General features: G+C 42.8%; 6 protein-coding genes and 1 long non-coding RNA gene across 10 annotated transcripts; 3 read left to right on the top strand and 4 right to left on the bottom strand.

The window, feature by feature from the left end:
* Positions 1–5,016: 5,016 nt before the first annotated feature.
* On the top strand, positions 5,017–11,717 carry LOC310643798. Of its 3 annotated transcripts, none has more exons than XR_014493162.1 (5): positions 5,017–5,475; positions 5,564–8,435; positions 9,702–9,830; positions 10,536–10,663; positions 11,112–11,717. It is a non-coding gene; the product is annotated as an uncharacterized lncRNA (long non-coding RNA). The 3 variants fall into 3 exon arrangements; XR_014493163.1 differs by having other exon boundaries at positions 5,221–5,684; positions 8,203–8,435; XR_014493164.1 differs by having other exon boundaries at positions 5,222–5,684; positions 8,265–8,435.
* A 17,905-nt stretch (positions 11,718–29,622) lies between these two features.
* Positions 29,623–33,368, bottom strand: LZTS1 (leucine zipper tumor suppressor 1; the record flags this gene model as incomplete). Its single annotated transcript, XM_083368852.1, has 3 exons — positions 29,623–30,308; positions 31,246–32,067; positions 33,024–33,368. The coding sequence occupies 3 exons, from the start codon at positions 33,366–33,368 to the stop codon at positions 29,640–29,642; spliced, it is 1,836 nt and encodes a 611-aa protein (XP_083224978.1). The 3' UTR covers positions 29,623–29,639.
* Positions 33,369–64,370: 31,002 nt separating this feature from the next.
* LOC310643672 (uncharacterized protein) lies at positions 64,371–71,640 on the bottom strand. Its single transcript, XM_083368160.1, has 9 exons — positions 71,421–71,640; positions 70,147–70,235; positions 69,471–69,603; positions 68,758–68,875; positions 67,828–67,892; positions 67,219–67,310; positions 66,254–66,332; positions 66,041–66,164; positions 64,371–65,590 (listed from the first exon to the last, which is right to left on the bottom strand). Exons 1-9 carry the CDS (start codon positions 71,464–71,466, stop codon positions 65,002–65,004), a joined length of 1,335 nt encoding a protein of 444 aa, XP_083224286.1. The 5' UTR covers positions 71,467–71,640; the 3' UTR covers positions 64,371–65,001.
* A 5,562-nt stretch (positions 71,641–77,202) lies between these two features.
* Positions 77,203–96,532, bottom strand: ATP6V1B2 (ATPase H+ transporting V1 subunit B2). The gene is made up of 14 exons (XM_083368795.1): positions 96,394–96,532; positions 88,355–88,410; positions 87,376–87,474; positions 86,439–86,532; positions 86,230–86,307; positions 85,079–85,218; positions 83,852–83,953; positions 83,531–83,628; positions 82,830–82,953; positions 81,897–82,047; positions 80,580–80,662; positions 80,255–80,359; positions 79,789–79,918; positions 77,203–79,105 (listed from the first exon to the last, which is right to left on the bottom strand). Exons 1-14 carry the CDS (start codon positions 96,515–96,517, stop codon positions 78,963–78,965), a joined length of 1,527 nt encoding a protein of 508 aa, XP_083224921.1. The 5' UTR covers positions 96,518–96,532; the 3' UTR covers positions 77,203–78,962.
* A 6,623-nt stretch (positions 96,533–103,155) lies between these two features.
* On the top strand, positions 103,156–121,702 carry SLC18A1 (solute carrier family 18 member A1; the record flags this gene model as incomplete). The annotated part of the gene is made up of 15 exons (XM_083368890.1): positions 103,156–103,297; positions 104,098–104,440; positions 105,105–105,163; positions 106,785–106,868; positions 108,318–108,410; positions 110,027–110,116; positions 110,380–110,423; positions 110,759–110,819; positions 111,837–111,932; positions 117,494–117,572; positions 118,064–118,115; positions 119,274–119,337; positions 119,821–119,940; positions 121,051–121,184; positions 121,589–121,702. The coding sequence occupies 15 exons, from the start codon at positions 103,156–103,158 to the stop codon at positions 121,700–121,702; spliced, it is 1,575 nt and encodes a 524-aa protein (XP_083225016.1).
* Positions 121,703–125,697: 3,995 nt separating this feature from the next.
* Positions 125,698–135,269, top strand: MAK16 (MAK16 homolog). The gene is made up of 10 exons (XM_083368715.1): positions 125,698–125,775; positions 127,121–127,170; positions 127,934–128,043; positions 128,792–128,856; positions 130,006–130,157; positions 130,304–130,358; positions 131,374–131,448; positions 132,698–132,808; positions 134,151–134,207; positions 135,078–135,269. The coding sequence occupies exons 1-10, from the start codon at positions 125,761–125,763 to the stop codon at positions 135,252–135,254; spliced, it is 867 nt and encodes a 288-aa protein (XP_083224841.1). The 5' UTR covers positions 125,698–125,760; the 3' UTR covers positions 135,255–135,269.
* Positions 135,270–135,437: 168 nt separating this feature from the next.
* Positions 135,438–141,752, bottom strand: TTI2 (TELO2 interacting protein 2). Of its 2 annotated transcripts, XM_083368714.1 has the most exons (7): positions 140,822–141,752; positions 139,338–139,524; positions 138,465–138,557; positions 137,130–137,317; positions 136,886–137,029; positions 136,269–136,431; positions 135,438–135,656 (listed from the first exon to the last, which is right to left on the bottom strand). In XM_083368714.1, the coding sequence occupies exons 1-7, from the start codon at positions 141,481–141,483 to the stop codon at positions 135,486–135,488; spliced, it is 1,608 nt and encodes a 535-aa protein (XP_083224840.1). In that variant the 5' UTR covers positions 141,484–141,752; the 3' UTR covers positions 135,438–135,485. The 2 variants fall into 2 exon arrangements, 1 of the variants encoding a protein (XP_083224840.1); XR_014493201.1 differs by lacking the exon at positions 135,438–135,656 and having other exon boundaries at positions 136,267–136,431; positions 136,796–137,029.
* Between the last annotated feature and the right edge of the window lie 1,260 nt (positions 141,753–143,012).

Here is a 143,012-nt window from a genome sequence, read left to right as displayed (position 1 = left end):
AAGAAAATAAAAAAACAATTAAAAAATAAAAAACAATAACCCACTTATATTTTTCCCAGAGGCCTTTTGCTTTTTAAATCATATTGTTAGCTAGATACCAATGGTTCCTCATCCCAAACATCTCCATCAACAGGGAAAAAAAAACCTTTTCCATTCTTTCCTAACTCCTTGATCTTATTTCTTGTTTTTCATTCTTTCCAGAGCAGTTTATGGCTGTGCTTCCTAATAGAGATCTCGATACAACAAAACGACCCATATTTATGGGCCCTGAAAATAAGAAGAGCTGCTTGTCTTGTGTAAAGTCTGGGAATGGTCAATATCAGCTAGAGTTAAAAGTGAGTGTTTGACTTGCATTACAAACACATTTTGCTTTCTCTAGGAAAATCGTCCTTTTTATTTATCCTTTTATTCTCAGTGATATATTCTGTACTATTACTGTATATAAGGAAGACTTCTAGAAGCTTTAGCCGATGCCTACTTATTTAACTTGATTGGATAGAATCTCTTTCTGGACACTTAGACATTAAATAAACGTGACTGGCTGACTTGTGTTGATTTATAAAACTTTCTGTAAAAAGGGAAAATGTGAATTCCATCAAGATAGACCGTAGAAATCTTCTAAGGCGCTGTTAATAATGGTTTATGCAACTTGCAACCAGGTCGTCCTAGTGTTCCTACGTAACGTTTTTCTCATGGTCGCTGTCTTTTTTTCCCTAGGAGAAAGCTATTAGGGAACTTTACTCGGATCCAAAAAACGCCAAAGCGTTCACTTTTTATAGTAAGAGTGATGGCAACGCTTACACCTGCTCCTTTGAATCTGCAGAGTTCCCGGGTTGGTTCCTCAGCACTTCTTCAGAAGCAAAACAGCCCATTGGCTTGAGTCAAAAAGGAGGACCTCATAATGTCCTGTTTCATTTTGAAAGAAAATCATGAGCCAGAAATACTGTTCTTCTTAAACAATGATAGACCTTGGATATACGAATTGGAATGGAGCCAGAATGCACGATTAGGCCGATGAGTAGAGTTAGATAGTGTTCTTTCTGCAATCAAAAAACTTTGGGAGGAGAACTATGTCGTATTTTGGGGGGGAAGGTACCATACAGGTTCATGGATGATATGGACTTGATTGTATGGTCTTTATTTCTGTAGAACAAAATTGTCAACATCCAGCTCGCGGATCCAAATAAAAAATCCAGGTTCATTCCATTCCCCAAACTCTTCCTGTTTATTGAATACACGGCATGGTAATGTTGAGGCAATACTAACTCTGAGGTTCCCAGACACCAGTTCATAGAATTAAGCATAATTTCTCTGGCCCAACCCCCACCCTCTTATGTAAACAATTTCACTTTGTTATGGGAACTGTCTGCTTCTTCTCTGCGGGTTCTTTGGCACAGGAATGAAGACGAGGTAACTGAGTACAGGGAAACTCATAGTTTATTTCGTGTAGAAACTGTGCTGGCGAATGGCTGCAACTAGCTGCAATATATAGTCTAGCCCCTAGGCGGCAGCCGATAGGTTTGAAACAAGCATTGCCACCTAGGGATAGCCAATTATAGCGCTGGAGACTTGTAGTCTGGGTTGCTGGAGAGTCGTTAGCTGCTCCAGCAACCCACGTGGTATTACTGTGAAACTAGTACATAACATCCCTCCCCTCTTAGATCAGACAATATTAACACAAGTTATTCTCAATGCAATTATCAAGATTCATTATCAAAACACACTAAAAATAAAAGTAATAGGAAAAAAAACAACCCATATAGGTTACAATGTTATTAAACAACGTCTGAATGAATAGGTTTCATGGATAGCAAATTTAGACAGTTACAACATAGCACTAATTTCTGTAGTATAGTGGCAAACAGCAATACAACAATATTATAGCTCTTTATTTTACAATGTAATCAGCGAGATATGAAGGAGGCTTGTGTGCCCTAGTGGAATGTCTTGGAGTTCCAATCACTTAGTGGTCTACCAGCTTACCCAGTGGGCTGGGTAGACTTGTGTCCCTTTGTGCTCCTGAGTCAAGGGGATTAGATGCTCTCTGGCTGGCCTCTCCAGGTTGGCCCACCCCAGAGTCAGACTGATCAGCAGAGTAGGCACAGCGGTTGCTGAAGTTTGGATGGCTTGCTCCTTCAGGGGATCCATGTTGCATTCCAGGACTCCCCACTTCTCCCTCTGGTTCCACCTCAGTTATGAAGGAAAAGTCCAGAGAGTCCATGTGAGGGCTGGGAGGGACTTATGACGCAGTCCTCACTTAGTGGCCATTCTGGAAACCGTTTCCTGAACTGATCAATGTGTCGCCTGACAACTCGCCCTCTCTCCAACCCCACTTCATAAGACAGGGGTTCGGATGCCTTGGTAATTTGACAAGGAACCCCCAGATTCTCATGACCATAGTTCCTGGCCCAAACCCAATTGCCCATGTGCAGCCCTCTTGGGGGTTTTGGTCGAGAGGCTTCTGCTGCCACTCTATCTGGATGCAACCTCTGGCTGTGGGCAGAGTTACAGTACTTTATGTTATTCCAGGGATGCCCAAACTTGGCAACTTTAAGACCTGTGAAAGTATTACAGAGGGTAGTGAGCACAGCAGAAGACATTGTGGGCTGTTCCCTGACACCACTGGATGACCTCGCCAGGGCTCGTTGCCTTGGAAGAGTGAGGAAAATTCTCAGGGATGACTCACACCCTGGACGGTATCTCTTTACTCTCCTACCATCCGGTAGGAGATATAGGAGTATAGCCAGCCGTACCAACAGGCTGAAAAATAGCTTTTATCCGTGGGCTGTTAGGCTTTTAAATGGGACATAATCTTATGCAGAATTGACTTGGGAGGCCGGTGTGTGGTGTAGTTGGTTCACATGGTGTGGTAGGATGGAGGGTTTGTTGTCACTGTGTGTTGGGGGGAGAGAGCACGGGGGGGGGGGAAGGCTCAGCTAATCTCAATGTACACATGTTGTACTTTGACAATAAAGTTTTATTACTATTATTCAGATCCCAGAATTCCTCAGCCAATCAGCCAGACAAGTCTTAAAGGTTGGGCACATCTGTGTTATTCCACACTGTTATGAGAATCCATCCTCTCCACAACCATCTGTTTCATTGTTTAAGAAGAACAACTCGTGTTCTTCAGTGAATGGAAGATTTGCAGAGGACCCAGACTTTCATAATGAGAAAGGGTGCTTGATAAATTGTATAATGAGAGATATTTTGCAATATTCAGATATTGCAAATGGATCCTCAGGAAGCTTAATTTAGTTTAACAGGAGAGCCAACTCCAAAACACAGATGCTGCAGTACAAAGACAGAGGAAAGTTAATCTGCTCTGGTCAAATCCTGAAAAAAATGATTCCTTAGGACTCCCATTGAGTTTTGGCTTGATGTACTCCTGATGAAAAAGTCTCCGTCTTCATCACCATCACCATCATTATCATTAAACTACCTGCTAGTTATTCTTCCGTTGTAGCGTGATGAAATGGAGGACATTTCTCCACTTTCTCCTTGGCCCATCGCTGAGAGTGTGGTTTATTGTTACCTGAGGGCAAGAACGGACGGTACCTTTTTCCTCCCACGCCCAGCCCACTGCAAATACATCCCATGCCAGTGTTTTTCAATTCAAAACTGCTGCTTTCTGGCATGAAGTGCCTTCAATCCTTTGTGGGCTGATGGTCTCCAGGCCTTTGATCTTGTCTGGCAGCAGCCACAACCTCTGATTGATTGCAGGGTCTGCACTCACTCTCTCCTTATTAGATGGTTCCTGTCCTGTGCAGCCATTTTATACTGCGACAGTCTCTGCTGGGTGACAACTGCTACTTTCTGTTATAGCAATTTTGCAGTTGATCCACCTATTAAATCAATGATGCTTACTGATGATGTATCCCCTTTCTGTTTCCGACCAAGATGGGTAAAGCATGCTCCCTATTGCCTCCTTGCCTATCCATAGTCCTGTAAAGATTTCTTCCCCTTTATGTCTCATCTCGTCTCCTCTCCTCTCCTCTCCTCTCCTCTCCTCTCCTCTCCTCTCCTCTCCTCTCCTCTCCTCTCCTCTCCTCTTCTCTTCTCTTGTCCTATCCTATCCCATCCCATCCCATCCCATCCCATCCCATCCCATCCCATCCCATCCCATCCTATCCCATCCCACCCCACCCCACCCCATCCCATCCCATTAATTTCCCCTGCTATAGACATCGCATGGACTTACAGAGGATTTCCTGTTCCTTTGATTATAGCATCATCAGAACAACAATTGTATCAAAAAGGGAGAGAAAGGATCAGTGTTAAAGGAAAAGATAACAGTGCAAAAAAGAGAGAAAACTCCCCAAGCCTTCCTAAAATATATGAATGAAAATCACAATACATTTGATAGAAGAAAATGTATTTCACACATTGCACATGCCGGAAGCTACTCTGTTGCTGTTATTTTAAACGCAGACTTCATTCCAAGGGTTGCAATACAGTGGAGCAATTAGGAAACACCTAGCTGGAAAGCGCCATACGTCCTTCCTCATAATCGGGATTGTAATCATTTAATCCAAGGAATAAGAATCAAAGAGATTCGTTGTTGAGTATTTATTATGAAGAAATGGTACATAAGAATTCTGGCAAGTGCCCTAGTTTCAGATGAGACACTTATAATGACATCCCTTAAACTCTCCTGAAGATGTTACCTAGCCTGGTAATGAAATGTTCAGAAACCAACCCACAAGAACGAACCTTCACCCTCATCCTTACATGTTTCATGGACCTATAATGAGACAATTTAGGGCAGCCAAACTTGCCAATCTCCATATTCTCTTTCAATGCAGAAAGCCTCTTGTGAAAGCTCCTTCTTGTTCCTTGTTATCAGAACTGCTGCACCTTTGCTTAGTAAGAGAAATAACTCCCACAGAGACTAATCATGTTAACCATATTTCATTTGTGTTAACTTTATAACAAATGAGAAGATACAGTACTTAATTCAGGTCCACCTCCTGCATTTTTCAGAGCGAGTTTTTCTTAATATCAAATAAAGTCCATTGAGGCACCCATTACATAAGCTTCACTTGCGTAATGGTGAATGACAACTTGGCAACTCTTCAGTGTTGGAAAAATAAACGAACCTGTGATAATATCATGCAGAAAAGAAGTGACAGAGCCTCATCCTTTCCAGATGAAGCCTTACTCAAGAGGAAGAATCCATGACTAACTCACAGATGTCTTCAGCTTTTATTTTATTCTAGTTTCGTGTTTGTGTGGGATCTCTAAGAAACACAAGAGTTGTGGTGCCCAGACTTGTGGCTACATCCTAAGACTTGATTGGTTCATTGCAAGCTGTTATTGGCGTGAGATGGAGAGAAGATAACAGGCAGGAAACCAACCAATGATAAAATTCCACGAAAACATGTCTCAATCAAGAATTCCTCAGCCGCTACAAAACGCACCATCTTCTGAGGAGATGACAGGAAATGAGCCTTCAGACCAAGGCAAAGAACGGAGGTACTGTTTCCTGATGTATCTTTGTAGACTTATTGTGACAAATTATTTTCTTCCAGGGCCAGATTACTGAGATAATATCTGGGTTTAGTCCTATTTGTAGCTGATTTCTTCTTGTATCTTGCTGGTGATACATGGAGCATTAAAACAGCCATTTATACCTGCGAGTTTGTTCTCCACGTTGAAGGATAATCTCACCAGGAAAGAAACAGGTGAGTTTTTATCCATGAAGGGATCTAATTTTTTAAATAAATCCCATTTCCCATTCCCTGAAGGCTGGTGTGAGCTTTATGGAAGAGAAAAATACTCAAGAAACTGTACAGCAGGGGTGTCAAACTCGTGTCACAACGTATTGTGACTTTTTTTCCCATTGCTGGCAATGGGCTGGGTGCAGTTTTGCTATGACGCATCTGGCCCGTGGGCTGGCAGTTTGACACCCCTGCTGTACAGTATTCCTTTCCATGTAAATTTTTTTTAAAAAAAATCAACTGTCTTTCCCCTTTCATCATGCAGTAACAGCACTTCAGGAGTCAGAATTTGATTGAAATTGAATTTTTTAAAATCTTTAAGTAAATGTATTAATTAAAATGTGTGCTTCAATTTTTTTGTAATTTTAATTTCATATTAAGATGTCTTTCAAAATACAACCTTTCTTTCTTCTGCCAATCTGCCTCTTAAGCGTGATCTCTCTCTGTGTGTTCTTTTCACCGGTCCTTGTAGCAAGAGATATTTAAGCATCAGAAATTGAGAATAATTGAACATGCTGATGAAGCCCTAGCCAGTCATACCAAATGGGAAAAAAAATGTTTTGGTCCCTTTTCCTGGAAAATACTTCTGGTTAACAGGCTTTTAAAACTGCATGCTGCACCTGTTGTGCTGGTATCTGAGCAAATAATAAGTGGAAGATTTAATAAATAAACAAATTAGGTGGGAAAAGTTTTGGCAAGTGGATGTTGTTCTATGTTGTCTCTGAGGCAATGTCCACATTTTGAGTGAAGATGACTTACAATGGAAAAGAACGCCTCCATTTTGGCTTGCTAGAGACACAAGCGTTCTGTACGTGATTAAAACTCCCAGTGCATGTAACTGAGTTTCTGCAAACTTTGCTGACTCATAGTGAAGAGGTGATTAAGCTGAAAAGCTTCTTGGATGAGAAGCAAAACATCTTCAAAGAAAAACAAGAAAGTCCAGTTGCCTCATTAGAAAGCATCTTTGGGGCAACTCTGACCTGGATGACTGGGAATCTCCATAGACAATAGACTAAGAAGTTAAGAAGTTGGAAGAATTTGTAATTTTTTTCTTTTTAATTAATTTTTGTCATTATGCTTTTAGATTGGTTACAATATACAATGGAACAATGAGATAAATATGTGGTTGAAAGGGTTGAAATTTACCTCATATTACAAACTTAAAGAGAATTTTTACAAAATCATGTTTAGTAGTAAAAAGGCGAGAAAAATTTGGAGGCAAATACATACACTAATCCAAAATTAGTAAAAGGTAATATACAATTGGAACCAGAGGCTTTTCTTTTGGGGGATTAGTGGATAGACAGCTAGGAAAAGAACTATGAAATTTTGTTGTTATGTGTGATAAGTGGTGTGAGATTATTCTATCTCAAAATTGGAGGATTTGGTACTAGCCACAATGGAGGAATGGTGGGTGGAAATGATACAATTTGCAGAGATGGCCAAACTGACCTCCTTGATTAAAAAAAGAAGTAATGTATATGTTTATTGAAGGGACGTGGTGGCTCAGTGGGTTAGGATGCTGAGCTTGTCGATCAGAAGGTCGGCAGTTTGGTGGGTCGAATCCCGAGTGCCGCGTAGCAGAGTGAGCTCCTGTTACTCGTCCCAGCTTCTGCCAACCTAGCAGTTCGAAAGCACGTAAAAATGCAAGTAGAAAAATAGGGACCACTACGGTGGGAAGGTAACAGCGTTCCGTGCGCCTTTGGCATCTAGTCATGCCAGCCACATGACCATGGAGACGTCCTCGGACAAGTGCTGGCTCTTCGGCTTTGAAACGGAGATGAGCACCGGCCCCTAGAGTTGGAAACGACTAGCACTTTTACCTTTACCTTTTATATGTTTATTGCTAATTAGAAACGCCTCATAAACTGATTGTATAAACAGATCTTATGGTTTTGGGCTCTGAGGATTAGAAAAAGTAGATAATAGAAAATGGAGAGCTTTTCTTTTTGTAATCATAGAGTAAGAGGTAATTTTGCAAAGAAAATTGGAAGCTACTTCTTTTAATTCTTTTAATTTTTTTCTTCTTTTTGTACTTTTTGTCTTTGTCTTTTTTCCTTTTTTCTCTTTAGTTTATATTAGTTCTTTGTTAATTTCAAAATCTTCTTTTCAAAACTCGTAATAAAAATTTATCTAAAACAATATGTTATGTTTTTACCTTGGTTGCCCAGGGTTCCACATGTTAAATGGGCAACTTGTTTAAAACTCAATCCATCCATCCAGTGTGTCATGTTTTGTAAATGTGATCACTTCAGAAAGCACAAATCCTCTTTAGAGACCTTCCCTTCTTTTCCAAATATCATAGTGAGAATTTTGTTTTCATTTCGTTTCATTTCATTTTTTTTCACTCATTCAATTTACTGCATATGCCACCCTCTCACTCTGCAAAGTGACTTTTTAAATTAACTATTTTAACACATTTTTAAAAAGTTAACAATAAAAAAAAATAAATTGTTATTTAGAGTATGTTTGATGTTTTCAGTTTTCATTTTGCCAAAAAGCAAGGCTAAAGGAATCCTTCCCCCCCCCCCCCCCGCCAAGCAGCTCTTTCCATGTCTACCTTTGTTAAGAACAAAACAGTGGCACAACCTGAAGATAAAGGAAACTTAAAGAAATTTACACAGTTTGAAAAGAGAAGAGACATGGTAAATAAATCACATAAAATATCATGGGAGAAGCAAATGGAAGATTTATTCAACGCATTCAAGCCACCAGGTGATTTTTTATTTCATTTCTCTTGTCCTTGAGATATTTCCAAACCATGACTACATCCTTAATCATTTAGTCAATACAGAAATGAAGTGTATTTTCCTGTTTTATGAGACATGCTTATTTATTTAATTTATCAAATATATTTCCCACCCATCTCGGGGTTCCGGTGACTCTGAGCTAAGGTTAGGGATTACAGAAGGTTGATGCTAAATTACTCCAAAAAATTCCTGTGCAGAACTGATGCCATATGATGCATGGATACATTCTGATATCAGATTAACCATCTATTTTTTCCCATTTGTAATCTTGACTGTAACTGAGTGATGGTTCATACAGTTCTTTGAAATCAGTTTTAAGCCATCTACTGTTAATGTACATTGCTTAAAATGGATTCGTTCATCTCTTTGTAAGGAAGCCAGTTCAAGGCATTAGATTTTACAGAGAAAGAGGCCAAACATAGCAATAGAGAAAGTGTGCATTCTTGCACATATTTGGGAATATCTTGTTGGAAGTTGGTTTATGAATACATAAATATTGGCATGGGTCCGGAATACCTCGGGGACCACCTGCTGCCGGCGTCAACCCCCCTCCGCCCTGTGCGTTCCCACAGAGAGGGCCTCCTCAGGGTGCCTCCGGTCAGAGAATGCCGGCTGGTGGCCCCCAGGGGGAGGGCCTTCTCTGTGGGCGCCCCGGCCTTATGGAATGAACTGCCGGTGGAGCTCCGGATGGCACCGGATCTCCGCTCCTTCCGGCGCGGGTTAAAGACCCACCTGTTTGAACAAGCTGGCCTGGCCTGATGGGGAGTTAATTTGGGTTTTTAAATATTTGTATATTTTACTGTTTTATCTTGGGCATTAATTTAATTCTATTTTAACTTTTGTAGTTTTGTACTTTTATTATCTGCCCTGTTCACCGCCCTGAGTCCCTAGGGAGAAGGGCGGTATAAAAATTTAATAAAAACTAAAAACTAATAAAAACTAAACTAAACTAAATATGTAGTTGTCCAAGGAATAAAGAGAAGGAGAGGAATGGAATCTATTTTTTTACTTCTTTTTAAAATTCCCCATTGTTTCTTTCTTCAACATCTCAAGATTCTTTATCTATATCTTAAGAAACAGTGCTGATCCCAAACTTTCAGTGACATTAGCAACTTTAAAGGTATTACATTCCAATATTTTCACTGGAATGTTCATTGGAATATTCAGCGTTTGGAACATTCTCTTTGCTTGTGTTTTATATGTTGATATGCATATGTGCATATTCCTGTAGATTCTTCAGTAGCTTCTACACAAAAGGTGAAACAACCCTGGCAGTTTAAATTTTGGGATATTAGCAATCAGTTTCTCAGTGTGGTGAACAACGAGCTGATAGCAAGTCCACAAAATTCAAATTCACCAGGTAACAATAAAATTTCTTATATTTTGCTGGAATATTTTAGTCCTAGTATTAGCCAAATTATTGACAGGACATCTTTGATGTTAGTAATTATTATAGTCACCAAGATTCAGACTGATCCATCCCAACAATGATGGAGCTATCAGGATTTGTTATCCAACAGTGAGTTAAAAAAACAACAGAAAACCATAGTTTAAAGACAACCTCTGAATGGTCCATTCTCTGTCAACAAAAGAAAACGAACAGATTTTTTTCAAAAAGCTTAAGGTTTTCATAAGTTTTCAGTATTACTTTCATTATGTTTGTAAATGTCTGGTGGTAGATTTATTGCTTTCATATAATTTAACTGCTCTCTAATTCCTATTTGTTGATGTTTTCTTGTGATCGGCCTTCCAGTCGATTGCAGTACACACACACACACACACACACACACACACACACACACACACACAGAGGGTGGGGCAAGAATTATCTGAACATTTCCACTAAGTCTACACTGATCTAAATAATTTGGAATTCCCAATGATTCTTTGTGTCATGTCCATCTTCTTCTACTCCACCTTAGTTACAATTATCTGCTATTTATTTTGGTAAAGCATATTATTAAACTTCAGTCAGTGTTTCTCAGTCAACATTTCCAAATCAATGAAACCATTTCGTTTTGCCACAAATGCATGACTCTGTTTCTTTCATATTATTTTCCCCCAGAGAGTTCTTTTGATGTAGTTCCTAATACCTCCTTAGATTCAAAAAGGAATCCAATCTTTATAGGTGCTAATAATCGTGTTCTGTCCTGTATAAAGTCTGGTGATGGACAGCTTCAATTAAAGCTCATGGTGAGTATTTCATTTGTACTCAATTCTTTTTCCTAGAAAAATAGCTGGTTCTCCTTTTTCACTAGGATTAGGATTGTGTCTACTCTGTGAAATAAGAGGACTCACAATCTGCTCGTAAATAAGCATGTGCCAGATTATAATAAATGCTACCTTTCTCCATCATTGTTTCCCCCTGACATAATTAGTGACGGGTTTTTTGTGTTTTACTTTTCACAAATAAATTAAATTGTAGTTCTGGACTTCTCAGTATGGAAAAGCAACGAGTACTGCTGAGTCTACTACATGTGTAATTAAAAGCTTCCCGTGGTTCCAAGTTCTAAATCAGAAACAGTGATACTCCTTAAGTGGGAAGAAGTCTTCTGCAAAGCCATTCTCCATTAATCTTGTAGCCACGATGTCATGTGGTATAATATACTTTGTTTTGCTAAAGAAGGCTTCCTTTTTTTAGGAGGAAAATATTATGAACTTATATAGAACACCAGAAAATTTCAAGAATTTCACTTTCTACAGCAAAAGTGATGGCAGGCCAGAGATTTGCACTTTTGAATCTGCAGAGTTCGCAGATTGGTTCGTAAGCACTTCATCAGAGTCAAACAAGCCTATTGGTTTAAGTCAAAAAGGAGGACCTGAAAACATCTTGTTTTATTTTACGAAGATATCTTAAATCAAATTTATAGATGGAGAAGATTTTGGTGCAGAAGAAGCAAAGGAAGAAGCTGGAGTCAAGAAAGGATCCAGCTTAGAATCATTATGCTCCGACAATTGATCCAAGTCCACCCCCTCTTGATTTCCATTTTGTCTAGCACCAATTTAATGCTGAATGTTAATTAATCAGATTCTTGTTAACTAATATTTTTCATCTTTGATCTAGGGATTTGTAAAAACTAGCACGCACAAAATATCCTTTGCAACCAATACCATTTTCCAGCTTGTGGGTGAGAATTTGCATTAACCAGTGAATTTTTGCATTTCTTTGGACTCACATTTTGTACATGGGGCTACTGCCATTTCTTAACGTATTTTAACGTATTAATAAAAATACGATTCACAAGTATGCTTGGTTCTTTATCTTGCTAATAATTTCCTGTTGGAGCGAACGATCCTCATTTAGTGTGGAGTTGATTCCCTAACACGTTTCACTCATGCCTGTACTGTTTGAGACATGGATGCCAGGACATGTGACAGCTGAAACCAATGCAGCAACAATGGGCTCTAACCAGAAAAGCAGGGATAAGAGGACGCAAATCCAGCACACCAAAGAGAGAAGGGGAACTCTCTAATCGGTGTTTCTCAACCTTGGCAACTTAAAGAAGGGTGGACTTTAACTCTCAGAATCACCCAGCCACCATAGCCAGCTGGGGGATTCTGGGAGTTATAGTTTATAGTTATAGTTTATTAAATTTTTATACCGCCCTTCTCCCGAAGGACTCAGGGCGGTGAACAGGGCATATAATAAAAATACAAAAATACAAAAGTTAAGAAAAAATTAAATTATTGCCCAAGTAAAACAGTAAAAAATATACAAATATTAAAACCCTACGTTAATTCCCCATCAGGCCAGGCCAGCTTGTTCAAATAAATGGGTCTTTAACCCGCGCCGGAAGGAGCGGAGATCCGGTGCCATCCGGAGCTCAACCGGCAGCTGATTCCATAAAGCCGGAGCGCCCACAGAGAAGGCCCTCCCCCTGGGGGCCACCAGCCGGCATTCTCTGACCGGAGGCACCCTGAGGAGGCCCTCTCTGTGGGAACGCACAGGGCGGAGGGGAGTCGACGCCGGCAGCAGGTGGTCCCCGAGGTATTCCGGACCCATGCCATGTAAGGACTTAAACACCATCACCAAGACCTTGAACCTCACCGATCTTCAAGTCACCAAGGTTCAAAAATGCTGCTCTAATTGAAAGGGATTAGGGTAATTTAGGCGTGGGAAGAGTAGCTAACAAAGATGTGGAAATGATAGAGTTCCACCTCTGCTCCTGTATACAGGTAGTCCTTGACTTACGACTACAAGTTAGCCGGGAATTTATGTTGCTTTATATTACTAAGTGAGGAATTTGTTAAGTGAGTTTTGCCCCCCATTTTACAACTTTTCCTGCCCTATTTGTGAAGCGAATCGCTGCAGTTGTTAAATTAGCAATACGGTTGTTAAGCGAATCTGGCTTCCCCATCGACTTTGCTTGTCAGAAGGTCACAAAAGGGAAATCACATGACCCCGGGACATTAAAACCGTCCTAAATGCGAGCCAGTTGTCAAGCATCCAAATGGAAATCAGGTGAAGCTACAACGTGAAGCTACAACGGACAGACGTGTGAAAAATGGTCCTAACTCACTTTTTTTCGGTGCCATTGTAACTTTGAATGGTCACTAAACAAACTGTTCTAAGTTGAGGACTACCTGTTCTGTGTTTGACCAGGAAGAGATGGTGGTTTCTTCTTTCTGACCTCCTTGACTGTACCTGAGGTTGGAGTTCTGGTTTGAGGAGAGTTGCTTAGCAGCAGCAACACAAATAAGTAGATATCTTATCTGATCGCTGATTATCTGAGTTTCTCAGATGGGTGTATGAGGAAAGAGAGAATAAAAAAAAAGTCCTGGGACTTCCAGAGCTAAAGGGAGGGATCTAACAAAAGCTAGCAACCTCAGAAGCAATGTAAGACCAGGCAAGTATAACCACATTCCACTCTGGAAAATGAATGGCTCTTAGTCAGTGATGACACAATGGAGGGAAGAAGAGATATAAGATTCGAAAATGTCTAGTTTAATGAAAAGAAGGACTACGGGTGACATGACAGCAGGGTTGCAATATCGAAGGGGCTGACACACACATACACACACACGGGATCAACCTATTGTCCAAAGCACCAGAAGGCAGGACAAGAAGCAACAGATGGAAACTAATCAAGGAGGGAAGCAACCTAGAACTAAGGAGAAAATTCCTGATAGTGAGAACAATTAATCAGTGGAAGGGCTTGCCTCCAGAAGTTGTGAATGCTCCATCACTGAAGGTTTTTAAGAAGAGACTGGACGATCATTTGTCTGAAATCAAATAGGGTCTATAAAGTTCCTTCCAACTCTTTTATTCTTTTATTCTGAACCTCAAGCCTAATCCCTCCTTCCTTCCTTCCCTCTCTCTCTGTGTTTTTGTAAGTATGTGTATGTATATGTATACATATCCATCTGTTTGTCTGCCTGCCTGCCTGCCTGCCTGCCTATCTGTCTGTCTGTCTGTCTGTCTATCTATCTATCTATCTATCTATCTATCTATCTATCTATCTATCTATCTATCTATCTATCTATCTATCTATCTATCTATCTATCTATCTTTTATCCATTATCTCTATCTCTCTATCTCTCTATCTCTCTGTCTGTCTATCTATCTATCTATCTATCTATCTATCTATCTATCTATCTATCTATCTATCTATCTATCTATCATTTATCCATCATCTCTATATCTGTCTGTCTGTCTGTCTGTCTGTCTGTCTGTCTGTCTGTCTGTCTGTCTGTCTGTCTATCTATCTTTCTATCTAGGCTTTGAATCTGTTCTTCAGATTCTGAGTTTGGGTCTGGGTGAAGTCTAATCAGATAACAAAGACAAGTGTTCACCTGTCATAGTAAAGCGATCTTGTTGGATTGGTTTTGATTTAGTGGGTTGTATGGATCTACTGACTGTAATTTGTAAATCATAGCTTATGATTTAACATATTGTGCAAACTGAGCCAAGTGTAATTTGTTTACAATCAACTATAGTTGCAACAACGAACAACAAGAAACATTTGATATGTAGCACTAATATAACCCTATACATCAGCTAAGTCCAGATGGTACTTGAATGTTTCTCTCCTTAAACTCTTTTTTGTGTGTGGAATGTATTGAGAAATAAATTGGTTTCTTTTTTAGAAATTAATTAGGGTTCAGCTAACACATTAACTCTCTGGAATGCATTTAAAACATCCATTAAGGGATCTTTTTATGCTTTCGACTTAGCATAAAAGAGACTTAGGGACTCCAATTTTATAAAGCTGGAACAGTTGGTTAAGACTGACTTTTGTTATATGTCAGAAATCCCGCAGAGAAATCTGGTGGAAGTATTTACAGCAGCAAAGTTTATATTGAGGATTTTACAGTCAGGACAGTTTAAATATCTTGGAAAAGTATTAACTTTTAATCAAAATATTAACCAAAAACACTGGGAATCAGGAAGGCAAACTGAGAATTTACTGGCCCACCATTCAAAGAAACAGAAATCATAAAACTATATATCTAGAATTCAGACTAATGATGGACACATTTACTGAAACAGAATCCATTAATCAAAGGTTTTATGATTTTTGTACTCAGTTTTGTCAATTAGAGATTTCCGTAACTAGACACACAATTTTAATTTCCTGGAACAGGAAATATAGTAGACTGCTTAAGAATAGAAAAAAAATATGGATACAAACAATGACATGACAAGAAATCACAGCGATACTGCAGTCAATAAAATCAAGCAAACTCTTTGAACTGGATGAATTTCCCATTAAATGTTTATAGAACTTCTATAGACTTACTGGCACCAATACTATTGGAGACCTATAATAAATCATTTAATCTCTTTATAGTTCCTTCATTGTTTCATAAGGCTTATATTACAGCAATGTTTCAGCCTTACGATCAGCCTTCAAAATGCAAGGTGTTTTTCTTGGCTTAATGGGAAAATTAAAATATTAAAAACAACAGGAAGTTATAGAAAGTAAATATCTTCTATAATACATTTATCCAAACCTGAAATCATAAAAAATAATAGCCAAACCACTGATAATCATTGTTCTTTCTTCTGTTCAGTCATGTGGCTTCTCAGAGACGGCCTGGATGAGTCCAAGGTCACCTAGCTGGCTTTGTGCTTAGGAAGGATGGCAGCTAATGGGCTTCTGCTTTCTAGCATGATGCCTTAACCTAGTTTTTTTCTCTCTACCTAGGCAACTTTAAAAAAATGTGGGTTTAAACTTTCAGAATTTCCATGCTAAGTTCCCACTGAATTCTATTCAATTTTTCATGCTGGCTGGGAAATTTTGAGAGTTGAAGTCCATGCATTTTAAAGTTGTCAAGGTTGAGAAACATTGCTTTAACTACCGTACCAAACTGGCTCTTATTATGAACATAGCTGCAGATAAATAGATATTTGAAATAGTATAAAACAACAAAGCTCACCTGTCTATTCAATTGAGGAATGATAAAAGCAATACGTCTTTTATTCCCAGCTTCATGCCAACTCACGATCTGCTAGAAATAAATAAATAAATAAATAAATAAATAAATAAATAAAGCCAACATAATAACCAGGGATTGTTAAATATGATAATAAGAAAAAAGGTTGTGGGGAGGAATGGTAAATTTATAATAGAAGTCAGAGCATTCTGGTTTTTGGATCTGTATTAATTTCTTTTTCTTTATAGCCAAGATTAAATAAATTGAGCTGCCCTTAAAGTTAACATATGCTCTTAATGTATCTCTCAATAAACTGATGGCAGATTTGGCCAAATAGAAGTCAGCAGCTTCTTCTTTTAAAATGAAGGAATTTGATAGTGGCAAAGATAACTCACTTACCAAGCTTACTAAAGCTTAGTCTGCTAACCCACAATGTGGTGAAGAAATTGCAACTGTGTGTGAGACAAAAATATGGAACTTTAGACAGTGCATTTCATGTCAGATACAGTTCGGTCCATGATTTTCAATAGACTGAAGATTTAATTATAGAGAAGAAATTTCTTTTTTATTCCACAGAGTGGAGGTGTTGTTTAACTATCTACTCAAGAGTATAGTATTAACTGAGAGCCAGTTTGGTATAGTGTAGAAACGGCTGAGAGACACCGGGTTCTAGTCCCACCTTAGCCACATAGCCAGCTGGGTGACCTTGGGCCATTCAGTTTCTCTTAGCCCTAAGATGGAGGCAATGGCAAATCATTTCTGGAAAATGTTGCAAGAAAACTGCAGGAACATATCTAGGCAGACTCTGAGAATCAGACACAAATGAATAGAAGGGGAAAAAATGGTTATAACAAGAAGACAAAACATTTTCTATTGAAATCGCTCACTAGTAGTAACTGCGAGGGGGATCTTGGGAGTCCTAGTGGACAATCACTTAAATATGAGTCAGGTATTCCATTGACCTACGAAACGTCCTCTTTTACTACATGTTAAAGGTAAAGGTAAAGGTTCCCCTGCACATGCGTGCTAGTCGTTTCCAACTCTAGGGGCCGGTGCTCATCTCCGTTTCAAAGCCGAAGAGCCAGCGCTTGTCCAAGGACGTCTCCGTGGTCATGTGGCCAGCATGACTAGACACCAAAGGCGCACGAAACACTGTTACCTTCCCACTGTAGTGGTCCCTATTTTTCTACTTGCATTTTTAGGTGCTTTCGAACTGCTAGGTTGGCAGAAGCTGCGATGAGTAACAGGCGCTCACTCTGTTACGCGGCACTCGGGATTCGACCCACCAAACTGCCGACCTTCTGATCGACAAGCTCAGCGTCCTAACCCACTGAGCCACCACGTCCCTTACTACATATTAAGATGTAGTAAAATAGACTTAAAGCAAATAAGTAACAATTACAAGTAACCGTTACAAAAAGTAACCGAAGATGTTACCTAGCCTGGTAACGAAATGTTCGGAAACCAACCCACAAGCTCGGAGAACAAACCTTCATCCTGTTCCTACACCCGAGCTACAGATATTCACCACTATTGCACTCCAGGGTAAACAGAGACTTTCTCTTTTTCCTCTGTGTAAAACTTAAGCAGAATAGTCCGAGCCTGTTCCGTCATGTTTTTGATTGCCTCAATGGACATGCACATCATGCACGGGGCACTTAGCTGGATGTTAAACAAACAACCTAATCTGTCACATCAGCCAGGCGAGGCAGCAGGTAACACATTAAATGGGACCCACAACCCTCCCAGCTGCTGCCCTGGTGCATTTCCCCACTTTAAGTCTTAATTTTTTTTGCCAAAGTACCAATTAATGAAGACTGCCCACCGGGTCTGCCCTGCCGCCATCTGATGTCAGTCCCCTGGAGAGGCGAAGAGCAGCTGGCTCTTCATTAAAGGGACAGAGCAGAACAAACATTTATTCTTGCCCCACACCTTCCCCAAGGGGGCCGATGGGGCCGAGCTGGCAGATGCAAGGCAGGGAACACTGTTGGAAGAAGTGTGCCGAGGGAGGAGATGGACAGCGGCGGATTTGCATGTCAAAGAGGAATTTGTAGAAGAGGAGAGTTACATCCCCTTTCTTCTGATCAGGATGACCTCCCTTTGTGCTCACTTTCTATAGCAGCCTTGGGGCTTTCTTGGGATTAGGGATGGCAGCTCAGGCTCCTGCAAAGCCACCAGGTTTTCTGGGGACTCAAATGACGTCTCACGGTCCACTGAGATGGGGCAGTGAAGAAGACTCTTTTCCAGATAGACAAAATTCTGTGTCTCTCGCAACATATTCCCCAGCAAAAGAATGCTTCCAGCTGGATTGGTGCAGGACAAATGGATCGAAATGGCCCATTCCGCTCCAGTGTTGCATGGTCACGCAAAGACTATGCCAAGCAAGTGTGCAATAACTGAGTTCCCCCTTTCCTGATCTGTAAGCCTTCGTGCATGCTACATTCAGTTGGGGATTTGCTAAGGCTTGCTTTTGTGGATTCATCAGAAAAAGCTGACACGGATGGCATCACTTGGGGCTACATTTCTTCTTTCTTTCTTTTTTAGCTCTCTCCAAACGTTGCTTTGTTTTGGGACTCTTTTGGCCTTGTGGGCTGTAAATTAAAGAAGGACATGTTTCTAACCTTTTTACAGTCCAGCAGTAAGAGCAGAGGGTAAGCAATTAAGCTAATTCATCCAATGTTACCTTTATCTCATCACTCCGTCAGCAAAAGCTTTAACCCTGGATGGAGAACAAACCTTCCAAACAGTGCTAGAAGAAAAAAAAAACTAGCATCGATCTTAAAAGTATTTTGCACTGTGCACAAGGGAAGTCCTGATTTTTGCCCTGTTCTTATCAACTAGTAAGACCAGGAAATTCCAAGTGAACAATCTTTGATAGAGTCATGTTTCCATGGATATGGAACTTCCAGTTCAAGGCAATTGCTGTCTCTGAAACTGACAAGCCATGAAAGTATACATGCGGTAAAGGCAAGCCTTCTGAGACATAGCTGTCGAAGGACACATTTTTAAATGGTGGCTAATGAAGGGTCAAGGATTAGGATCTTGTATGTAGTTACTGCTGTATTATCTTCCTACAGGTGGTCCTTATGACCGCAATGGAACTTGAAATTTAGGTTGCTAAGAGAGACATAGGTTAAGCCAGGGGTCCTCAACCTTGGCAGCTTTAAGACAAGTCATAAAAGGGCCAAGTTTGAAGACCCCTGATTTATTGTCTGCTGAAATGATGCCATTGGAGGAAAAAGGAACTGCTGCTTTTCAAGAATCTGGATTTTCTTTAGAACGGTATAGATCTGTCCTCCCTCTCCACTTCTATATCACCTCCTAGGCTACAGTACGGAAGTCATCATTTAGAAATCAGCGCTAACCAGAGAGCTCTCACAGTAGGAAACTGGGCCTGTTATTTTTGATCCCACTAGTCTAATTGGCTTACCTCTCACTTCTATAAAGGCTGCTAAATACTTGGATGCCTGTAATTAAGACTGAGGAGAAAGAGAATAGTAGAGGCTGAGCACCGTGCAAGTGTGAGAGACAGGCAGCTGTGGCACATGGTGCATTTATGCTCGTGCAAGATGAATGTCAAAAAACTACCAAACAAAAACCACCAGCCACCAAATGGGAGGAGTAAATGCAGGTCATGCTCCTGCTTTAGTGAGAGAGCAATAATGCCTTGCTTGTTCTAAATGTCTATGGAGATTCTCAGTCATCCAGGTCACAGCTGTCCCAAAGGTGCTTTTTCAAGAGGCAACTGGACTTTCTTGGTTTTCTTTGAAGCTTCTTTTGCTTCTCATCCAAGAAGCTTCTCTAGCTCTTGCTTGTTCTAGAGCAGGGGTGTCAAACTGCTGGCCCATGGGCCGGTTTCATGATACCAAAACCGGGCCCACCCCATTGCCGGCAGTGCAAAAAGAGTCGCGAGTTTGACGCCCATGTTCTAGAGTCACTTAGTGATGCTCAAGGGCTGATACTCAGATGAATTAAAATGTTGCTTAAGAAATTAGGTGTCTAGTCGCCAATGAAAAGAAACCCAAGGCTTGGTTTCTTAGCCATGTTGGTTAGAAATAGTGCGAACTGAACTCCAACACACTGAAGAGCAATAGGATGAAATTGATCTGAGTCACATCTCCATTTAGATATTGTATGGGATCCCTTAATGAGATACTGGGGTTTTTGTTGGTTTGGTTTGTTTAAATAATGAAATTATTCTGGTTCATCCAGGACTTATTTCCCAGTAAACTGGGAATCACCCTGTCAACAAAAGTGCATATAGTCAAGGCTATGGTCTTCCCAGTTGCAATGTATGGCAGTGAAAGCTGGACCATAAAAAAGGCTGAGCGCCAAAGAATTGAGGCCTTTGAACTCTGGTGCTGGAGAAGACTCCTGCGAGTCCCTTGGACTGCAAGGCGATCAAACCGGTCAGTCCTAGAGGAGATCAACCCTGACTGCTCTTTAGAAGGCCAGATCCTGAAGCTAAAACTCAAATACTTTGGCCACCTCATGAGAAGGAAGGACTCACTGGAGAAGAGCCTCATGCTGGGAAAGATCGAGGGCAGTAGAAGAAGGGGACGACAGAGAATGAGGTGGCTGGATGGAGTCAGTGAAGCAGTAGGCGTGACCTTAAATGGACTCCAGAAGATGGTAGAGGACAGGAAGGCCTGGAGGAACGTTGTCCATAGGGTCGCGATGGGTCGGACACGACTTCGCAACTAACAACAACAACAACAACAAACTGGCCAGAGGTCAGATACTGTTGTTCCCTCTTTTATCCAAGGATTCTTCAGTCTGGTTTCGAAAAACAAAACAAAACAAAAAAATCAAGAAATCAGGCTTTCCCCCCCTTCATCTTATCGTCAAGGCAGTAATAGCCCAATGCGGTAGCAAGTAATCTTTATGCAAAGGTTTTCCAACATGCTTGAAACAAGAGTTTGCTCTTGTCTATCCCACAAGGACTTCACAGGTAGCAGATGGGCTGCTTCTGGTTTTATGTAGTGTGAAGTTCCTTTTTGTGCTGAGCGATAGTTTCTGCAGGGCAGAAAGAATTAGATGGAGGAGCCGTCTCCATGGGTGTGTAGGCACAAGGCAGCATCTGCCATAAATCAGGAATCTGAACAACTGAAGTATGGGATGGGGTAGGGAATGGGACGCGGTGGCTCAGTGGGTTAGGACGCTGAGCTTGTCGATCAGAAGGTCGGCAGTTTGGCGGGTCGAATCCCGAGTGCCACGTAGCAGAGTGAGCGCCTGTTACTCGTCCCAGCTTCTGCCAACCTAGCAGTTCGAAAGCACGTAAAAATGCAAGTAGAAAAATAGGGACCACTCCGGTGGGAAGGTAACAGCGTTCTGTGCGCCTTTGGCGTCTAGTTGTGCCGGCCACATGACCACAGAGACATCCTCGGACAAGCGCTGGCTCTTCGGCTTTGAAATGGAGATGAGCAACGGCCCCTAGAGTTGGAAACGACTAGCGTGCATGTGCGGGGGAACCTTTACCTTTACCTAGGGAATGGGAGAGGGAGGAGGAGGAGGAGGAGGAGGAGGAGGAGGAGGAGGAGGAGATATCTAAAGCTCTTGTCACTTTCAGCTTTATTATAACAATTTGCTAGTCTCATACTGTACTTTCCCTTGCCAAAGCTGTAAAGTCTTGTTTGGCTTCCTTTCCCATGGGAGATCACACGCAATGTATTAGTTCCTGTTTCTTCATGGCTTCCTTGTCCTTCAGGCTGTCACGTGGTAGATGAAATCATTAGGAAAAGAGATTATCCTGGCATATAAGCATGGGGTCCATTCCAATTCAGGGGATGGAACACAAGACCTTTCCGACTCTGATTTTTACAAATTTATTTCTACATTAAAAAACATAAAAGAGTCCGTTTACATTGCTGACCAGAAATTACACTTTAATACATGAAAACCCAGCAAGAGCTATATTGAAGAAAAGACAGTGTGATGAGAAGAACAGTAATGTGTATAGCCGAAATGGTGACTTTTCCCACACACGATGGGACAAGGCAAGCAAGTGACATGCTGGCGATACATACTCTCACGGATCAAACACAATATTTGTGCAGAGGCAGCAGTCATGGTCACATTAAATGGGGAGGGGGCCACATGGCTCATGAAATGGGCCCCTTAATGCTTTAGAGGATTGGAACAAAGTCATCAAGCTGAGTGGCTTCCTTGAGAACCATTATGGTGAATTACTTGCCTTTTAGTAGCCTGTAACTCCCATGTAAGGAAGCAAACGTACGGGCAGATGGAGATGTCTTTGGACACCCATGAAGCCCATGATCTATGGGAGGACCATGGCCAGTTTTGGAGCTTTCTGGCCATCCTATTGGTCAGAATTGCCCACTTGCCAGAAACAAGCAACTAGGCACAGTAAAATTAAGGAAGATGAAGGGGAGGTAGGTACACTCAGATTTCGGAGAACCACTTAGAACCACACATAACCCCCCCACCCCACCCCAGATAAGAGCATAAGCTTCACCAGCAAACGTTGGATCCAATTCCTGACATCTTCCATGTTGAAAACAGAGCAGTCTGACTAAATTAGATGAACTAGACCACAGCAAGTCACAACAAGGCTTGTCCATTTTTTGCAAATAGGTTGTATGAATCCAGCCGCTGTTTGTATTGCAGAAGTCCAAGTACTGTGGTTACACAACAAATCCTAGTCTTAGGGTGTTATATGACCCAGCTCTTGTGACAGTCAACAAAGCATGTTTAAAATAAATTATGGTTTAGCAAAATTGTGTGAGCTTGGCCAATGAATTGATTAGATGGATAAATATAAGAAGAAATCCAGCCAGGGAGCTTATTTTGTGACTGAGAAAGAGAGAGTTAGGGTTAGGGACAATAGAAAGACAATAGATGGATAAGATTAAAGAAAGAAAGAGAAACTGTGGTTCATAGGAGAAGTGCTGGAATGGAACGTGGATTCCAAAATAAAACAACAGCAACAAAAATATCACTGAAGAGACTGCAACACGGAAGTTACTCCACTGCCAGGAATCAATAATCCAGATTCATATGTTTGAAGGCGAATCCATAGGTCCCAAAGCTAATATACTGTCATTTGTGGAGCAGGAAAAGTTGTTCAAGGTACAAATTGACACTTCATCGAATTAAGGGAGTAATGAGATGAGATCACTGGTTTGCTGACCAGATTCGGACATCATTATACGATGTCCAAAGGAAGAGGCTCAACTGATTGACTCCAAGATTACGAGAAGTATTACTACCACTTTATAAAACCCTAGTGAGACCACTAGAATATTGCAGCCAATTTTGGTCACCATATCACAAAAAAGATGTTGAGAGTTTGGAAAAAATTCAGAGAAGAGCAACTAAGATGATCAAAGGCCTGGAGACTAAAACATATGAAGAATGGCTGCGGGACTTGGGTTTGGCTAGTCTACAGAAAATAAGAAATAGGGGAGACATGATAGCAGTATTCCAGTATTTGCGGGGCTGCCACAAAGAAGAGGGGGTCACATTATTTATTCTCCAAAGAACCAGAGGGCAGGACAAGAAACAATGGTTGGAAACTGATCAAAGAGAGAACCAATCTGGAATTAAGAAGAAACTTCCTGACAGTGAGGACAATTAACTAGTCGAACAGCTTGCCTCCAGAAATCGTGGGCGCTCCATCAATGGAGATTTTTAAGAAGAGGCTAGATAGTCACTTGTCTGAGATGTTATAAGTTCTCCTACTTGAGCAGGGGGCTGGACTAGAAGACCTCCAAGGTCCCTTCCAGCTGTATTCTATTCTATTCCTTTCAAGACTGGATGATACAGAACATATGCTAGATGATGTTTGTCTAAGTAATTATTCATTATGCATCCAGAGGAAGAAGCCAATGCATAGGCAGAGATTTGCCTCCTTTTTTTTGGCCTCTCTCTGCTGCCATGTTGACAGCAAGTTTGTGGATCTGTTTTAGTATCTGCCAAGCTAATGCAAATGTGGAAAAATATCAAAATTCCAGTGTGAGATATGGGAAAAGAATGATGGAAAGAAACTAGAGAATGGGATTTGTAGAGTATTGGAGAATAAGGAAAGGGTTCAGTTCTCCTTGTAGTGGCCTCAGCAGGTAGTACCTATCAGAATTAGGAGCTCATATGGAAATCTCAAAGGCATGGAGTAGAGTTGAAAGGCAATTCTACTCTACTTGGCCAATCACTTCTATATCATGCCAAGAAAAGATCATGAATGTGTCCATCTGTCTTTAGGGGCTGATTGTACATATTATTCTATATATTCTCCCATCTCATATTAGCACCATGAAATACAGAAATCTAGAATCTCTACCAGACATTAATTCTTGAAATTCTCATTCACTTGTCGCCTTTTGCTGTCTATTAGCACCCTCTTTTCCACTTTCAAGGTCGAGGTTTGCTAAGATACTGTTTTCAAAATCCAGGTTGCATTATATCTCAAGGTTTTGCACAGTTCATGGCATATTTGACAAATTCAGTTTGCTAAGCCATCACCACACACATGAAACCAGGCTTAAAATTAAAGCCAGTATACTGTGCTGTGCAAATACAGCTATTAAATCTTTACCCGATCCGGTTAAAATCTTCTGGTTGGTTTGGCTATGATCCAATCTATGGTACAAACCCAGTAAACTGATTAATTCAGTAATCGTGTCTACTGTGCTATGAGAACTAGCACAGATATGGCCTGCTATTAGTAGAATGCTTCAAACTCAAGGTAAGTTCACACATCTGTTTTGTAGCAGTCTACAGAATTTAAGAGGTGAGGAGACAACTGCTCTGACCCAATGAACTTAGAGAATTTTTTCCTAGAGAAAAATGATCACTGATGCAGAAAAAGTACACACAGTTGCCTGGTCTGGTGTACAGCAGATGACCTAATTTCATGTCAGTGATGGGAAACATAAGTGTGATTTCTCACAGTTTGGTTGGCCCTACTTTATTTTGGGCCAGTGCATCATCCAGACAACTGAATGTCTATACCAGGCATGTCAAACTCGCAATGTCACACGATGTCGCGTGACGTATCACGACTTTTTCCCCATTGCCGGCAATGGGGTGGGCGTGGTTTCAGTATGATGCATCCAGCCCACAGCCCAGTCTATACTCTTAAGGCAGGGGTCTTCAAACTTGGCCCTTTTATGACTTGTGGACAACTCCCAGAATTCCTCAGCCAGCAACGTTGGCTGAGGAATTCTGGGAGTTGAAGTTCACAAGTCATAAAAGGGCCAAGCTTGAAGACCCCTGCTCTAAGGCTTATCAGTTATATTTGCCTAACATGTTTGTCTATGGTTATCCATGGTTTATTGTCTTGGACCTCAAGTACTCCTCCACGTCATGCAGGAAGACCAGCTGAAGAAGTTCTGCTTATAACATTGGTTTGTAGCGGGATGGCCAGAGGTGACCTCTTCTGATAGACCTCAGTCCTGAAAATGTATGGCTGGTCCCATCTTCTCTAATGAGAATTGAAGACATGCCTAAGGAATTATAGGTCACAATTGCTCAACTATAGGTCTCAGTCTATTCAGTTTAGAAAATATGAATCTTGTTTCAAGTTTTGTTTTGTTTTGTTTTAGATGTATTGATAGTGGTGTTAGATTGAAACTGTTTTAAAGGAGTTGGGTGGAACTTGTACACTGCTCTAAAATGCTTCCCAAGAGCAATCCAAAAATAAGCCATTGTCCCAATTTACTGAAAATACACAATCTACTATAGTGAATAATGACACTGCCTAGGTCTACATACCAGGCTAGGATAAAATGGGACAGGCAAATATATACTATTTATTGGGTCATACAAATTGACATATTAAGGTCTATCTTGTTTAGAGATAAGTAATTCTGCACAAGAAGGGAAATCCACCATAGAAATGTTAAGATAGCTGTAGTCCACACCACTCCTTTTTCTTGCCAAACACACTTAATAACCCACTCCCTTCCTTAATAAAGATGGATAACCTGCCTTACAACTTAACAAGAGAGACAATATGATCCACAAATAGAAGATTCCAATGAATCTTGGTACCAGGTTGGCCGAGATTTCTTGGGGTTTGACTGGGGTTCTGGAGAAGCAGACTTGTGCTTGTTGACAGAATTGGAAGACAGACAATGGAGTAAATTTTATTGGCTACATGAAGGTTTTCTAAAATGTGGATCTGTACTAAGGGCTTTTATATATGTTGACTGACAAAATCAGACAGTTAACAGTGGGCGGGGCACCAGGGTACTCCTTCTTACAATTAAAAGTGATATCCAATTTTTCTTCACTGCCCCCAAACAATTCACCACAGGAGGCAAAAAACCTTTCACCCAATAGATTATTTTTGGGAAACACAACAACTCCATTTCAATTGTGCCTGCCAACAGCTGGGATCCTGCCCCAAACGCAAAATGAGTGGAAGAGCAAACAGAATGGAGAAGAGGAACTTTCATCAGCTCAGCAGGAAAACAACTGCTGTGATCCAGAGTCCCTCCCATTCAGAGATAATTAACTCCCTGGCCACCATAGGTTGTTTCACTAGGGAATGGGCTGGTGTTTAACTGCAATTAACAATGCAAATTTTGCTAATCAGAAGCATATGTGCACCAACCCAATTAGCTGATTGGCAGGCGGGGGTGGGTGGGTGGGGGTGGGGGGTGGGAAATGCTAGTAGACTTGATATGCAGTGACACAAGAGCGCTTTGCTGTTTGTAACTACATAGGGAAACAGGATTCTTAGTCACTCTGCTGGTTGCATATAGGTTTGCAAAAGAGGAGGAGGAGGAGGAAGAAGAAGAGATGTATTCTCTTTGAATGGAAGAAAGTCATACATTCTGACATTTTGGAAGTTGATTTTTCTAGGAGCAGACTAAGCTATCTCCTTCCCCAACAATCTTTAAATGAAGAATATTAAATCTCTTCAGGAAATTTATTACTCAGTGCAAATATCTAGCAGAGAAAATGTAGTGGACAACAGCTTGCATCCCCTGGATTTAGCCTCAGGCTGATGTCAAGTTAGTTGAACACGTTGGCTCAAAGTTTATTTTATATCCTGGAATTCTCACATGGCAGTTAAGAGCATCTTAAAAGTCCAAATGGTGTCGAGGGCCAATGCTTTAGGCCTTGTTCACCCAATACAATGTTAGTTAAGGCAAGATTTTGAGAATGTGAGGATCTCCTGAGTATGGATAGGATTTGGGTGCTGCTGCTTGCGTCATATAAAGTTCTCCTATTTCACAGGAACAGTAGAAAAGCAGTAGATACGGAACCAATGTTTTGAAATCACTACAAAAGGACGCTTATTGGATTTCCTCACTATACAGACATAGCAAGTTAGATGCACCAAGCTAAACCAGTGCCCCACAAAATTCAGCATTTCTCTCAAGGACCGCATTTCAAAGGGATGTCTTTTAAGTCCTACCGTAAGATACCAGGGACCGAATTTGAAGTTTGAAACTCTTCTGCAGGAAAAGCATCTGTTCTTGCCAATGAATTATAACCTTTGAAATTGAGAATTTTTCTGAATCCAAGAACTTCAATACACATCCTTTCAGGTGGCAGTAAAAGGCAATTGCTAAGTTCAAAAAGCTTCGAAACTCTATTAATTTCTCTTGGTTTGAAGCCAGATTTTTCTTTCCCCTTTTTTGCATTTCTACTTTTTGAATTGGCATTTTATTGTACACGATGCTTCACGGCAGGTTGCACTAAAGGTCACGAGGAATGCGGCTGTGGAACAGCATGACGTGGTATTGTGGTGCTCCATTTCTGACGTCACCCTAGGCATCTAAAATGGTTACTCTTTGGGTTTCTGTGTATTATTAGTATAATACTAACAAGGTTCTTTTTTGTCTCAGGTGGCAAAATAATTTGGCTGCCCTTTAGTGGCTACTTTGACAGGAGTGCTTTGCTGTTCTGCTTTCTTAAGCTGTCATTGGCAAGGCATATGATGGCAGCCATGTTTTCAATCTCTTTCAGACCAAATACTTAACTCTACAAGGAACATTTCTCTTCGGTGGGAAGGAGAAAGTCAAAACTACTTAAACAGAGATCAGGTGTCAAGAAAATTATTTATCAATATTCTCTTCCGGGCTATTTTGTTTTGGTGCCGGAAGCGAAGGAGGAAGTTTATGGATCCAAAAATACTGAACACAGAATCAAATAAATACTTGTTTATTATGGTTTACCATGTATGGTGGCAGTCTCAAAATTGATAGGGAACAGGACCTTGTTCCTTGTCCCCTCTTTAAAACTTCTGGAAGTAAGAAAGAAACCTTTTTTTTTTAGTAAGGCAGTCTATTCATGTATTATTGTTTTACTGTCATTATAACGATTTTTATTGATGTTTCTTCTTTTAACCATTTCTCTACAGTTCTCTTTAATTCCTTAATATAGTAGGAATTAATATGTAAAAATTGTTTATTAATGGTTTTACTGTTGTTGTTGGCTGCTTTGAACTGGTGTTGGTGTTTTGTTTTTTTGAAAGATGTATGTTTTAAGTAAATAATGTTATATGCCTGTCAATACAGTATATCCCTTGGTTCCCTCCAAGCTCTTTGCTTGACCTCCTTTACTTCCTTAAATCTTTTAATTTTTAAAACATGGAATGGAAGCTAGCATGTTTTTCTTAAAGAAGGCATTGCTTTTAGGCAAACCTATATTTCCAGTCATATCTATTACTCGTCCCAGCTTCTGCCAACCTAGCAGTTGGAAAGCACGTAAAAATGCAAGTAGAAAAATAGGGACCACTACGGTGGGAAGGTAACAGCATTCCGTGTGCCTTTGGCGTCTAGTCATGCCGGCCACATGACCGCGGAGACGTCCTCGGACAAGCGCTGGCTCTTCGGCTTTGAAACGGAGATGAGCACCGGCCCCTAGAGTCGGAAACGACTAGCACACATGTGTGGGGGAACCTTTACCTTTTTATCTATAGACACACTGGGCTCAGAAGACCCAAAGATGCCTTTCCTCCAGGCCAAAATAGGAAATGTGGAAAAATAAATGCCAGGTATTGGCAAAATAATAATGCATACAGTACATACAAATATTCACATTTTAAATAAACAACTCTGAACATTCCTGTTCAAGAACACGAGGGCATCCAATTTCCATCTCAATTACAGACACATGCACTCACACAATAAATAAAAAATACACGCCTCCCAAACTTCAGTTGGTTCAGAAAGGAGGCAAATGCTAAAAGAAGAGTAAAGGATGAGGAAGATCCAGTGGCAGACTGACAAATTATGGCTTCCGGGATTCTAGAATATTAGCCCCTCATTTCTGAAGGAGGCAGGTCCTTCACAGACTGTAATTATGGAACAATGCTACTATCTGTTCCATGCGCTGCTTATATATTCCAGGAGAATGCACCATGTTCTGCAAAGATGGAATGACTGGTTATCCTTGACCAACTCTTGCCGGATGTGCAAGTCCCTCTTCCTTAAGTTCAATGGGTGTGCTTCCCCCCACCCCAAGTCCTCTCACAGGGGAATTCAGAAGGTCTTTAGAGTACAAGCAGGTCTTATCTCATATTACTTATGGCTCAGAGGTTCTTGTAAAAGCTGCTCCTAGGTTGGATCATGCCGTGGACAGAAAAAGTCGGTTGGGAATTCTTCCCTTCCCTTTTCTCAGTGGGATGCCCTGAAAGAGCAGTCAGATACATCCGAATAAAGAAGTTTGGGGGTGGGGTAGGCGGATGCACGGACAACGGATGGTGACTTGTTTTGGCCAAGACAAAAGACCTCCGTTAAAAGTGCTCTGTGAAATTTTACATACGACCCCAAGTGAGATCTTTCTCCAGTGGGCAAGAAAACACAGGCACCCTTCAGATTCAGATTTCAGTGGCAATTATGTCCTCATAAGGGACATCGGTTCCATGGAGATCAAGATCTATGGGGTCTTTACCATCCTCGCCAGCAGCCAGCTGCTGAAGCATCTGCTCCAGGTTTTGGTTTCTTTTGTACATGTGAAGGTAGCTTTGCTGCAGCTGCTTCTGGTACTGGATCACTTTCTCTTTCTCCTCCTTCCAGATTTGCCGCTCCTGCTGAAAGCTGACCGTGATCTGCTTGTTGCTGTCCTGTTCCTCTTGCAGTTCTTTCTTTAGCTTCTCTATTTCCCTCCACAGGGCTTGGGCATCCTCCACCATGCTTTCCTCAAGACCCATGGAAGCCACCCCACATTTCATCTCCTCCCGGAGGATGGTCAGTTCAGTTCTCAACTCTGCAATCTCCTGCTCCAGCAAGTTCACTTTCTCCCTTAGTAGTTCTGACTCGTTCTTCTTGCGCTGGAGTTCATTCTCACATACCTCTAGTTCCATGGCTTTGGCACGCAACGAATCTTCCAAATCCTGGATTTTCATCTCCAACAGTTCCATCTTGGCCCGGACGTCCTTCAGCTGAGCCTTCAGATTGAGGACCTCGTTGGCCTTGCTGTTGAGCTCTGTCTGGGATTCTTTCAGTTGCTGTTTCAGGAGAGAGATCTCACCAGATTTCTGACAAACCTGTAGGAACACATAATATCAGAATCAGGGCCACCTCCAGAAAGAAATCTAGATTGTATTGCAATTCAGTCTGCAGCACACCAGGAAAATGGGTGGTGCTAAGTATGGAGTAGCTTTATTTCAGGTCAAAGATTGCATCTCTTCAGGGATCAGCTATGAAGGTGAAGCTAGAAGGCAGAGCCCCAGTGAAAGATAAAAGCCCCTTTTCTCTCTTTGCAGGGAGCTGGTGAACAAGCTCATTGCTTGAGAAGGTCTCTAAAATCAGAGAGACGAGCATAGATTGCTCATGCTGGACAAAATCATCCAAAGGGAACTTTCATTTTTATCTAAAATACCATTGCAGGGAATGTATGGCAATTTGCAGGCTGTGACAGCTCTGCTTTGGGAATTCTATTTGGCATCATCATCATCATCATCATCATCTCCTGGCTTTGTACTAAAAACATTTTTAGACCAGTGTTACATTTGATTAAGGAAGCAGGATAGCTCAGAGGTTAAAGCTGACAGCCTGGGTTTGAGACCTGAATGCTGCATGACGGAGTGAGTTCCTGTTCCTTGCTCCAGCTCCTGCCCATCTAGCAGTTCGAAAGCATGCAAATGCGAGTAGATAAATAGCTACAACTTTGGTGGGAAGGTAACAGTGTTCCATAGACTATATACACCTTGGCAGCCATGTTGATCACATGACCACGGAAATGTCTTTGGACAATGCTGGCTCTCTCGGCTAAGAAACTGAGATGAGCACCACCCCCTGGAGTTGGACACAACCGGACAGGGGAAATCTTTACTTTTACCTTTAATTTTGACCAGGCAATACAGAAGACTGAAGAAGTTTCCCCTTTCCCCTTTGAGATTGGCTCAGCCAATCTCAATGTATACATGGTTGTACTTTGACAATAAAGGTTCATTCATTCATACAAAGGTGGAGTAGTCTTACCTCCCACTGTGTTTCTTCTAGAGCAGGAGCAAAGGTGGTTTTCTCTTTCTCGTAGGTCCTCAGCTTGTTCTCCAGAAGGTCCTGCTCCTTCATCAAGTTGGACAGCTCCTCCCGCAGCTGCTTCTTCTCCTGCTGCAGCTGGAACACCTGCAGTTGCAAGAGTTGTTGCGCCCGCTGGTTCTTCTGCGAGGTCTGCTTCAGTTTGTTGTTGCATTTCTGCTTCAACCCTTCCATCTCCTCCCGGCAACGCCGTTGCTTCTCCTCGTAGTTTTGGCAGGAGGCGATCTCTTTCTCTTCAAAGCTGCACTGGAGCTCCTGCAGCTCACTCTCCCGCTCCATCAGCTTCTGCTCCAGCTCCTGAATGGCGGACTCCTCCATGGAGATGGGTGAGCGAACACAAACACTGTTCTCAGTCATATGGGGATGAGTGGAAGACTTGCCTGGGTTGAGGATCTTGGTGCCCCCATCGGAGAAAGACAGAGCTTTCAAGCTCATCATGTTACTCTCCTGCAGGATGGCACACTGGGTGATGTTGTGAGCAGAGCCTCCAAATCGGCTGATGGGGCCAACAGGAGTGATCAAGGGGTCCAGCTGGTAGCTGCTGGCTGTACTGTGAGTAGGCAGGCTGGACATAGAGTTTCTCCCTGAATCCGAAAGTCCTCCAGAACAAAGACCGGGCTTGCTCTCCAGATCCTTGGCTTTCTCTTGGGATGGGAGCTGTTGAGCAGCATTGCCGTGATCAGGAGAAGAATGGAGAACCGTGTTTGAGCGAGGGAGAACTGGTTTAAAAGCAGTGGGCCTTGCCACAGTCTTCTCTGTAGCCTGGGGAGAAGGAAAGATTAGTTAATGCGGTTCCCTCTATAGCTAGGGATAGTCCTCCGCTTATGACCAGTTGTGTAGCAATTATTTGAAGTTACAATGGCCTTTCCTAAAAGTACTTGTGACCCAATTTTGAAGCTACGATGGTCAGCCCTGCCCACCCCAGAGTCACATAACTGCATGTTGGGTGTTGGTCAACTGGACTGAATTTATGACCATGTTTGATGATGGGTTACTTCTGTTTTTTGGAAAAAAACCCAGCCTATAGTGAACCATTAGTTCACTCAATGGTGTTTGCTTTATCAGCTGTCACAAAAAAGGTCCTAAAATCAGGTTGGGTCAGATGGGTGATCTGATTTATGGCCATCACAAATTATGACCATGATGGGCAGGCACTTGATTTTAATTGAATGAGGATGGGGAGACATTGATGTTTTCATTTTTAATTTTTTCACCCTTACATTTTTGGAAGTCCCCCCCCTCTTTATATTTACAATCCTGTTTGTAGGCTTCCCAAATGAAGCCGTTGTATTTACACAACACGCTGTGCAAATCCAGAAAATTGGCTAATCCAATAAGTCAGCTTGTGTTGTCTGAATGACTGACCGACCCACAGGATAAATCTGAGTATATTCCACATTACTTCTTCATTTGATTCCAAAAATCCCAAAGAGTTCTTCTACACAGAGGCTGCCCTTAATATAGTTTGGAGAATAAGGTCTGCAAAATTTGGGTGGTTTTCTTGGTTTTTTTAAATGTTGATATGGCCACTTTAGGTTATACAGTTTCCATACGGCCTTACTTCAAAATAGTTAGAAATTGGCTTTTCGGTTTTCAACCATCCTGATTAACAAGGATTCTGAAGTCTACAGAAGTGGGGACCCAAGAATTCTAGGTTAAGTCTGGGGCTACCCTTCTCCTACCCCTGAACTCTAATGGCCAGGTTTAGCTCAACTCACTAGTTCCAGTTGGTTGGAGCCTGGCTTCAGTTTGGGGGGTGTTGGGGTACCATAATCCACGCTGCTTGTCCCAGCCTGACCTTCCAGCTCGCTACCCGAGAGGGGAGCATAGTCCGTTCGGTGTGCCTTCTGGTTCACTTTGATGTAAAAGAAGTCCTCGTTCTTGTTGCCCTTGGAGCTGGACTTGTTGTGGCCAGCTTCTTGGGAGAAGCTGAACTTCAGCAGACCATCGGAATACCTGTTCAGCTTCTTCAGTTGGGATGACTTACGCAGCTTGTACTGGGAGGCCCGACAATGTTTACTGTGGAAGCTGTGTCCGGAGATGAGGCTACTGACACTTCCCATGATGATATCCTTGAATGGAGAAGTAGAGGGAGTGTCCAAGAAAGACCACCCAAGGACTGTTTTCCACCAGGCTGTCCAGACTGCTGGGAGGCAAGGGTGGTGTGGTCATAGCCAAAGCCTTACTGTGCTGAAAAGCAACAACCCTGAGCGGATGAGAAGAAGAACATGAGAATAAATGAAAGACAGATAATAATAATAATAATAATAATAATAATAATAATAATAATAATAATGATGATGATGATGATGATGGTGATGATGATGATGATGGAAAAAATTACGAAATACTGCAACCTGGCCATCGAAACTGCGCGATTATGGATGAAACGTGTAACAGTGATACCCATTGTCATCGGGGCACTGGGAACTATGTCCAAAAACTTTGCAAAATACATCAAGAAATTGCAACTTCCTGCAATAACTCCAGCAAAGTTACAAAAAACGGTGCTACTCGGAACATCTTACATTTTAAGGAGATACCTGGTTGATACCTAGGATGCTGGCAGCAACCCACATCAACCATTAGTGCCAATCAATTTGAGTGTTCAGTTGACTGAGTTTCATGTTTAATGAATAAAAGTTACATAATAATAATAATAATGATGATGATGATGATGATGTTGGAAAGGACCTTGGAGGTCATCTAGTCCAACCCCTGCTCAGGCAGGAAACCCTGTACCATATCAGACAAATTGCTGTCCAACAGGATTTGAGTGTTCAGTTGACTGAATTTCATGTTTCATGAATAAAAGAAATAATAATAATAATAATAATAATAATAATAATAATAATAATAATAATAATAGCAGCAGTAGTAATAGCCTCCCCCTCCAGTCTAGCTGGAGATTCCACCACAGATAGCCACCCTTGGCCATTCCTTTCTGCCACTCAAACTACACTTCCATCCTTCAGCGTGACCAAGGATGCTGCATATGAAGGATTCACATGGCCTCTATAAATGCAATGAGCTGGTGACGGGCAATATATCCTTCAATCTACACAGTAAACTGTGTGTGGGGCTGGCACTGATCATGAGGCAGATTCGTGAGTTCACACGACATAGGATGCAAAAGTTATGCAAGGCAGATAACTCATGATACTGACAGACTAGATGAAGGCGGGGGGAGGGGTGTCAACCCAAGGATCAGGTAGATACAACATTAACCGTATTTTGCAATTAACATGCAATTTTTTAAAAATGCAAACATCAGCTATTGGGTGGGGCTGATAATGATCAGGTAGTTGTCAGTGGGTGATGGGGTGTTGAACCCTTTCCCTCTGGCAAAAACAATTTTCCCCAGCTGAATTTTTGGTTTCAGTAGATCTCGTAAGCTGGGCTGACCCAAGTTAACAATCCCCTTGCCTCCCCTGTATTTTCCTGCACTTTTTTGACCTATCTCAACAGAGCTACTGAAGTGGGACCTAATTAGAAACAAGGTCTGGAGTAGCAGTCTCGAACATAAGTGGTATGGAATGCACACAGTATGTTATTATTATCATCATCATAGCTCAGAAAATGCTTGGAGAGCAGGTAATCTTTATTTCCTTGGGGTGAGAAAGATAAAGTGTTCCTTCCAATTCCAATGTGTCTTGGCCTAGAAATAGAGCAACATACTTTTCCTGATGCATACTTAGAAATGTGGAACTGATGTTATCGTTACAGGGCGATGGATCACTAATGGGCCAGTAAAACCAACAATTTAAGTTCCTTGGTTTTTGCTGGCCATGGAGATGGAGATGGAGAGGCTGGGTTCCTATATTCCTAGTGGATGCTTGACCTGCTTACTCCACAGAAGCAACATTCAAGTTCCAATGAGATAAGTGCAGGTAGAAAATTTGAGCCCCCGCCTCCTCCTCCTTCCTCCTCCATGCCTTCATCCACCCCCAGTTTGAAAACAAACATTTTCCAGCCAAGCAGCTGCAGAGGTCTGCGTGGGAGAGAACAAAGATTGCACGGAGACTTGAAGGAAAAGGGTGGCTGCGACTGATGGCAGAAATAACAGTGTGTAGAGGAAATGGTAGGGCACAGATTCTGCTCGCCCACTTGTGAAGACAGATTTTCAGCTTCCAACCCAACCCAAGCCTCTGTTCTGCTTTTCCCCGCTTCCCATTAGAGGATTCTAACAGATAGTTCCCTTTAATATATAAATATTATTAAATTAAATTAAATTAAATTTAATCTTCCAAGCCACCAAATGCTCTATGAAGACTACAAATACATGCAGGCAACGAATGGCCTAGAAGAGAGTTCCCCAACCTTTTGGGCACCAGGGACCGGTTCTGTGGAGAGACGTTTTTCTGTGGACCGGAATGTGTGGTTTTGTGTATTGCTTGCATCCTGTGGATGGGGCTTTGCTTGATTGTGCGGTCTGGTTGCTGGCATGCTGTGGTCCAGTACTGGTCCATGGACTGGGGGTTGGGGGCCGCTGGTCTAGCAAGCACCCGCTGGGCTTCTCTCTCCATTCCTGAATGAGACCTCACCACGATTGCAAGATCAAGAAAGGAAGGCTAGATCTGTTGGGGTTTCAGCTGAATAAAAGCATGGAGGGAATTTGGAATGGATGGACATATTTTTGAGCTGGACGGAGAAGGAAATTCAGCTGGAATGTTGGACTGGGTAATTCTTCCTTTGGGGATGTTGAAAAAGCAACGGAAATTTAGTCAGCCATCCATTTATAGACGTTTTAGTACACCAAACTTTTATAAATGCTTCATTGCATCAAAATGCACACCTAGCAATATTTATACAAGATTTATGCATCGCTCCATTAAGAGGCCGCTTCAGTTAGGCTGAAAGCATTTGTGTCTTTATCTCAACACCTGGCATCTCATAATAATACTGGCTATCAGCTTTCAAAGTTGATAGGCTTCCTTTTATTTGGAGGTGTTTTACATTTTGTTTCTTAAACTGCGTGAATAGATGTTAAGATTTTATGCTTTTCAAAGAAGCCCAGCATAGAAATGAAACAGAGATGCCTACATACAAAATGAGCAAAATGCAGCGTGGTGTAAAGGGAGTCCTTTATTTATGACCACAATTGGGATGAGGATTTCCATTGCTTAAGTAAGGCAGTTGCTAAGTGAATCATGGCCAATTTTACAACCACCTTTGTCATGTCTGTTGGTGAATCACTGCAATTGTCAGGTGAATCACGCAGCTATTATGCAAATCCAGCCTCCGCCCACCTCCCACCCCCTTTGACTTTGCTTGTCAGAAGCTGGCTGGGAAAACTGCAAACGCCAATCACGTGACCCTGGGAGGATGCAACCCTCATAAAAATGCATGCCAGTTGCCAAATGTCCTAATTTTGACCACATGACCATGTGCAGGCTGCGACGGTTGTAAATGTGAGGACTGGTTGTAACTTACTTTTTCAATGCCATTGTTAACTTTGAATGTTTGCTAAACAAATGGTTGAAATTCAAGGACTACTATTCAACATGTGCTGCCTTTCAAGAGACACCCCACCCTCCCCATATGCAGTTTTATCTTTCCTACCATGGAAATGGTCTATGCTGGTTCCACAAACCACAGCAATAGCACTTACACTTATATAACACTTCATAGTGTTTTACAGCCCTCTCCAAGCAGAATAACACGTATAACCTGGGTGTAATCTGCCAGACCCTGAGCTTTCTGATCTTTTAAGCTAGAGATGCCAAATTGTGATCTTTTTTTATCAATTCTCTCAACTACATACAATTCTCCACTCAACTATAGCAATAGCACTTAGACTTATATACCGCTTCACAGTGCTTTAAAGCCCTCTCTAAGCGGTTTACAGAGTCAGCCTATTCCCACCCCCCCAACAATCTAGCTCCTCTTTTTACTGACCTCGGAAGGCTGAGATAACCTTGAGCCGGTGAGAATCGAACTGCTGGCAGTTGGCAGAGTTAGCCTGCAATACTGCCTTCTACCCACTGCGCCACGATGACCATGTAGTCTTTCTACTCCAGAACGGATATGGTTCTTTTTCCTCTAGTCTTATTTTTTTCATAGTCGTGGATTTTAAACATTACACAACATGGCTTGGCCCAACTGGCGGGATTAAATTCAATTAACCGGAGTGGGAAGCAAGTGGCTGGTTGTTTTGTGCCATCTGCTTGAGGGGGGACTGGCCAATCTCCAGGTGGTGTTGGTGGAATACTGACCTTCAAGAGTGGTCCAGAATCTCAAGAAGGATAAAGGGTAAAGGAAGTGGGATGCAGCCCAGTTATTAGAATGCAAAAGGGGGAAAATGCCTGCCCCAGGGTGACAAACAACGCCCAGATTTGCAAGCGTTTTTTCCCTTGCCCGGCAGGCAAACACAGGCTAGCTGTTAGCATATGGGATTCCTGCAACTCGAGAGGCATTAATACCAGGAAAGCACCTGGCGGTGGAGCGAGCCAGTTATTACAAAAGGGCAAAGCCCGGTTCCCATTCTCTGGGTTTCAAGGCGAGAACTGCCTTTGCCTCCAGCTGGAGGGGCCTTAACGAGATACTCAAGAGCCTGTTAACTAAATTAATCAAAGTTGGAGGGGAAGAGGATAATGGGGACATACGAGGGGCTTGTTAAAAGGTCCCTGGAAGCCCCACTGCTCATTTTTGTGCAGCATCACGAATGCCAGAATGCCGATCTCTTCCCGACTGGATGCTGGGACCCGTTTATAAGGGCGGCGGGGAGGGAGGGGGGAGTGGCACATCTAGGCTAGAATTTCAGGGCAGATGTCCTGGGTCCCACTCAGCAGAATGACTCAGAGGATTCAGCTCGCTTGGAGAATCAGCTTATATCACATTTTGAAGTTAATGAAGTAACACCCATTAGCATCTCAAAGGGAGAAGATGCAAAACCACGAAATGCAAGCTATTAAAGGTAGATGACTGAGTGGGAACATTTCGAGAGAGTTCATTTTCCCTCTGGCTCCAGCAACGGGGGGGGGGGGATGAGTGGGCTTAGAAGGCTTCAAAATAAAAGGACCCATTTTTGTTTCCAACCGATCTCTTCCTGCCAGTATATCTTTCCTTCTGTCCAGAAAGCTCCCTCTGTCCAGTGCGCCCTCCTTCTGTCCAGTGAAAGAACTCAATTTTTGCCCCCGACGGAACCCTTTCCTGCCAATCTCTCCCTCTCTCTTTCTGCCCAGCGCGCTCTCCTTTGTCCAGAAAACAGGCAAAGTCAGTTTCAGGCTGGCATTTTCTCTCTCTCAACGTTACTGCTGTTGCTCAAGGACCAAGAAAGGGGGAAAACAGAAAGAAACAACAAAGAGATAAAGAGAGTCAAGAGTTGGGGACCTCTTCTCAGAGCAAGAAATTTCTAGTGGGCTTGAAGACTCAGAAAAGTTGTGATGCTGTGGACACCATGATCTTCATGGTGTTTTCATGGCTTTGACTATGTGTTCCTTCAGCTACTGAATTAAGATCGAGGAAAACTATGAATCAGATCCTCATCTTGAGCACTTCAAGGTTGCCTATATGGTATATGTAGTTCTCGACTTAACACAATTCATTTAGTGACCGGCACTGAAAAAAGCAACCAATGACCATTTTTCACACTTACGACCATTGCCGCATCCCCAGGATCACATGATCAAAATTTGAATGCTTGGCAACTGATCTATATTTATAACCGTTACCGGGTCCCAGGGTTATGTGATCCCCTTTTGCAACCTTCTGACAAGCAAAGTCAATGGGGAAGGAAGCCAGATTCACTTAACAACTGTGGTGAGAAAAGTCTTAAAATGGGACAAACTCACTGAACAAACGTTTCAGTTAGCAACTTCAATTTTGGGCTCAACTGTGGTCATAACTCAAGGACTACCTGTATCTAGAAAAAAAAAGCTTTTCCCTTATTCCTTATTTCCAGGGGCACTTCAATACACCTATTCAAAGAGCCTTGATGGAGCAGTGGGCTAATGCCTCCTTAAGTAACACCAGCTGCCTGCAATTAGTGCAGGTTCGCATCCCACCAGGCTCAAGGTTGACTCAGCCTTCCATCCTTCCGAGGTAGGTAAAATGAGGAGCCAGATTGTTGGGGGCAATTAAGCTGACTTTGTAATAATGCCGCTTGGGGGTGTGTGAAAGCCCTAATAAGCAGGCATATACATAGAATGAAGGCTATTGCTAAGCACATTGATTTGTGCTTAGATTGTAAGCCGCCCTGAGTCTTCAGAGAAGGGCGGGATATAAATGGGATTAAAAAAAAAATTACCTCATTCGGTAAACCCTTGTCAAAATTAAGCGGGCTACATTGCCACCAGATTGGTCCTATGCTTGCTCAGTGTTTATATACCATGCATATCACCGTGAAGAAATAGAGGCGACATGATCGCAGTATTCCAGTATTTGAGGGGCTGCCACAAAGAAGAGGGTGTCAAACTATTCTCCAAAGCACCAGAGGGCAGGACAAGAAACAATGGTTGGAAACTGACCAAAGAGAGAAGCAACTGGAATTCAGGAGAAACGTCCTAATAGTGAGGACAGTGGAACAGCTTGCCTTCAGAAATTGTGGGCGCTCCATCCCTGGAGATTTTTAAGAAGAGAGTAGACAGTCATTTGTCTGAAATGGTATAGATTCTCCTGCTTGAGTTGGGGGCTGGACTAGAAGACCTCCAAGGTCCCTTCCAGCTCTATTCTATTCTATTCTATTCTATTCTATTCTATTCTATTCTATTCTATTCTATTCCATTCTATTCCCCATTCCATATTCTATTCTATTCTATTCTATTCCCCATTCCATATTCTATTCTATTCTATTCTATTCTATTCTATTCTATTCTATTCTATTCTATTCTATTCCATTCTATTCCCCATTCCATATTCTATTCTATTCTATTCCCCATTCCATATTCTATTCTATTCTATTCTATTCTATTCTATTCTATTCTATTCTATTCTATTCTATTCTATTCTATTCTATTCTATTCTATTCTATTCTATTCTATTCCCCATTCCATATTCCCCATTCCATATTCCCCATTCCATATTCTATTCTATTCTATTCTATTCTATTCTATTCTATTCTATTCTATTCTATTCTATTCTATTCTATTCTATTCTATTCTATTCTATTCTATTCCTAATTCTAATTCTAATTCTATTCCAACAGAAAACAAAGCCCATGATGGATCCAGAAACCAGCACTGTTTCTGTATCTTACAGGACTTGGTAAACCTTCCTATAATACCAGTGGACAGGATCATTTTCCAATATGATCCATGCCATCATTACCTTATACCTAAGGTAGTCTGGTCAATCTTCATGTAACAGACTAAATGGGAATACATTTGACATCAGAGCTGGCAGTAACCAAAAATAGCAGGGGAATGCTTGAACTCCTTTGGGTACTTAATAACTCACCTCAAATGACTATGCCTGGAAAAGAATGACAAAGGATGCCATTCAGAAAACTAAGTAGGATCAGACAAAACGAAAGGGAGCTTGTATCGTACCATATGAGCTAAATAGCTAACCAGGGCAAGAGTGCCTGTGTGGCATCCAGACAACTGTTTTGTAAATGGCCACTGTTGGCAGATAAGTATCACCGCCCATGCCCATTGTATTTTATCTATCTTTTGACCCAACTCTTTATTATTGCAAGTATTTACATATCTTGCCTAATTTCAGAAACCTAGGCAGATCTGGTTAGTTTTTGGATGGAAGACCAGTAAAACTCCTAGGATTGTAGGCAATACAGGGAAATAAAAAAAAAACAAATCTCAGAAAAAGGAAGTGACAAACCATCTTCATATTGTTAAGGGATATGTCCGTGAAGTCCCTATGGTTCAAACTTTACCTAAGGAAGAAGAATTTATTTTTATTACTCAGGACAATCCTCCTTTGAACCTAAAGCTTCTGAAACATAAGAGGTTTTAATAAAATCTTGTTCTTCTTTGAAGAATACATTGGTTTAGATAAATGGATGCATCGCCTGTGGCCAGATTCTTTGAAGGACTATCTTATCCCATTTATACTTACCTGACCCAACAGAGCAGGGAGATGGGGTATGTTAGGAGTCCCCTCTCTTAAAGTGGATCTGGTGGGACCAAGAAGGGGCTTTTCTGTGGTGGCGCTTTCCCCGTGGGACATCATCCCTGCAGAAATAAGATTGGCACCCACTTTGATATGCTTTCAAAAGACCCTCAAGACATAATTTTGCCACCTTGAAGACATAATTTTGCCAACGGGCCTGGGAGTCCAAAGTGATATGAAGCCCACAAAGTGGTTGGTTTGATTGTTGTCACCAGAGGTGTGACTTTATTGGGTTTTGTATTGGGAGTTTTATTTCTGTAAACCAGCTGGAGTCACCGTGAATGAGTTGGGAAGCCATATAAATTTTCTTGATAAATAGTTTTGTTCAGTCCTTGGTGTGCTTCCTCCATTACTATTTGCTTTAATGCAAATATGCATTAAATGTGCCTGAAATCTCGTGCAGGCCATGAAAAGAAGAAAAGAAAAAAAGAAAAAAGGAAGGAAGCTTTCAAGATGTCACAATCACTTTGCCAAGTATCACTTTGCAAGATTCATTTTACTTGAGAGAGAACATTTGTGTATCCGTACTAAGGGATGCCAAGCAATTTCATCAAAGTGATAATAAGAAATCAGAGCCAAAGCAGAGACTTCATCTTGGCAATTGCTGTCCCCTCTTTCATTTTCTTCTGGTGGGGTGTTGATGAGAAAAATATAGAGCCAGGCTCCCATTGAAAGGGCAGAGGCTCAATTGTTTCTCCACATGGACAAAGATCTTCATTACACAAGACCTCATTCATTCTAATTCATCATCTCCATTCATTGAGCTGACAACTTCTAGGATGATCTTGAGGGTGGGGGGAAAAGAACACTCAATTGTGGCATTACAAAGAACACTTAAGACATGATTATATCTTAACAGCTGGAAGTTCACTGTACTTCACATTCACTCAACTGTGAGCACTGAAGAGAATTTGGACCAGGACACAACAGTGTCAAAGTCCCTCCTACCACTTCCAACTAAGTTCAAAACACTAATAATGTAAGCTTTTTTAAATAAATAAAAACTGCATTGCTTCCACAGGGAAAGGAGAATCCCAAGTAATGGAAAGAGATTTAATCATGACAATAGTTCAAATTATCCCATGTGCAATCACAGCCACGGTGAACTTTGTACCTGTAGCATTGTGCGGTGATGCCCTGCGTCTTTCAGCATCAGTGCACAATGTTCTCCTGGGGTCCAACAATGCCTCGATTCCCCCATTACCACAAGCCACAATGTTGCTTCCTTAGTACTGACTCAGCATCTTTGCAAATCCAGCCCACAAGGAGCTTTGCCTTTTATGGATCTGTTCTGCAAACCCAGCCGTTTGCGGATTACTTGACCAATCTTAGTTACGAAAGTATGGGACAAGGAAATTAAGCTGGGACTTGCACAGCCCTCACTGTGGGTATCAGTTGAACCGAGAAGCTGCCCACAGTTGGAAACAGAAGTGAAAGAAATCCATGTGGACGGCTGGATGGATGCAGTGCTCTCAAGGGAAATATACTCCCATTAAATCCAACTGCAAGGGATGCTCCCCCCCCTCTTCTTATCACTGTTTAGAGTTCAGAGGTGCATTAAATCTCAGCTTGGTCGCTAATTTATCCCCAAAGCATTATACACACTTCCATCAGCTGCATTAGCTACGCAGCAGAAAAAAAGCATGTCTGGGAGACGAAATTAAATGCTTCAGAGAAAGGAGCTGTTTTTCCATCCATTTAATTACAGGGAGCCTTGCCCTGTTCCAGCCAGTGTACCAACTGATGCTACAACTAAATTGGCACTTGCTCTGTGTTCTTTTCCTGTTATAGAAGTAGAGAAAACACTCTGCAACCTCAAACAGCGTAAGGCCCCAAAGTCCCTCCGTCCTTTGCCCTCCGCACCCTTCTGGATCATGAAGGATGTCACTTGTAATTCATTGCATTTACATCCAGCCACAATCAATTGGACTCTTAAAATACACAAAAGTAAAAGTTCTAGGATGGTTTGCCTTTAAAAAAAACAACGCAGAAAATACTTGTCTCATCAAAACAATGATTTTAAAAAAGGGAGGGGGGGGGAAATCTCAGCCCTCTCTTCACATGAGATGTGGCCCTATTCTCTGTGGCCCTTATTTCCCCCCCTTTGTATCTTATGGGTCTTCCTCGCGTCTAGAGATCTTGAACTTCACATGCTGGGTTGCCATGTCATAATCTCTTTGAGGGCCAGATGCAGTTGATGGGGTGGGAAGAGAGAATCTTTCTTGGAGAAAGGAGGGACCAGAAGCTGCTGCTTTGAATTTGACTTCTTTTTCCAACTAAGCAAGTGGCATCTAACACTCTTTTAAATGGAGGAATTCTACAGCAAATCCTGCATTTAGGTTTTCTGGGCCACTGGTTCCCAGGGAGCCCAATGGCCCATTCTCCGCCACCCCTGTCATTACTGCAAATTACCCACTTGAAGTATAAAAGGGGTAGGTGGGCAGGGAGAAACAGCCTTTTAATTTTAGATTTGAGAAATTAGTAGCTGAGCCAGGTTGCCATGGAAACTAGGTCCTCTTTGCAAGCTCTCCCTTTCCACCTCAAAGTAATTTGACAACCACCTTTCTACAATAGGGAGACAGGCCTTGAGCTGTAAAACACATTCAGACCATGGAATCAGTCCATGGAGGAATCTTCCCACAATCCAATTGGGATTCCTTGTCACTATTCACATGTTCTACTCTTCCCATTGGAAAAATCGCTGTATCTCTATTATCCAACGAAGGTCACGCTGGCGTAGAGATGGTACACCCCTCCTTTGTCATATGGGATGTGGACAGGTGATTGTGACTGGATGCACACAGCTATGTGTGTGGCTTGTTTGATTTGGGTTTAGTATGCTATTGAACCCAGTCAATGTGGCTTATTCACTCACGGTTAACATAAGCTATGTTTCAGCACAGCATGTGAACCACTATGTATCTTCCTTTAGTCTGATGAAGCCTTCTTAGTGGTAGCCCCATTTTTTATAGTGCAAACAATGTTGTTTTTAGATGTCTGTGAAAAGTGTATCTTTTCGTTCAGGTGTTTTCCTTCATTCAACTTACTACAAGCACTGTTTCCTCTCCTACTTATATGGTGTGCAAACTATGCATTCCAAAGCATTACAACAGGGTCATTTCCAAAATCTTGGCTGGAGAACAGCTTCTGATATCCCATCTTTAAACACTCTTGGCATTACAGGAGTCTTCTCTACAGACCTCTAGTATCAGAGCAGCTGGCACTCAAAGTGGGAATTTCTGAACAAGCTTAGATGGCAACAGAGAATATGTGCAAAGGGAACAGGAAACAAATCTAGATAGCATTCCCTTGGGATAGAAAATCAAGATATACAAGAAAGTGAGATCCCCTGGTGTACACACAGCCTAAGGTCTTGTTCTCCATGATTTTCAAGCTGTAGCAGGGGTGTCCAATCTTGGCAACTATAAGACCGGAAGACTTCAACTTCTAGATTCCTAGGCAGTCATGCTGGCTGGGGAATTCTGGGAGCTGAAGTCCACAAATCCTAAAGTTGCCAAAATTGGATACTACCCTTGGGCTATAGAATGCTCTTCTTTAACCCCACTATAGACTGATGGCCACAGAAGGCAAATCCTTCAGCTGTATGTTGATGGGGCATGCTTTGGATCTTTGGCTTTGAAACAGCCACTCTAGCAGAGCTTATTAATTCATAAACTAAGAAATCAATTACATTATTTATAGACTGCCTAGCTCTACCCTGACTCTGGACTTTTAATGCCTTGCTATCATGATGCATTAAGAGATGCCATAAATAGGCATTGTGGGTTTGATAAGTTAAAACTAGTTTCCTTAATTGCGCTTGGAAAACAGTTAGCAACTACTTCAAGTCTATTAATAACCCGGCATCTGTTAATATGAGATCAATTACTTCTTCCTCTGGAACTATTGTTTCTATGGAACTCAAGATAACAATGGAATGATTTTTCCTCCCAGAATTACTTGAGACTTCCATTATTTTTCCCTGCTAGCTTGGTCTATTAAGCGATGTGCATCTTCTCTTTTCAATTGCCTACTAAAGTGAACAATTATTGTGAAATTCAGAAGTGCCCCATGACAGAAGAACATTCACTGAGAAGGTTAATTCCAGCAGTACCCTGTAAACCATTTACCGTTAAATATGGAATTAGCTTACAATGCCAGTTAACCTCCTGTCTACAGTACCACCTCCACTAATGGCCTATAAATATCATATATAAGTTCTAAATGGGCTCTGCAGTTTTCATCCTGAATTAGAATCAAGGACAGCATTTGCTTGCTTATGTAATAGGGAAGCAGGCCAAATGCATCCATCATGTATCTGGGTGAAATATAAAATTAATTCTCCTTCAAGATATTCTATGACAGGCATCATTTTGTGGTGGACAGGTTGTGCTGGGCATCTGAGAGGGCACCACCAGGGTGGTTTGTTTGTTCTGGTTGATTAGATTGCACCAAAACAGAAACATCTACTGGCTGGTGTATATTGTGGAAATATTGCCCAACCACTCTATATTTGCCAACAGGAAATTAGCATCAAAATGATAGGGATTAACTGTTCTTGATATGCCTCTTTTGAGGGGAATCACACTGCTCATTGGCAAGCAAAACTAGCTAAATCTAGACTTCTGCATTTGGGCAACGAGTGGCCAGAGGAATGTTTAAGAGTCTGAACCCCGAATGGAATGTTAAATTCAACTCTCAATAATTTTCAGAATCAGTTTGGCATAGTGGTTAAAGGCTCCAGGCTAGAAACTTGGAGACTTGTGAATTCTCGTTCAGCCTTAAGCTATAGGAAAGAGCAGGAAGAGCTGGGGGAGGCAGAGTTAAGCCAGTTATCAGCTTAGAACTGTTGCGTTCCCAAAACTGCTCCAAGTCCAACCTCTCCTGAATTCTGTGGGCCCTTATCTGGCACCAATTTAGTGTTGAACTTTAATTGACTAGATTCATGCGTATGGGGTTGAATAAATCTTCTATGCTGCAATCTAACAGATGGCCCTGATTCTTTGAACCTGAGGTAAGAACAAAGCCAGCTGGGTGATTCTGGACTACTTCCTCCCTTTCAGTCCTAGGAAAAAGGCACTGCAAGAAAACTGCAGAGGCCAAGTATTTGTCAAGATTCAAGACTGACTTGAAAACACCACTGCCCTTTTAAAATAGTTATTAAACACAATATTAAAGAAAAACAAACATAAATAATTGCCACCACAAAGTAACGAAGGAACATAGTAGCAACTTTTTCTTCCCTTGTGCTCTGATCCAAAGCTGGCGTTCAGCATCCTCCCATCACTTCCTAGTTTATGGCGGAGCCCTTAGGACAGTGTTTCCCAAACAGGGCAACTTTAAGGTGTCTGCACTTAAACTCCCAGAGTTCCTTAGTCAGCCATGCTGGGTGGGGAATTCTGGGAATTCAAGTCCAGACATTTTAAAGTTACCCCGTTTGAGAAACACTGCCTTAGATTCTAATTTTATTATTTACCGGTAGATTTAGAAATGAGATTTTTTTTGTTTATAAACGGCTTTTCACTTTTCTCTTACTTGCCTTATTATTTGCTTCTTTCCTTGCAAGAAATGAAGTTTTTCTTGCCAATTCTCCCACTTTTTTCTCTACTTAATAAAGAATGCGTAATTCTAAAAATTAAAAGCCCTCCTCACCTTAAGGTAAGAAACGGAGAGTGGGGCAAATCAGAAACATTATTCAAAGAACAAGTCTCTACTAAAGGTCTGTCTGGACATGTACCAAAGACAGATCTAGCAAGCAGTGAACCTTTAATTTAAAGGCACATAAATCCTTATAACAGATCTAGTTACCAGGAATATTTATATTTCACCTTTCTTTTCTTTGGGGGGGAGGTCAACATAGTTCAGAAAGTGGATTAATCAATGCAATTATTTTAAGTATGAAACCAAAAAGCAAAGCCTGCTTTAATATATATATTTTAGCAAAAGAAAAGGAAGATAAAAATAAACTTGAATCATGGTGAAACCAACATATTTTCACAAAGAAATGGAATGCCATTCCGAATGCAGGCACCTGTTCTCATTGGATTTTGGGAGTGACAGATTGAAAAACATATGTTGAATGGTGGATTGAGTCTAGGAGGCAGGGGACCCTAAAAGAAATTTTTTGGTCTATCCCAATATTTCTCACACTTGGCAACTTTAAGAGGAGTGGGCTTCAACTCCCAGAATTCCACAGCCAACACATACAGCCTGTACCAGCTACACTTCAGTTATATTCTACTGAAAGCAAGAAAATAAAATGGATCAGGAATCTGAATCTGGGTGGTAGTGGTGGTATAATACGTAGAACACAGAAAAAGAAATGTAACAGACGTACACTGCATCTGAATAAAGGGCAGAGAATTTTATGGATACATAAAAGGGATTTTATGGATACATGCATGTAATTTCCTTATTAGTACAGTAATAAAGGACTGGTTTGCCTCTGTATTTTCCAAAAATGATTTTTTTTCTCTCTCTCAATTTTCCAGTCCAATCTAAATTCCTGCTATGAATTGGTGATCTTTCATTCAGGCCCTAACCAAGATCCCTCTTCATTTTGAGGAATTAGCCAACATCAGCAAAGTACTGTTACTTGGCTCAACTTCAGAAATAAAGGAATTTCAGGAGAAAACATAGACCAATAGAGAAAACCCCAGGATTGAAGAAAGATTTCGTTGCTTTGCTGCCCTTTGACTCAAGTTCAGTCTGCAAGATTAACAGAATAACAGGGTTGGAAGGGATCTTGGAGGTCTTCTAGTCCAACCCCCTACTCAAACAGGAGACCATATACCATCCCAGACAACTGGCTGTCCAGTGTCTTCTTAAAAGCCTTCAGGGATGGAGCACCCACAACTTCTAAAAGCAAGCCACTCCACCGATTAATGATCTTCACTGTCAGGACGTTTCTCCTTAGTTCTAGGTTGCTTCTCTCCTTGATTAGTTTCCATCCATTGCATCTTGTCCTGCCTTCAGGTTCTTTGGAAAACAGACTGACACCCCCCCTCTTCTTTGTGGCAGCCCCTCAGATATTGGAACGCTGCTATTAGGTCACTCCTCCTTTTCACTAGAATAAAGGTAAAGGTAAAGTTTCCCCCGCACATGCGTGCTACTCGTTCCCGACTCTAGGGGCCGGTGCCCGTCTCCGTTTCAAAGCCAAAGAGCCAGCGCTTGTCCAAGGATGTCTCTGTGGTCATGTGGCCGGCATGACTAGACGCCAAAGGCGCACGGAACGCTGTTACCTTCCCACCCTAGTGGTCCCTATTTTTCTACTTGCATTTTTACGTGCTTTCGAACTGCTAGGTTGGCAGAAGCTGGGACGAGTAACAGGCGCTCACTCTGCTACGCGGCACTCGGGATTCGACCTGCCAAACTCCTTTTCACTAGACAAACCCAATGGTTGCAAGCATTTTTTATATGTTTTAGTCTCCAGGTCCCTAATCATCTTAGCTGCTTTCTCTTGTTCTCTCTCCTCTTCCTTGCTCCCCATCTAACTCCCCTCTAACCAGTAGCTTTTCAACAGCCCGTTTCCAACCCAAGAACACTCATCAGCCTCCCACCTCGCTCCAATCCTGCCTGCCAGAATGGAGTGACTAAGGTAGTGGGCGGAAGCGCGTTGAGTTACAAGCCAAATTTAGCAGCTTCTAGTGCCAAACTGGAGTGTGTCTTGTCAGGACTGGGCTGCCTCATGCAGGGAGCTGAGTGGTTTCCACAGCGAGCAAGCTGCTAGGATAAAGCGTACAGTACAGCACAGTTAGGATGTGCAAGACAGAGAAGGACAGAGCGTGCAAACGGGTGCCATCTTGGCACAAGAGACAGTCATGAGGCAACTTGCAACTAACCAACTTAGATGTGCTTTGAGGCTTGGAGTTGAGCTCAGAAGGAAAATCAGCTCCGTTCCGTACGCCGGATAGGGAGACTGGTCAAGCGCTGCAGTCAAGTTATCACGCCAGTTAATTTTTGACTGCTCAGAAACAATCCTTCTGCCCACCTCTCTCCGCCCCGTGATCAATTCCATCTGTATGTTTCTATAAGAGTAACAGCAGCAGCAGGAGGAGCCAGATAAAGATTTGGCTGCCTAACAGCCCATCTGTGGGTGAATGAGAAGTAGGGTGAAGGAAGAGCTGCAGGGCGGGTATCTTCTAAAAAGCACCTGCTTCATTCAGTGCTCCCCAAACCGTTCGGCCTGTTTTAATTCATCCGATTGACCTTATTCACCCAATGCATATGGCTGCCCGGCTTCCAAACGAGGGGCTCTGGGCTGTGTGCAACAAAACTAAATAGCAATAGCACGTAGACTTATATACTGCTTCACAGTGCTTTACAGCCCTCTCTAAGTGGTTTACGAGTCAGCGTATTCCCCCACCCCGTCCCAACAATCTGGGCCCTTCTTTTACCAACCTCAGAAGGATGAAAGGCTGAGTCAACCTTGAGCCGCTCAGGATTGAGGGAGGGAAGAAGGAAGGAAGGAAGGAAGGAAGGAAGGAAGGAAGGAAGGAAGGAAGGAAGGAAGGAAATGGGAAAGACAGGGGAGGTGGCAATAGCAATAGCAATTAGACTTATATAGTGCTTCATAGTGCTTTACAGCCCTAAGCAGTTTACAGAGTCAGCATATGGCACCCCCAACAATCTGGGCCCTCATTTTACCGACCTCGGAAGTCTGAGTCAACCTTGACCAGTAGACTTGAACTGCTGGCAACAGGCAGAATCAGCCTGCAATACTGCATTCTAACCACTGCACCACTATGGCTCCTATGACAATATATTCAAAACTGTTATTATTAAAAGCTTACATAATAAAGAGCATAAAACTAAAATAAAAATTACACAATAACAACAGGGGAGCTACCTCGATATTTAGCCAGCAACCAGAGTTGATGGCACAACCATGTCTTGAGGGACTTCTGGACAAACGAAAGGGATGAAGCTAAGCCTTACTTCAGGGGGACAAAATTCCACAAAGCAGCCACCACAGGAAAGGCCCATCTGTCTAGGACCCAACACACATACCTCACTAAGGCACAGCAGCCAGCAAGTCCTCTTTGCTGGATTTGGAAGAGGCAGCCCCTATTTCCAACGTTCAGGCTGGATCTGCCATTGCTAATATCAGGCACGATGTGAGAAGGTGTGAAGGTGTGAAGAAATGCAAGGGACACACAAGTTGGTCACCTCGCTTCTCTCTTATTTTTAAGGGAAGTAAAAAAGTAATTTAGTGAAAATGTTATCTTTGGCAAACCGAACCCTAGCAAGCATGTGGAACTGAAAAACTATTCAGGTAGCATCTAGTATGACTCTGTGAGAAATTCTGGATGGTCCAGCCTCCAATTAAGCAGCGTTGTTCATGGTGTAATCTCCAGTCCTGCATTTGGCACCAGCAGTGTGACTGCTAATCAGTGTTTCTTAACCTCAGCAACCTTAAGATGCAGAGACTTCAACTCCCAGAATTCCCCAGCCAGCATGCTGGGATTTGAAGTCCATCCTTCTTAAGGCTGCTGAGATTGAGAAATATTTTTATTTATTTATTTATTTATTTTAATTCCATTTATATCCCGCCCTTCTCCGAAGACTCAGGGCGGCTTACAAGCTTAGCAATACTGGGGTAGACAATGGTATCTTCCTCTGGACAACCTTCACCTCCATCACAAAGACTATTGGCAGCTTAAGACTTAATTGTCTGCATTTTGTTGGCATTCAAGGAGGAGAGGAAAGCCAAAGGGAAAAAAAACGTCTAAGAATACAATTAGCGAAACCCACACAACTTTGCTAAGAACTTGGGTAGAAGCCACAGCCAGGCTACACAACAAATGAGGTGTATTGTGAGACACTTTTGATATCTCCCGTGGAAAGGGTTCTCTGCACAACAGAAGCTGCAAAGCAGCCAGCCACTCTTAGGCAATACCATCTTAGCTGTCTTTTTTTTTCTCCAATAGGGAAGTTGAAAGCCTAACGTGGATCTGAATAGAAAGATTCGGGTTTCAAAGGCAAACCAAATATTACATTATAGATATGCTGAGTGCCAAAGTTTGCTACAGCTGCTAAAGTTCAGGTAACTAGAGATCCCCAACCGCAGGTGTCCCCCAAATCTCTTTCTTATGGCTCACATTGGAGTGAGAGAGAAAAAATTAAATGGTGGTAATGTACACCTTAAAATAGATTTAGTCTAGTTTGGGGGTGGGAAAAAGGTCACAACTTAGTCTCACCACTAATTTCTTGCTTTAGCCACTGCCAAATCCACCCTGATCCTGTTGACCCCGAAATGTTAAGGATACACACTGGCCGTCCTAATTTACCTGTGCTCCAGGTAAAGATGCTTAGCAGCCTGCCTGTTGGAAAAGACCGCCAGCATAGACACAAAATACACCGAGCTCCTACTCTCAAAGCCTCAGCATCTTGCTTGGAGTAGAGCAGGGTGTCCAGCCTTGGCGATCTTAAGATCTGAGAACTCCCAGAATTCCCCAGCCAGCATTGCCCACGTCTTAAAAGTTGCCAGCCCTGGAGAAGAGACTTGTGCAATAATGGAGCCTTTCAAAAAGCAGGAGATGCCCCGGTAATGTAGAATGGCATTAATCTCGCAAAACATTTTGTATTAAAAATGTTTCATGTCTGGATGGAACTTCCAACTACTTGGCAAGTGTCCTAGTGCTGTTCTGACCTCGTTGGAGGCGTTCAGAGCGAGAAACATTGTCTTGAGTTGGCTGGAACAGTATGGAAGGCTTCCTGTGAATTTGCTACAGCCCAAAACAGGGTCTTTCGACTGCAAAATGTTTCAGAATCAAAATGTTCTGTATACTTCTGACTCTCATCCTCACAAATTAGTTCAAGGCAAGATGCAATGGGGCAGTTGCATTCTGTACTGTAGAGACAGTAATTTGGGTCATGAAATGGAAGGCTGTTCTACCAAGAGTTGGAAGATTCAGAATATTCTGGAGATAAGCTACTTGCACCTCGTATTTAGAATACAGGGTAACATAGTCAGAAGGGACCTTGGAGGTCTTCTAGTCCAACCCTCTGCTCAAGCAGGAAACCTATACCATTTCAGACAGACAGCTCTTCTTAAAAGCCTCCAGTGATGGGGAACCTGCAAGTCAGGAGGCCAGCTATTCCACTGATTAATTGTTCTCATTGCCGGGGAATTTTTCTCCATTATTTATAGGTTGTTTAGTTTCCATCCATTGTTTCTTTATGTTAGTTATAAAGTTACTTATGCGGATAAGCATTATTTAAGCTTTGTAATTTAAGCTTTGTATTGGTTGACCGATTGCTTTAGACAAATCAAATAGATCATGATGCTAAGGCCATGCCCCGAAGCTTTATTTCCCCCCCCCCTTATAATTGAAGTCACCATGAAAAAGCTGGTAAAAGTTAACACATCAAAGGTGTTTATTTCTTTGCTGGACCATTACAAGAAAAAGAAGCTACTCAGGAAACTTTAACAGCTATCATTTTGCCTTCCCATAAGGGCCCCTTGATGATCAAATTACACAAAAGAAAAACATCCTGCTGAAGAACAGGAATGGGATCTCACAAAATAAAACTTTCCAAGGAGTTGGCATCTTAGAAATGCTCATCTATGGGTCTTATAGAACTCTGGTTTTATTTCTATGGAGTTTGTACAGGGGAGCAGATTGCAGCCGTATATCTCCTTCCATAGTGTTTCAATATATAAGGGGCTGCCACAAAGAAGTGTGTGTTTGTGTGTGTGTGGGGTGTGTGTGTGTGTGTTTGAACCTATTCTCTAAAGCACCTGAAGGCAGGACAAGAAGCAACGGATGGAAACTAATCAAGAAGAGAAGCAACCTGGAACTAAGGAGAAATTTCCTGACAGTGAGACCAGTTAACCAGTGGAACTACCTGCCTCCAGAAGTTGTAGATGCACCAACACTGGAGGCTTTTAAAAAGAGCCATTTGTCTGAAATGCTACCGGGTTTCCTGCTTCAGCAGGGGGCTTGGACTAGAAGACCTCCAAGGTCCCATCTGATTCTGTTATTTTGTAGTGCAATTGAGGGCCCCTCTCCTCACGGACCTTGCAAGACATCCCTCCCTGACGAGAAAACTCTCTCACAAGGTTCTTTTTCTGGGGGAAAAACAGGAGGGAGTGTTATGCATGCAACCTTAAACTCCAATACAGAGGAGAGGAAGAATATGAATCTGTTAAAAAAAATACTCTAATTAAGGAACCACCAAGCAGAAAAACCCCACCCCCACCCAAACTGGCAGGGCAAGCTCCAGTATATATAAACAGGGATCAAACCCCCCACAATCCCTTGCACTGATGACACTGGGTAGTTTGCAAGCCAACAGCTCATCTCAGAGAGCATCAAGAGCACCATGGATAAAATCTAAACGCCACATAAAAAGCCTCTTTTAGCCACTCCTAAGATGTTGACTTTCCCCTTAAAGGCACTTATGAAAGCATTTTATTACAAGAATCTGCACTTTTTTTTCCACAATGAAAAGCAACCAGGGGCCAACAACCTGGGCCCTCACAACAATCATAAAAGACAATTTTTTTTAACCAAAATAATCAAAATCTTGCGGACATCTAAAAAAAGTCGCCAGGCCCCAAGGTTAACAGGCCCCACCACTAGTACATATCTGATCCATGCTCATGCAAATGTTCATCTGGTTTGATTCCGTGGGGCTTATTCGCAAGCTCCCTCAATGAGGGAGGCTCTCATCTGTGTTCAGTCACTAATCAGTGCAATTAGTTTGATATTTCTGTAATAGTATTGAAGTCCTAGAGACTGGGAGGGAATTTGAATCAAAATATCCTTTCAGAAAATCTTTCCAGATTGAGGGCCACATTTATTTTGCTGGGGGTGGGGGTGCACTTTAAAAAAAGAAGAAGCAAGATGAGAACCAATTTGAAATACAGTGTCATGTCATTAGCATTTCCATCTCATTAACCTAAATCAAAATGCCTGCTCTCCAACATTCTCTCTGTGACACATTCAAGTTAACAATTCAGCCAGGTCATTTCGGGCCGTGTTTTCGACTCTTGTTTGCACGAAGGAATTCTGTTCCAAGAAAGAAGCTGTGAAAAGTGTTTCGGATCCCCACAAACATGCCGTATGCAAGAAACCAGACGCTATGCTTCAAGGTGCATCATATCATGCAAGCAGTCAGCAGTACCGGTTCAGTTTCTGTCACCGAGGACGCACAAATCAGCAAAAAAGCACACACACACACACACACAAAACCCAATCAGCCATTCTTTAACAAGGTTCAAAGGGTCACTGCTGATCCCATTGGCGGCTGCATTCCAGGTGCATTATTCCTGGCCTCACTGATATGTGAGCTTTTCATTTCCTCCAGCACCTAAGAGATGAGGTAGGTCTTCCACAGAACAAGCCAGCTGGCTTCATGTTGGCATGCACGGTTAACCAGAAGTAACGCCCAGGCACATGGAGAGAGGGAAAAGTGTGAAAGCCTTGGTTGTTATAAATAAACCAGCATGTACAAATCCCCTTCCCTTTCCCATTATTTCAGCATGAGTGGCAATTTCCAGAGGGGGAACAATGTTAAACTGCTGCAGCTTAAAGTCTTTCCCTCTCTCTTTTTGGAATTTTAAAGCCCAGATATTCTGGTTGGGCTTTTAGACATGCAATGGAGCAGCACTGGCTGATATCTTTTTATAGCACCATGCATATATCTTTTGTTTTTGAAGGTGCCTTATGGCAGCATCCAACAAAGGTACAATTTACCCAATTCGATTATTCCTCTTCCCCCCTCACTCCCCAGGGTTTTCCATTCTGCCAAAAGCTCTCCAAAAGTTTGAGCAGAGTTTACACCCCTCCTGCTGCCACAGCCTCTCATCTCAAGTGGAGGTGATTACTGTACAACCCAACACACTCATACATGCAAAACAGGTGCTCAATCGCTGACCTGTAATTTTGCCTCTGGCATCAACCCTGAATGGCGTCCAGCACTCGCACTGCAACATGCGCAGACTTGTCTCGTGAACACTTTGAAGTCGGGGGGGGGGGACTCGTGTCCCGCAAGGCTGAAGCAGGATCGAAGCACCCAGCCTCGTCTGAACGCCTCGGATTGCAACTCCCTTAATCACTTAGAGGGCTGACAACGCTGAGCGGGGCTTCTGTCCCCTGTCCCGGATACCCCCGCCCGCCTCCATTCCTCCTTCCAGCAAGCCGGAAGACCATCCTTGCCCCGCAAGAAATCAGCTGCATTCCCACAACCTTTTCGCCCTTTACTGACTTGAGTTAACCCGCTGCCTGGCTTCACACAACCTACCGATCCACAACGAACCAGAACTGCTTGCATTCGGAGCACACACTAAACCGGGGAGGATGGGGGGGGGGGAAGAGAAAAGCAGGCTTACCCCCGACCAAACTTTCTGCGTCGGGCGAAGGCAGGCCGAGGCACAACAATGCCCCCCCGTGCAAGCGGGGCTGTGTGAGCGCCCAGCTTTTTTGTTTCGCACACCCTGATTTTTCCGGGCCGTGGCTAAAGCCCCTCCGCTGCGCGACCGCCAGCCGGAATTCCTGCAAGTCGCTTAGATCCCCCCCCTCCGTCTGTCTCCCGCCGCCCCCCCTCCGCTCCCAACAGTCCCGGATTAAGCATCCGTAAGGACCGGGTTTGCATCCCCGTCTCTCTGCCCTGCGTTACTTTTGCACGGGCACCGCGGGGGGGGTGGGTGGGTGGGAAAGGAAGCGAGGGGGGGGGGAAGAAGCGCCCGGTCCTCACACTTGCGCCCTTTCCCCGCATTGCCACCGCGCGCCGCGCAGGGACGCTCCTCTCGCACCGCCGCCCTCACCTGGCTCCGTCTGGCCCCGCGTCCTGCCCGGCCGCTCCGTCTTCCCCCTTGCCTTCCCCCCCGTCCTCCTCCTCCGCCCAACGGGCGCAAATCCGGGCCGTCTCTCCGCCGGCCGGGCTGCTTTAGCGACGCCGCGCCGCGCATCCTCGCTCGGCCGGCAGCACTTGGCGGGGCGAGGGCGGGGGGGGGAAGAGCGGCGAGCGCGGGCCGAGCGGGGGGGGCGAGAGGAGAGCGAGCGAGCGAGCGAGGAGGGCGGGGCGCGGCTGGGCCTCCGAAGCGCTGATTGGCTGCTGAGCTGTGTTTGGGCACGCGGGGAAAGCGGCCCGGGCGGCTGCAGGAGGTTTTCGGGGGGGGGGAAGGGGGTCGCGAGCCAAGACGGGCTTTGTTGCGCCGCTCGCTGGCAGCTGCCAGGCGGGTGGAAGAGACGGGGTGGGGGGGGCGAGGACGGGGGGGGGGAGAGAGAGAGACGGCTGTAATGATCCGTGTCGCCGACGGACGGCACGCGCCGCTTCCCCACGTTCCACCCCCCACCCCCCTTTCGGGACGCCGGAGAGGAGGGGGGGAAAGAGCGGGTGTGTGTGTGTGTGAGAGAGAGAGAGGGGGGGGGGAAGTGTCCCCGGGGAGCTGAGCTAATTGCTCCGAAGGCAGGAGGGGGGCTTTGCAAAAAATAAATTATTTATTTATTTATTTATTTATTTATTTAAATTCCATTTATCTCCCGCCCTTCTCCGAAGACTCAGGGCGGCTTACAAGCTTAGCAGTAGCCTTCCTTCTATGTATATGCCGGCTTATTAGGGCTTTCACACACACACACACACACACCCCAAGCGGCATTATTACAAAATTGCACACCGTCTCCCTGCCCTGCGGCTCTCCGCAACTCCCCCCTCCAACCCCCGCGCCATTACCCCGGTCCGCTTTCTGTCCTGGGCGGCGGGAGAGGAGCGCGAGTCGGTCTTCGGCAAAATGCGTGTTATCAGCTGGGCAAAATCGCAGCCGGTCCTAAAGGTGCAAGTGCGCGCGGCGGTCGATATTCTGATCCCAGATTTCATATCGAGGCTTGCTTGCCGCGATGTTGTGGCTAAGACGGCCTTGTTGGGAGGTTTAGTTTTGGTGTTGTTTTTTTTTGGTGGGGGGGGGGGGCGAGAGAAACGAGCGAATTGGGGGAGAAGAGCCGCGAGCATCAGCTTGGCTCTGGGCTGCAAAATAAAGCCTCCGTGTTAAGGAGACGTGTATCCTTGAAGTGGGGATGGGGGGTGGTGGAAAGAGAGGACAGGTCTGCCGCCTGCAAGCTTTGCTTGAGGCTTACGTGATGTCCAGACAAAACACGACATCAGCGTTATCATCTATTGACTCAGTCTGGGATCTTTGGTAAAGCCACAGAGGGATTTGTGCAAGCAACTGTTGAGATCTAGCTAGAAATAGTTAACAATTTAACTTGTGATCTCTTTATGTTGGTCATTTCAGCCGGATTCACACAACCTTCCTAACCTGTTTGCTAAATTAATCATTTTCTCGGTTATAGCACAACACATTGAACTGGAAACTAATGGAAACCATTTGGATTCATGAAACATACGAAGCTGCAAAACTGCAACCCAACTCAACCCATCCAGGGATGACACTACACTGCACTGCACATACTGTTAAGTCTTTAACTGATCCATGTTTTACATTTTGCGTGAACCAGCTTTTAACATTTGGAAATCTGTTTCTACATATATTTTAAAGACAAGTTTGTACTGCAAGAAGTATCTTTGTTTTTGTACATATTGTGGTTGCTAGAAGGCATTCCTCTCCTTTTAAAACAGTCTCTAATATTCTAATATGGAAATTTTGTTCCCTGAAGTCCCAATGCCATTTGAAAACTCTTAAGTATTTAAAAAGAAATCTTGGCTTTAGGTCAAGAATTCCGATAGCAGTGTCTCTGGTTGATAGATTTTTTTCTTCCTGGATTGGATTTGTCCAATCACTTTTCAAAACCTCCTGTTATGCAATTTAAACATAGATAGATAGATAGATAGATAGATAGATAGATAGATAGATAGATAGATAGAGCCAAGTTTGGTACCATCATACTATGTCGGGACTACATTTCCCACAATTCCTAGCCAGCATGGTAAACAAAATTTTGGAAACTCCAAACTCAGAATGGAAATGCTGCCAAAACTAAACAGTGAAATGATGCTGCTGAGTGCAGGTCCCAAGGAACAATTCCAGTCTAAGCAGGGAAAGCCCCCTCCTTTTTCATCCCACCACATATCCAAGCTCTAGGTCAGGGGTGTCTAACCTTGGCAACTTTAAGACCTGTGGACTTCAACTTCCATAATGCTCTTGGTCATGCCTCTCCCCAATGTCTTTTGAAAATTACCCAGACTTATCCATATTCACTACCATTTTGGTTTGCTTTCAGCCCAGGCAGATGGTCAGCAGGATGTTCCTTGCATCTCCTCTGCTTTCCATGCGGAAGACTTCAGTCCTTCTGTAGCAACATCAGCTGCCAGGTGCAACACTGGGAGAGAAGGTAGAGAAGATCCAGAATACCAACTTCCTGCTACATTCTGTGGAATTGCTACTTGGAAGCTTTGTCCGTACATGCCTTCCAAGGCCGTGCCAACAAAACTGCAACTAGTAAAGCTATGCACATGAGTAAAAGCTCAAATAACCATTCCCGCACATCCTGCAGATAATACGATGCCTGCATGCTTGATCCCACATGAGGCATCTTACAAAAGCTACCTTACATAGTTTTCGGCTTACAACCATTTAGCAACTATTCAAAGTCACAACAGCACTGGGAAAAAAGAGAGACTTACGACTGGCTTTTGCACTTACCAGTGCTGCAGCATCCCCGGTCAGGTGACCAAAATCGAGGCACTCAGCAACGGGTATGTATTTGCGGCCTTCGTAGCATCCTGGGATCGTGTGATCCCCAACTGTCACCTTCCCAACTGTCTTCAGACAGACAAGAGTCAAAGAGGGAAGCTGGGTTCGCTCAACGAATGCACGATTCACTTAATAGCAGTGATCTGCTACCGTGGCAGAAAAGGTCATTAAACCCGGATGTGGCTCCCTTAACAACTTAGCAATGGGAATCCCGTTCTGGTGGTAAGCAGAGGACCATCTCCCCTCTAGGTTCGCATTTTCTCCTCTGGTTGCCAGCAGCTCTTCGTGATCTCTCTCTCTCTCATTTATCACACCCCATTAATTCATCTGCTCCTAATTATTCGACTGGTTCCCTCTACCTTGTCCTAGAGCACTTCAAGTTGTTTTTCCGCCTCACCGTCCTTCTGACGCCAGCAAAAAAAAACCAACAACGTGCATCTAAGGCTCCTCGGGGCTGTTTTGACTACTTTCAAGCCATCCGCATCAGCGCTGGCATCTGGATGAGTGTCGCGTGCAGAGAACCGCCAGCCAATCAGCGATTGCCCTTTCTGGCCAATTGTTGGAGGCAGAAACTGCCAGCCAATGGGGGCTTCTTTGTGGGCTGGTAACTAAGTGGGTCCTCTGCCCCCCCCCACCTTGAGTTCAGTGCTAAACGGACCACCTTCCCTCCTGTTGACAGAAACAAAAGGGAAGGCACCGCTGTTGTTTTCCTCCTGATCCTATGCTGGTCCTTCCCTCCTAAGCAAATGGCAGCGTGCTGGCATTTACGCACTGGGGATTTCTTACCTAATCTTTTACCAGTGCAGGGGTATGGTATCAGAAGTCAGAAATCCCCTCCGGCAAGGATATAGGGTGCAAATGTCTCTGGAGATTCTGAGTCATCCAGCTCATGGTTGTCCCTCAGGTGCTTTTTTCAAAAGGCAACTGGACTTCCTTGTTTTTCTCTGAAGACGTTTTGCTTCTCCTCCAAGAAGCTTCTTCAGTTCTGATGAGAAGCCAAACGTCTTCAAAGAAAAACGAGGAAGTCCAGTGGCCTCTTGAAGAGGCACCTGTGGGAGATGGGGTGCAACTTCGTGCACAAAGGCACTGTGCATGAAAACAGCATCTCTGGCCTCGCACTGGCATTTCCCTGGCCGGGTATATAACGTCCCTGGCAAAGGGATATCTTGACATGGTTTGCCATAGTCAGTCCCACCCCACTTATCGAGTCTTGAGATCAGTAGGGAGACACATTTTGCTGGAGGGGCAGATCTCACTTTAATTTCACAGCTCTCCTTAGAAGATCATATAGGAGCTGTGACTAGAGGGGCCTTCGCTCAGGTTCGTCTGGTGCGCCACTGCGACCCTATCTGGACCTGGATGCCTTGCGTACAGTCACCCATGCACTTGTGACCTCTCGTCTTGACTACTGCAACGCTCTTTACATGGGGCTGCCCTTGAGAACCACTCGGAAGCTTCAGCTGGTGCAGAGTGCAGCTGCACGAGTGCTTTTGGGGGTCTCCCGATACTTCCATATTACACCTCTGTTCCGTGAGCTGCACTGGCTTCCAGTTGCCTTCCGGGTGAAATTCAAGGTGCTGGTGATGACATACAAAGCCCTACATGGCGTGGGTCCGGATTACCTACGGGAGCACCTGCTGCCAGCGTCAACACCCCTCCGTCCTGTGCGCTCCCACAGAGAGGGCCTCCTCAGGGTGCCACCGGTCAGAGAATGCCGGCTGGTGACCCCCAGGGGGAGAGCATTCTCGGTGGGTGCGCCAATCCTTTGGAACCGCTTACCAGCTGAACTCCGGATGGCCCCCGACCTTTGCTCCTTCCGGCGTGATCTAAAAACTTATCTATTCCAACAAGCCGGCCTGGCCTGATAGATTTGGGTTTTAAAATTTTTATTTTTATTGTACTCTTACTTTATTGCTCTGTACACCGCCCTGAGTCCTCCGGGAGAAGGGCGGTATATGAAAACAAACAAACAAACAAACAAATAAATAAATAATTTAGAATATCCTCTAGGAAGCCATGGCCAATGAATACAGCCAATGCTACTGTGAACCAAACGGACCGACTACATGCAGTCCTCGATTTACAACAGATCATTTAGTGACCGTTTAAAGGTACAAGGGCGCTGAAAAAAGTGACTTTTTCACACGACTCTTGCGGCATCCCCATGGTCACCTGATCAAAATTCAGATGCTTGGCAACTGATCCATATTTATGACCGTTGCAGGGTCCCGGGGTCGTGGGATCCCCCTTTGCGGCCTTGTGACAAGCAAAGTCAACGGGGAAGGAAGCCAGATTCGCTTAAAAAACGTGTTACTAACTTGAGAAATGCAACGATCCCCTTAAGAACCGTGGCAAGAAAAGTCATAAAATGGGGCAAACTCGCTTAACCAACGTTTCGCTTAGCAACGTCAATTTGGGGCTCTGTTGTGGTTGTAACTCGAAAAGTCCCTCGATTTGACTTGGTTCACAGTTCTTTACGGCCTCTTATGGTTGCTGCAGCCTGGCTAATTTCCTGATTCATTGGTGGCTGGTGTAGACGGTGTGTACAACCTCCTATGGTTTGATGACTTGAAAGTAGCTAATAGGGACATGCTCTTTGGAGCTGTAGAACAGAAGGGGACAAGACAACAGTTCGTTCTGTGGGAGGCGCAGAGGAGTTAGTGGGACTCGGGAGGGAAAAACAAATGAGGAGTAGGCTGGCAAGGGTTGTGTTTCCCTTTTCTTGAGGAAAAAGGCAGCCATCTTGGATGTCTGAGAATGTCTAGGTATGATGTATGGTGTAGGTAGCACTGTTGCATGTGCTGCATACTTGAGAGAGGAAGCTGCCCTGTGTTGGGCATCCGATGTCCGAGTTCTCTTCTAGATAAATATAGGTAGTTCTCAACTTATGACCAGTTGCTTAGCGATCGTTTGAAGTTATGAATCCCCCTGCCCCCCAAGTGATTTAGAACCCAATTTCAAAGTTCTGATGTTGTCTCCATGCGATCATGCGGCCATATTTTTAAGCCCTTGGCAACCGGCCTGGTTTACAGCATCCCTTGCTCACATGACTTCAATTTATGATATTTTTGACAGAAACCAGCAGTTGCTTCTGTGTTTTTTTCTTCCGGTCAGAAACTGTCCCATAGCGAACAACGGGTTCACTGAAGGACCCCTGCAACAAAAAGTTGTAAAAATGGGTCCAATCGCATGGCGATCCTACCTTCCTATACAGTCAAAATCCAGTAGGGTGGTTTCTCCGAACAGCTTTTTTAAGCATCTCTGCAAGATAGCAGCCCCATTTGTCTTTCCCTGCAGGGCTGAGCACTTTTCTGTATCGTTCCAGATTTTTGAGAAACGGGCAGATTCCTATCTGCATTCCTCCACCCCTGCTTTGCCGCCTCCTTGAAGTTCCTTCCTTTCCCAAACCTGCACTTCACAAGTCAGAACTTGCTCTGTGTCTCTGAGACTCACCGCCGCCTCCTCCTCCGCCTTGGCTGTTCTAGGCATGTCTGCTCTGAAAACTACCTGGAGGATTTCTCTGGGAGCGGCAGCGCTGCAGCTTTCAGGTAAGAAGGCGGCCCAGGCGAAAGGATCAGGACAAGTAGATCCTTGAGATCAGCAAGCAGTTTCAGAGTTGGGTTAACTTGGCAATGGTAGGCCAGATAAAGAATCAGCCCCATCGTTAGACGTATGAAATTGTCTCCAATGGCAACTGCTGAGGATAGCATTCCAAAAAAAAAAAGTCCTTAACTTACACCTTTTTGTTTAGTGACAAAAGTGACCATGGCACTGAAATAATTGACTTATGGCTGCTGCAGTATTCCCACAGTCATGCAATTAAAATTCTGGCTCTGGGCAACCAGGGTGTATTTAACAAGGGTTGCAGAGTCCTGGGGTCATGTGGTCACCCTCTCTGACCTTCCCAGATGTAAAATCAAGGGGGGGGGGGAAAGCCAGATTTGCTTAGTGACTACATAATTCACTTAACAACTGCAGTGATTCACTTAATAACCATGTCCCCCCCAAAAAGGTGGTAAAATCAGGTTGTAAAATCAAGTCACTTAATCATCTTGTTTGGCAAGAGGGATTCTGGTCTGTTCCTAGGAACTAAATTTAAATTCGAAAAATTCTCTGTAGTTTATAATAGTTCCGATGGTTTACTGACTGTTCAGTGTCTTTCCACTACCCACGAGACATTTTTACAGGCGGAGGCAGCTGCAAATCTTGCAGAGGTTAAACTGCAGGATCCGTTTATTTTGGGATAATGTCTCATTAGTGGGGGAAAGCACATGTTATTGCCCTCACCGTTATATCAGATTTCTGAACACACACAGAGGTGTGCAAATGGACTTACCCAAACCATGATCTTCATGAATTGTTATGTCATATACTGAGGGTGAGGGTGTGCAATGGCTCAGTGGTTAAAACATGCCGAGCTTGACAGCTGGAAAGCTGACAGCCCAGGTTCAAGACCCAAGTGCCACGGAACAGGGTAAGCTCCTGCTACTTGTCTCAGCTCCTTGCCCAACCAGCAGTTCGAAAACATGCAAATGCAAGTAGATAACTAGGTAGCATTTTGCTGGGAAGCGTTCTGTGTTTCGTCATATAGTCTTGCTGGCCACATGACCACAAAAACTGTCTTCTGGCAACACCAGCTGCCTTGGCTATGAAACAGAGATGAGCACCACCCTCTAGATTCAGATACAATTGGACAAGGGAAACCTTTGCCTTTATATTGAGTGTGTGTAGTATATATCTTTAAGTCCAATTTACATTAATCACAAAGGCTGATCTTAAAAGGAGCTTTGACATTTGGAGGATCCTAAGTTACCATCCTTGTTGTAGTTAAGCTACGTATAGCTCTCTTCCCCATCTTGACTTGCAGGATGTTATTCCCAAGCGTTTAAATCATTCTTTTTCGACTCTTTCACCCTGGAGGATCCCTTGAAATAATTTTTCAAGGACTTAGGGAAACCTGGATAAAAATAATGAAACTTACACAAAATTTCAAAGACTGGACACTTCTAACCTACATCCTACATGTTCTCCAACATTTATAAAAGCAAAGTTTTTACGGCAGGTTGCCATAAAAATTGCCATCAGTGAGAACACTACTGCTACACAAAGTTAAAAAAATAACACATGTTGTGTGTTTTCCCCAGTCACTTCTTTTGTGGGACCGTTGAGGAAGGCTGGTCCAGGCACACAGAAATGGAAACAAATGTCTCCTTGAAAACTTTTAACTGATTTTCATAACCCCTAAATAGGCGCTTAGAATCTAAACAGCACCACTCTGTGCCGAGTTCCTGAATAACACCTATACTGAATGATATGTAGAAAGTAACATTATTTTGAAAAATGATTTATTGGTAAGTGTAAATATATGTCCCATTTTTAAGTTGACAATATAGGCAACAGTTTGTTATTCTTCCTAATTGTCAGCTTACCTATTTCCCATATCTAAGAAAAGAATATAACATGCTAAATATGCAGTGCGAGTTTGCTAATGATGCTAAACATTAAACAGTAGTTAAGCTTCCCACCACCCATTCCCATTCTCTTGCAATAGGTACACAATTATTTTTAACTGTCAGCACATATCCCTATTAAATACAATAAAGGTGAGGATAACTTTTAAATTTTCAAGGTAGATGCCATCCGATGGACAGCATTGTGCATGGTTTCTGTGGGTGACAAGCTATAGCTTATTTCTTCAGCTTTCATCTTAATGTGGGTAAGATGACAGAGAAGATTCCATATTTTTCAAAAAAAAAAGAGGCCTTTTAATCGTGGCAGCAGTTCTCTGGTGTGCAAATCTAAGATGGGAGCTATCCCCGAAGCTCATTTTCAGTGGAACTGCATGAATCATGCTTTCCAGAAATGTATGACTCATCTTGTTCTTCACTAACCTTGGATGCACCTTTAAAACAGAGTTTGTTTTTGTTTCTGAGGAGTTGATGGAAGTGGATGGTAATTGAACATTTGTTTTAATTTTCTGCAGAGACAATTCCTCCTCCTCTGTCTTGACTGGAGAATACAAGTTGCTTAGACACAGAGGTAGCTTTTTCTGGTTTTTCCTGGAGAAGACCAAAGCTGCGTGGCATTTCCTCAGTAGGCAAAATCTGGCTGATGGTTGGTTTCAGAGCCACTGTGCCATCAGATTTGTGGATACTAGAAAAGCTCAGGCAACCATCTTCCAGAATTTCCCCTGCAACAGGAGAAGTGAGTTGTGGGTTTCTGGTGGACTTTGTTGTCCCAGCAGCAGGCTGTGGAAAATCTGTTGGAGCTTCTGGCTTTTGAGAAATGTTGTGATCAGTGGAATCTGCAGGCTTGTTAGTGACGCGTTCATGATTCTCATCCTCCTTGCATCCCTCTCCATGTAACAAAGACACATCATTTGAAGATCCGCTGAAGTTTTCTACTTCTAATTTCTCCAACATTGGATTCTTAGTATGAGGCTCTTGGTTGACTGAAGGGTGATTAAGAAATTCCTGAGCATCGTCTCTGCTTCTTAAATTCAGTGGGATGGTCATTGAAAGAGTGCTGGCTGTGCTCAGAGTATCTTCTTCTTGTACTCTAGTAAACATACATACATATATTTGAAAAACAAGCTATGTAGAACATTTAATAGCAATAGCACTTAGACTCATATGCCGCTTCACAGTGTTTTACAGCCACCTCTAAGTGGTTTACAGAGTCAGCCTGTTGCCCCCAACAATCTGTGTCCTTGTTTTACTGACCTTGGAAGGAGGGATGGCCGAGTGAACTTTGAGCTGATGAGAATCAAACTGCCCAAACTGCTGGCAGTTGGCAGTTAGCAGAATTAGCCTGCAATACTGCATTCTAACCACTGCACCAACACAGCTCTTTAAGCTGATATTGCTTTATGTGCATATGTATGGAGAAGACTACAAACACATCTGCTTGTATCATATGGAAGAATAAAAGCCTTACAAGCCATTTCTCCTCTCACTGAATCTAATAAACCTGTTTCAAAGCTGTAGAAGCCATCCAGTTAGTAATTACCGCTTATGGACATGGACGCCATCATCTTTATGAAGGGGTGCGTGTTCATCGCCAGAAGCCCCAGTTCTGTGATGCTGGCCAGTTGTGGAAGCTTCAGGAAATTGAAGCATACTCTGATGGGAATCTGAGAACAAAAATGATACAAAAATACAAAGTTGACGTTCTTAGAGTCTGTTGCCTCCTGATATATCCTAAATCATCCATCACTCCTACCTGCTTCAGGACTGCTCATAGTTGGGGATAAATCTTGCTTGTGTTCAGTAAGTTGTTCCTCTACTTTTGGCAAGCAAACCTGCAAAGATAGGAAGTAAGAGTTGCACTCTGTAACAGCAAACAATTTTCAACACAAGAGTAACTTTGAAGAAAGACTGCCAAGGAAGGATCTGATAACAGTTTTCAGGTTCCCCAAAGGAAAGTGACACATAAGCAGCCACAACCTGTGCTATGGCCTAAGAGTCCAAGATGCGGAATAGTGCTCTTAAGTACTTGGAAAGAAGATTGCAGTCAAACATTTAAAAAAATCTTCTGAAGAATCAGAACAGTTCGAGAGTGAACTAATTACAGAGGGCTTATGGCGTTCCCTCCAATGCGTCTATTCAAGCAGAGGCTAAGAAAGTCATCTATTGTAACATTTCTATGAGTCTTAGCCACCATGCTATGATTGATATTCTTGGAATGGTGATAGCACACTGGGGGGAAAGGTGCAAAACCTCTTATCTTTCAGCCCATACTGGGAAATCAGCTCTGCAGGAAGACCAGAACTACACATTTATTGGCTACAGTAATAGAATTCTCCAAGTCTGATTGTGTTGCACCTCCTCCCTTACACTTCAGTAAACGAGGGCAGCATTTGTTTAATGCCTTTCCAAACGTTTAAAAAAAGTCCCACTTGCCTAAGTAGTGGTTCTTGCACATTTCCACACACACAAAAACATCTTCTTATCTTTGTACACTACGTCATAAATTCGTCAAGAGAGCCAGATGTTTTTATTCCTGCAATTTTCTTTCATTTGGTAGTGTTCACAAGGAGATGGTCACATGGAGGCAAAATTGAGGTAGATCAATTGAGTCTAAGAAGACATCCAGAATTCTAATTGGGGGTCAATAGGTCTGTTCCAAGTGTAACTGTTTTGATCTTCTCTGCTATATGTGACTTAGAGAAGCAAGCAAGACCGTACCTTTCTAGATCTGGTTGCTGGTTTTGACAAAACTTGCCGATGAATCTTGACCAGTCTTTTCTTAAATTTCTGCTTTGGCAAGACAGCATCACCTAAAAGGATTTAGGCTACTGTCATAAAAATGCTTTGGATGTTCTTCCCCACTGCAAGACATAAAACACCTATTTTGGCCTTTGCAATCCTTGAAGACCCAATAGATCTAAAGGTTTCGCCCAAACCATAGGTGGAGGGAGCTTTCAGCACTACTAATAAGGTGCTAGAAGGCATATAATGTACAAAGATTGCCCATTTCTGATGCAAATGTGTCATCTAGGCTTTCTAGGTCTGACAGATGAGAATTTAAGCCACTACGTGCTCTTCCATTATTGCATAAGTTCATCTGCTAAAATGGCAGCCAGAATAAGTGGAACAAATGTTTGACATAGAGTAGACATGAGCAGGACCAGATTCCTAGCTGATCTTGGAGGACTGATTCTCACAGAGGTAGAAAACATGTCATTTTGAAACCTCATCCCTTCTCTTCCGTTTCCTTTTAATTGAGTATGGTAGCCTCCTTCCCCATCGAGTCAAATGCAAGCTAAATATTAAGTACAGTATCAAAAACACTACCTTGTTTTTGCAAGTTTGAGGCTGTGATCTTTTCCGCAGACTTCTTGTTGATTTTAAAGAAGAATCTGGAAAATAAAAAAACCCAAACAGTTGAGCCAAGCATTAAAAAAAAATCTTAGTGAGATGTTCAACACGTACAGGTATTAACTCTGTTCATAGAAGCATGTCAAAATTAAGATGACTACAAAAGGACACCAACAGGAAAGAGAAGATTATGCTTCTTTTTATGAAAGAGATTTTAAACCAAAGGGCCACAGTGTGGAATTTACTGTTTACCTCTGTAGAAAAATTGGCCAAAATTCCTGCAGGTTGGTGGTTTGAGATGGGAAGGGCCTCTAAGATGTCCGAGGTAGCACATTCATGCTCATTCATGTTTCTGATCACCTAACATATCCAAAGGATAATACAATACTGCATTTGACAGGAACAGGTGTAGCAAGATTGTGCATTGGCTCCATGAGCTGAATAGAAAATGCTATTGAAATTATCCTAGCAACAGGATATAGAAGACTGTTGAGTTCCTGCATTAATCTGGTTTATGTAAGCTAGTGGCGTAAATCTAATTGCTTACATAATCTCAAGTCTAGTTCATTATTACCCAACTTTTGCACTCTACTGTCTCTTTCAACTACAGCCAGCATGGCCTGTGTTTGAAGATGATGTTGTCCCTTGTCTGTGGAATGCTGGTCTCCAGTGTTTAAAAAGGTCTCTGTGATTTCAGAGGGGATTATTATAGTTATCCGTTTAGCGATGGGACTTATTCAAGCTATAATTGTGGCAGCAGCTCAATCAATAGGAATAGGTGGTGATGAATGCTGCTAAACAGATTTAACAAGAGCCATGTCTTAGGAAGAGAATCGTGTAACCATAGCATTGCTCTGGATTAACTTTGCAGCTAGGACTGAGATTATTTAGGCCTATGCAGCTTACCTGCTAGAAGCCTGGATAGGAGAGGAAGGCTGAGACGGCAAGGATGCAGGCTGCTGGCTTTCTCCTGGCTGTGCTGAAGAACAGCTAGTATCTTGCAGTTGTCTCTGAAGAGCAGCCACTGTGGAGCAGAGAGAAGATTCCTAATTAGCTGTGTCTTTAAAAAAAGGTAGGGACGCGGTGGCTCAGTGGGTTGAGACGCTGAGCTTGTCGATCAGAAGGTCGGCAGTTTGGTGGGTCGAATCCCGAGTGCCGCGTAACAGAGTGAGTGCCTGTTACTCGTCCCAGCTTCTGCCAACCTAGCAGTTCGAAAGCACATAAAAATGCAAGGAGAAAAATAGGGACCACTACAGTGGGAAGGTAATAGCGTTTCTTGCACCTTTGGCGTCTAGTCATGCCGGCCACATGACCACGGAGACGTCCTCGGACAAGCGCTGGCTCTTCGGCTTTGAAACGGAGATGAGCACCGGCCCCTAGAGTCGGAAAAGACTAGCACACATGTGCGGGGGAACCTTTACCTTTACCTTTACTTTAAAAAAAGGTATATCACCTCCCTTTGAAATAGACATTTTAACATTTTCACATTTAAAACCATTCTTACCTCGCCGACTTGGCCTTCATATCAAAGTGACTTGATTTGCAGCATAGGTTTTTACTACTAGTAATAGTTTTACTTTCTGAATTCTTTGGGGAGATTAACCTCCAGTTTCTCCTACCTGTGTGCTCTAATTCCACCACGGTCCTCTCTGCCACAAAGGCTCTGCCTTCTAGTTCCTGCTTTTCCATCAACAGGCACTCCAGGTAGACTCTCACCCTCTCCGAAAGTCTTAACTCTGTACATTCAGACAGCTCCATCCAAAGGAAGCACAAAACAGGAGTCAAACCTAGGCTTTCTTCCCATGGACACACAATCAAAGACAGTGAGTCTCTTACAACAACAACCCAAATACAGTAAGTGTTGGAGCATCAGAGACATATACAGGAGATGCATTTTCTGTATTAGAAGGTGCTTTGTCCACATAGACCTACATATAGTGTTACTTTGGTACTCAACTGCTTTGAAACATATTGAATTTGGTACTCGACGTATTTTTGATGTGAAAATTTTGTCCCGGTACTCATTGTTTGTTTTAATACTCAATGCACAAGCTAAAACTTATTGGTGTTGGTTGCCATGTGACTCACTACATTATTCCTTATGGGAAAAATTTGTCTGGGACTCATAATTTTTTGTACTCGTCACACCTCCCAAAACCAATGAATGATGAGTACCAAGATACCACTGTACAATCTTAGATTTATATCCAAGCATCTTATGCCACGAAAGCAAACATGCAGCATCCCAATCTTGTGTTATCAATAAAAATCCCCAATCCAAACAGCCAGCTCTACCTCGGGTAACACAAGCTGATCTATTTCATCCAGCAGGCAAACCAACGTGCGGTTGTCCTTCCTGGCATGATCCAACTCACGCTCAAGTTCTAAACAAAGAAGGGATATTGGGTCAGCATCATACACGCCTGGTATCATTGGAACAGGGACATTCACCCCCGGAATGCCCTTCAAATTAAAAATAAAAATGGGACTTAACCTGCAGCGTCTCTAAATTGATTAACTTCCTCCCTCCCTGATAACCCAATACATTTGCCAATTAAGTAATTAATTTGCTGTTTAGAATTGTAGGTGGTCCAAGAGTCGCTTGGTGGAGTTGGTTGGCTAAAGACATTGAATAAATAAATATGTGGCTGACTTGTGCAGTATGCAGGGCCCTTCCCAATCTGTTTGCATGATGCTATTTTATTCAATATTTCTCCCTCCCAGAACATTGTGATATATATTTTTTTGGTAATTGTGACTTTTCATACACTACCACATATACTTATTCCAGTCTAGTGCCATTACAATTTCTGTGTTTATGTGTTGTCTTCAAAATATTTTCTCCAACCTCCAACCTTACCTTTTACTGAATTAGAAAGGGGGAAGAAATTTTTGTTGGACCTCCATTTATTCTTTATTATTGGTGGGGGAAATAAAAAAAATTGCTACTCATTCTTCCCATATTTGCGGCCTTAAAGCCAAGAATGTTTTTCTTCAAAATAGCAATGTTCAGGACATTTGGACTGCAACCTTAAGCAAACTTATTATTGAATATCACTGAATAAGCAAGCAGTAGAACTTATTTGAGCCAATAGAAATGAACTGAAAGTCATCTCCCTTATAACAAGGTCTGCGCGTTTGCCCAAAGAACTTCACAGAATAGATAATTTCCCTATTAATAACATGTAATATTTATATCATATCAGATATACGGTGTAAAGCACAATAGGTGGAATACTCAAAAACTAGCTGGGACTGAAACCTTTGCCTCTTAAACTTGCTGAGGTTAAAAAGCACTGCTCTAGAAGATGCTGTAAGCTCTAGTGAAGAGGTCCCCAACCTTTTGGGCACCAGGGACCAGTTCCGTGGAGAGAGGTTTTTCCATGGACCTGAGGGGCATGGTTTTGTGTCCTGCCTGCATCCCACAGATGGGGCTTTGCGGACCAGTTGCTGGCATGCCGCGGCCCAGTACTGGTCCACGGACCAGGGGTTGGGGACCCCTGCTCTAGTGGATAAATGACCGTAGTCTAGTTCCATCAAGTTTCAGCAGTCAGACCAAATCATTTTACCTCTGATACGCCTTTGATACGATGCTTCGGTATCTTCAGTGGCCATGTCCTTGGCCAAGTTTTCTCTTCGGGATGGAGAAACTTGGACTTGCTAGAAAGGAGGTTTTTATTTTATTTTATTTAAATTATCCATCTTATGTTTTCCACTTATAAGAGGTCACAGTCACCATTTCCATGAGAGAACCTTTAACTACAAACTAGTGAAACACTTGTTGAAATGCCTTTTAACTGAATGAAAAGATGCAGTCTAGGGCAACCATTTTTGAACCAGAGCCACCTCAAATGAGCTAATTCACAGAATGCTTCCTAAAGCCAGGCCTCCTGAAGGAATAACGTTTGGGGAGGTTGTAGCCATTTTAGTGCCATTGGCAGTTGCTGCACTGCTGTGCTGTTGGGATCATGTTTTCATTTTCAACCTTCCTTGACAGTTTCCCAGGCACTCTTGAAATCCCTCACTGCCTCCCCCATTCAAAAAAAAGAAAAAAAAAGAAAAGCCATTTACCTGCCTGCTGGAAAAGAAAGGGAAGGGAAGAGTTCTGATGCTCCCTGCCAAATTCCCACAAGGAAACGCAATGGGGAAACAATTAGGAAGTCTTTCCTGCTCCCCTTTCTTTTTGCTTCACCCTTGGTCATACCGTTTTTCTCTGTTTAGGTAAGAAAATATACCTGAAACAATGACTTAACAGGGCACATGCTGTCTAGTAATCTAGTACTCTTTATCACTTTTGGTAAGGTCTGGCATCCCTGCTGAATAGTATCTCCTGCCATGGTGGTTAACCCTACATTTCCTGGAAATCAATATCTTTTGGGTGCATGCCTAAAAGGGCCAGAAAGTTATAAGCTAGTGCATTTTTGTCTTGCAATTTCTCATCAGCTAATTGTCTAATTGTATTTGCTGCTGGGCAACTAGCCATGGGTATAGTTTGATAGTGATTTCCAACTAACTGCTTTCCTACCTCGGCTTCCTCTTGCTCTAGGGTCTAGAACAGGGGTGTCAAACTCAATTTCATTGAGGGCCGCATCAGCATTGCCGTTGCCCTGAAGGGGCCGGGTGGGTGTGGTCAGGGTGGGCGTGGCCTACTGGGTGGGCGTGGCTAGAGTGCGTATGACCTACTGGGTGGGCGTGGCCAGCTCTACATCGTTGGCATCAAGGGTGCCTATGGGGGCCTGGGCAGGAGTGGGACAGATCTGAGGGTCTCTGGCAGAAGGAGGGTCTCTGGGCCAGGGCCAAGGCAGTGGGGGCCATTCCCTCACTGTTTCCAGGATGGCTTTGCGGGCCGCATGAAACCACTTCATGGGCCGGATCCGGCCCCCGGGCCTTGTGTTTGACATGTCTGGTCTAGAATTTCCTAGCTAGTTGCTTGGAATTTAGAAAATTTTCATTTCACTACCCAACATCAGCTCAGAGAAAGTTTGTGTTGCTATCCATCCAATAAATGAGAAACCATTTTATAGCGATCCTTTTCTAAAACACCAGTAGTCAGTGGTTCTGAAACACCGCTTTTCAATAATTATTACAGTTAACAAACTATTTTCTCCTGAACACATCCCCCTTGCACTCACAACTACTGAACCACGGTGACAAGGTCCATCTGTTGTTTTTCATATTTTCATACCTTTCTGTTCCTTGCCAGGTATGATTCTGACCATTTTTAAAGCAGAGTTTCAACAGACTCAACGCATCCTGTGTCATGCATCCAGTCTTAATTGTTTCTGGCCATCACAGGTGGGCAAAGAAGATGTCATCCACAGGTCAATAAAATCATTAAGTAGTTTTTCAAGTTCTCCAAGACTCATCAGAATAAAAGCTAGACAATGAGGATGTGGAAAAGAACCTGGTTTTTGGTATAACAATTGCCAAATACTGAGTTGTTTCGTTTCCCCAGGGTGTAATTCAATACTGCAATGAGTAATTCACACAACCTACAATATTTACAGGTTTCAAATGGCAGACTTCAACAAGCAGCTTCACTTTTGATCTCCATATCCTGCTTTATGTCACACCTGATGGAGATCTTTGGTCATCTCAAAGCCTTACTTAGTATTTATGGCATTTTTGGTTATGCCAAAGCGCATAGATTAAGAATACAATTCAAGTTTACCTGGACATCATTTCCTGGAGCAATGCAGCCATTATCATTTGTATGGAATTCTTCCTGCTGCTGTGGTGGCTCCAGAACACCCGCTGAGGAGAATAAAATTCTTGGAAAACAGAGTACATTTCCTACTTTCTAAGCATATGTAATGCCCCTAATGTTTTTCTAATAGTGTTTCATTGAATATAGTACAACACAAGGTGTTAACGTCTTTGAAATTCACTGAGTATCTGCAAGGAGGTTAAAGGTTTCCAAGGCAAACACAAGCCAAGTTTTGGTGCAGGCAGACGAAGTCCTGAGTAAAACATTCTCCTAGCCTTGAGGTTTGTGTATAAAAACTAATTATCAAAAGTTTAAAGCCCATAAACTCTTAAGAATGAATTATAGCTCAATGGGAGAGGAGGGGAAAAACACCCACCCGCTTTGCATACAAAAGGTCTCCATTTAAATTCAGTCCCTGGCATCTGTGGTTAGAATTAAGAAATGAAAGCCTCATGTTTGAGGAAGATCCTAAAACTCCATCACCAGTCTTGAATAGAGAAGAGCATGCTGTGGGAACAGTTTTACCTGGAAATCCTAAAAGTGCTTCTCCCCCCCCCCCCCAAAAAAAGCAACTGGACTTCATTTTTTTTCTTCTTTGAAAAAGTTTTGCCTCTTATCCAAGAAGCTTCTTCAGTTCCGACCGGTGGGGAATGGAAGGATTTAATGGATGAGAAGTGAAATATTTTGAAAGAAAAAAAAACTTAAGAAAATCCAGTTGCCTTTTGGACAAAAAAGCACCTTTGGGGACAACCATGAATGTCCAGAGAGTTTCATCTGGAAGCTTCCTATTCTCCTAACACTCTGTGGAGCTTAAAGCAGGAGCAGATTTACCTTTTACTACTTGAAATATCCCATTCAATCCTTTAAATCATTATTTCCTCAACCCAGCCAAAACAGTAATAGCTGAAACCGCAGTTCACTTAAGAGGGTTCTAACCTATGGCTAAATTTCACCACAAAACATTCCCTTCTCCTCCAGCAACAGCCTCTTGATATAAAAAAAAATCTTCCTCAAGAACGAATGTTCTGTTGCTGATGATCCACATTTATCCATCACTGCCCCAACAAACCTTTAGCTTTCAAACAACAGAGGGCTTCTCTTATTCCAGCTCGCCGGCCGTTCCTCTGATTAGGCATAATTGAGCTTTGCAAAAAATCTCCCACGCCCGAACTTTTCTATCCTTCCTTTTTATCTTTATTTGCTGTTCTCTCATTGGGGAAACCAATCAGGGAACGTGTGTTGCTTACTAATTGGTTTGAGGTCTCAGCTGACCACCCATTGTTTTCTAAGGTAGCCAACGTTGGAATGAGCCCCTGCAGCTAGGCTTCTAAAAAGCCTGCCTTGCAGCCGTTAGCAGAAGATCCGGGTTTGGCTTTAAAGTGGCCTACCACTTTTTTTTTCCCTGCCTAAAATAAGTCTATTGTGGGGTTATGTGTTTTCCCAAGCCCTCCTTATGGGAGAATGGTAGAGGTGGGATTCAGCCGGTTTGCACCACTTTGGCAGAACTGGTAGTTAATTTTTTTGTTGCCCAGGCCCAGAATGGACATAGAGAACCGGTTGTTTCCCTATTTGAATCCCACCACCGGAGAATGACCTGTTTTGACTAGGGCAGGGGTAGGCAACCTTGGCTCTTTTATGACTCGTGGACTTTAACTCCCAGAATTCCTGAGCCAGCATAGCTGGCTCAGGAATTCTGGGAGTTGAAGTCCACGAGTCATAAAAGAGCCAAGGTTGCCTACCCTTGGACTAGGGTTTTTCATGCTTTGCATGGAACAAGCAATGCTTTAATGGAATTGAAACTTCCTACAATGAATTTTTACAATGTAATTGTAAAAAGATATTGTCCCAAAGGCTGAGAAGCGAAATCTTGGATGAGAGAGCAAAAACATTTTCAAAGGAAAAACCGACAAGGAAGTCCAGTTGTCTTTTGGAAAAGGAACTTTGGGACAACCATGATCTGGATGACTTGAGAATCTCCAGAGATGTAAAAAGATATTGTGACAGCCCTGTGTGACTTATGTTTCTGGTCCTATCTGTGAACAAATAAATAATAGCCATTTAAATAAATAAATTTATAAATAAAGAAATAAATAATAGCCGCCGCTACTATGGTAGCAATTCTTCAGGTTATCGAAGAGCTGTGCGTTCAGTTCTTCAACCTCCATAACTACTTGACCATCAGTCTCAAACTGAAGTCCACAAGTCTTAAAAGTTGCCAAGGTTGGAGACTCTTGGTCTATGCGTTTCAAATTCCATTTATCTGACATCTACTACACAATTGGGGTTAAAAAGTTGTTGTTGTTAGTTGCGAAGTCGTGTCCGACCCATCGCGACCCTATGGACAACGTTCCTCCAGGCCTTCCTGTCCTCTACCATCTTCTGGAGTCCATTTAAGCTCACGCCTACTGCTTCAGTGACTCCATCCAGCCACCTCATTCTCTGTCGTCCCCTTCTTCTCTTGCCCTCAACCTTTCCCAGCATTAGGCTCTTCTCCAGTGAGTCCTTCCTTCTCATTAGGTTGTAGCGCAGAGTCTTAAGTTACTTCTGGAAATTATCCAAGGCTGAACTGAGAAAAGGAGCAGAAGTCTTCTGCTACAGTTCCAAGCCACCTGGCGTCTTTGCTGAGCTGCTGACATAGGAGTCTGTAAACTAGGTTAAACAACTTGGTGGCCTCTGGATAACACAAAGACTCCCGTAGGGCCCACCAGATTCTTTGTCTCTCCCGACTTAATTTTTTAGAAGACTCTTCTTTCAGAAGTGAATCGTGCTGCAAAGCACGTCTCTAGCATAATTGCTCAGAAAGACCCCTCACCCCCTTCCAGCGGCCCAGCTGGCAAATACACACACACACACACACACACACACACACACACACACGGAAGATCAGGGTGAGGTGGCCATAGGTGGATGGAGCAACCTTGCCACTTTGCTTGATACAGGTAGGTCTTTGGCTCATAACGTTGCATTTAGTGGCCGTTCAAACTTACAACAGCGCTGGAAAAAGTAATTTATGATCGTTTTTCACACTAACGACTCTTGCGGCATCCCCACGGCCACGCGATCAAAATTCAGACACCCGGTGACTCTTATTTACGATGGTCACAGTGTCCCCAGGGTCACGTGATCACCTTTCACGACCTTCTGGTGAGCAGTCAATGGGGAGGCCAGATTCACTTAAGAACCGTGCAGTGATTCACTTAACAACTCTGGCAAGAAAGGGTTGTAAAATGGGGCAAAGCTCACTTAACAAATGTCTCGCTTAACAACAGAAATTTTGGGCTCAGTTACGGTCCTAAGTCAAGGACTAACTGCATTTCTGACGTCTGGCCAAGCTAATCCTAAATCAGCCACAACAGACTCACCGCATTCAATGATTAAAGGATTTTCCACTCGAACGTAGAAAATCCGTGATCAATGGACAATGTCAGATGAAAAGCAGAAATTTGCAAGAGCAGCTGACGTCCTTCTAACAGCTCTGAAGTTGGTAGACCTGGATATCTACTGAGACAAAGGTGAGCTCGTGACTTACATGGCGGGGGCCCAACTTGGGAGTATGAAATTAATGTTCTTGAGAAGCGTCAAGCCCTGGAGGCTCACGATTTTTGAAAGGCCCATCCCTAAAGAAAACAAGAAGCCTCCATATGACCAGTACAAACAGAATCCCGTTTTCTTTTAACATTTATTGATCATGTTTAACTTATTCAGGTATCACAGTTTTCTACATTAAAATATTTCCATGCTATTTCCCCATCCCCGTGATTCCCAACCCTCCTCAGATTCAGAGAAAAATAGAATTGACACAACTTCGATGGAATGCATCAGAGTAAAGGGGGAGGGGGAAAAATAAAGGCTACTGCACCCAAGTTACAGAGCACACAGAACGAAACAGTACAAAGAAGATCTGCGTAGGACAAAGCGTGGGAGGATCGAAAGGGTGACATGTTGGAACCGACAAGTCTTTGCAGCCTGAACCATCGCCAACCTCTCCAAGCAACACCCAGCTGAGATCTGGGTTGTTGTCCTACAGTTAACGATCTGGATCACCGAAATTAGGAGTGGTGGGAGAGGCCCCCAAGAATAGGCTGGAAACCAGAATCAAGTTGAAAACGTACCTCATGCTTGCCTCTGGGCTTGGAAAGTCACACAAGCCCGTTCTACAAAAGCATTGGGTTGTCAACGCCATCCACTGCCTGGCGCCAAAGCAACGTTTAGAACGGTGCACAACAGCTAGGGAGCTTCACCTTTGGAAGATGGTTTATAAAAAAAAAAAAATCCAAGGTTGGGGTTGGGTTCAAACCTAAATACCTTCCCAAGGGTTTCTCAATAACAGAACTTAAATGGCCCATTGCCATGTTCAACGTGACTTCTTACTTTCTGGATCATGAGGAATTGAACAAAAGGACCCCTTGGTCTAACGTGGACATAATCTACGCATATTTGAAGCAAACGCTCCTCAGCTTTGTTCAGACAGAAAAGGGTGTGCTGCACTTGGAAAACTTGGGGCCTTTTTCAGAGTATTCTGAAGACCGATGCTCTACGTACCAAACAAGAAACTCGTTAGCTGCAAGCATCCTCAACCTCTCCAACATTGTCCTCTGCCTTGATTACTTTGCAAGGAAGCTTAGAAAAAAAAGGGGGGGCGGAGGAAACCCCCCGTTTTGCTGCTGTTTCATATTTACATCCACAACTGCATACATGTGCAGATGCAACTGGGCAATGGGACTGACCACCTGGAAAGGAGTCCCTATGCCAAGTTTTCACAAAAGAGGTAGGAATCCTGTACTTTTCCTGGCCAAGCAACAGGATGTGCAAATATTGCAAAATCACTGTTGGGCGATTTCCTAGCCTGTGTAGCTGAAGCGAATGGTGCTTTGTGGGCTTGTAATGCTACCAGGAACCACTGTAAACTGCGGGGTGGCTTTCTCTTGCCCATTTGTCAGCCGGAGGGCTTAAGAGTGGACCCAAACTCCCAAGCAGACAAGGATGGCCTGACCAAGGAATGCAACTTTTCTCAACTTTTTTTGGGTGGGTCTAGATTTTCCCTCCACTAGATGAGTTTTCTCATGCTCCAACAGTCCAAAAATGGCACGGCAGCCAGCTCTGTTTACTTTCTTCCTTCAAGACCACATAAAAGGGGGGGGGGAGAGAAAAAAAACACCCTGCTTGCATGAGAGCAAAGAAAATTCTAAAAATAAACCATTTCCTCCCAGCATATGTAAACCACTCAAGATACCAGTGTTTGAAAAGGAGCATATTTTAAACTCTTTATCAGCTTCGAGCATCAGGAACACTGGCACAAATATGTCACTTATTCTTGGTTTAATTACAGGGGCTGACAAGTAAACACCAACACAAGGGGAGGGAAAAAAAATCCAGTATTTTTTGGGGAGCAAAAGTGTGCAAGCTAATGTTTTGTGGTGGAGTCTCGGGGATAAAATTCTGCCAAGGTGCTCTGGGGAATTCTCTTCAGTATCTCCTTGGGGAAAATACGTAGCAGTTGCCATCCAATATCCAGCGTTTCGTAAACAGTGCGGTTTTCATAGGGCCCTGAAATGATAATGGACACCAGGGTCAAAACACTGAGATCCAGAGGAAACAGCAACAGTGTCCCTAGTAATCTTGAGAGTCTGTTTCTTCTAGTGCAGGGGTCTTCAAACTTGGCCCTTTTATGACTTGTGGACTTCAACTCCCAGAGGGCCAAGCTTGAAGATTCCTAATCTAGTGGTTAAGGCACCAGGCTAGAAACTAGGAGACGGTGAGTTCTAGTCCCACCTTAGGCATGAAAACTAGCTAATGGGCTGGTTTGGGGCCAATGATCAGGGGACTGAGAGTTCTAATCTCGCCTTAGGCATGAAAGCCAGCTGAGTGACTTTGGCCCAATTACCAGGAGACTGTGAGTTCTAGTTCCACCTTAGACCAGCTGGGTGATTTTGGCCCAATTACTAGGAGACTGAGTTCTAGTTCCACCTTAGACATAGAATCCAGCTGGGTGACTTTAGCCCAATCACCAGGAGACTGTGAGTTCTAGTTCCACCTTAGACATGGAAGCCAACTGGATGACTTTGGGCCAATCACTCTTTCTCAGCTCAATAGAACTCACAGGGTTGTTGTTGTGGTGGGGAAAATAGGAGGAGGAAGGAGTATCGCGTGTACTTGCTGCTTTGGGTTACCTGTAAAAATAATAAAGGCGGGATATAAATAAATCAATAAATCTGAAGGACAACACCTACCCTGAGCAATGAAGTTCCTCTCAAACTTCTGCAGAAATTCCAGGTACAGAAGATCGTCAGAAGTAAGTGCTTCTTCTCCTACTACGGCCTTCATGGCTTGGACATCCTTCCCAATGGCATAGCAGGCATACTAGACAAACAAAACAAAGCAAAAAAACCCCTAAATTTAAGAACTGCGAAGTTTATTAAGAAACATGTCTTCACGTTTCAAGCAATACGAGCTTCACAGGAATGTTGAGATCATTCCTGGCGTGAAAGGCAATTAGACATACTTGGGATTTATTGGGAGCCTACCTCTCGTGAAAAAATTGACAATTTTGGGTTTTTAAGATTATTTTTATTAAATATTTTTTCCACCCGTTAAAAAAATACGAATCTAATAAAGGAATAAGAGAAAAAGGAAAGAGAAGCTTTTTAACGCAAGAAGAGGGAGGAACTACAGACCTGTTTTAGTAATTCCACTTACCAGCTGGTTTGATACATCAGCATGATCTTTTCTGGTCATTCCTTCACCAATAGCAGATTTCATCAATCGAGACAAAGAGGGAAGTACATTGATGGGTGGGTAAATCTGGAAGAAAAACCAGGTCTTTAGTGACAGCTCTGAAAAACTGGAATTGTAAGAAATGGTAGTCTGAAGAAGGCTCTGTGAAAAGTGGAGCCAGGACTCATGGTGGAACGAAGAGATGGCAAACAGACCGGCTCTTCGACAATTCCTTCCTGGACAACCAAACCAGTGACGTCACGTATAACAGGCACAAAGTAATATTTTACAACGTAAAACTACGAACCTGTCGGTTGTGCAGCTGTCTGTCTACGTAGATTTGGCCTTCGGTAATATATCCCGTCAAATCAGGAATAGGATGTGTTATGTCTGCGAGAGAAGTTGCATTAAAGCTTTCCAGTTTCTGTGCAAACCAACTGCTGATCTGTTCCACAGAAAACCTGTTAAACCTCAAGATGGCTGGTAGGATTTATGCCTAACTGTACTGTACGAACCCAGCGATTTATGGTGGGACACTAAACCAGGGCTTTTCAACCTTTTCACCCATTGTACCACTTTTAGGATATGGCAACATCTGAGTACCACCAGTGGCCTAGCAAGGTGTCAAAAACTTGATGAACAAAAAAAGAAAAAAAAAAAGAAAAAAGTGATGAAGTACAGGTAATCCTCGAATTTGCTTAGTGACTGTTCAAAGTTACAATGGCACTGAAAAAAGTGCCCCCCCCAAGCCACAGCCAAGCAAGACACCTGCCTGCCCCGCCTGGTGGTGCTCTTCCTCCTGTCCAAGGTTTTCATTGTTGTGAGCATTTCTGTTGAGGATTGGCAGTGAGGGTGGGGGTGTGTTTGGTTTTTATTTCCCCCCCCCCCTCTGCTGGGTGGTTGCAGCAGGTTTTGGTCACTTCACATGACCCTGGGACACTGTGACCGTCATAAATATGAATCATTTGCCAAGCAAATGTAAACCACAAGACCCTGGAGATGCTGCAACATTCCAGCTGATCGGCGCTTCTTCTGGGCTCAGCAGACATGCCGGGATCAGTGCCGAGCTCCAGCTGGAGCCCGGCGCTGATCCTGGCGCTTCCGCTGAGCCCTGACAGCCCTGCAGCTCCAGCCGTCTCTCACTCAGCCTTGTGCGGTGCTGCCACCAGTTCAGCTCATTCCCCTCCCCCGCTACCACTTTTCTAGGATGGTCGCGTACCATCTGCCAGGTACCAATGTACCGCAGGTGGTACCCGTACCACTGGTTGAAAAGCCCTGCACTAAACTATACATCCACCCACGGTGACACACCTGCCTCAGCAGGAGGAACTGAAAAGGCGATCCAAGTACGAAGGCTTGAGACTGCTGGGGGAAGGAAAAGCCACCAGATGCTGGAGAAAAACCCTTTGCTTGCCTAGGGGGGCTGTGCGAGAAACTCCTGGAGTTACAAAACACAGCTGCCCAGATGCTAATGGCAGCAGTGTCTGAATAGTTGTGAAAGGTTTGCCCATTAGACTCAATGCATTTAATCTTAGCCTGCGCTGCAGGGCTGAAGTACCTAGCATCAGATGCAGTGGCTGAGACAAGTTCCAGGAGTAAAAAACGAGCCTGCAAGAACACTTACCATCATTGGGCATAGTCAGAATGGGAATCTGTGTAATGGACCCACTCCTGCCTTCTACTCGTCCAGCTCGTTCGTAGATTGTGGCCAGATCTGTGTACATGTAGCCAGGAAAACCCCGCCGGCCTGGGACTTCTTCTCTGGCGGCTGAGACCTTTGGGAAAATGAAGGCAAACAGGTTGGAATAACCAGCAGAAGCAAGGAAAATAAAAAAGGGGTCTTCAAACTTCTGCCCACAAGACTACCCTTTTCTGATTTAGCCTTTGTCTCTCAAAACCACCAGTTTTCACCCCTCGGATCTTTCCATGAAATTGGAAGATTGTGGCTACCTCCTTAACATAAAGAAACAGTGTCTTGAACCCACAGTGTCTAGCTCAGGGGTAGGCAACCTCGGCTCTTTTATGACTCATGGACTTCAACTTCAGCATAGCTGACTCAGGAATTCTGGGAGTTAAAGTCCATGAGTCATAAAAGAGCCGAGGTTGCCTACCCCTGGTCTAGCTGATGGGCATGCAAAGGGTTTTCATATCATCTGAGGACCCGAACACCACATATTCATGCCCTTTTGAATTCATTCGTGCTATCTATGAGACAACAATGCCAGACTATTCTGCAGTCATTCTTCTTCTCAAAAAACACACAACCTTCAGATTCTTAATTTAGAATAGAATAGAATATCAGAGTTGGAAGGGACCTTGGAGGTCTTCTAGTCCAACCCCTTGCTCAGGCAGGAAACCCTCTACCATTTCAGGCAAATGGCTGTCCAGTCTCTTCTTAAAATACTTCCAGTGTTGGAGCATTCACCACTTCTGGAGGCAGGTTCTTCCACTGGTTAATTGTTCCAATTTTGTGCCTTACAAGTTAGAAAATTCAAGCTGGAGGAAATATTTGGCTGGGCAGTTCAGCAGTTGTCTGATCAACGGACTAAATATGTACCTCTCTCAGAGCTTCTGCGTAGGAGCTCATATCTGTCAGAATGACCAGCACGTGCTTCTCACACTGATAAGCCAAGAACTCTGCTGTGGTCAGCGCAAGACGAGGAGTGATTATCCGTTCAATGCTGGAAAAAATAATGAGCTCCATTAAACCAATTATGCCAAAGTGAAGGATTGCTTCTAAAAAAAAAAGTGGCAGTTTAGAAGACAAACCTTGAAACGAGATTCGAGATCCTCTGGAGTAATTAAGCCTTAACCCTGGGAGACCGAGAATGCATGTTCCGCCATGGTCTCCTTAAAGAAGAATGTCTATGGAGATATTCTCAGTCATCCAAGTCATGGTTGAGCCAAAGGTGTTTTTTCAAAAGGCAACTGGACTTCATTTTTCCTTGAAGATGTTTCGCTTCTCAAAACTTCTCTGGGGCTTCTCTGAAGAATGGAGCTTCTTGGATGAGAAGTGACACCTTCTTCACGTAAAACCAAATCCAGTTGCCTTTTGAAAAACCACCTTTGGAACTGTCTGAACCAAATGAGAAGACAATGTTCATCCGGTGCCCCAAGAGCTTCATCCCTTCTTCAGTCACCAATAGAAGCTAAGATGTTCCATGAAAGGGACATCAATGAACATCAAAGGCCCCAATTCCAGGTAATACAATTAATATTCAAGATGAAAGCCAAGAATGAAGATTCCAGCCCACTTACGTCGGATCATTAGCCAAATTCAAGAACAGGCACACGTTGTCCATGGACCCGTTTTCTTCAAAGTCGGATTTGAAAAATCGGGCTGTTTCCATGTTCACCTAGAGGAAGGCAAGGAGATAAAGTCAACCAATTCAAACACAATTACTTCTCTTAAGTTTTGACCTTTCCACCCTGATTATTTTTTTAGCCAAAACAAAACAAAATGCTGCCCAAAATTGCCAGACGTCTCAGAGTAACGGGGACAATTTGCTCTCCCAAGGAGGTGCCAATTGTTCTTGGCAACGAAGGAGAAAATTGTTTTGCATGCATTTAATTACTTACTCCCATCGCAGCAAATACAATGGCAAAGTTCTCAGCGCTGTAGTCCACCACATCTTTGGATTTCTTCACCAAGCCTGCCTGGCGACAGATCTGAGCTGCTATCTGGTGTAAAAAAAATGGAAGCACACGACTTCAGTGTAATAAAGCAGGGGTCCTCAACCTTGACTTTAAGACTTGTGGACTTCAACTCTCAGAATTCCTCAGCCAGCTTTGACCATTAGTTTATTAGATTCTTGGGTATGGGCACGAGCACTAATTCGGCTTAACTACAACTTAAAATGTGGTCCTGATTCTTTGTGCCCGATACGTAATGATGGTTGTAAGTCATGCCGGTTAAGGAGGTCATCATATGGCCAACCTGTTTTTGTAACAACTTTTTGTCATTAAGTGAACACCATGGTCGTTAAGGAAGCCCACTGCCTGTAATGGGTACCTTTTGCCAGAAAGCAAAAGTAAAAAATGGGTTTCTGGCAAAAAAACCCATAATTAATTGTTGTCACGTGACTGCAGGACCCCTCAAACAGCCATAAATATGATCACATGACCGCTGGGGACTCTGGCCATCATAACTTTCAATAGTTATTAAGCAGCGGGTTCTAAGTCAAGGACCATTTATATTTGGTTTGATTACACTTAATAGAGAATGAAGAGTAATAATTCAGGTATGTAGGCATATAAGTAATCTATCTATCCAATCTATGAGTAATTAAAAAAAAGGATTATAAAGCAACCTACTCCATCAAAAGATTATTAGACTGAGAGATGCTTGAACAGAGAAAGACACATCTCTGGAGACCACAGTCTTCATCGCATCTCCTTCGAGAATTTCTGCAAAGGGAGATGAGGTGGCTGTAGAAGGATGCTTCCATTTGTGGACCACCTTCTGTGAAGAGGGATAGTATTTACTTGAATTGCCTCTCCACATCTCCAAGAAGGCATCCTTGGATTTCCTGCTTAGCTTTTCAGTGTGCTTTTCCTGCTTAGCTTTTCAGTGTGATTTTAGCTTAATGCTTTGATTTTAGCTTAATGTCTAGATTTATTAAAACCGTTTCATTTTTAAGCTTGTTTTTATTCTTCAGCTCCATGAAGGATTTGCTAAAGAGTGGCCTCCAGTTTTTTTTTTTCTTCCTTCTTTCGGATCTGTCCAGGAATTCGACCACATGGTCCTCTCCGAGTGCAGGGAGCGAGCAAGCGGACTGCTCCATAAAGTGCTATTCAAACCCCTACCTCGTTATGGGGCAACCCAGCAGCAGAGAAAATGGGGATCTTCTGGCCTCTGGCAATACTGTTCATCCCATCGATAGCAGAAATGCCAGTCTGGATCATTTCTTCTGGGTAGATTCGGCACTGAGGATTGATAGGCTGGCCTATTTCATTTTAAGGGAAAAAAACAATCCGTTTTTGTCTGCATTTTCCAAGACCAGAATGTCCCACAAAGAATATTAAAATCCAACATACCCATGTTACAGTTCAAGCAATTTGTCTAAGGAAGTGTATATTTCTTAAGCAATTATACCCAGCAAGGTCTTTTGTGAGTTACTAAAATCAGCTCCTTCTTAACTAACAGCCTCTAAAGAGGGTGGTACTTTCAAAGCTTGAGGCCACACTTCATTTTTATTAATTAAATGACTAAACAGTGATGATCCAATTCTGGTTTCTTGAAGACCTCACCCAAGAAATGTCCAGTTCTCATTATCCCTTAAAGCAGGTTAAAAGTTTCAAGGCCTTGAAAATGGATCTTGCTATCATTGGGTTAGGGCAGGGGTAGGCAACCTCGGCTCTTTTATGACTCATGGACTTCAACTCCCAGAATTCCTGAGTCAGCTTGGCCAGCTATGCTGACTCAGGAATTCTGGGAGTTGAAGTCCATGAGTCATAAAAGAGCCGAGGTTGCCTACCCCTGGGTTAGGGTATCCTTTGAAAAGACAGGGCAAGAAGTCTATTGATTTTCTAGCTTGTGTAGGGATGTGCACGTGAGCCAAGATATGATTTTAATTTGCGATACGATTTGGATTCCACATGCCAATTTTTTTGAACTGATTTGAACATTTGGATGGAGGAAAAGTTCAAGGGTGCATGCACAGATAGCCACTGAATCTTCAAATCAGTCTTCAAATTGATCACTTCATTCACCGAATCTTCAAATCCATTGCCAGCTCCCAAGTGATGGGATGGGATTGCATCAATTTGATTAGAAAATATGATTACTTTTGATCATATTTCACTTGACTTCATATACGCAACTGAACGTTCATACAGCTCTGCTTCCCTGAGCTGGTTCTTTATTATGCTAGCCTAACTACTTTCCTACACAGAGCTGCAAACCCATTTCCTGCGAGCCATTTATATTAAGGTCATAGTAAACATTTTAAACATACCCATAATATCAAGGTATTCTTCAGCCAAGACTACAGGACCTCGGTCGATAGGTTTTCCTGAGCCATTAAACACACGTCCTACAAAGGTCAGAACAAAAGGGAAGGAGAGGGAGAGATGCATTATTACCACAAATCCTGCAATACAAAATAGATACCAGGATAAATCACGTATAAAGTTTTCCATCCAATAAACAAAATTCTGGTACTACCAAGCATATCTTCGGACACCGGGGTTCGAAGGATATCCCCGGTGAATTCACAAGATGTTCTCTTAGCATCGATTCCCGAAGTTCCTTCAAACACCTAGAAAAGGGCAAATATTTTAGTTCATGTTTTTATTTCAACAATAGCACTGTCCATTATCATCAAACGGCTTCCTAGCCAACATTGAAACAGAATCAAGGCAGTGACACTCGTTCTTTATTCGAGGCTCCGGCTACAACAGCTCAAAAATAGCTTTATTGTCCCAAGACTGTTTCGATGGGAAACTAATTCCTAGCCCAACTGGAAAGAAAGTTATGTTAAGCTTTCCTGGAAGCGAGAGCAGAAACTGAATGTACTTCTTTCATAGGAAGCCTGGAGGCACACATGGTTTCTGAAATATTAACAAGCCCATTGTAAAATCTTACGTAATAAAGACGTTGAACCCTAGAATAGCAGGTAAGAATACAGGCAGTCCTTGACTTGCGACAGTTCATTTACTGACTGTTCAAAGTTACCACGGCACTGAAAAAAGTGACTTAGCTCAGTTTTTCACACTTACGATTGTTGCAGCATCCCCAGGGGTCACATGATCAAAATTCAGATGCTTGGCAACTGGTTCCCATTTATGACGGTCACAGTCTCCTGGGGTCACGTGATTCCCCCTTTTGTGACCTTCTGACAAGCAAAGTCAATGGGGGAAGCCAGATTCACTTAACAACTGTGTTACTAACTTAACAATTGCAGGGATTCACTTAACTGCAGTAAGAAAAGTCGTAAACTGGAGCAAACTCACTCAACAGATGTTTCACTCAACAACATAAGTTTTGGGCTCAATTGTGACCATAACTCGAGGACTACCTGTAAAAGTATGCAGCTATTACTTCAGATGGCTTATTTTTGGTTGCAAAAATTTGAAAAAAAAATGACCGGGAAGCAATTTACCTGAACTACAGCTTTGGATCCACTGACTTCGAGGATTTGTCCACTTCTCTTTGTTCCATCAGGCAGTGTCAAATGCACGATCTCTGCATACCTGGGAAACTAAATGACAATAATGACAGTCAACCAGGCCAAGATATTTTTGTTAAAGAGCAGGAGAGGCACAAAATTAATGCACAGAACATCAAGGGTGATCAAGCACATTTCTTCAACTTTAAAGGTTAAATTACAACCTGAAAAAAAACCTTAGGGCAACACTGAATTGTTGGACATAATTATAGACCAGTGATTTTTTCCCCCCCTCCCTAATACCATTTTTTTACAAGCCCTCAGTCTGAAGTTGTGATAGCCATAGCAATGGCTTGACAGCCACCTATCAGTGAAAATTTACTGTGGCATTTTTTTTTTTGTTTGAATAAGGGATAAAATTATCTAGCTTTCTCACCCCAGAAAAAAAGCTGGCATCTATTCAGTAGCTTCCCCATACTGATGTTCTTAAATGTGATGGACTTAAAGCAACAACAACAACAAAAAGATATGGCCTGGGGTGCTGTTGCTAGTCCAACCTCAGATGGAAGAAATAGAAAGGCTGGTCTAACTTTTTCATATTTGAAATTCCACAGTGAAATTGGAAACCCCAGCCAGAGGTTACAAATTGATAATGCTTTTGTATTTGATGAGAATGTTCAAAGGCTTCTGTAAACAAAACCATCAGTTACTTGTCTACAAATGTCATTTGACTGCAAAGGATGGGATGAGATTTGCATAGCTGCCTTGAACGTGTTCAGACATGCTTTCCATATCCAAAAGGGTGCTATGTCTAAAGAGTCCGTACAGGAGTTTGAATGTAATTTTCATTACGATATCAACCAAGCTAGTACTGAAACAGATAATTGCAAAATACATTTACAAATACATTAATGCTTAACTATATTAACACAGGAAACTGCAGCTCAAAGCAAGTGTTAAATCTCCAATTTACCTTCACTTGATCCAAGATTACGAGCGGCCCATTAACTCCAGATACTGTTTTATATGCTGAAAAGCCAAAATGAAGACATTTAAACAATCTAATGCACTCATAGTGAAAACTTACACAAATTTACTAAATAGTAGTGCAGGATATGTACCCACATCAAACACATTCTTACGCTATGCTTGATAGGTCATCTCTGGAGAAGAGATTTCAGCTAGCTGAGTCATATGCTACATATGGAGTGCCAATTATTGTGAGATAGCTAAAGTCCCCTAAAGAGATTTTTTGCCTCCAGCCTCTAAAAATGTAAAATCAAGTAAACAGACTGTCAACCTGCGATGCAACTCTAAAGCTGACAACTAGTTCAAAGGGTCAAGACTTGTCTGTCAAGACTGGAGATACCTAAATTACATTTTCAGGCACTAGTCTTGATTATAAGGAATTACAGTATATATATAGCAGCTTTCATTTAAACTACAGAAAAACGGGGGGGGGGGGGGGGAACACCCAAACACCATGATCCAAAACACAGGAACCACCATTCTCAGATTTTAAGGACACCACTTTCATGAAGAAGGCTACAGCTGCAGTACCATATTAATACTAGCCCAGATAACATGATTTTCATAAAATCATGTATCCCATTATGGCAGTTCAATAAAAGCCTTCTTTGTTTCACATTTTGCTACAATGATGGGGGGAAAAATCACTCCAAGTTTAAAAGCTGCAGATCCTTAATCTTTAGAACCAAAATGTTGGCATAAGGAAGTAAGTCACAAGCTGCAATCTTCTCAGAGCACACTAAGGCTCTGTGCCAGAATTTATTTCAATGAATAGCAGGGAAACATCATACCCATTTGCCTTGGCGCCAGTTACCTGCACCTGTTTGGCAATGGGAAAGCAATCAGAGGCAGACACTTGACATCCCAGAGTGTCTTACTCTGGGTTAAGGAGATCTGAAATATACTCAATTGGGCCCACACATGTCTGGAGCATGGGTTACTGTTCCATTTTGCTTATTCATGATCTGAACAATGGCAAGGATCAACTGGCCTGAACCAATGCATTCATTTTATACTTCCTAAGAAAATGTGAATAGACCACTAGCTCTTCCTACAAAGAAAGAGCAGAGAAAAGGAGAATAATCCCACGTAAACAGAAATTTGGTTTCGCACATTGATTTAAACCCGTAATTCTCAAAGTGTGGTCTGGGAAGCCTAAGGAGTTCCAAAGATCCTTTTAGGAGTCTGTGAAGTCAAGTAAATAAATGAGTTCGAGCAGCTTCTTAGCAAGGAAAACACAATGAAATTAATAAAAAAAAATATTAAGGAAGCCATGATTTAACATCAGATGTGAATCCGATCCCTGTACCCCTCCCCTGGCTCAATCCTTCTGCCAAAAATGTTTTCCACACTTATATCCCTCCTGTAATAAGAGAGTTATTTTACTGGGCATTTAGTTCTTTACGCTTTGCAGTAAGCAATCCATTTGTACCCTATAAAGCAGGGGTAGGCAACCTTGGCTCTTTTATGACTCGTGGACTTCAACTCCCAGAATTCCTGAGCCAAAGTGATATACCGGCTTCCCTTGAATGGATTCAAGGATTTTTTTTTTTTAAAAATGGAGGCATGCCCATAAAATCCTGGAATCTCAGGAGTTCATAATTCCAGAGCATCTCTCTCATTTGCCTTTTAAAGAAAAACACTTGGAAACTAAAAATCAAGCACCAAGTTTCATTGACAACCCTTAGCTTCCCTTCTTGTTGACTAGACAAGGGAACTGGGTTTTAAGAATGCTTTCCACTTTACCTTGTCTATGAGAAGCTTCTGAAGGTGAGAATGTGCATGGCCTAATTACTTGCAGGTTAGGTTACCACAACGTATATAAGCATGAAGTAGTCCTCTTATATTTGTCTGCTCGGAAATATTATGACCTGGTTCTTGTATCACAGTAAACCAAGATTTATCAAACAAGTCTATGTAACATGCTATACCTTAAATCAGGGTTTCAAAATGAAAACGGATGATTTCACTGCAAGCCCAAGCCATGGTTTGCTTATAGTGCCTCAAGAACCTGGATCCATTCATCGTGCTAACTCTTAAGCATTACCTCCACCACCCATACACTTTCTTAATAACATATCCGCTCACTTTGTAAATAAACCTTGGGGAAGCAGTGTGTCCCATTTTCAAGGTGGCTATAAGGAATTCAACTAGCTCTGTGATATGCAAAGAAGTTCATATATTCTGGGCTCACAGATGCAGCCAAAAGGTATGCAGGAATTATTTTATAATAATCTGTTCAGAGATGAAGTTTGAGACGCTGTATGAGTAAAGGAAGAGGAAGCAAAAAAGAGCGTGCCCAAAGCTACAAGGGTCCTTCATCTTTATCCTTCCCAGCAAAAGCTTCAATTTAATCCCACATGACTGTAAAAAGAGAAGCGCTTCAAAGGGCTTATCAGACTCACAAGGCGAAAGAGTAATTATTAATCACTGTTCCCGAAAAATAAGGAAAGGCTGAACAAACCAGATTATTTCTAGAACAGAAGAACTGAGTAAGAAGCTGCATCCAATCCACAATTATCTGGAAATAAATCTCATTAGACAGGGGCGATAACTTATTTCCAAGTAAATATGCCAAAGGGATTGTCCTGTCAAGGTCACATCTAAGCACAAATCTTTGGGGAATCCAACAAGACTCACATCCGATGAAAGACTCGTAGACAAGAGATCAGCCGTTTCTCAGTGGTTTTCACAGATTTACTAGCTATGTTAGAAGTCTGCTTGAGTTGCTGCTCCTGTTGTCATTGCTATTTGCAAACTGGATGAAGGACCCCAGTTTGTCTCTGTGATAATTTAAACCAAGGTGGCTTCCAGACATTTTGGCCAAAAATTCTCACCAGGTAGTCCTCGACTTACAATAGCTTCAAATGGTAGTGATCATTCGAAGTTACAACAGCACTGAAAAAAGCGACTTATGACTTTTCACACTTATGACCGTTGCAATATTCCCAGGGTCACATGATCAAAATTCAGACGCTTAGCAACTGACTCATATTTATGACAAGTTGCAGTGTCCTGGGGTCACGTGATCCCTTTTTGTGACCTCCTGACAAGTGAAGTCAATGGGGAAAATGGATTCACTTAACAACCACGTTACTAACTTAACAGCTGCAGTGATTCCCTTAACAACCATGATGAGAAAGATTGCAAAAAGGGGCAAAACTCACTTAGCAAATGTCTCACGTGATCTTAAGTCAATGACTACTTGTATTCATGTCTGGTGTCAGGAAAGGTAAACCCAGATTCTTATTTATCCAAAATGTCTCAGAAGGTCAAGTGCAGCATAGCACCATTTTGATAGGCTTCACACAATATGGTGTATTTGATGGTTGACTTAATATAATGTGTGAACCCAGTCATAATTTTAATGGTACAGTTTGCATCCAGCATTAAAACATTTTACATACGTAAGTAAAATTTATCCTCGTTTATTTGTGCTAGGGATTACCATGAGGATGTCTCAAACTGAACTGGAAGAACAGCTATATGAGACTATTTATAGTAAACAGGACAGTATGTTACCTGCGTTGTGTCAACACAGTAATGCTTATGTGGCTGGTGGAGATGTTACAAAGCTTTTGGTGTATAGTAAAGACATTTTTACAATGTCATCAATTATGTTGGTAATGCTTGAGTTTTAAATCAAAACAGTATTAAAGTGTACATCTTTTAAAACAATTGATCCAGGGGTTGTTTTTTTAACCCTAACCTTAAATATTTTAACATTCTACCTGTTCTTCTGTGGCTCAAAGGATGTGTGTGGTAGAACAGATATCTACAAAGTATGTGTGTTTCATCACAACTGGAGACCAATCAACAAGATTTTTTTCCTCCTTTGTCTACCACATTTGGGCGTTGAGCTATGTCCTTAACAGCTATTGCACAAGTGCAAAATATTTCTGCTAAAATCTTACCAAAGTGCAAATCCCAGTTCCTCAGACGTCCCTCAAAAGATAACATCTACAGTAGGATGCTGTTCAAAAGCAGGCTTGTTTTGATTTATTAACTTTGTAACAGTAAAATTACTGCTATTTTTCAGATAATATTTATAACATAAACACGGTCTTACATATATTATCCTAGATAACATCTTCCCTTGAAACTGCAGAAAAAAAATGTTCAAAGAATTGTGTCCGTGAACACCCAATTTCCCCCCTAACTTCCCCAGACAAGTTCCAAGTTTAGTTAAAATGTGGCTTTCCAGTCGAGTTTGGTACAGTATAAATCTTATGGTTAACTCCTCAACGTTTTCTTTTCTTTTCCCACATTTTGGGGGAGAAGAGCTTATTTCCTGTCACTCTCCAAATAATCTCATTTCTTTCCTGTGTGTTTGCCCATACAAAAATTCAAATATTTGGTCTTCTGTCTATAATAAGGACCCTGCACTTCTAAGAAAGCAGTAACCAGTCACAGAAGACCAAGCCAGAATCCATGTCAACTAATGCTTCTAAAGCTGGCCAACACTGCTGGCAAATATACTGATGTTCTTTCAGCCAAGGGAGTTACGGGCATGTCAGATGAGCCTCAAGTATCCTACTCCAGGCTTAAGTTTTTCAGTTATATCTTAGTCTGCAGTACTATCTGAGAAAAGAAGTGGATTACCTCCTGCTTGAATGAATTTCGTCCACACTCAACATCTCCATGTCTCTCCTCACTCTGTCCAGGGGTATCTCTTTTTCTCATTCTGCTGAAGATGAAAAACCATATCTAAAAGCGTAGCCCTTAACTAAAGATGTCTTGATGCTGGGTGGCACACAAGGATTGGCCAAAGGTTGCATTTTTTTTGGCTGACAGGTGCATTTTAAATCTCGAGGGCATGGCATTTTTCTGCCACAGGAAGGTCTTACATATTCTTACAAACAAATGCAACCGTGAGGGAGGATAGCCACAAATCATGTATTCCCTAGACAGCAAAGTCTTGAGGTTAGTTAATGCTGCCCACTCAAAGTCTCTTAAACCAGCGGTCCCCAATCTTTCCTGCTTTACGGACTGGTGGGCACGGGGTGGGAGAGGGGATGATTCCATGCAAGCGGGGGAGGGAGCGCGTGTGCACAGCTCCATTTGTGTGAGTGGCAGGCACAGGTGCCTGCCGCTCAAATAAATAGAGCTTTGTAAGTGCGCACACCCACAACTCGCGCAAGTGGAGCTGTCTGCGCCTGCGTACTCGCCTGCTGCTTATGCGGCCCAGTTCCAAATGGGCTATGGTCTGGTAGTGGGCTGCGGACTGGGGGTTGAGGACCCCTGTCTTAAACTGTTCTCCACTACCTTAGCATAACTCTTCCTTCCTTCCCACGTGGCAGTCTTGCAACTGAAGCACAGGGCTGAAAATCTAACAATACTTGGAATGCACTTTGGAAGCAAACAATAATTCTGGGGGCTAAAATGTGTGGCTTTGCAGCACAGCATCTATGTGTTTGCGATCTGCTTGAAGACCAGAAAGATTTATCTTTTTAGAAAAATTAAAATAGGTGTGGGAAGGAGTATTAGATACATTTGTTATTTATATAAAAAAATAAAGGTGGGATTAAACAAACAACCCAGGAGGGACATGTGGCCTGGTGGAGAACCCAAGATACAACCCTGAGCACAGGGGCATAAACTGTTACTGGTACAGATTCTGGCAGGGCTATGGGGGTGCTGAAAAGATAGGATGGGAGGATACACAGGCATCTATTCAGCTAAGGAAATATTTCTAATGCAAATATTCCTCAGCAACGTCTTCTCTGGAAGGGAGAAAACAGATACTACTAAGAAAAAGAGAAGCCTTGCCTTTCATCTACCTAGTTAGATTTCTTTATCCTTGCCTGGAAATTACCTATATAAAGGTATTTTCATAAAGCAAACGAGATGTGCTTCTAAAAAAACATTTCTCTGCTATTCGAATTTATCTGCTCATTCCACTCTTGTATCTGTACGGGATCCATGAAGTTATTTTTCACTGCTATAATACAGGATATCTCCATTCTGGGACTTCCACAATTGCAAAACTTTTATTTGCTGTCATGCTGCCTTTGATTTGCAGCAAGAAAATCAGCATCAGGAACATGTCTGTCCCGATCTGAATAGTAGTAGCCAAGCTTAATTTCCCAGTGAACAACTGAGACTATTTCACTTTACATCGGATTTAATCGCCTACATAAACGTGCACACCACCTTATTCAAGGAGGACCATAATAACTAAGTGACAAGTTGCCAAAGTTGATAAAATAACCAGCCAACTTAACAACCTGAAAGAGTGAGCCTTCTAGATTTCTTCTCCCTAAAGGCAACCAGGGCAATTTCAGACCAGGCTGAAATGAATAAAGACCCAGCTCTCTCACGCAACAACGCCAAAACTTTTCCCAAATTGACTCATTTTCTTTCTTTCCTCCATTTCACCCGGCAACAATAAAAGACCTAAAAGTGTGTCTCATCCCTAGAGCGCTTCACACACTGGGATGTGAGAGCGAAACCTCTGTGTGCCAGAGGCATCTTGCTTCCACCGACTGCTTTCACGCAAGCCTGCAGTGTGTCACATGATCCTGAGGCTTAGCCAGAATCTATTAGTCAGAAGCTTTCACAATCTCTTGCTCTCATTTCTCATTTTAATAGCAAACCAGGATGGTTCTGTTATAGAATATATATATATATAGAATATATTTTATAGAGATATAGAAGGAAAAACCAACAGGCAGGGAGAGTATCCTCTTCAAGTGGCAGCAATAGTGTAAGAGTGGCAAGGACCATCGGTCTCTGGAGGGGGGGGGGAATGAGAGCATTCTAGTGGTTTTTTTCATGCCCAAATCAGCACAGAGGAATAAGCTGACCGAGGAAAAAGAAGGCAGTCCATAGTAAAAAAAAATGGGGGAGAAAGACATGAAGGGGATAAGAAATAGTGATAAAATCATGTGATGAAAACCAAGGAAACTACAGAACCATTTACTGAAGGGTATCAACTGTTAAGAGAATGGGCATGGAGTGCCACAAGGAAGTGTCCGATTCTGTGGGGGGGTGGCATTGCAATATAGACCCTTTCGGGCCTCACCACTCCCCAAATCATTCTCTTGGGACTTACTTTATGGTGGAGACGGCAATCTCCCCTATCCTTGGACATTCAGTTCTAGAGTCAAAGGGAGGTTTACTGGGTTTCACTGGCCTTACTTAGAAGGAAAAGCTGCCAGCAAAAACTGGCCCTGCAGTGCTCTTTGTGTGTGCAAGGAGGGCCTAGCCTGGAGAGCCCGTTGGGTCTGATGCCAACCTAGGGTGCATTCAAGGAACAGACACTCAAAACAAGGTCACCGGGAGGCTCTTTCTGCAGGATGACGGGCAAGAAGCGGGGAAAAGGGGGCAGAAGCTGGGCTGGCTGTGCAGGCAAGGTCTGGTCCTGGACGCGGGGCTTGCGTCCTCCTCCCGAGCAAATGCAGAGGAGCAGAAGGACAGGAGTCTCCTTTTGGATGCCAGGGCCAGGAGATCTGCAAAAGGAAAAACCTTTCCAGCCCCTCACCCCCACCCCTCAAGAAGAGCTTCTGCATCGCCCTCTCTCTCTTTCCCCCCTCCCCTCCAGCATCATCACAACGCACGGACCAAGTCGCCCATCATCCCCAGCCGAGATGGACCTTGCCATCCAATAGGTCTAGAGCAGCGTTTCCCAACCTTAGGAACTTGAAGATGCGTGGACTTCAACTCCCAGAATTCCCCAGCCAGCATAGCTGGCTGGGGAATTCTGGGAGTTGAAGTCCACGCATCTTCAAGTTCCTAAGGTTGGGAAACGCTGGTCTAGAGGGCAGCAAGGTTGGTTCTGCTGCACCCAGGAGGTGGGACCGCTCCTCTTGCCCAATGGACAAAATTTCCCCCTCCGGGAGAGAAGAAGCCGAGCCCGGCCGGGGGGGGGGGCATCCCGGGCAGAGGTGACCCCAACCGCCCCCCCCCATTCCGGTCTTTTCCCAGCTCCACCGAGGGCTAAAAGGAGAGACTCCCTCGGCACTGACAGGCCGCGGTACTCACTCAGGCGGGGCTGGGAGATGTAATCGCGGGTGACGGCGGCCGCCTGCTCCCGCATGGCGCCTCCGCCGCTCAGCTCCGAGACGGCGCCGTTCACCATTCCCCGCATCACCCGCATGGCCGCCATCTTGCCCCGTCTGGACTGCCTGCCGCGTGACTGCGCAGGCGCTGATATAAGCGCTCTGCGTCACTCCCCCTCTCCACCCCCACCCCCCTCGCCGCCTTTCTCTCTTCACGCGGACGGGACAGACCCGGAAATCGGCGGGAAGGGAGGAGGGAGAGGGGCGGAGCCAGAGGAGAGGAGCTGGCCAGGGTGCTGAAGGGCGGGGCCGGGAAAGAGCGAGGGAGACGCGCACGGCGCGCCGCAGAGCGGGCAAGCTGCCCCTGAGCGTGTGCAGAGCGCAGAACAGAAGTTCCCACCCCTGGAAGTTATAATAGTAACCCCAAGAGCGAGGAGCGGCTCCAGACTGGGACCAGGATGTTTCCTGCCCACCCCTGCAACGACAAACACGCCTTAGTCGGGGATCAAGTGGCGTTAGTCAGCTGGGGCACTTGGTTTTCTGTCAATCCCTGGTACTGCAAGGTGGCTGAACTTGGCGCCTGTTATATAAATCCGTGTCGCACAACAATGAGCACCTGCGGAGGGGCTTCGCCAAGCACTACCTGCACAGCATAGAGAAGGCAAAGCTCCCGATCTGGAGTTTGCTATTTAAAACTGTGACACAGAGCAGGGAGATGTGCATAATAATGTTGTAAGCCGCCCAGAATTACGGTGAGGCAAGATGGGATGGTTAATACATTTTATAAATAAATAAAGGAACAAGGATCGTGTCCTCCCCCTTGAAAGGAAAGGCAAAACTCGGGTCGTAAGATAGGTTAAGATAGCCTTGCCTAACTCTCAGGGTAGCAGCAATCCTTTCAAAGTGGCTTGTAAGCAATACAAACAGTTGCAAATTAAAATACAAATAGGAGCAATGGCTCTTTAGGTAGGGGTAGGAATAGGGACATCACCCTGCCAACAAAAGTGCGTATAGTCAAGGCTGTGGCCTTCCCACTTGCAATGTATGGCAGTGAAAGTTGGACCGTAAGAAAGGCTGAGCGCCAAAGAATTGAGGCCTTTGAACTATGGTGCTGGAGAAGACTCCTGCGAGTCCCTCGGACTGCAAGGCGATCAAACCGGTCAGTCCTAGAGGAGATCAACCCTGACTGCTCTTTAGAAGGCCAGATCCTGAAGTTGAAACTCAAATACTTTGGCCACCTAATGAGAAGGAAGGACTCACTGGAGAAGAGCCTAATGCTGGGAAAGATTGAGGGCAAGAGAAGAATGGGATGACAGAGAATGAGGCAGCTGGATGGAGTCACTGAAGCAGTAGGTGTGAGCTGAAATGGACTGCAGAAGATGGTAGAGGACAGGAAGGCCTGGAGGAACGTTGTCCATGGGGTTGCGATGGGTCGGACACGACTTTGCAGCTAACAACAACAAAGGAATAGGGTGAGAGATAAGCAGGATACTGCAGTGACTGCAGTATCTTAGAGCAAGCAGTGACAATGACTTCTACTGTATCCAGAGACCTTGTTATCTGGGGCTGATGGGAGTTTATCGGGTTTGGGAAAACTGTTTCAAAGAGATAGCACAGAGCACATTTTTGTCCTGAGAGCTAGTAAACAAAAGTAAATAGCCTGACATCAAATCAAGAGACAGATGGAAAGTGGGTGAAGAGAAGGTCACTGAGTCTGTTGCATTTGCCCAGCAGGAGAAAGCAGCATAAAAAGTAGAATACAAATAAGGTTCATATTTGATACATAGCAATCACTGAAATTCTTTCATAATGTCTTGACAGCATATACTTTTCTTAGTCTTTTTGTCCTTGGAAATCTCAAAAGAGTTTTCCCTTTGCCAAGTGAGGAAAGACTGACATCTCCATTGCTAATAAATTCCTACTGTAGCTAGCATTAAAAGTAAAGGCTACAAGGAACAAGGTCTTTTCTCTCGTGTTTTGCCTCCTCTTTAGCTGGGCACACCTGTACAAAACTATGCCTTTTTCAACGTCATTCAGCAGTGAGTGGAAGCAAATAGGTTTACAAAGCTTCCTTATGCTAGGTTACCCCACTGGGCTGTATCAGTCAATATTGCTTCCTAAAGCCATCCACTTGAAGCCTTTCAGAAACATTGCAATATAACGCTCATCCTGATGAGCAGTCATAACGAAGATCTACTTCGCTATATATATGGGGTGCTGTATCTGTTGAGAAGGATGTTTTGAATGGAGTTAGATAGGGAACTTTCTTGAGGAAGATGGGAATTGAACTTAGGAGTTTCTCTATTCAACGCAGGCCTTTAGATCTCTAGCTGTAGGCTTGATCCACTCAAGTAGAATTCTTCAATGTTACAAATTCATAAAAGGAAAGGATGAAGCATCATCCTACTTCCCTTAATTTGCAGATGGACAACTATCTAACTGTCATCCACCTCTTCCTCTGGAGGGGTGATTAATATGTGTATGTTGCAGACTCACAACTGTGTCCTGATGGAATAAATATTCATGCTTTCAGTCTGAAAAATATAGATAGTCCTCAATTTACAACTGTATTTACAATGGCACTGGAAAAGTGACTTATGATGGGTCCTCATTCTTCCTCTCTCTTTTTCCTTATTATTGAACCAGACTACATAATTTATTTATTTTTTTAAATACACAAACATCATCATAATAAGTGGAGCTATTGGATGTTGCATAACTGATCTGCACAAAGGATTTCTTTCACCCGTTTTATTATTTTCCAACTTGGAGCAATAGCTTTTTTAAAAAAATGTTACTAAATTGAATTTAACATTTTTTTTTTTACAAAAACAGGTTCTGTAGGAACTGGCATAAGTTTATGTTTATGTATATGTATGTAGTTAATAGTTAATTAGAATAACACAATGATTACTGAGTATTAATATAACTCATTTTAAAAATATTTTCTGTTTTTATTAGACAAAAATTAGACACACTATTCAACCCCGACTGTTCTTTGGAAGGACAGTTACTGAATGGCTCACATCCTTTGGCTACCTAATGAGAAGACTCATTGGAAAAGACCCTAATGTCAGGAAAGATGGGAGGCAAAAGCAGAAGAGGACTGCAGAGGAGGAGATGGTTAGACAGTGTCGTTGACGCAATGAACATGAATTTGTGCAAATTCAGGAGACAGTGGAGGACAGGGCGAGGGCTAGTGTGTCCTGGCTCATGGGGTTGAAAACAATTGGACATGACTTAGTGACTGAACAACAACACAAAAAACCCAATACTGTCTAATCCCCCTTCGTGCAAATGTATTAATTACTCCCATAATGTTACCCTAAGATGAATCATTCTCTTTCAGCCCAATCTAACCCTAGGCTGATGTGGGAAAGGATGAAAAGGAAGTGCTGTACACAATTCCTGGAGCAAATCGGAGAGTTAGGTAGGGAAGTTAGATCTGCCTATCAACAGCAACTGCACGTAAGGTTCACACGACAACCATATCCGTTTTCCTGCAGATGGAAAAATATATAATATAAGCCATGATTTTGTTTCTTTCAAATGCAGCTTCTCCTGTGGAGCAACCCAGCTTATGTACAGTATCAGCAGGATACGTTTAGATATGATTCTCTTGGCAAATTCATTTCCTCCCTCACTTTAATTTATGTAGTTCCTCTGTATGGGCAGATGGGCTGTCATCTTTCAGGTTATCTTTCACATTCGTCTACAATTTATAACAGTGTGTTTGTTCTTCAGAGGTTTATTATTCTTATGACTCTTATCTAATCCAATATCTGAGTAATAACAGCAGCCCAGGAGATTGCAGTTCAATGTCTGGCTCCTAATATAATTTGCAATGACAGTGCTACCCTTTTTCAGGGTACATTGGGTTAAAGGCAGTTATTGCACAGCCTGTCCCCCTCCACCCCAGGTAAGGGGATTTCAAATGATTGATTCAAAGCATTTCTATCCTACTCTTCAACCAGTACGCCTTGACGTTACCATCAATTTACAGCACAATAATTTATCAATATAACTTAGCTGTTTATGTCTATGAATATGCAGCCTGTATTTTTAAAAAAGCAAATTTAAAGCAATTTTAGCTTTTTTCTTTATAATTGGGTCTATTTTCTCTCTCTCTATTTTTCTGGATTTAGTTCATAAAAGAATGGAGAGGGGAAAAGGCCATCTCTGCGTTTACAGTCTAAAGCAGTGGCTCCCAACCTTTTCTATACCCCGCACCTCTAGAATGCTTCTGATATATTCTCGCACCCCTTACAAAGGTTCGAAATAACAGCAACCAAATTATGCATATACACTATAATTTTATAGTTTCTGCACCCCCTGGAATATTGTCTTCCACCCCCAGGGGGTGTGAGCGCCCCTGGTTGGGAACATCTGGTCTAAAGCAAACAAAACCACAAAAGGAAAAAGAGGTGGGGAGGGAAGGGGGGAATGACCTAAATCAGAAGTGAATTCTTAGGGTCCTAGAGAACCTTTTATGTACAGCAGTAGTGCAGAGTGAGCAGTATAAATATTTTATTTTAGTTTATTTTTATTTTAATCCCATTTATATCCCGCCCTTCTCCGAAGACTCAGGGCGGCTTACAAGCTTAGCAGTAGCCTTCATTCTATGTATATGCCTGCTTATTAGGGCTTTCACACACCCCCAAGCGTCATTATTACAAAGTCAGCTTATTGCCCCCAACAATCTGGGTCCTCATTTTTACCTACCTCGGAAGGATGGAAGGCTGAGTCAACCTTGAGCCTGGTGGGACTTGAACCTGCACTAATTGCAGGCAGCTGGTGTTACTTAAGGAGGCATTAGCCCACTGCTCCACCAAGACTCTAAAGGGAAGAGGGGGGTTGTTTACTTTACAGCACCAGCTGGACTTCTATAGTTCAAAGACTGGAGGGGACAAAGGTTACTGCCTTCTCAGCTGATGATTTGAGACAACTAGAAGTGGTAACTCATCAGTTTCTGGAGAACTTTTCCTTCTCCTAGCCTAGAATGTCTAAGAAAAGACTGTTCAGTTTCCTTCAATTCTGTAAATCAGAGATTTTTCTAGAAATATTTAGAAAGAAGATCTAAGGGAGGAATATTGTACAGGGAAGATTATCAGATTCCCCTATACATTCCTGTGGGAATTGGGATTTTTGTCATCTGTCCCTCTTTGAGAAGTGTGTACTTTTGAATGATAAACCTTGAATTTAAAATTGGGTACTTTTCAGGTGGCTCTTGATACCAACAATCTCAGTAGTCTACCACCTGTTTCCCTGGCTTTGACGCAGATGAAGCTGCTGAGCTGATTGGGGCATGTTTGAGCTATCAATTATGCCTTCCTGGTCAAGAAATCCTCATATCCTCTTCAGATAAAAAGGAATATTACATTTACTCGGTGAAGCATTTTCTGAACACTGTGAGAAAGCACCAGGAAGACAAACAGTGATATATTCAAGAATGGTAAGGACTCTCTTTTTTCTCTCAACATTGAGAGGTATGACTGGATGAAAAATGATGAAGCTACTACAGTCTGAAGCCTTAAATTAAGGAAGGAAGGAAGGAAGGAAGGAAGGAAGGAAGGAAGGAAGGAAGGAAGGAAGGAAGATTAAAAGTGCAATTTGACAACTGCATAAATTCAAATCCAGTGAGTTGTACTAACTTCTCTCACTTCCCTTTGAGTAATATTATGAAACTTCTAAAAAAACAAATCTCATTCAAAGAGAATGCTTTTACGTTGTTCAACTCTAGACACCCTTGTGTTTACTAGAGCCCTTCTTTAAAGAAAGGCCATGTCAGGACAGTGCAGTAAGTTGAGTTAATTTGGCACAACTAGCGTGCAAACTTTCAAGCTCTATAGAGATTCTTCTCTGACTGAATGTTTTGTAAATTGTGATGATGGAGAAGACCAGTGATTGCCCCTTGTAACTTTGGAGGGGTTGATCAAACCTAAAAGAATAAGCCTCTGCTAACTGCTTGGTGCTAAAAGGTTTTCAATTCATACTGCACCAAAGATCCAAGAAACAATAATATGAATGTGTATGTATGAGTGCATATTTGTAAGTGTGTACTTGGCTATAATACTGTTTGATTCATACCAGACCAACCAAAGAAGGCAAAAGCTGAAATTCAAGCTTCTTATTGTTAGTTAAGTTTTTAAAAACACACATATTTTGGTGATGTTCCATGTTCTTTCAGGATCCAGAATAAGTAGACTAGTCTAAAATGATACTTCAGCAATCATTCAGGTATGTATATTTACTTTTCCACTTTTGTCTTCTAATGTGCTCTTTTCAGAAGATTCTCTCAGGTATCACTTTGGACTTTTATAAGGATGTTTCACAATAACTTGGATCAGAGGTAAAGAGAGCAGCTGTTGACTGGCAGACTTTTCTGTTGTCTTTTTTCATTTTCCATTTTGGAAAACTGGGTGAGAGAGCAGTCCGGATATCTGCAGAGAGTTTGTGGAATCAATATCCCTGTTAGGTCTACAACTTTATTTATTCAACTCACCGGCACAAAATAATATGCAAGATTTTTTTTTAACGTCCTTGATAAACATTTCCGGAAAGTTTTCATGTAGTTTTGTGCTTTGTGATTAGTTTCAAAAATAGGTTGTCCTTCAGTCGATTTTGGAACTCTCCTTTCAAATATATTGTTGATGCTGGAGTGTGAGTGGACATTTTGCTAAAACCTTTCTCTTACAGGATACACAAAAAATTCAATTCTAAGGAGCAATAAAAAGAAACTCAGAAAATGAAGATTCTGCTCTTTCCTAAACTAGCAACTGAATGCTCCCTGTGGCTCTGGTTAAAAGAGGGAAGAGAATCCCGGAAATTGGTTTTACTGGTTGTGTTTGTGGCTCTGCTAGTAGACAATATGCTTTTCACAGTTGTGGGTATGTGCTGTTTTGGTTTGCTCATTCCTCTTTGGAGTTTAATTAAATGTGCTGGCTTTTATGTCGCTGTTACCGTATAGTGCTTTCCCTCACTGCAAGAGCTACTACCTCTTAGTAGTAGCCATTCAATTTACCCAGAAATTTCCTGATATATCATTCGAGGGCATTCTGGGAAAAATAATATGGCTGCCAGTGGGAGTAATATTAGTTGCCGTATATGTTCATGTTATGTATAAGCAGATACCTTATTAGTTACCGTATATACTCGTGTATAGGCAGACATGCCAAGCCACATTTATCATAGTACAGTATGTTGGTTAAAAATTCAAGAGTCTGCTTATCTGTGGATGGGCTTATATGCAAGTATATATGGGAAATATGGGTAGTGTAGATGTGCCACCATATGTGCTTGTGGATAAGCCCATCTGTATATAAGCCAAACCCAATTTTGGGGGTGCATTTTGGCATTTAAGGTTTTCAACTTATCGGCATGCTTAGACAGTATTTGACTGCCATCACCCCAAACCTAATCAGATTGCCCTGGAATATTCTGAGTGTGTATGTCAGGGGTGGCCAGCCTTGGCAATTTTAAAACTGGTGGACTTCAGCCCCCAAAATTCCCCAGCCAGACATGCACAAGTCTTAAAATTGCTAAGGTTGGACACTCCGCTGTATGTGTTTGTGTTCCCAGATTAAAAAAAAAAAACAGTTGGTAGAAGGCAGAAGGCAATACATTTAAGCCAAAGCTAAAAACATGTTTTTGCAGGACAAATATTGCCTCACTTTTTTCTTTCTTTTAGTGCCAATCATCCCTTCATTTCTATATGCCTCACACAAAAATATCAGCCACTCTGCAATTCGGGCCACAGTTCCTGTGCCTTTCTCAGCTGATCCCTCTGCCTTGGGTTTCTTGGACTATGACAATAGCACAATGACAGTCTCAAGCCACGATGCTCTAGCCAGTGTCACTGGGAGCCAAGAAGGAACGGTTGCTCATCATTTCCCCATGGATGCCTTGAACCACAGCTGTACAGATAGAACGGACTCTCTTTCAGATGAAAATGTTCGCGTTGGGCTGCTCTTTGCCTCAAAAGCTTTGATGCAGCTCCTAGCAAATCCCTTTGTGGGACCCTTGACCAACAGGTAGGTCAGCTTTTAAACAAACCAATCAGGAAGACTTTCTGTAGTGCAACACACTCAACTTGCAAACTTTCCAAACATCCAGTAAGAGCCAGTTTGGCCTGGGCTAGAAACTAGGAAGCTCTGAGTTCTAGTCTCGCCTTAGGGCAGTCACTCATTCTCAGAAAGCAGACAATGGCAAGTCAATTCTGAAGTCTTGCCAATTCTGAAGTCTTCTCAGCACCTTCCTGTTATCTTAGCGAAAACTAACGGGGGGGGAGAGTTCTGTCTGAGATGCTTTTTCAAATTACATTTCTGCCCATTATCTTGCAGCTTTTCTTCCTATTTCTCAAGAATACTTCTTAAGCCTGTTACAGTTGCCATATTTGCAATAGGGCACCTATGATGAGTCACAATAGTTAGGAGAGTCAGAAGACATGCGTAATAGCAACTAAAGGAGGCAACTGCCACCTGATGTTTTAAAGCATCTCCAATACCATATTTGATCTGATATTAGATCAACCTAAGGATTTCAGGAAATGAAAATCGTGTCCCCTACTAAGATGGGTGTTCAGACACATAGTGGAAAATCTTCTGTTTCCTCCTTACTCCCCGTCGTTCAAGAAATGTTGTGAAGTAGCTTGTGTTCGACAGTGAACTCAAAATCTTTTTTTTTGGGTTCCTGTAGGATAGGATACCATATCCCCATGTTTCTTGGATTTGTTATTATGTTCATCTCTACGCTCTGTAAGTATGAACACCTACACAACATGTGTCTCTTCCAATGTTGCCGGATTTGCTCTACATATGGGAGCAGAATACAACAGTACTTTGTTTATCCCATCCAATAGAGATGCGAATAATACAGAAGCCGGTTTTTTTAATTTTAGAGGTTAAATCGTATGATGAATAGTTGAGGGAGCTAGATCTAGTTAACCTACCTAACAGAAGAATCAGGAGGGACATGATAATGCAGTAATGGTAAACCTTTTAGAGACCGAGTGCCCAAACTGCAAACCAAAACCCACTTATGTATCATCGGGTGCTGGGTGGGTGTGGCCCTTTGAGTAGGCGTGGCCAATTGGGTGGGTGTGGCTGCAGTGGTAGCTGCAGACTGGGTGGGACTAAAAAGTTCAATCAGTCAATTCCAACTTTGCGAGAACTTTTTTTCCCCACGAGAAGTTGATTAATTGAAACTTTTTTTGGGGTGGGGGTACATGGCGTCAGAGGCCTAAAGCGAAAAGGTTTTATAAAACCCAGCTGAAGGCCTAGGACTGGGGCGACGGCGCGCGTGCCCACAGAGAGGGCTCTGCGTGCCATAGGTTTGTCACCATGATGATAATGTCTTCCAGTACTTGGGGGGGGGGGGCTGTCACCGAGAAGCACCACAGGGCAGGACAAGAAATAATGGGTGGAAGCTTGTTAAGGATAGATCCAATTTAGAAGTAAGAATTTTCTGAGAGTGAGAACAATTAATCAGTGGAACAGTTTGCCTCCTGGAATTTTGGGTGCTCCATCACTGGAGGTTTTTAAGAAGACAATGGGCAATCATTTGGGATGGTATAATGGTTTCCTGCCTTGTGCAGGGGATTGGACTAGACTAGAGGACCTTTGAAACCTCTTCTAGTCCCATGGTACTATGTTCCTGGAATAATATTGGTTTTGGTTCTGGGGCAGGCAATCTAGCGTCCTGCAAATATTTTGGTCTCCAGCCCCTTAATATCTTACACCTTAGTTATATGGACTGGAGATGCTGGGGGATTAAAATATTAGAACAGCTCAGTTTGCTTCATCTTGATATTTGTCCAATATAATTCAATAAAATATGTAACCAGAATTTCAATGTCCTTTCTGTCTTTAAATGTTTGTTATTTTACAAATGACTGTTATTACTCAATTAGTCTTATTGATGTGAATGGATAACTATCAGTTTCTGCTTTACTTCTCATTTCCCAATATAAAATCAGTGTTGGCTTAGGCTTCCATCGATTTATTTTCAGAAACTCTACATGAAAATTCCAGCCTATGCATTTCTTCTCATCTGCATTGCTGTATGTATTTTCCCCCCTATATAACACTTCTTGCAAGTAATCTTCCCCTAATGTAATACATTTTCATTCTTACTTCCTTTTGTATAACTCTTTTGCTTTGTTCCGAACATTGTAAAAAACAAAATCTGAAAAATGCAGGTTTTGGCACACATAAAGGTATTGAGAGGTTCATGAATTGCTTTGGCCTAAAACAGACCAATTGACGAAGTGCAATCATTTAGCAACAAGGCATTGAAGTTCTCGCCAAAAGTCCTTCCCCCCCCCACAAAGCGTGCATAATTCCAGTAATCCGATTCTGCACCTTTTTCTTCCTTTAGTGTTTGCTTTTTCCAGGAGTTACACCTTGATGTTCATCGCTCGAGCCCTGCAAGGCTTTGGTTCTGCCTGCTCATCTGTTGCAGGTAAACATACTGGCAGGTATTACTGGCAATGCCACAAATCTTGCACAGCTGGGACAACATCCTGGATTGCCAGGAGGCACTTATGTAATTATTAATTAAATAGATTTATGCGGCTGTCCAACTCATACATGGTGTCTCCAGGCAGCACGTTGCATTAAAAATCCACAATACAAAACCTCCAGAAGTCCCCACTCCTCACTGCAAACATGATCATACAAGCCATACAAGCCAACCAGCTCCGAATCAACCTGGAGTCGCCAGGCTGGCTGACAAAACCAGGTCTTCAGGGCCTTCTAGAAAAGTAGCAAGGAGAGAACCAACCTTATTTCTGGGGGAAATGATATTCTAAAGGGAAGGAGCCACTACAGAGAAAGCCCTGTTTTCTAGGCTCCATTAAGCCTGCAACAGTGCCTTCCCACTGTGATGGGTTAGGAGGTTGTAACTGGGGAAAAGATAGTCCCTCTTTACATCTTGAAAGTGAAAGTCCTTGTTTAAGTTTGGTGTCTCCGGCGATGGACAGGAAAGTTGCCAGGCTGGATTATTGCTATTCACGTCACTTAGCTGGATGACCAAAGATCTCATTCACTCTAATAAACAGCCTTCCTTGTTCTCAAATAAGGGACCAAGAAGGAGATGCCTCCGGCAAGGTATAATTTCTATATTTACATCTTGGGGTAAAGGGAGCGATGCTGAAATTATAAATGAGTTGAAAAGTTTGTGGCAATTAAAAAAAAGAAATAAATAAAAAAAGAAAAGAAAACCTTCAACATTGGGGGGGGGGGAGCGTGCTTTCTCCCTGATCACAGATGAAACGACAGCTTCCACAACAGCTGGTGGGGAAAAACAGGGGAAAAGAAGAATCCCATAAACAACGTCTCATAGGTGGCTTCCGTCTTTCACTTCTGCACTGTCAGAATCCATTTATATCCTATTCATAAATGGAATGTTTCCAACATCATTCCATGGATTCTGCCATCTCCCGAAGAGAAGAGAATGGATGTGTATTGAACCGGCAATAGGCATTTCAAAGGAAAGGAGAAGCTGTTCGAACTGGGGAAACAAAAGGGGGGGGGGCTAGCATCTGGTTTTTGTCACGGAAGACAGCAATAAACATGAAGGGTCCTAAGTTCCTTTTTCCCACGAGATGGAGGATACGAGAGGAAGGATGGGGGACTGACCAAATGGGGGTTAAGGGGGGGTTAAACCGGGAACTCTTTATAAGGGTTTACTTCGTGGAATAATATTAAGTCCTGTCTCGTTTCTACAACCAAGCATGTCATAGTAAAGATTCTTTTTGGAATAGATTTGACTCCAAGGATTTTGTCTTCCTAAGACGTGGTTTGGGGTGGGTCCTGACATGCACAGTGCAATAACGCTAACCCTAACCCATGCCTGTGGCTTTTTCCAGCAACTCAGAACTGATTGGCTTTGCTCTGTCTCTGCCTGCAGGACTGGGGATGCTTGCAAGCGTGTATCCCGATGACTGTGAGAGGGGAAAAGCAATGGGAATAGCATTGGGAGGTCTGGCATTGGGAGTGCTTGGTGAGTAAATGTACACTTAATATTGTTTAGGCCATCGAGGAACTCACGCAGAGCTCACTCTGGTGTATCTCCCCAGCTACTTCCATTTAGGACTCTGTTCATTGTTCAGTTGGCTTGCTCTGTAGTTCTCTGGTAGCAAGTAGGACATTTCCCAATAGCTAAACTGGAAAAACGTAGATTTGCTGTACATCCAAATAGGTGTCTGCATGTAAGCACGACCTCCTATGGATTACTGTATCGCTCAGCATTCCTGGAAGAGAACAAGTGAAGAACATTGGAGTGTACCTCAAGAGTAGATACTCCTAATAAGGTCACCCAAAGCATGAAGCTCACTGTAGTTCCACCCCAAACACAAGCAGGGATATTGAGTGGCAAGGATATAGGAGGATACTGGAAGGTCACCACCTTAGTGATAATAGCAAAGGCATCGTTTTCAGTGATAAACTATTCCTGTATTTGACCAAGAAAACTAAATTCCTGGACAATATATTGGATGATGCTCACCACGCTACTGTGGAGCAGCTGAAGTTCTTTTGGAGTATTAGTGGTGTTTATGATGCATATTGTTGGCGATGTTTTTATCTATTTGTTTATTAAATTTATATGCTGCCCATCTCACTGATAAGGTGACTCTGGTAGGGCTATGTTGATATGCAGGAAGAGAAAATCCAAGCCATCCAAAACCAGAATTCACGTGGGAACATGGAATGTTAGAAGCATGAACATGGGGAAGTTCAACACAGTCAAAGATAAAATGAATTGACCACGCACTGACAGGTATCAATGAACTGAAATAGATTGGAGCTGGAAACATTTAGTCAGAAGTTCAGACTGTTTACTACACAGCACAACAACAGTGACAACAAAGAAGGAACATTGTAGCTTCGATTGTCGGAAAGGATACACTGTAGAAAAGACAGTTCTTGGCTATAATTGCAATCCATGGCCAAATACTATCAGGTAGACTTTGTGGACAACCCTTGCCTAAGTTATCCACTGATGCAGAAGACAAGGAAGTTGATGAGTTTTATGGTCAAGTTCCATCACATCCTACAAAGGAGGTGTGTTTTTATAGTATGATTCTATTGGAAATAAAAAAGGGGTTGGACTGTGTGTAAAAGAGAAATGAAGCAGGAAAAGAACCGTTTACCAAGCAAATAACCCCAAATGCAAAGTGATTTATTGTTGACCCAATAAATCACAAAAGGACAGCAAGGAAACACCCAATGTCCTAACCCACCGGGAACGTTCGATGCCTTTAGGGAAACACCCCAAAGGGAACATTTTTAGCTACTTCTGCTTTCTCCCTTCTTACCTACAGTGTGCAGGACTTATTGGGTGAAATCTTTATCTTGTGTGTGTCAGCTTTGCTGGGTGGATTGCTCATGTAATCAGAAGGAATCAGTACCAGGATTTCTTGTCATCCGGGGCTTCTCTCTTTTAGAGGAGCCCGTCTTTGTTCAGCTGAATAAAAACGTAAAGCTTAAAGGCAAATTCTGGTTTCCTGTATTTGTTTAATCAAGCAAAACCTCAGAACCTGCACAGCACTATCTTCATAGATTTGTGTTTATTATGCGTATTTTCATACTAGCCCTGCTGATGTGTTTTCTTTGCAGTGGGAGCTCCATTTGGAAGTGTGATGTATGAGTTTGTTGGGAAATCATCTCCTTTTCTGATCCTGGCAGTCTTGGCTCTCTTAGATGGAGGTAAGTCATCCTTTGAAGTGGTCGGGTCAGGGCCCACCTTGAATCATTAAGCTGAAAAGGACGGCTCCAGCTGCCAATTTTTCTGTGAAATAAACACCACCAAGCATGGTGGGGCTTACTTCTCAGAAAACATCCTAAGGAGAGGGCAGAGTCAAGGGAGAACTGAGCTACTGAAGCAGGGAACGGGAAGTAAGGTTCAACATAATTAGTAGGAAGGATGGAAGGATATTTCCAAGCCCGAAATAATAACATTTCTGTTTTAGCTTTGCAGCTTTGTATCCTGCATCCAACCAAGATTTCACCCGAGGTAGGGCAAAAATACCCATTCATTTTTTTTTCTTTCACATATGTACTAAAATATATATTTTTTTACCCTACTTGTTGATGCAAAGGATCTACACATCTGTTTACTTCTGTTTCCCCCCCCAATGCAAAATAAAATGATGGTTTAAAAAAGAATAATCTAAAATATCGCAACAGGAGCTATAAAAGCAAGAGCAAAGCAAGCATTTTACTTGAATATAGGAACTCGGAAAGCTGCTTGAAAAGCAGGCTCTTTTTTTTGCAGAACAAAAACAAAAACACCCCACCAACATAATGTCTTCCTCTGAAGCACTTCTGTTTCCTCTTTGTATTTTCCAGAGCATCAAAGGAGCCTCCTTGTTGACCTTGTTGTGGGACCCCTATATTTTGATCGCAGCAGGTAAGTTTTCTTGCCTCTGTTATGGGTGTTTGGTTTTTGAGGATGCAATACCTGTCTTCTAAACTTAGCTTCTGTGGAACTGAGGTGGGTTTAGGAAAGGTTCTTCTGATCAGCACCACCATTGCTTATTGTTTCTGGTCCTGCCTGCTGGAACAACACAGCACAAACGCATGGCTGGCTACCGTGTAGTTGAAGATGGTTTTACACCTCTCCAAGCAAAACGCACCCTAGTCTTTCTATCGTCCCATGCAGCAAATCAGAGAGTCTAAAGAGGGTATTTGTAGGAGAAGAGCAGGCAGAGCCGGGGGCAGAGCTAAGCGAGTTATCAGCCTAGAGTTGTTTTGTTACCACAAACGATCTACATCCGACTCGTCATGAATTCTCTTGACTCTTATCTAGTACTAATTTAGTGCTGAACGTTAGTTGACTAGATTCTTGTGTATAGGGTTGAGCAATACAGCTTCTTTACCGCAACTTAACTTATGGTCCTGATTCTTCCCATCTAACCGTATTAGGTCATTGCATATACTGCGGACTTCCAAATTAATTGCTGTCCAACTTCTCATTCAACCACATCCAAGAAACGTGAGCTCAGCCTATGCTCCATTGTCAAACTAACAGAAGAATTTGAAGGAAGTCCTTCCTAAAATTCTCTCTGCCTGAAAGGCATTATTTCATATTTTACATCTGCCCTCCTGGGCTAAGCAGTGGCTGCATTTCTTGGCCTTTTGCTTTAGGATACCCCTTCAGTTACTCAATAGGTGCTATCATGTCCACCGTCACTTGGGGTTTTACAAGTCCAAGAACATTCCGTTCCCTCCCATCCCTTGTCATTGGCCTCCAGTCTCCCAATCATTCCATCATAGCCTTTCTTTCCATCTATGTTTTACTTTCCCCATGCCTTTCTTCAGATGTGATGCTCTCAGCTGCACCCTGTAATCGGGGTGGGAGTCTGGCCGATGCTCTGCCAACTGGAAGAAAACTCACAAAGGTTCTGCATCTTTTCTCTCCCTCCAGGTTCAATTTGCTTTGGAAACATGGGAGTTGCTATTTTAGAGGCTACCTTGCCCATTTGGATGATACAAACCATGTGCTCCCCAGATTGGCAACTGGGTAATTTTTTTTTAAAGTCATTTTCATAGGAATTGGATGGTGATAAAATATGTTTAGATTAATTTGGTGTTTAAATTTTACACTAAATACGCACTATATTTAAAATAAGTTCAAGAGGACTTCGAAACCATTTGTGTTCCTTGGGGTAGACTTGGTCTTTGAATGGCAAGCTGAAAGCCATACTTCAAAATTAACAGATGGGTCAATCTGGATTTGTTTTAATTCTGTTTATATTTAATTAAAATGAAAATAATGCTTATGAAAAAGATAATTTCCACTTCTGCCCAATGAAAAGCATTCAGTGGGAATTGGGAAGGAACTCTGGGATTGGTATTCTATTGTATCTTTTGATGCATCAGCCTTGAGTAAGTTGGAAGAACCGTGTCTTCCTTCCTATATGAAACAGGCTCAAAATGGGAACTGTCCATGAAGGTTGGCCATTAGCTTTATCTGGACAGGAAGTAATATAATAAGTTTCCTGTTTGGGCTGCAGCTTTGCCCAAACCACAGTAATCTTTCTCATGCATGTATGAGTTCGTATCGATCTCAGTTTTATTCCTAGCCTCATACCTGTCTGCCTTATCCTTCAGTCTCACCTTAGTAGCAGCACAGGTAGATTCATGTGTGCTGATGCATGCGAGTAGTGCAGTATTAACTAAAAAAAAGAGGGTCTTCCTTCATCTGTTAATGAAAGCTGATTCGGTCAAGAGAGAAAGAAAAAGAAAGAGTGAAATCTGGGCCTATGGCCATTGAAGAGTTTCCTACTGATCAAAGAAAATGCTTCTTTAGAGGCAGAAGGATGATGACTCAGCCTATGGCAATTATGTGCCACCATGGAGATAGCATAATGAGATGAAATAGCTGTCTTGTGCTGTAAAAGGCACTGAAATTGAATTTATAGAGGAACAATGCTTTCTCTGTGACACTTTCTGCCACAACAATTGAATTGCTACCTTGGCTTAGCAGAGCAATTGAGGGCTGCTAATCGGTTTAAAAAGCCAGCCAGGAGGAACCCTCGATAAGATGGAGGATCTGTGAGGATGACTTGCCATCTTCTTTTTTTGCCTTTCAGAAAAACAGCAGGGGGGATATGAGTGAGGTTGTTTTCAAGAGTATAGCAAAAAACTAGGGGTGGTGATGGTGAAGGGATGCCCATTCTGAGCCTGGAGACAACATCCATGCAGGGCAAAGTTCTCCATAGTCTTTCTAGATCTGTGCTCCCCTGGTTTTGTGATACCATCCCATTATTTTTTCCCCACATCCATTCTCCCTATTTTTATGTTCCTTGATATTTGCATTGCTCCACTTGTGCATGGCATCTTTGCTTTATCCTGAATGCCTTTGGCGGCATCTATGTTGATTTTCTAACAACAACAACAACAACAACAATAACAATAATAATAGGGACCTTGGAGGTCATCTAGTCCAACCCCCTGCTCAGGCAGGAAACCCTATACCATTTCAGACAAAATGAAAACAATAAATCTGGGCTCCCCAATTAATAAGACTCTGAGTAGTTCCTTTGATCACTTACCAGAAGGAACATTCTGTGCAGTGCATTAATCGTCTAAGGCAGGGGTGTCAAACTGACGGCCCCGTGGGCCAGTTGCATCATGTGGAGGCTGCGCCCACCCGTTCAGGTGACATGGCAAGTTTGACACCAGTGATCGAAGGGTAGCTGAGAAAGCCGATGTTTCAGGACCGTGGATAGCTCCACAGTGACAACTTGCATTCACAAGTATCTACCACGCTGCAGTCTTCCCTAGTTTCCCCCCCTGATGCTTCCCTCTTCCTAAATAAACTGTGGGGGAAAATGGAGCAATGCTTTGATTTTGAGCCAAATGGCACATTAATTTGTTTGTGTGATTTTCAAAACTGTCCATCTCACAGCAGTGTCTCTGGATAGTGTACACAGATTAAGATCACCACCACTATTTGTAACCCATGTCACCCTGATTAAAACAACAACTTCTTAAACAAAAGACAAGTCACCTGCAGAAACTCTTGGCCCTTGTCCACCAATTGTCATTGTTTCCTGCACAGAGGTCCAAATCCTTGCTTGTCACCGTGTTCACTGAGTGATCTGAACCGTGGTTTTTCTTAGTCAATTCTAATCTATAGAGTGAAGATGAAAAAAAAATACTGAGCGTGGAACTAGGATGAATTTCTTGGAGAAAGGAAAGACTAAACATGTATTAATTTTGCTTAACAATTGAAAGAGCAATGAATGGGATTTAGATTTTGTTTTAAACAAGTTTTATTGATTTTTAATATTTACATGTACATGTGAAACAATATGGTGGTTGGGTAATTAAAATACGTAAGAAATAGCCATTTGTAAATAGGTCAGGTTACATCAACAGAGATGCCCCCTCTAATTTCCTTAGTGATTACATAGTGAAAATAAGCGTTTAGTATATTTCTAGTTATAACCTAAATCAATCAACAAAATTCAAAATATATTTTCACTAATCCATATCAATATCCTGTTCTTAAATTTTATCTAATTGCAATAGGATATTCTAGAATAGCCTATAGTATATAGAAAAAAGCTTAATTTTGGGTAACCCACAATTCCTTATTTCAATAAAGAATAATTCTTTTGTCTACAAAACTTATATTGTTCATTACAAAGCATTTTTATGTTTTACCATTAAAGTCTAAATTTTCATCTTAGCAAATCACCAGTTATTAGAAATATATTTTTCCCTTAACCGTTCAACAATTATTAAAATGCTATCTTTTATATATAAAATTCTAGATTCTATACTATAGTTCAAAAATAGCCACTGAATATTCTATAAGGCATCTTAACCGTACATCAATTATTAAAATACCATCTTTTGATATGTCATTCCAAATTCTGTAATATAGTTCGGAGTTATATTTCCTTTACAAATCTAAAAATTAAATGTAAAATCAGTGATATTTTAGAGCTTCCCCTTAATCCATAAAAAGATATTTTTATAGTCTATCTTTAGGAATCCCAAAAAAGAAACAAGTTCAGTCTTTTAAATCTAACTCTTGCCTTCCTTTTGTGCCAATCATACTTCGCTCTTGGTATCTTTAAATTCTCAAATGTATCTTCCTTTCTTCCTAGACCCCTTATTTAAATCCAGAGAGCGTATCCAAATGTCAGTTTTGCAAGGAAAATGTCCCCTTTGTAAACATTGTATATTTGCTTTGGTAGTTCGGTCTTTGGTGGTTGATATAATATAATTGTCATTAAATCAGTCAAATCTTTTTGTTCTTCCAATTCTGTCTGGGTTAGGTAGAAAGTAGTAGCTGGTATTATGTTTGACATTTGATTAATTGAATTCTCAATATAGTGTATTTGAAGGCCTTTAGTGTCTTCACTCTTGCTGTTGCTTTCTTCATGTGCTGTTACTTTTTGGCTTGTAAGTTTTGCAGTTGCTATTAAAGTTTGGACTTTAAGGTTTTCTGTAGGTTGCTTTTGTTGTTCTTTGAAATCTATTTTAGTGTTAGTTTCCACTTCTTCTGTTTGGTTTTGGGTTATCTTTTCCTCATTTACAGTCAGAGTTTGATTTGGTGGCTTTAAATTGTCAGATTTTTCTTGCAGCTTGGCTTTAATTTGCTCTGTCATTGCCAAGATCGTATCCAGTATTAGTTTATAATCAAGTGGCGGGATGTATTCATCCATTTCATTGTTGTTTACAGTTAAATCTTCCATGGAGGCTGTTTTAATAATAGTCAGAGATTTTCCACCTCCTGAAGCATTGTATTCAGTGCCAGGTGTTCCCACACTTATCTTCAAGGACAGCTCTATTATTCAGACAGCTCTCACAACAGAAAAAGGAAATTTACTTGCTGTACCAGGTTTCGCCACAAGATATCATCAATAATATATAACATGCAACGTAAGAGGTTTTTTTTCTTTTTCTTTTTCCAAATTAATATAGAACTTTTGTAGGATTAGTCCAAATTTTTTTCTTTAATTCACAGTTTAAAGAGAGAATAGGATAGTGAGTCCCCAGCAACAAATAAAAGCTTTTTAGTAAATACAGCTGAAATTGCTGAAATTCTTTGCTGCATTAATTGGATTTCTTTTGTGACTTTGAGGCTTTAAGATTTGTTCCCAAAGTAGATATTCGCCATTTTCTCAAAAAATGGGGAAGGAGATTTTCAGGAAAGTCCCACAGGAAGATGATTAAGGGAATAGGAAAGGTAAAAGTTCACCCAGGTCCTCCAGATTGCTTCTTAGTGCTAGGTAGTACTTTTGGCTTTCGGCAAGGGGTGGCTTAGTGATTGGCTATCTTTATGGCCGGTCTCTTCTTCGGGCCAAAGGAGATGATCCTGGATTCCAGCGGAGGGCTGCTGCCCTTCCGCGATCGCAGGGAAGTCCTCCTCTCGGTAATCGCCCCTCCAGGGCAATTTTTGACCCTTTTCAGGGTCCTCCAAACAAGAAAGAAACGGACAGCAGGAGACAAACTGTCCCTGCATGTCTGGAAGTGTAGCGCGCACGAACCGGAAGCCGAATGGGATCTAGATTTAATGACATTTAGAGCAGACTAATTGGGGGGAAAAAAACCTTCCACAAAGTGGCATCTCAGATAACTGAGACTGGTTTTTTTTCAATGGATGGGGAAGATATGACTTGCACTTCAGCACCATCTTAATATAAAAGAATCATATTTCATCTCATACTCAAGGGTCTCCAATCTACAATTATAAATATCAAAACACTTTTGTTTGTTCTTTTACTGAAAAAACCCCCTTATAATTATATATAACAGGTCTTCAATAGGAAATATAAATACATTGAAAAGGTATGCTATAAAATCAGGATGACACTGTTGGCTGACATTTACATACTGAGTACGTTTTTAATTTGCTCAACCTGCTGTTCCTTAGCAAAATGAAAAGAACATAAATTTCCCCAGAGGACCTGCAAAACAAGTAACAAAAAAAATCTAGGAAATTAAACACAAATGATTAAGTTTATATAAGCCCAGTGTCATTTTTCAGGCAAACAGAGATGCTGGTGATAACATTTGTCATCTGCAGGGAGAATAAATTAATGATAAGGAACTGCCTGTCAAATATTTGATTTTGGTTCAATTATAACTGAAAAGCAAATTACTCTTCTGTTGGTGCAACGTGTAAAGTAGAAACAAAAGAGGAAGGGATGGGCTTAATATAGGTCAATGCCTGCAAGGACCTGGCCATGAAACTTGTTCTGAATACAATGGATGTTATGAAGCACCAGATACATTTTGCAGTTCAGGCAGGAAGTAGCTATCTCTTAGCAACCGGATGCTGCCTCTAAAGATTGAGTTGAAACATCATGCTTAGTACCTTTTGTTAGAAATTTGCTCCATACCTTGTCTATTTTCAATTGAACACCAAGTTTTTTTTTATAGGACAATCTGCAATGACACTCTGGTTCCTTATTTTTATTGAAGAATATGTCTGTTGCATCTGTTTGTGTGTACATACACACAAACACCCACGTACACAATAGGATTCCAAGCAAAGGTTCAGGAGGGGCTTTGAAATGCTGGGATGCCTTCCTTTCAAATGGGTCCTCTTTTGTTTTGCAGGGGTAGCTTTTCTGCCTGCCAGTATCTCTTATCTAATTGGGACCAATCTCTTTGGGATACTGGCCAATAAAATGGGGCGGTAAGTAAAAAGCTTTCTGAATCCTGAAGTACTTGAGCTATTGTTGCAGTTTTTGAACGTGTTGTCATGGAGAAAGGAGTAATTTTGGGGAGTGTTTCCTTTGTGATGTAGATTAAACCAGGATCCAATCCAATCCAATCCAATCCAATCCAATCCAATCCAATCCAATCCAATCCAATCTATCTCTATTTATCATCTCCATCCATCCCTGGCCAGCTATCCAACCCCAATCTACTTATCCATCCATCCCTTATTTATCTATCCTGCAATATTTAGCTTGCCTAAAGGTCTACCTACCTGCCTACCTATTGGTTAGAATTCCACAGAGAATTATTGCAGGTATTTCAGGACACTTCTGATAGGGGAATCTATTGCTGATTTCTGCAAAGAAAGGTACCCCAGTATTGATGGCTTTATTGAATTTGCAAGATGAAACATTCAAACAGCCTTTGGAACTTTTGATATTGTTTGTTCATTGCCTTTCTTGGCAGCTGGCTGTGTTCACTGATTGGGATGATGGTCATAGGAGTCAGCCTCCTCTGTGTGAGTATGACAACACATTGCATAACCAGAAATGGAGAAACCTAATGCCAGCTTAATATCTGCCAACATAGGAAGGTTGCAGGTAGCACAGGAATTTCAAAGAAGATATGGAAGTGGCAGCCTGGATCCTAACAGAATTTTATGAGAAAAGATATATACTAGTAAACAATGGAAAAAACATGGGAAAATTGAAAAGTGAAGGAAAAAAGATTCCTCCCAATCTTTCACCCATTTCTTGTCTGATTTTTCCATCCTATGCCACCAGTTTCTTCTCCGGACCTTCATGGGTCTAGTCCAGTGAATTCCTTCAAAGTAACTAGAATCTGACCTGATTAGGACATAAACCTAACTAAGGGACGGTGTCCTATCTTGCTTAGCGTCTTATGCAAATCTACTCATTATCGTTCAGAAACCATGATTTATTGTGTACTCTAGTTAGCTTTATTAAACCATGGGTAAACAAATCATATCAAGGTGTGATATGCCAGGAGATCCTCAAGACTGATAGAAAAAAAATACACTTTGAAGGTTTTCCAAAAGGCTTTTATTCTGTTGAATGTTGCATCAATATTCAAGGTGCTGGTGATGACCTATAAAGCCCTAAATGGCTTGGGTCCGGGATATCTGAGGGAACACCTGCTGCCGGCATCAAGTTCCCTTCATCCTGTGCGCTCCCACAGGGAGGGCCTTCTCAGGGTGCCGCCGGCAAAGGATTGCCAGCGGGCAACACCCAGGGGGAGGGCCTTCTCTGTGGGCGCGCCTGCCCTCTGGAACCAGTTACCCGTAGAGCTTAGGACTGCCCCTGATTTTCGTTCATTCCGCCGGGACCTGAAGACCTGGCTCTTTGAGCTTTCCGGCCAGGACTGAGGATTTTTTTAATTTTTTTAACTTATTGTAATTGGGTTTTTAATCAGAGATATACGGGTTTTAGATTTTAATCAAGGAAAATTTAATCTATTTTAATTGCTATTAATTTTTGTATTGTAATGTTGTTTTAATTGCCTTGTGAACCGCCCTGGGTCCTACGGGAGAAGGGCGGTATATAAGTTTAATAAATATAAATATAATATTTCTGCTGCCTGAAGTTTTCATCAAAAATAAGATACTTTTATGACTTCTTCTGAGCCTTAATCCACCCTTTCTCTTGTATAACCCTAGATTCCCCTGGCTCAGAATATTTATGGACTCATTGGACCTAATAGTGGACTTGGTTTTGCCCTTGGTAAGATTTTTCAAAGACTTGGTAGCCTGCCCCAAACCAATCCAGGACAATTATCTTCCGTTAATTTTACTAGGTACAGACGGAGCTGAATTGTTTTACAAAAGGAAGTGAAACTTTCCTGTAGTCAAGCCCAGCCGAGGGATTTTATGGGCACATTAATTCTTGGCAGAAGATTTCATTATGGTGGGATGGGGAAGAGTAACTTTTTTGAGCTTGAAAACTGAAGAGAACACAATGTATATTTCAGATGGTTTATGATGGCTACTTCATTTATTTATTTATTTTATTTTATTTTAATTCCATTTATATCCCGCCCTTCTCCAAAGACTCAGGGCGGCTTACAAGCTTAGCAGTAGCCTTCATTCTTCATTCCAGCCTCAGAGAATATTTTGCAAGCATCGTGGCTTGTTGTTCATGAAACATGAATGGGGGATGATGAAGTGCTATTTCTTACGAGATCTTTTTGTTTTATTTTGGGGACAGGCATGGTGGATTCGTCAATGATGCCTATCATGGGATACTTGGTGGATCTTCGCCACACGTCTGTTTATGGCAGCGTCTATGCCATTGCTGACGTAGCTTTCTGCCTGGGCTTTGCAATTGGTATGGGCTAATACTCATCATGGTGATGTAAATTGCATTTTTGTTGCATCTATTTGCTGGCAATTCCTAGGAGACTGATTGACTAATTGTTTATTTACAAAAATAAGCTTTTTCTAACATGTGCATGACAGAAAAAGAATGAAAGCAAAAGCCAGATTTAGTTATGCTTTGAGGAGACTCATTCCAATCAACACAGAATGTTATCATGGATAACTTTTTTAAATGGATTTCAGTCAGTCTATGCATACATTATTAAGTCTGGTTCTAACTGGAGAGAGACAGACAGACGGAGGGAGGGAGGGAGGGAGGGAGAATGTTTAATTTGTTAGAACTAAGTTTGTAAGTTTTGAATTGATAATATGCAATTTACTGGAAGACAGAGGCATGTGAATTATTATGAATTATTTACTGTGTTGGTTCCATCCTGCCATTCATACAGGAGCTGAAAGTGCTCTCTTTCCTTCAATTTCCCTACACAAAAGTAGGCTGGGCAGAGAGGGAGTGATTGGCCCAAAGACAATCCCATGTTGATCCCATGACTGAATCTGATCTCCTCGTGCTTAGTTCATTGTCTCTCTGCCAGAAGAACAGAAGTGGAGCCATGGAATCTTTACCAGCTGCTTCAAATATGAGTTTCTAAAGGAGATCTGCACTTTTACAACTCTCCCCAATTTGCTGATTCTTCTACATAGACTAGAGCAGGGGTCTTCAAACTTGGCCCTTTTATAACTTGTGGACTTCAACTCCCAGAATTCCTCAGCCAGCGTGCCTGGCTGAGGAATTCTGGGAGTTGAAGTCTACAAATCATAAAAGGGCCAAGTTTGAAGATCCCTGGCATAGAGGCTGTCTCTTGATCACAGCACTTACTCTTTTTAAGATTGGTGATTCTCTTCTCAGAGAGGACCCTGAACCCTAAACCTACTTAGTTTTTTTTAAATCCCTCTTTCTCACCTTTTAATTTTCCCTTTGCTGCCAAAAAACAAGCCAGTAAGCAGCAACACCTGAAAACTATGCTGCATTTCAGAGAAATGCATCTTCCTCCACCTCCTTTATTGAATAAGCTAAGGCTAACTCTCCCTAGTCAGAATAACACGAGTATTTTTTTAACAGGTCCCTCCACAGGGGGCGCTCTAGTAAGAGCCATTGGCTTCCCTTGGCTCATGGTCATCATTGCAGGCATCAACCTCACATACGCGCCTCTGTGTTGGTTTCTACGGAGCCCCCCAGCCAAAGAGGAGAAGATTGTGAGTTTGGCCAAAAATGGGAAGGGATGGGTTCCTGGTGGTTGACTCCAAAGGGGAATAAAAAAATCCAAAGGATGGTTTATTTATCTATTTATTGTTGACAATAATTAACTATTTTCTTAATAATTAAGGTATTTGTATGATTTGTAATTGTTAAATAATTATCTAATCTCTTTTTAAGATTGATGCCAGACCCAGCCCAAGAATGACCATAGAGCTGGTGTCCTCAACCTTGGTAACTTTAAGACTTGTGGACTTCAACTCCCAGAATTCTGGGAGTTGAAGTCCACAAGTCATAAAAGGCCCATGTTTGAAGACCCTTGCCATAACAAATGCTAGACTGATATCACCGGGTATGACAGTGATGCTCATGCTGGCCTTTTGCTTCCCATCTTCCCTCTCAGGCGATTCTAAGCCGGGAGTGTACTACGCAATCCAGATGTTCCATCACTCAAAAGACACTTCAAGAGTTTCCACTCACAGACAACAGCGATGAAGAAAATGAGACTGATTTCTAAAAAGAGGAATCCACTTCTCTCTTCCTTTTTCTCTCTCTTCCAAATCCTCTTCTATTAACTGTATCCTGTATTTTTTTTCCTGGCAAAGTCCATTGTTGTAGTTTGTGGAGTGACCAAATTTAGAAGAATCTTTGAGACCTTTCTTTCAGAATATTATGGCTGTAAGCTCTCTGTTTATTTAGGGCAGGGGTCTTCAAACTTGGCTCTTTTATGACTTGTGGACTTCAACTCCCAGAATTCCTCAGCCAGGCATGCTGGCTGAGGAATTCTGGGAGTTGAAGTCCACAAGTCATAAAAGGGCCAAGTTTGAAGACCCCTGATATAGGGAGTTATTTCCAGTTCTGAGAGGGAGGCCTACTGTACTTTAGGCCTTTCTTCTCTCATCTCAAAACAATATTTGACAGAAAAACCTTTTTCTTAATACTCTTAGCTGCTTCACTGCTTTTAACAGGAGCTTGCACACAGCTCTCCACATGATTATTGGCACTATAGCAAAATATGCATTGTAAAAAGAGAAAATTGCCCTCAGGTCGAGCTCAGCTCTTAAATGTCCTTGGAATTTTCTCAGCAACAGACTGAGATATTTGTCCACTTCCCAATCAATGTTGCAACCCAACCCAGCTCCAAGTATTTATTAGCAGAGTGGCACCTGTCATAGAGTGTCATGATCTCTTAGTGTCATTGTGCAAAATATTGGAAGTGCAAAGTCTGACAGTTTTGATTCTCTCTCCTTTGAAGATGCCCATGTATGCTGGAAGCATACTTGAATGTTAGAGGCAGCATTTCTCTCGTTCTCTTGTCTTGCACAGGTTTTGTGATATTTTGGGGAATCCTAATAAAGGTATTTCTTAGTTATGTTTCCCCTCCCACCTTTTTAATTCTTTGTTAATCCCTTTTATATTCTATAAATGCGTGTTTAGGCCCTCTTGTGGATGAATTGATCAGTGCAGGCTCATCATACGGTGTGTATGAACTATTTAGTGAGCTAACTTTTAATAAGCTTAGAATGTGAATGCTCACACAAGCTGATGGAAAGCAAAGAAGGTATACTGAGAAGCACTCTCGTGCATCAATTTCTTTGGTCTGCTTGCATGCGGAGCAGGGAGGGAAAGAACCATTATACCAGGAATGTCAAACTCGCAACATCACCTGACGTGTCGTGACGTATTGTGACTTTTTTTTTTGCCCTTGCCGGCAATGGTGTGGGTGCGGTTTTGGTATGATGCATCCAGCCCACGGGCCAGCAGTTTGACATCCCCGCATTATACTGTTTGTTCCTGAAATAAAAAAAAATACTTGTAATATAACATGCTCAAACCTGTTGCCTCATGGTTCGAGAGGTGGAGCACCAATTTGGTTCGAGAAGTGGAACACCAGTAGGGTTGCAAGGGATCTGAAAAAAGCAAAAGAGGATGTGGACAATTAGAAAAGAGGAGAAATTGGAGAAAAGGAGGATGCTCAAACGCTTTTAACTTTCTTGGCCTCTGCAACAAAAATTATGTGAAAAACTGCCCCTCTCAAAGACCTGTAAGAAATTACTTTTTCCAGCACCGGAAAGACTGGGTTTTCAATCCCAGAAAAGGTGCTAGAGCATTATCCATAAAGAAGATCGTTTGTGACACAGGGTTGAAATAAAGAGTCCTTGCACTAATGATGTTACCTAGTTTGGCTAATGAAACATTTACCAGAAAACAACCAAGCTCAGAGATCACCAAGGACCCATTGAATTAAGCTCACTTACAGTATTAACTTGCCATAGCACTAATTAAGAAAGATTTGCCCCTCAGTGAAAAGCTGCTCATGCAGCTTGTTAGATACTCAAAAAGCTGGATGGAGAACATGGACTCTCTTTTTTTTGTCAGATGTTTAGTAACTCCAAGCAGGAGAAGGAACTGCAAGGATTTCTGCCATCATCCCAAGATTCTCCTCCTATCTCCTGGGACGTTCGCAGTCGGTGTTGGCAGGGGGGCAGAGATCGGCCCCTAGGTCTCTCGTTTGTGGAGTTCCTCAGGGGTCTGTTCTCTCGCCTCTCCTGTTCAACATCTACATGAAACCGCTGGGTGAGATCATTCGTGGTTTTGGAGTTGGGTATCATCAATATGCTGATGATACCCAACTTTTCATTTCGACCCCAAACCACCCCAGTGATGCCCTCGCTGTGATGTCCCGTTGCCTGGAGGCGGTTCGGGTCTGGATGGGGAGGAACAGACTTCAACTCAACCCTGACAAGACTGAGTGGCTGTACATTCCGGCATCCCGGGACATTCAAAACGTTCCATCACTTTCTATGGGGGGTGAGTCTTTACCCCCCGTAGATAGGGCTCGCAACTTGGGAGTCCTCCTGGATGCACGGCTTACCTTAGAAGATCATATAGTAGCCGTGACCAGGGGGGCTTTCGCACAGGTTCGCCTGGTGCGGCAGTTGCGGCCCTATCTAGACCGGGATGCCCTGTGTACGGTCACTCATGCGCTCGTGACCTCTCGTCTTGACTATTGCAATGCTCTCTACATGGGGCTTCCCTTGAAGACCACTCGGAGGCTCCAACTGGTACAGAATGCGGCCGCGAGAGTTGTCTTGGGAGTTTCCCGGTACTCCCATGTTACACCTTTGCTCCGCGAGCTGCATTGGTTACCAGTTGTCTTCCGGGTGAGGTTCAAGGTCTTAGTGATGGTTTTTAAGTCCTTACATGGCATGGGTCCGGAATACCTCGGGGACCACCTGCTGCCGGCGTCGACTCCCCTCCGCCCCGTGCATTCCCACAGAGAGGGCCTCCTCAGGGTGCCTCCAGTCAGAGAATGTCGGCTGGTGGCCCCCAGGGGGAGGGCCTTCTCTGTGGGCGCTCCGGCTTTGTGGAACCAGCTGCCGGTTGAGCTCCGGATGGCACCGGATCTCCGCTCCTTCCGGCGTGGGTTAAAGACCCATTTATTTGAACAAGCTGGCCTGGCCTGATGGGGAATCACTTAGGGCTTTAATATTTATATATATTTTTTATTGTTTTTATTGTGGGCAATAATTTAATTCTTTTTTAACTTTTGTACTTTTGTAGTTTTAAGATATGCCCTGTTCACCGCCCTGAGTCCTTCGGGAGAAGGGCGGTATAAAAATTTAAATAAATAAATAAATAAATAAATAAATAAATAAATAAATAAGCTTCTTCAGCTCCGACTGGATGCAGGGGAATAGAAAAATTTGGATTAAATGACCATCTGTCTACAAGGAATATAAATCCTTCCATTCCCACCATCCCATCAGAGCTGAAGAAGCTTCTTGGGTGAGAAGCGAAACGTCTTCAAAGAAAAATAAAGAAAGTCCAGTTGCCTCCTGAAAAAAGAGCACCTTTTGGCATCTCGGTAGCTTTCTTCTCTGCCCAGTTATGGAAAACCTTGGACCCCTGTTTTGCATCTTCCCAGGAACAAGCGCTACCGGAACATCCACCCTTGCTCCTCCTAACCAGGGCATGAAGGCGCCCCAGTTTGCTTTTTCTTTCCGTCTCTCTGAAAGCTGCCTCCGCCTCCTTCCCAGCCGGTATCAGCCATTACTTAAAAGTCTTTCCAACTTTCAAGTGGTGCGTCCCTCTTATCCTGGCACAAAATTGGCCCCGGGTTAAGAGAAAGAAGCGTCTCTAATTTAATTTGAGAGGCCTTAAATCAGGGGTCTTCAAACTTGGCCCTTTTATGACTTGTGGACTTCAACTCCCAGAATTCCTCAGCCAGCAAAGCTGGCTGAGGAATTCTGGGAGTTGAAGTCCACAAGTCATAAAAGGGCCAAGTTTGAAGACCCCTGCCTTAAATAGAACATTTTTTGCTCAGGGCAGATAAGTCGCCAGCTGGGACTGATTTTGGTTGGAAGAACGCTGGAAAGAAGCGAGCGGCAAAAAAAGTCCCAACTGAACCCGTTGGCGCGCCAGGGCGCGCCCCTCTTTCCAAAATCTATGGTGGAGCATGCGCAGTCGTCGCCATGCCGCGCGGAGTTTGGTCGCCTGAGGTCTCGCGAGATTTCCGCGACGAGGCTTCCACCCTCGCGTGCCCGACGCGTTTGTTGGCTTCGCGGCGGTGAAATGCATTCAGACGACGTGAGTTGGGTTGGGGCGGGGCGGGGAGAGGTGCCTGGGGGGTTTCGAGTGGTGTGGTGAGGAGTTATTCTGGGAAACGGATGTGGTTCGGTTCGGGCGGTCCGGGGATCGCCGCTCCCGGATGGGCTTCCTCCTTCCACGTGGGAGCGGAGGCTGTTGGGGCTGGGAGCGCTTGGGCTGCATTGAGCGTCGGGATCAGCTCCTTGGGACACGTGCTCAGCTTTTAGGGAGAGTACCTGCCAAGAGCCGTCCTCTTCCTAACTAAAGTCTCTAAAGAGAAGAGAATGCTGGAGCATGTGCAGAATGCCCCGGCTTTATCCCCGACTTCCAGCATCTGGATGTAGACAGTACCTCTAGGCATGTGCAGAATGTTCATTGATATATATATATATATATATATATATATATATATATATATATATATATATATATATATATACATACATACATACATATATATACATATATATACATATATATGTATATATATATATATACATACACATATATATACATATATATGTATATGTATGTATGTATATATATATGTATGTATGTATATGTATATATACATATATATGTGTGTGTATGTATATGTATATATATATATGTGTATATTATATTATACAGGGCTTTTTTCCTCATAGAACGCTCAGAACGGAGTTCCGGCACCTTTTTTGGATGAAACCTTGTAGGGTAGGCAAGGCGGGTTGTATGACATGTGTGAGTTCCGGCACCTTTTTCTTTTACAAAAAAGCCCTGTATATATATATATATATATGACTCCAGCATTAAGTTCTGGGTATGAAAAGTAGGGAAAGGCAACCCCTGAGCATGGGCAGAATGTGGGTATGGAAATTTGGAGACAAAAAACAAAAATGTGGAGACAAAAGAAAACAAGGCAAAGCATGTTTATATTTCAATAGAAAGCTCAACTATACAAGATACAGATATGTTTTATATAGAATTGCTTGCTTTGATGGGCTTTTAGTCTATTTTATATCTCTCCCTGTTTGTACATACTGCCAAGTGCATACCACACAGGTATTTTAATACACAAGAGATCCCTAGAACTACATCGCTTCCTTCTTCTGTTTCAATAATGTTGTATCCACATGTTATCATCCTGCTCTTTTAACTTATTAAGGAAATTGTATGTCCCTGTTAGTAGAGCACCCAACGGTAGATAATGTAATTTTAAAAAAATCAGTAAACAGAAACAGTGGCATCAGTTGTGCATCATTAAGTTAGATCTTGTTTGGTTCACCCAAATAACTTCCCCAAAATGTGTACATTTTGAGCCAAAAAGAGAAGATAATCATTAACACCATCTTTTTTCTTTTAGATTGTTTGGGATACTCTTGGTAACAAACAGTTCTGCTCATTTAAGATCAAGTGAGTATTTACTATATGTGCTGAATTCAAGGGTTAGAACCGAAGGGGAGATAACTCATTTCTTGTAGATATTCTGGATTACATGATCAATCTGTCTCAGATACCATGCCAATGATCTGGTTTTATGGGATTTGTTGTCAGGTGGTTTTCTCTTGGGGTGGATTTTTTTTTGGACAATGAATTTAAATAACAAATTCATTCACATTTCCAATTTTTTAATATCTCATGTTTTTCTCCACCAGCATGTTGCAAGGAGGCTATTATAAAAAAATGCCAAAAACAGTTGAGTTGAGTAGAATCAACTATTTGCCAATTTTAGTGCTACGCAAGATCAGCCTTGGTTAGGACTTTTATGGAGACTTCTTGTGAATTCTAGGGTTGTTTGCTGAAACGGAGAGTTGAAAAGCCATCCTGGAGAAATGGAGGAATAAATCACTTTTGTTATGTTGCTGAAGAAATTGCAGAAAGACAGGGACTAGGTCTTCAGGTGTTTATACTATCCAGAAATACTGTTTTTTGCATTACTCAAATTACAATAAAACTACATAGGGAGCAGTAGTGAATTTGGAAGGGTTTATTTTTCTTGGCATTCTGTTTATGTAGAGATGCATTTGGGCCATGGGGATTCTACTTCGGACAGTCCCAAAGTACCTGGACTGTAGCTTGATGTTGGGCCTAGTGATTCTATGGTAATCAGTAATGGAGATGAGAAGTAATGCAAGGTGTTTAAAAGGGACTAACTTTACAACTGTTTCCTTTACAGAACAAAAACTCAGAGCTTCTGCCGAAATGAATATAACATAACAGGCTTGTGCAATCGCTCATCGTGTCCCTTAGCCAACAGTCAATATGCTACTGTTAAGGAAGAGAAAGGTAAAGAGTTCTTACTGTGGCTTTTCAAAATCACAGTATTTTTGCTTTAGTGGAGCAGGACTTGTTAAGCTCCATCAACATTAAGGTTTGGAAGAAGGTTGAAGAACTGCTTAGCTTGCTACAAAAACAATAATAATAGTGTATAAATTTACATGCTGCCAGTGAGTCTGGGGGATTACTGTGGTTAAAAACAAAGAATAATACAAAAATACAGAAACAGCTCAAGACAGAAGATGGGAAAGAAAACAAATGTGAAGGGGAACAAGGAAAAAAAAAAGGATGTCGGTTGTCCTCACCAGAAGCCTAATCTTTACGAGCTAGGTCTTTAAGGCCCTTTGAAATACCAGCAGGATGGGACTCCTTCAGATCTCAGATGGAACCGCATTCCAGAAGGCAGGTGCCTTCTTTAATTGATGGACCCCAGAATAATGAGCTCACCCTGGAGATAATTTCCTGGGAAAAGGCCGGGATCTTGTGAGCATCAATCACAGGAACTTGTAGAATGTGTAGGTTCATGCAGGGGTCTTCAAACTTGGCAAATTTAAGACTTGTGCTCTTCAACTCCCAGAATTCCTCAGGCAGAGCTGGCTGAGGAATTCTGGGAGTTGAAGTCCACAAGTCTTAAAAGTTGCCAATTTAAAGACCCCTGGGGTTAATGCTTCTGGAGCAGATAGCTTGTATCTGAAATTAAGAGTGTGACAAGCCTAACAATGTTTCATATCTCTGCTTATTTTTGCTCACGTTTTAGGACAATGTTACCTTTACATGAAGACCATCGAACGGTCTGCTTTTCCCAATCGGCTTTGGGAACGAGTAAGTTCTCCTTTTGTATGTGCCAGGAGTAAATTTGAGACCTTTTTTTAAAAAAAACAATCCTTTAAGTTTACAGTTTGGATTGACTATCCCTGTAGACAGTGGTAGCCTTTTTTTAAAAAGGTGTTAAGTAAAGAAGGTGCAAAGAAGTCTCCAGTTGTAGGGATTTGATTGCTGGCATTGTTGACTTGAAAAATACTTTGGCCATGGGCATCAACCGTAATTGGTTGCACATGTTGCTAAGCCAAAACCAAAAAAAGCACAATATGTAGACCAAGATACTTTCTGAGCCAGGAGTTACGTGGGCACCTTTAGACAGACCCAATTGAAAACAGTTTTGTGGCAGGATTTCATGGTTTGGGTTTCGCAGAGGATCTTTGTTTCCATGGCAGAATTCTTCATTGAATTGTGCCCTTGAAACTTCAGTGATTTTTTTTTACGCATGCCTCTTGTGTCCACTAGAGCAGGGGTCCCCAAACGGGATCCATGCTGGGTCGATCACTGGGACCAGAGGCTTTGTCTTCCGAGCTTTTGGACTCGTGCTGGAGCCCATCTTCATTTTACAACAGTTTTATTGAAAAATGGCAGTTTCATTTTTCACTAAAACTGCACAAAAAATGTAAAATCAGGTTGACTGACCTATTTTACGACCATCATGACATACGGCTGTAATGGGCAAACTGCACTAAGGTTATATGTCGAGGACCATCAGTATTCCTGTGAAAGAGAAAACAAAAACACTCACAATGCTGATGAACACAAATCTATGGTGTGTATGTGACCCATATTACCTTATTTAGTTCCTGCTTTCCCATGTCCAAAAAGGTAATATTCTCTTGCCCCTTGGCTGAAGTTCCAGATTCTCATTCGGCTCCTTTCTACGGGCTTCAGTGCTGCCCTTGGTCAGAAATAGCAATAGCCCTTAGACTTATTTACTGCCCCATAGTGCTTCATGGTCTACAAATGTCAGCATATGGTCCCCCACCAATCTGGGTCCTCGTTTTACCGACCTTGGAAGGCTGAGTCAGCCTTAAGCTGCTCAGAATCGAACTGCTGGCAGTGGGCAGAGTCAGCCTGCAGGACCACATTCTAACCACTGCGCCACCACAGCTCTTTGCCACATGCCTCCTCCGCTTTCATTTCTGGCAGGTCCGGCTGAGCAAAAACTACGAGAAAGCATTAGAAGAGATTGACGAGAATCTCATCTACTGGCCTCGCTTCATCCGGCACAAATGCAAACAGCGCTTCACCAAGATCACCCAGTACCTGATCCGGATCCGCAAGCTGACGCTGAAGAGGCAGTAAGTGGCCTTGCCCAGGCCTATCCAGTTCAGCTGGGGTTACCGCTGCAGAATGCCAGACGGGCCTGTTGCTGGCCTGAGAGAGCTGCAGCTTCTCGGCAGCTGGCTGGCACAGCTGTTCCACCGACATCTTCTGTCTCTTTCAGGAGGAAACTTGTTCCGTTAAGCAAAAAGATCGAAAGGCGGGAAAAGAGACGAGAGGTAAGATACTCCCATATTACACCCCTCCTGGTGGCTGCATTGGTTGCCGGTTGCCCTTCGGGTGAGGTTCAAGGTGCTGGTTCTTACCTATAAAGCCCTACATGGCTTAGGCCCGGGATATTTACAGGACCGTCTGCTGCCAGGAACGACTTCCCATTGCCCTGTGCGCTCACACAGGGAGGGTCTCCTCAGGGTGCCATCAGCCAGACAATGTCGGCTGGCGACCCCCAGGGGGAGGGCCTTCTCTGTAGGGGTGCCTGCCCTTTGGAATCAGCTCCCCCGAGAACTTCGGATGGCCCCAGATCTCCGGTCCTTTCGTCGTGACCTAAAAACATACCTTTTCCAACTGGCCGACCTGGACTGAAGATGGGGGTTTTAATATTGTTTTAATTTTATTGGTTTTGTAAATAATCAATGGGGCTTTGTAAATTTAATCTTTTTTTAATATTTGTAATTACTGTTTCTATTGTTGTTTTATTGTTGTTAGCCGCCCTGAGTCCTTCGGGAGATAGGGCGGCATATAAGTCCCATAATTAAATTAAATTTAATTAAATAATTAAATTAATTAAATTAAATTAAATTAAGCACCTTCTCTGCCACGGGGATTCCTCGTTCTACGCTGTTTTGCCTGACAAAGCAGCCCCTGCAGAAGTTCCCAGGCTCTGCTGCTGTCTGCACTGGTTGCTGCAACATCTTGAACATAAGAGCTGGGTGCCAGCACCCGGGTGGATATCCTCACCCCATAAAGTCCAGGGATCCCCCTATCAGATGGTGATCCACTTTAGAGCAATGCTAAGATTCACCCTGTCCACCCCTTGGGATGGATCTGTTTATATTGAGTTTGTATTGAGCGTGATAACCAACGTGATTCTCAAGTTTTTTTGGGGAGGGGAACGGCCTTTGTAAAATCCTGGGTTTTTTTTGAGGAGAATGGAAGGAATCAACCCATTCCCACATAATACTACCTTTCATCTTCCACTGTTCCGTTGACTTGTTCCTTGTTTCCTTCTTCCAGGAAAAAGCCTTAATTGCAGCTCAGCTGGACAACGCAATTGAAAAGGAATTACTGGAGCGGCTCAAGCAGGATACGGTATGATCTCTTAACACAGGGCTGTCAAACTGCCGGCCCTCGGGCTGGACGCATCATCCGGAAGCCGCGCCCGCCCCATTGCCGGCAGTGGCAAAACCGTCCCGATACGTTGCACAATGTCACATGATGTCGCGAGTTTGACATGTCTGTTGTAGCAGGAAGATCAGAAAGAGGTTGGGTTGCTAGACCATTTCCAGGTGCTGGAGGAAGGGCACTCAGGTAGCTTACCTGCTCTGGGCTTTAGGTCTCAGAGGCAGGAGCTTAATTGTGATATTTAGCTTAAGCAACAGGTTCTGTGAGGGAGCAGGAAGTAATCCCTGGAGTTCAAGGAGGAGGAGTTAACTACTCAATGGCTGGCAAGTAGTCTGGGCTGGAGATTCCTAGGCCTCCTCCAAGTTGTTAGAGAAACATAGAGTTAGGACAGTGATGGCGAACCTTTTAGAGACCAAGTGCCCAAACTGCAACCCAAAACCCACTTATGTATTGTCGGGTGCCGGGTACGTGTGGCCCATTGGGTGGGCGTGGCTGCAGTGGTAAAGGCAGACTGGGTGGGACTAAAAAGTTCAATCAATTCCAACTTTGCGAGATCTTCTTTCCCCCCCCCCGCGAGAAGCTGAAATTGATTGAACCTTTTTTTTTTGCACACGGCAGCGGAGGCCTAAAGCGAAAAGGTTTTATAAAAGCCAGCTGAAGGCCTGAGACTGGGATGACGGCGTGCGTGCCCACAGAGAGGGCTCTGCATGCCACCTGTGGCACGCGTGCCATAGGTTCGCCACCACGGAGTTAGGATATCGTGGTGGCGAAATCTATTCTGGAATCCAAAACCCTCCAATAAAGGATACATGAAAGGAAGAAAAAAAGTATGAAGCACAAAGTGAAATTTACAATATGGGGAACCTTGATTTAATGAGCCCCCATTTATCTGACTTCAGTGCAGCAGATCCAACATTGAGCTGGATACCCCCTGAAATAATCTTATTGTCTTCAAAGTAGACCAGGGGAAGCAGTTAATTTTAGGCTATTTGTAGCAATTTGTGGAAATGATTGTGAAGGATGCTACTTGATTTAACAAACCTCTGGGAATAGTGGGCACTTCCTGACCCCCAAAATAATCCCTTCAATCAAAGTTTCACCATAAGGCAAGATGCTGCAATGGCCACTAAAGCGATTTCAGTGGAAATTAGCACTATTGTTACAGGTATTTGGAAATTGTCTAATCTGTTCCTGTTCTTGATGTATTTCTCATTAGTACGGCGATATCTACAACTTCCCCATCCACGCTTTTGACAAAGCTCTGGAGCAGCACGAAGCCGAAAGCGAAAGCGACTCAGAGGTGGAGAAAGAGGCAGAGGAGGAACAGGTAATGCTTTAAAAACTCGAGTTGATTTGCTCCAACCATTGGGTGGGGAAGAATGCTGAACAAATATATATGCCTGCAGCAGTGGGGGATTACAGCATGTAGGTACTGAGGAAAAAAAAATCTATAACATAAAAGCTTTCTGTTGCATCACCATCTGCTCTTCTGTTGGGGGGGTCTTACTGAGAGTAACAGAAAGAATAAGCATCCAGTCAGGAAATGTACTTTCCACCAATTAGGACTGTACCCTCCAGATGGCCTGGCTGGGAATTCTAGGAGCTGTAGTCCTAGCTTGGCACTTCAGAGCAGTGTAAGATGCTAGCAGTGTCATGGGCCCTGCTTCATAGCTAACCCAGAATTTCAGATTGTGTTAAAAAAAAAGCCAAGCTTCAAGGCATGGCTGGATTACAAAAGGTTCATGAACTTGGTGCATTCTGCTTCCCCAAACAAAGTGTCCACAAAGATGCTCATATTTCCTTGCTTGAAGACTGGGAATCGGGGTTTGAAATGTAATAAATAAAATTTATACCGCTGCCTGATTCTGAACAACCCTGGGGTGGCTTACAAATTGTTTTTAAGTAATTTGGTATTATAAGAACATTTTATATAAGTTTGAAAAACTGCAGAAATACAAAAGGTACGAAAATCCACAGATTCCCATATTAAATAAACCAATAAGCGACATATTACATTTATACGCTGCCTGATTCTGAGCAAATCTGGGTGGTTTTATTTTTAAAAAATAATTTTATCGCGAAAAGATTTTACATAGGCTTAAAAAAAAATTCAGAAACAAAAAAAGTAGGAAGAAAAAGTAAAAAAATCTAAAAAAGTGACTGTCTTCATAGTAATTGCCATCTCCACATTTTAAATTGCATATCTTAGCTCTCTTCTTCCCAGAGTCTGACCTTTTAAACATGAAATGCTCAGTTCATTTTTATCCATTTTCAGCAAAAAAAAGTCCATAAAGGGCTTTCAGCCTTTTATAAAAGTAACTGTAGTTCCCTCCTTAATCAAGCAAGTCAATTTAGCCATCTCTGCAGACTCAGCCATCTTCACAATCCCTCCCTCCATTATGGGTGTTTGGAATCTTCTATTTTTGTGTATATAAAACTAGTCCATGAGCCTTTTCTAGTTAGACTGTCCATAATTCCTACCCCCCAAGAATTCTGGTTTTCAGTGGTTTACAAATTATAAAAAAAAATTTAAACAAGGAAACAACAGAAAATGAAAGAGCAAAGATGGCTGAGATAATAAATCCAGGTGTAAAAAAAAAGGTGGTTATGCATGAAAAAGTGGTACTTCTCTGTGGATCAGTTATCTTTTTTTAATGCTTTCCTTGTAGGATTTGAACAAGAGGGAATTTGTAGAGGTTGATGAGAGTGATCTCAGCGATTTTGAGGTAAGCGAGACCTGTTAAAAGCCTATAAGCCAACAATTTATAGAGATGCCAAAATCGTCCATGAAATAATTTAAAGTTTGCCTGTATACTCTGTCCTTCCTTCACTGTCAGGAGTCTGTTCATAATTTATTCTGTGACATAACCTGAATATTAAGTGGTCCTGAATTATTATTGTTGAAATCCATGAATGGAAATATAGAAAATATTACTCCATGGATAACTGCACAAGGAGAGACTGAGATCTCTTTAAGTTACAGCAAAGTGCTGACCTTTTCACTAATAAACATAGCAGGATATGTCATACTTCAGTGGCATTTCTTATATTTGCCTGGTTGGGTTGCCCAGTATGTCTTTACCTACTCACCAAGCAAGGCTAGAAATTCAAACTCATGTTACAGCAATGCTGACTCTAATATGGTCTCTGGGATTGCCGAGGTTGTGCATTCCCTGAAGGCAGAGATAGCGAAACCTGCAGGTTTGATTGTAAAAGGCATGCTGTTCCTTAGAGAGAAGAAGGACTCAGACCAAGGAGAGTAGAAGGACAATGCTTTATTAAATTTGTACGCTGCCCGATTTCCATTGACTGGGTAGTTCACAACAAACTACAGTGAAACCAGCAGCTTCCCCCCAGTCTTGGGAGTCAAGCTAGGATCAGGATACTCTGGTCAAGCTGGAATTAATCTTGTTGTCTCTGGGGAGCAAAGAGACCTCAAATTAAAAGCAAGGACTTTCAGAATTGGCATCTCCCGCAGCACAGCCATTTGGTGGAGAATGTTGCAGCAAAGAAATACAGAGGGTTGGGAGTAAGTAAAATGTTTTTGGATTGCCTTCCAGTTGTGTATAACTTTACTTTTTTTCCCCCTGTTGAAGGAAATGGATAAACTGGAGACGAGTAGTGAGGAGGAAGAGAAAGAATCAGAACCCAAATCTAAGGGGAAAACTCCACTGAAAGGGCCATTCAGGCGGAAACGAGCTTATGTTGAAATAGAGTATGAGCAGGAAGTGGAACCACTGTCCAAGTCCAGAGAGACATTACTTGGGAGTTGAGGACAAAAAAAAAAAACTTGGACTGTGAAATAATAGTACATGTCTTCTCCATGGAACTGCCTGGAGGCTTTTTGTATAAAAGAGATGAAGGAACGAGCGAAGTAGAACAAACGAGGCAGTGGCTTTCTGTTTTTAACATCTGCTTCTGCTGTTCTTCCTGACAAGCAGACATGCGAAAAAAGTCCAATTCCTTCTTTAAACCTGCTGAAGAGCGAGAGTATTCTCTCATTCTTAAAAAGCTGAAGTTTTCCCTTCCAGGTTCAAAAAACAGGCGTCCCTTTGACCAGCATCTCCCTGGAGTTGCTCGACAGGCAAACTTGTGACCGAATCCTCTTGTATTTGTTGTAGGCATTCCTTGAGGTGTTCACTTTCACAGCTTTGGTAGATTCCTTGCAATAGGACCTGGCAGAGAAGGAGAAAGAGTTTTGTCTATTGCTTCTTGCTCTGCCCTGTTTCTTTCCCAGGCAGCATCGCACGCTTAGATCAACTGATAAAAGTGTTTTTCAGACTTGGTAACTTTAAAAGATGGGCAGACTTCAACTCCCAGAATTCCCCATGCTGGTGGAGGAAGAATTCTGGAAGTTGAAGCCCACATATCTTAACGCTGCCAAGCTTGAAAAATATCGACTTAGCTGGTAACTACCTTTGCCCTGGCATTAGATTTCAATGCTTTCTTGTCCTGAATTTTTGCCATCTTACCAGGCTGTGCCTTGGAAGAGACGCTTTTGTGAGCAGGGGGGAGCACTTTTAAAGACCCGGAAAAATATCCTCACAGGCCCCTTTGCAAGTTCAAGTAAGGAAAGGGAGAATATTAAGGCGGCTTCCAAAATGGGTTTTTTAACAGGACGTGTGTACATTCAGACTTCTATGAAAGGAGAGAAATTCTGAGCAGGTTAGCTCCTGGCCAACAAAGACAAAGCGAACTTATCCCCCAAAGGCTCCTCCCCTCCGGTTGAAAACCTTTGCTGCTTTCTCTGCACCTGTGCTTCACCTTGGGAATGAAACTTGGCTCACCTTCACCTGTCCTTGGGAGCAGTGATTCAACAAGAGGAGGCACCTGGTGGCTCTCTGAAGCAGGGCTGTTTTCACAGGCTCAGGGGTGGTGCTCCCGTCCGTGATCACATCCCACATCATCCTCAGCAAAGCCTCGAGAGTTAGAGCAAGACGGCAAGTCATTCTGCGGCAGGAAGATGGGAGACTGGTTGGAAGGACTATTCCTGGGGACAGATGATCCCCTGGTAAACCAAATCCAACCTGGGTGGAAAAGCTACAGACCTTGGGATCTACTGACGCAGGATGGCCTACGAGCATTAAAATCACGAAGTTTACCGCCATAGCCTTGGCCAGTCATTTACTGCACTGGAATAGAAGGATCTACTTTCTCTGCCTGCTCTCTTGGCATGAAGGCCCCTTTGACTCTTAAGGCAGCCATTTGGGGGTCTCTTTCCCCACTGAACTGCACCCCCAAATGCTTCTGCCTCCTCGGATTACTTCTCATTTACTCCACAATTCTCCCCTTCGGAGATGCAAGGCGTATGTACCTATCTTATCACGTTTTGTGGCAATTTTCTCGGGCTCTCTGGGGGAGGCACCCAAGACGTTTAGGGGTTCACGCCTTTCTTCTGAGATACCTAGGCCAGGCGTGCTCTATTGTACACTTCAGCGTTTCCAAAGCTGCAATCCGAGCAGCTTCCTCTGGTCCATCGGGGATTTCCAGGTATCCCACAATCACTCGGTGCAGCCGCTTCAGGTGACGAACAACCCGGATGCCGAGCCTCTCAAAAGACAAAAATTGGTTCAGAATTAGAAGCCCTCGGAGGAGAGGCCCGCCCTCCTTACCAAGCAGCTAAGGAGAATGGGTGGGGCATTTCCTACCTCTCAACTAAGGCAGGCAGGCTCTTGGCATATATTCTCCGCAGAGAAAGCTGGCTCTCTGCTTCCATGTGGGTCAGTAACAGCTGGAGGACTTTGTCAGATGCTGTGACACGGGGAGACTTGGGGGACAACTGATGTGGGGCTCTCTCCAGGACTGGCAGCAAGTCCAGTAGGCACAGCAGCACAACCTGGTTTAGGGATGAGAACAGTTGGATCTGTGAGCATCTGTCTTACAGATGGCCAGAAAGAGTGGCTGGGAAGTGGATTCTCTTCTTTTATTCTGCCAGGGGATTCTCTGCCAGGATCCTGAGCTAGCTTGTCGCCCTCTCAGCCCGACTTAGCAGGCCGTTGAAATTATATAGAGTAGCTAAAGGAACACCCTCAAATTCTCTGACCTCCCAACGTATTGCCTGGATTAGCACAGCACGTCTGACTCGTCTACAACAGAGTTAGGCAACTTATGGGTCAATCAGGCTATTATACTAAGCCCCAACAGAGTTAAATTTGGGCCTAGTAAACACAGTATTTATATTTAATTCATCTTGGGTGAACTCAGCCCGTTTTTTATTGCATACACCTTGATCACAATTACCCAGAGCTCAAATGGAACCCCAAATACTTGTTTTCCTTAGATGTTTATGTGCAGAAAGTCCCAGGTTTACTTTACACTGTCTCTGGAAAGTCAAAAATTAAAAAAAAAACCCCAAACAGCATGACTACCATTACCCATTCTGGAAAAACCAATGGCGAGATTTCTAAAACAGCCTCCTTTCCCATCCAAGATTCAGCTTTGCACCTCAGCAAACACCATTGTGGGCCTTGTTTTGAGAATGCCACGCTCCGTGCAACTCTTAGTTAACTGGGCAGCCAAAAGAACAAGCAAGTTTTAGGTCAACAGAGGAAGGGCACAGTTGCAGGGCATTGCTTTCAATGGGTCCAAATTCAGCCCAACGGCAATTGCGTGAATATGGACTGATCATTTTTCAAATAGAGATGTTGAGAAGAGAGCAGGCAACCTAAAGATTAATAGTTTGTTCTACCGCATGACTGGAGTATGTTGAGATGGGATGGCTTGTGAAAGCAAAGTTGAGGCTGCAGTTCTAAGGTTGTCTAGGTAAGGAATGAGCCCAGCTGAAATCAATGACAGTTATTTTTGAATAAATACTTGTAGAGCAGGGGTGTCGAACTGCCACCCCACTGGCCGGATGGTTCCACGATGAAACCGCACCCACCCCATTGTTGGCAATGGGGGAAAAAAGTCACGACACGTTGCGACACGTCATGTGACGTCGCGAGTTTGACACCCCTGTTGTAGAGGATTATGCTGTATGTTACCTGCACAAGTTGAGCCTCTCTGCTGTAGAGATGGTTAAAGAGAGCATGATACACAACCTGAACTCTATTCAATTGGCCGAGGACAGCTGCTGGCTGCAAGAAGAGCACATCCACATGATTATCTCAGCTGGAGGTATGTTTAGCAGGGTTATGCAACAAAATCATTTTATGACATTACGAAATTTACACAGGTACACGCACACACACTGTAACATTCCCTTTTTGTTATATTTATGCTAAATGTTGAAAAAGACAATGAAGACACTAAACAGGCAACTGAGGCCTTCACATCACAGTTTTTAGCAAAGCAGGCTAGAGTAGAGCATTGGATTATATGGTAGGTTTTGTGTATTGTTTTCCCTTTTGCTTATTTAAACTCCTGCACCTAGGAGGAAGAGTCATGTGGAAATAAGCAGAGTGCATAAAGTTCTTTTGTGCATAAAAACAATATCTCCATTAATACTGTATACCAATTAGCTCCTGCTTATGCATGTTTATCCCCATTATATCAGCCATAAACATATCTTCTCCTTTCCACAAACACCAAGTTAGTGAAATAGGGATGTTGCAAGCTGTGCTGAATAAGTGATTTAAATCAAAGACTAATGGTATTATCTGTCTAATGCTGCTTATTTTCACTACTATTTCAGTGCCATAAAACTATTTTCAAATCATGTTAATGTTTTTAGTTGTGTCTGCTTCAGGCTGACATAGGAGAATAATTCTTCGCTCTAATCAGGTTAGATTTGATAACCATTTATCCCTCAGAAAATTTATCTGTCTGGAGAGAAGAGGATTTAGGAGACTATGGCCTCTGCACTATGTTTTTGCAGGGAAAGGGCAAATTAGCGTAGGCATGCAGTTTATCCTTACCACATTTTGAATAATATGATGTAGGCACTGTACACCCAGAATTTTATTTTCTACTCGGTAGTCATCTGACAGCAGTAGGGAAGGTGGCAGAACTTTTTCCAGGTGATCACCAAGCCAAGGTCTCTGAACTTGCTGGAGCACGAAGCAAAACACATACTTTGTTGCTGGGTTACACTGCCACGTTTCTCTGAATCAGAGAAAGAAGATAGCAGAGTTAGACAAAGAGAATTCCCCACCCCTTACTACATGAGTCTTAACCTGAGAACGTAGTGACTCCTATTTTTCCTGAAAGCCAATTTTGTCAGTGAGCTAAAGCTCTGCCTGTGGGACTGCTTCTCTATGGAGTTCATTATATCTGAAGGTGGTAATAGTGCCAAGATGAAGACCAAAATAATTACTTGAAATTCATTTAATTGGGCTTCAAAATCACAGTAGGCATGAAGGAAATCAAATTATTGTAAACTATCTCTGGCCAATGGCTGTCCAATCTGTTTCAATGCACCCTCCAAAAGCAGTCTATTACTTTGCCTGGTAAATGGATTAACTGTCAAACTGTTATTGTTTGGAAGATTTTTTCCCCTAACTTTCAACCCTGCCTTCCTATAACTTAAATTTACTATTCTGAATCCTGCTGTCAGGGATGATAGACAGACAGGTCTTGAACCTGTCCATGATGTTCCCACAGATACTTTGAAAATGCGATCGCATTCCAACTTCCATTGAATTTTTTCAAGCCTAAACACCCAGTTCTCAATTTCTTTCCAGAGATCACCCATTTTTTCCTCTTCTTTAAGCCTGTTTCTCTGAAATTTTCTGAAAATGTACCATATTATTTAGCCGCTGCAGAAAATAATGAAAATATGAATTTTATTTGTATTGATGCAGAATAAAACCACATTTGCCTTTTTTTAGCAACTATAAAACACTGTTGACCTGTTCAACTGCCATATTCATTTTTCTATGTAGTATTATCAGTCTAGAGATTTCTCACTGTATTTCAGTTTAAAATCAAACATCCATTTCTTCTGATTACGTTCATTTTTGAGCGCCGGCCCCGTCTACTTAAGACGACAATTTCTGGCAGAACATTTGAAGGCAAACTTGACCCTAGCCCAGGAAAAAAAAAGTCATAACTTCTAATCCTAAATCATCATTCCCATAATACCTCTCAGTGATCTCTTTCAAAGCAAAACTGTACAAATCACCTGTCCTGATCTAAAAGCTCAATCACACTGGTAGGTTCAGCAAGGACAGGGGTAGGCAACCTTGGCTCTTTTATGACTCGTGGACTTCAACTCCCAGAATTCCTGAGCCAGCAAGGCTGGCTCAGGAATTCTGGGAATTGAAGTCCACGAGTCATAAAAGAGCCAAGGTTGCCTACCCCTGAGCTAGGAGATTACTGAGGGATATTTCAGATTTTATTCTAGGCTACAACGGGACCGATCACTTTCTTCCCAGAGATGAACACGGGGCTCTTGACTCACTTGGTCAGCTCTGGCTTCAGGCACTGCATCACCACCACAAACCAGCCATGTTCGCCTTCACGTGCGCCTCTGAGGAACTCGGCTATCGACTTATACCCCAAGAGACGTAACAGAGCGTCCAAGAGCTCCTGAGCCCCACGCTGACTCCAGGGCCGGGTCCACGGCCTCTCTGCCCCATGGGTCACCGCGCAGAGGAAGATGGGTCCCACCACTTGGCGAAGGACCCAGCCAGTCCCCGCAGAGTCCAACCCTTCCAAATCTTTCGCCTCTTCTGCTTTGGCTAGGATGTTGCAGAACACCCGGCTGACTTGCGCTGCTCGCTCAGCTCCTGCCGCCCCGGAAGGGTCTTCAGCGGGGGACCCTCCTCCCTCGGGCTCCCACTGGAGAGGCGCCGCGTAGCGGCTCAGGGCAACCGCCAGTTCCTGAAGCAGGGCTTCGGAGGCCCCAAGCAGCCACCGAGAGTCCGCAGCCTCCAGCAGGGCCGAGAGGTCTCTGACCAGGCCCAGCTTGGCCGGGCAGGGCGCCCCGCTTCCAAGGAGCCGCAGGAACCGGGAGAGGACCTGGTCTGCCGGGGAAGAAGCGGGGTCGCCCAGGTTCCCCGCGGCGGGACCCAGCGAGGGGTGCTGCCCCGCAGGGCTGGGACGGGCCTTGCGCCCGGACATAGCGGCCTGCGAAGGCCTCACGGCCCCTTTCTGCACCGACTCCCGGCCTCTCCCGTTGGTTCTCCTCCCGACTCCCGCGCCTCGCCGTCCCGGCTCTCTCTGAACTTTAAAGTCCGGGCTTCCTTCTTGGGATGTCCTGGGTTTCAATTCGAATCGCTCTCAGCGCCATCCGGACTCGAGCCGGTGACAAATCCGGCGTCAGAGAGACCTCCACCCTACCATGCCCGCGGGAGGGAAGCGCGGAAGCGGCCCGGCTGCAGCAGAACGGAAGTCCATGCGGATTTCCGCTTTCCGCCGGAAGCGGACATTTAATCTCCTTCCCTCAGAGATAAGACAGGGCTACTCGAACGGTCAGGAGGCTCTGAAGAGCGGACGTTCTGCACCTTGCGGCCACCGCACCCTCTACGTTCTGCCTTTAATCCAAAACCGAAGGAAAAGTGGCGCTTTCTTTTCATTCTGCGTGAATTAGGGCCCGTAACTCTGGTAACAGATTTTTTTTTGGATTTGAGCGGAAGTTGACACTTTGGGCCAGTCTACATTTTTTTCTCTCTAGGCATCCGTCCGGCCTTCTCGGCGGCTCCGCCGTTTTCTCCTCACTGTTTTCCTCTGTCGCTTTCCTCAGTCGAAGCTGGTTCTATGGCAGAGTTTCCTTCCTAGAACTGCAAAGGTTTGACCCTTCCGGCTCCCCTTAGTCATCGGGCCCTTGCCTGGAAAGCAGGCCCCCAGTTGCCAAGAGTATCTAGGGGCGGGGCTGCTGGTGAATATATTAGCATACGTAATGAGAGCGCCCGATTCTGGATTCTGTGGCAGAAACAAGACGGACGAAGGCTCAGAGAAAGAGGGACGGAGGACCATTCCTTGTGTTTTTAAATCGGGATCTGAAATTTGAGATAAGATAGTTAAGAGCGGGCTCATCATAACCTGGAAGCCGTCGGAATGGCTTTGCTAGCGCAGCTTCCGACTACTGTTTTCCGATCCTTCAGGTTCTTTCCATGTGATGAGTGGGGTGTTCATGCGCATGCGTGAGATGTGCCGTCCCTAATGTTACGACGGGGCACAGAACCCATCTGATCTGAACCTAGGGAGCTTTTTCACGAAATCTGATTGTGCTGTTGTTGTACTTTGTGAGTTTGTTGACGTTTTGTGGTTGTGCTCGACCTCATATTATTTCTTTAACGTGAGTTAGTTGATTGTTGCTTGTGTTCTTCCTCATATTGTTGCTTTAAGCCTGTGAATTAGTTGATCGTTGTTGCTTGTGCCCATCTTCATTTATTGTTTGTTTTAGTATGCGAATTAGTTGATTGATAGTGCTTGTGTCCGTATTGTTTTTTTTTTAGTGTGGGAATTAGTTGATTATTGGTGCTTGTGGTTGTGTCGGTCTTCATATTGGGTTGAATTTTTTGGCTGCTGTGGCTTCTCTGACCCAGTAAATCCAAACTGTCACCAACACAAATGTGGTTTAATCTGGAAATGACTCGGTATTTTCATATGAGTCATTTGTATTTATGCAAATCCTTTAAAACCAACAA

The sequence above is a fragment of the Vipera ursinii genome (assembly GCF_947247035.1).
Source record: "Vipera ursinii genome assembly, chromosome: 8".
NCBI lineage: Eukaryota > Metazoa > Chordata > Lepidosauria > Squamata > Viperidae > Vipera > Vipera ursinii.
This window is presented reverse-complemented; position numbering and strand designations above follow the sequence as displayed.

Bases quoted from the DNA above. Each gene is read 5' to 3' on its own strand.
- MAK16 (XM_083368715.1), top strand. The intron at 127,171-127,933 runs GTGAGTATTTAC...TTTCCTTTACAG, and splicing joins TTCTGCTCATTTAAGATCAA to AACAAAAACTCAGAGCTTCT. The intron at 130,158-130,303 runs GTAAGTGGCCTT...TGTCTCTTTCAG, and splicing joins AAGCTGACGCTGAAGAGGCA to GAGGAAACTTGTTCCGTTAA.
- ATP6V1B2 (XM_083368795.1), bottom strand. From the start codon at position 96,517: ATGGCGGCCATGCGGGTGATGCGGGGAATGGTGAACGGCGCCGTCTCG. The intron at 79,919-80,254 runs GTAAGTGGAATT...TTGTTTGTCTAG, and splicing joins CTGATGTATCAAACCAGCTG to TATGCCTGCTATGCCATTGG. The intron at 79,106-79,788 runs GTAGGTGTTGTC...TTATCATTTCAG, and splicing joins GAGGAACTTCATTGCTCAGG to GGCCCTATGAAAACCGCACT.
- TTI2 (XM_083368714.1), bottom strand. From the start codon at position 141,483: ATGTCCGGGCGCAAGGCCCGTCCCAGCCCTGCGGGGCAGCACCCCTCG. The intron at 137,318-138,464 runs GTAACATACAGC...TCCCTAAACCAG, and splicing joins GAGAGGCTCAACTTGTGCAG to GTTGTGCTGCTGTGCCTACT. The intron at 135,657-136,268 runs GTGAGCCAAGTT...CTTCTCTGCCAG, and splicing joins GCTCCCAAGGACAGGTGAAG to GTCCTATTGCAAGGAATCTA.
- LOC310643672 (XM_083368160.1), bottom strand. From the start codon at position 71,466: ATGGCCACTGAAGATACCGAAGCATCGTATCAAAGGCGTATCAGAG. The intron at 67,893-68,757 runs GTAAGCTGCATA...TTTATTTTCCAG, and splicing joins CCTATCCAGGCTTCTAGCAG to ATTCTTCTTTAAAATCAACA. The intron at 65,591-66,040 runs GTAATTACTAAC...TATGTTTACTAG, and splicing joins GGCGTCCATGTCCATAAGCG to AGTACAAGAAGAAGATACTC.